The 144,179-nt window shown below is 39.2% G+C and overlaps 3 protein-coding genes across 6 annotated transcripts; 2 read left to right on the plus strand and 1 right to left on the minus strand.

The window, feature by feature from the left end:
* The first annotated feature begins 9,137 nt into the window (after positions 1-9,137).
* Positions 9,138-18,477, plus strand: TMEM33 (transmembrane protein 33). 2 transcript variants are annotated; one of them, XM_030947844.1, is made up of 8 exons: positions 9,138-9,234; positions 9,326-9,390; positions 10,683-10,777; positions 11,225-11,412; positions 12,374-12,441; positions 13,142-13,275; positions 15,224-15,307; positions 16,655-18,477. In XM_030947844.1, exons 2-8 carry the CDS (start codon positions 9,334-9,336, stop codon positions 16,782-16,784), a joined length of 756 nt encoding a protein of 251 aa, XP_030803704.1. In that variant the 5' UTR covers positions 9,138-9,234; positions 9,326-9,333; the 3' UTR covers positions 16,785-18,477. The 2 variants fall into 2 exon arrangements, with proteins under 2 accessions (XP_030803704.1, XP_030803705.1); XM_030947845.1 differs by having other exon boundaries at positions 9,203-9,220.
* Positions 18,478-27,677: 9,200 nt separating this feature from the next.
* SLC30A9 (solute carrier family 30 member 9) lies at positions 27,678-63,390 on the plus strand. Of its 3 annotated transcripts, none has more exons than XM_030947179.1 (18): positions 27,678-27,818; positions 29,593-29,769; positions 32,109-32,171; positions 34,985-35,084; positions 35,876-35,968; positions 36,192-36,274; positions 37,310-37,368; positions 38,068-38,135; positions 39,420-39,522; positions 40,945-41,000; positions 42,304-42,439; positions 42,862-42,901; positions 43,338-43,409; positions 43,866-43,973; positions 44,893-45,058; positions 50,409-50,538; positions 53,286-53,399; positions 54,882-63,390. In XM_030947179.1, the coding sequence occupies exons 1-18, from the start codon at positions 27,722-27,724 to the stop codon at positions 54,924-54,926; spliced, it is 1,710 nt and encodes a 569-aa protein (XP_030803039.1). In that variant the 5' UTR covers positions 27,678-27,721; the 3' UTR covers positions 54,927-63,390. The 3 variants fall into 3 exon arrangements, with proteins under 3 accessions (XP_030803039.1, XP_030803041.1, XP_030803042.1); XM_030947182.1 differs by lacking the exon at positions 27,678-27,818 and adding an exon at positions 28,865-28,883; XM_030947181.1 differs by lacking the exon at positions 32,109-32,171.
* Positions 63,391-66,356: 2,966 nt separating this feature from the next.
* BEND4 (BEN domain containing 4) lies at positions 66,357-98,149 on the minus strand. The gene is given in 6 exon segments (XM_030948261.1): positions 66,357-70,260; positions 73,481-73,721; positions 77,036-77,127; positions 88,475-89,041; positions 97,718-97,802; positions 97,804-98,149. Coding segments are annotated over 6 exon segments (1,482 nt in total). The 5' UTR covers positions 98,083-98,149; the 3' UTR covers positions 66,357-70,042.
* Between the last annotated feature and the right edge of the window lie 46,030 nt (positions 98,150-144,179).

Raw genomic sequence — 144,179 nt, forward strand, 5'->3', positions numbered from 1 at the left:
TCTGAGTCATGAGCAGCTCCACCATGTTAATTGAATGAATGTTTGGTGTCCTCACCAAAAGTGTCTCATCTTTGTTGTGAATTTCAAGAGGACAAGCTCTGTGACTGCTCTCTGTCCATATTTCAGGCTGCCAGCTCATCAGTGCCTCAGGTCCAAAGCATCCACGTGCTACTGAGGAGAAGCTGATCTGGGGATTATAGCTGATGAATGAGGTGCTGACTTTCTTGGTGCCCAAAAGAGATCCAAAAGGAAGCCAGTGACTAGAAACTCAGTGAAGTTTGAGAGACTGCTGTTTGGAAATTCAGACAAAAGTCAAGATTTTACCTTGTGCTTGGAGACAGCATTGACAGACTGTTCTCATGCCTTGTGACTTGTTTTTTAGACACTTCTAAGAGGATTCTGTCCCCAGCTTGAAAGCAGGGGGCAAATTTTTAGGTACATTTTAATTCTTTGACTATGGAATCCACTATGCCATCTCATTTTAGTCACAGAACCTGAGAGATGCCTTTTTACAGACATCTTACAAAATTGTTTTCTCTCAGAAATTGGAGAATTGCAACATTTCTAAGATTACTAAAAGAAAATCACAAAAGAATAAATATGCCTGATAGAGAAACACTTTTGCTATGAAAAATTAATAATTATTTAGAGTTTTAATGTGGCAGCACTAGCAGCAGCAGTTCTCAAATGATGCACTAACCACTGAAATCCTCTTCATTTTGTGGGTTTGTTCATAGTGTCCTTTAAAACAAAATAGTAAAAAGAATCATGTCTGATGCTGTTTCAAGCCTCCCAATGAGTGGGTAAAATTAATTCAAACCCTCTATGGATGATTCAGAGACTTTCTTCTGAGCATCCCAGAAGAAATCATTTGGGTTTTCAAGCTGTATAAACTTACTAAACTGCATTTTAAGAGTATTTAGGTGTTTCAATTCCACTGTTTTCACTGTAAGGATCTTACAGATTCTTCTTGTTTCTACTCTAAATACATAATTAGCAATTTATACTCCTTTATTTTTATATCAACTTCAACCTAACTAATTGCATGCCTGTCCTGCTGTTACCTAATACAGAGCAATTCTCTTCTACTGTCCTCTCATAAAAGCTGCTATGCCTCTGAAGAATACAAATCTTTATAATCTGTTTCAGTTCCCTATTTTTTAATGTATGTCACCAGCCTACACTCCCTAATACTGAGATTTGTTTTTCCCTCCTGGCCATTTTAAGAGACTGGGGAAGGGATTACAGACATTCTGCTGCAGCACATATAATTTTTTCTTTTCTTATTTTACTTTTAATTGAATTTCTCTGAATGGATGACATCACTGCCAATTAACTAAATTTATTGACGGATATTCTTGTAAAATATAAAAAGCTTAGAGAAATATCTTTTGTTTATTCAATTTATTTTGGACCATGTCAACTTGAAATTGTTTAGTCCAGTGTTATTTTCAACAAATAGTTATAATAGAACATTTTTTATTTCCAAACCCAAGATTGGTGCAGCAGCTCAGCTTTTTGATGCAGTATTGATGAGGAAGTTTGTGAGCTGTAGCATTTCAGAATAGCTGTACTGTATGAATACAAATAACTGCATTCTTGTGCCTGTATCTTAGAAATCAACACTTCTCATAATGATGGAATTCATTAAAACATTTATTCTGTTATTAACCATCACTGTTACTCATCACTTCAATTCCTATGAATCTTTAAAACTCCTTATCCTTCAGTACCTCTTAACGATGTCTGCTACTCCATGAGGTATTTGCTATCCAGACAATGGTGGGTGTCACACCCATCACTAGCTGTTCCAGTTTCTTCATTTCTGCTGCTTAAGATTCTCACTTTGCACAAAACCAAATATTGATTGGAAGGGATCCCAGGGACTAGATGGTCCCACTCACCCCTTGAAGTAGGACTATAGCTGAATCTTGAACATCTTCAAGGATACAGATTCATATCCTGCTGCATATAAATTATTCTCTCATTTCTTATTGTTCATCTCTCATTTGTCAAGCACGTTCCTGTCACTAAGCCTGCTACAGCTTTCTTCTTACAACTCAACATTCTCTAGACTGATATTTCTTTAGATATTTTAATAGCTCTATTTCTCTGGTTTTGGGGGATTTTTAAAAAATTGTGTTAAAATTAGGATACAAATGAAACTTTTCCCTTTTCGTCTTTTTCTCCTATCTTTTTTTCCTCCACATTGTCGATCTTAATCCTAGAATGCTGCCCAAAATCCTTATAATGAATAACTCCTAGTGGCCAAACATCTTCCCCTGTTTCCTACCTCCCTCATCATGAATTTATCAGCTGAGGATATTTTCTCATAGCTTCTGTCTCCTCAATGGGCTGACAGAGAATTATACTGAGAACTGTCTGGGTTTCTTTTCCTTTAAGCATCTTTCCTGGGATATTATCCATGCAGTCATTGAATTTTGTCCCATCAGGTGAACTTCCAGAACTTCTTTTCCATTTTCTGCCGGAATTATTTTAAATGTTACATCTGCACATTGTTTCTCGCCACAGATAAAAGACTCTGAAGGAATCATGTGATGAGCTTGCCAGAGTTTTAAATATTTCAAGGTTTTTAATAAAGATCCTCTTCCTAATGTCATCCATGAAGATTAAAACAAAGGTGCCACGTGAGAACTATTTGTAGTGGTCTTGTACCAACTGTAATGTAAAGAAAACTTAAAGAATATTTTTTAAAAATCTCTGTTCTATCTTTCAATTAAGAGAATTTGATTACTTTTCAGAACTGTGCATCAGATTGAAATTCCTATCAGGAAGAATAAATAGCTCACGAAAAGTCCCATAAAGCTTCAGTGAAGAAGCTGAGAATGATTGTACTCAGTTTGCTATAGCCATAGCCTGAGTTCCTTGTGTTTCTCTTCCCAAGTCACTGACTGATAATATGTTAACTATTCAATTTCAGAAGCTGTCATACATGTCAATAATCTTGCTCTGTTTTTAACTCTTCCTTTTACCTGTGACCCTCTCCAGATTGCTTACAATTTTCCTCGTGTAAACGCCAAATATCTCCCTTGAACACGAACCTCCCCGTATTTTATCTTCCCAATGAAGTAATTACTACTGGCTCTATATAAACAAACAAGGATTGCTAAAGAAGTGTTAGACAGGACATTTCTGCAAAAGTCACAGCATGGAATTCAATAAAAAGTTATGAGCCTCAAAGAATATCCTTCCATTACCAGTCACTCTGTCAATACATGAATCAGAAGCTTTGTGACTGAGCAAGAAACTTATCCTTGACTTATCAAGTACACTATCTGACTAACTGGTATCCTTGAGGATTTTTATATCTCAGTAAGAACATTTTCTGGGCTATGGACAGCTTGATTTCATTCAATTTCATGCCGCTTCAGCACATTATTAAATCAGATTTAAATGGATGGATTTTACCTATGAGTGTTTGGAAGGACAAATTGAATTAAGCTGATTGTCTTTCCATGTATTCTTTATCTTTTCTAGGTTTTAAGCTGTTACTGATTATCAGTGGCTACAAAAACCAGTAGGATAAAATATGCATATACCTTTTTTTTGGCAATGATAATAAACTTAAATTAATCTAACTAAATTATATAGAATAAAACTAAAAATACAGAGAATAATTTTATAAACTGGAACACTTGCCTGCTATGTCTGGAATTGGATATGCTGTGAATGAATAAACACCAATGAATAAAAATATCCCCACCTCCAAAATAAGCAATAAAATATCTGTGGAACATGTCAGTGGACATGTCAGTTGACAGTGCTTTAAATTTAATATCCAATATCAATTGTTAAAAATACTTCTACATATTCCTATAATGTAATCACCCATCCAGTTTTCTGTGTCTGAATTTCTGAATGGGATATCATGAAGAATGCAGAAAGTTACTGATTTCTGAGTTTATCTGTATTGCAAAGTGCCTTTGAAAATTATGCACTTGGAGTATGTATTAAAAGATCAAGAACAATTTATGCAATATAATAAATGAGATCACTCAAACTTACACTGGTTATTAAAACATACCAGATTGTGCAAAAAGCTGTCCAAAATCTAACGTTTTTCTCTGAAGCCTCCTCTAATTTTAATAAGGTCTTCTACATATACCTGTATACCTTTACTGCCTAGGACATTTATAATGATGGTAAGAGTACAGATGATGCAGATGGACATGATCAAAGGTTTAAAGATGCTTGTAAATTAAGCCAGAGGAAGTTTTGTGGGTGCGAAGAACAAAAAAGTGCAGCTCATTTGTTGCAGCTGTGTGAGAAAACTTTTGTATGTGAATGGGATGGGATTCCCGACGTACTGGCTAGTTCACTTTTGTCAAAAGAAGTCTTTAGGTTTGTCACCTTCAGATAAAAGCAAAAATATTTTTCAGTGGTTCATTTTTATTCGGTTTATACAGCTTGCAACCCTAATCATTTATCTGCAAACTTCTGCTTGCACTGAATGAGTGGCAGAATATAATAATAATATCTCTGCTGAGGAAAACAGGACCACAGATTACAGTGTTATTAGTTTTTAGTTATTAGTGCAGAAACACATTGTGTTGCATCAATCTTGATGGGGTTTTGCTCAGATCATGTAACAGACAGTATTTTAAAAAGAGAATTACTTCATTTCACATTTCTCTGCATAGATAGAGTTAACATTCTCTGCATTGTAACAGAACTTCTTCGTGGGAAAGCTCACACGTTTGGGATTTTGTCCTTTATCCTCTTTTGATTCCCTCATTGTAGCTTGTGATCAGTATGAGATAAGGAAGTAATTTACCAGCAACCCACTACTGAGTTCAGCATTGATCAATACACTTTCAGATACTCCTCTGAGCCTGCAAGATGATGCTTATCAATCTCTCCTGCTGTGGTATTTATAATCAAAAACTACAGGTAGTCAAAAGTTTACATCTATAATTCACTATGTTCCTCCATTTGTTGAGATGTCTCTTGCTGCAGATTTCTAAAATCTTCCTAATCTACCTTTAATTAATTTTTAAAAGAACACTTGCCCATCTTTCTTTCCATTCTAAAATTTTCCATATTTTTCATGTCCTTAATGGGTAGGACATTGCAAATAAAATACACTGGCAAGGCTGCTCTCTGATTCAATCACATGACAATCCTTGTGCCATGCCTTGAATCCTATAAAACACATATATAAAGTTATCATATTTCTTTATGTACTGTCTTAAGCTTACACTTGAAGCTTCTGTGTCATTTATTTTAATAACATAGGGATATACCAAAATGCTGAGAGTTATGAAAATGCTGACACAGAAAGCAACTGTAAGGAATTTTGCACATCTATTTCACACATCTTCAAAAACTGTGGTTTCTCTCTTTCACTGTTTTGGCACACACTCAGTAATCAAAAGGGTAATGCTTCCAGGAAGGGTGAGTAAATGGAAACTCCAGCTGCAAAGGAAAAGAAAAAAGAACATATTTGATATTGCTACAGACCATCCAGCAAAAATCACAATGCAATCTGGTAGAGACAGAAGACTTCTGTTTCTTTTTCTGAAAACTGTAACAGGCATGTACCCAATGTCCTTTATTGTTTCTTGAGATTTGGATAGCCAGCTTGAGATAACCTCAAACAAGAACCAAATTGTTCATTAGAACTTTGCATAAAAACTTATTTTATCTTTGCATTATACACTACTGATACAAATAATGGAGCTAGTTTGGCTACAAGGAACTGTAATCCTATCAATCTTGGAGGAATGTTCTCTCTTTTATTTGAAATAAATGAAAACTGCATACAGATGTTAGCAACAGTACCTTCTTTCAAACCAAGGACAAAAGAGATAAATCATTATTTGAACCTCAAGTGCCCCTTGCTGCAAGGTGATGAACATCACCTAAACAATTTTATGCCATCATCTGTTAAAATGACTGAGAACTGATACCACTGGAGATTGCATGCTTGTGATGGTGATGCTATTAAAAAGACAATAAAAAATTCAAATTTCATACAACATTTAATGCAAAATACCAGTTCTATAAAGCATTTATTTTGGCTTTCAAAATGCATTGACAAAGAATTATTGTTTATAAAGTATTTCCATAGTGTCTGTAATGAGGTTCTCAAGAATTAATTTGAACACCATCAGAGCCTTCTTTGGATATTCAAACTGGCTTCAAATTGCCTATGGAGTTTTGCATATGATTTCATCTGAAAACACATAGTGACTAAGAAAACTGGCAATGCTGGCTCTGGAGTTATGTATTCCATTTCTACCCATATGCTACTGCTTGTGTGCCTACAAGTAAATTACTAACCTTTTTGACCTAAGTCTTCATTGAACTTCATCTAATTAATGGTGATGTGAGCATTAGAAAACTTGCACTGCCTCTGGAGAGTCTCAGCCTTACTAAACAAATGTAAAGCACTGCATTCATATTTTCTTCCATATAATTCTAAAATGTGTGACTTATTTTGCAGACATACTAAGGTGCTTATTTTTTTTCCCAGGAGATATCAAATGCATTAGTGGAAGTAGGTGTATTCATCTGGGCAAAAAAGGTCAAAATATACCCCTTTGCATCCATAACTGCTTAAATTAAGAGCAAGCTGATCCCAGGTATCATTACTGTCAGTAATTCTCTGATAGATGTATAAATTTTGGGGGGGAACACATGGAAGCACTAGTTACAATTTCAGCTGTGTCTGTGCTGATTGTGTTGGACTGCCATAGCGGAGAAATGGGACTGTACTGCTTATGAGATAGAAAGTCCTCAGTAATTACAATGATACTCTTCTAAATATCTGAACTATCAATTACCAATGAAAGCAAATGGGTGCCTTGATGGTATGGAAGAATCCTTTTATAAGTGTTGGAAACAAAATCATTCATAACTCACAGATCAATTTCTGCTTCTCCTCTTGGCTCAATCAGTAATGTCACAGCAGAGGAGAACTGGGAAAAGGAGGAGCCAAGAGCTGACACTTGATTTCTAAAAATATAATTTAATGTCTTCTTGCAAGTTAAACTAAACAGTACCATGGTCTGAAGTTCTCAACAGAAGAGAAGAACAAGAAGCAACAAGAGGTGCAGAACAAAAGGGGAAAGTCAGAAGAACAAGGATTGGTATGAAGGAAAAGGGGACTAGTTGCAAAGGGCAAAGAGGGATGTTTCATATTAAGTCTTCCAAAGTATGACATTTTTTTAATCCATGAACTTTTGGAAATTAATAATGGGTCATTCTATTTAAATGAAATTAAGGCAAAATTATGAAAGACAACTTTTGCTGTTACGATCAAGAGACCAAACCAGAGTCTAAAAATAAATTCTTTGCATAAAAGTGCATTGAGCACTTCCTAAATTACAAGTGCTAGAAATGAAAAAGCACTCTTGCTAAAGACATGCAATTGTCATCCTAGGTTCATTTAAGAAATACAAGTAATCTTGAACACTGGCCAGGTATTTTTCCCCTCGTGACATTTCAGTTAAACATTCAGTGGTTTTCAAGTTTCAATTGTATCTAAACAAATCTCCTGCATATATCAGTATTTAATGTTGAAATATAGTAATCTGGTTCAACTTGAATTTACTGGGCTATATTTGTAGTCTTAATTTTGGTTTAGCATAAATGTTTGTCAGTCTTTTTATTACACACCTGAGAATGCCCAGCAGACACACTGAGAGTCCTATTCCTCTACTGCTGTTTAGTAGAGTCTCCTCCACCTGACGAAAAATCATTTCAAAGTAGGAGGTAGTTCTTGTGTCTACTTCTCAGTCACCTAAATGAGAGATGAATGGCTGGGAGAAAAGTGGGAAATCAGGTTCTGCATCTTCAATTTAAAAGTGTTAACTAGCCTAAGACTGCATAGATTATTTGTGATTGTTACGGTATTAGAATCCCTATCAACTGACTCTTTTGCTACTTTCTTGTCAACCTACTTCATTACACATTTTTCCAGAGCGTCTTCCAATCAATCTTCAGGTTTAATTACCGTAAGTCAGAAATAAGGCTGATTGCAGATGTTGATTCCCAGCATCCTTGGTGACAGGAACATGTCTTTCTTGCTGTTAAAGAGTAATTGAATTGAAAGCCTCTGGGAATGATTAGAACCTGGCGCAGACGCCTGCTGTCCTGAAACCCGTGCTGCCAGGAGGGGGAACCTGCTGCACATCCTTGAGAGAAAGCCAGAAGCACAACTACATGGAGCCGCAGCAGCCAAAAGCCAAAGGCGTCGGTCATCAGGCCTGCATTTTGTTTTGATGCCACTTCAGACGAGTTACAGACTTCCAACTGAGAACAGAAACATGTTCACATAGCTATCCGGCACAAATAATTTTTAAAACCCATCAATATTAAAGGCAAAGGGAAGATTAATGAAGGGAGGATTAAACCTTTCCGAGACCTTGCAAATTACGTAAGCTACATGTTGGAGAGTGAACAGAAGTCTGCTTCTGCTTTGTGCCATCCTTCTGTCAGAGATGGCTGATATACCTGTACCTGAGTAAAGCTCCCTAAGTTATGATTTGATGATTATTGACCAAAGATTTCAGAAACTTGTTTCAAATATCCTGCTTTTTAATATAATACCACCGACAGTCTTCAGGCTCATGTGGCTTTGAAGAGGCACGGTTTCCCCCCCCCCGTCTTTTTACATTATAGGGAAGCAATGACACTAAAACACAGGGGCACAACCTTGCACCGTTTTTGTCCGACACCACCGGGCCACCGCAGCACCAGGAACTGCGGAGCGCCCTACATGGGTCCTGTGACGCTACAATTCCCATTTATATTGCTGGTGCTCAGCACTGAGCCTCGCCAGGCCGATGTGGAAACCCAGAGCCCTGGAAATCCAGCTGGCCCTCAGTGAGCAAACACTCCCCAAACCGGGGCCGAAGCGAGCATTAATACTGTTGCTGTTGCTGTCACCACACACAAGTGTCCCTGAACAGACCCTGCAGTCGGAGCCGAGCACTAATGTCCGGGCTGCTGTGGACAGCGGGGAAGGCACCAGCGTCCCGCCCAGTGGGCTCGCCCCGCAATCGCAGCCGCGATCCCGCCGCGGTCCCGCCGGGCCATCCCCGCACCGCCTCCCAGCGCCGGCCCGTGACGCCGCCAGGCGCCGTCAGGAGCATCCCAGACACCGCCTACATTGCCCGGCAGCCCTGCGGCCCGCGGGAAGTGGCGTCCGGCCGCATCCGGGAGTGCGGATCTGCCGGAGCGTGTTCCGTGCCCGGTGCGGCGCTTGCGGTGGGTCGCGGCCGGGCCGGGAGCGGGAGCTCGGGAGGCGGCGGCTGCGGTCGCCCGTGTCCCACAAGCTGAGGCGCTTCTCTCCCCGCAGGTGCGGCCATGGCGGACTCCACGCAGAACGGGCCCATGGCAGGCGGGGCCGGCGGCGGGGCCGTGGTAAGGAGCTGCCGGTTCTGGGGGCCCGGGCCGGCCGCGGTGCTGCTCCGGCGGCGGGCGGGGGGTCCTGCTGGGGGCATGGCAGCGGGCACCGCTCACCCGGGTGCGGGCAGGGGTGAGCAGCTTTCGCTTTCCGATCGAAAGCGTGCTGTTGGTGTGCCGCCGCTCTTGAAAATGGCTGAATTGAAAGTAATTCAGTGTGCTAGCATCTGTATTTCACTGAATCATAAAATATGTTGAGTTGAAAGGGACCCACAAGAATCACTGAGTCCAGCTCGTTGGCCCTGCACAGGACACCCCAGTAGTCACACTGTGTGCCTGAGAGCATTGTCCAAAGGCTTGTACTCTGTCAGGCTTGGTGCTGTGACCACTTCCCTGGGGAGCCAGTGCCCATACACCCTCTGGGTGAAAAACCTTTTCCTGATAATCTAACCGAGCCTTGACACAGCTTCATGCCATTTCTGTAGTTATATTGCGCATGTAAGATACGAAATCATATTATGAAGATGCTTGTAGGTTTCTGATCAATTCCATAGAGATGCACTAGAAATATAGAGGAAAAGAGGAATCTTCAAAAGCTGGTCTAAATTTGGAAAAAAATATGAACTCTATCAGAAGGAAGGAAGCTGTTGTTTAGGCTCTGATGCACATAGAGCCAAAAGCATTCTGTGTTTCATTAGTGCCTTTAAGGCCCTTTGGCTATACCAGGGCTGAGGAGGGCAGTGGTTAGGGAAGAGAGGTGCAGAATTGCTGTGAAAAGTTTTCTGCTTTTTCAGGGCCGGAATATGTAAGCCAAAACAATGCCACTTTCCTTGTAATGTGGTTATGCTAGCTTTACCTGACCCTATATTTTTTCCTCTTCAACTGGAAGAATTGTGGAGATTTAGCCTCAGATTTGTGCATTGAGTTCTAAAAGAAACCTTGAAGCAAAAGTCAGTTAGGTCTGGAGACCCTACATGATAACATTTGTGAAGCTGACTGTTTAGTGAGGCGTGTTTGGATAGAAAAACTATTTTTCTAGAATTTCTTACCACCGTATTTGATTGTAATGTACAAAGGAACCTCTTGGTTTTGAGGAAACTGAACTATTTTTGATCTGGCTAGTAACATTATATGAGCCAAGTATTACAGAACAAAAAAAAAGCTTTCTGCTTCAAGCTATAATTTGCTTATATTTGAGGTTGGAGAAAGATTTGAAATTTAATAGAGTTGGGAAGAATGTTCATTGTATGCAAGTATTAAAATACCACCTTCTGGTGGGGCTGGTCTTTTTTTTTCCTTTTCCAATGTAGCAATTTCTGATGGCTAACAAGTTGGATACAGCAATGTGGATTTCCCGCTTGTTCACAGTTTACTGCTCAGCTTTATTTGTCCTGCCTCTTCTAGGGTATGTCCTGTAATATAAATATAAATATTATATACTGAAATATAAATTTAAATATTTACAAACAGCTAGATTCTCTTTGCACAGAATTGTTTTTCATGTAAGGTAAATTGCTGTTATTTGGGTTACTTAAATGCTTTTTGTCAGAATAGTTTACAGATTTTAGATTGGTTTAAAACACTTGCAGATGTGTTTGCAAAATGTATTGAAAAAATGTAAAGTCGTGGTAAATACATATTTTGGGTGTAAATGGAGTATTATATTGAGTTGTCTTAGGCACCTGCAGTAAAGTCAGTGTTAAACAGCTTCTGAGTTATTTTCTGGGAGTAGTGCTAATGTACAATAATATAAATAAATACTTCAGGCATTGTTCAGTTGTGATGCAATTCTCGAAGGTAGAAGACTTCTGAGCTTGGTTCACATGGTAACATCTCCTCTGATGATTTGCAGGTTGCACGAAGCAGCAAGCTTTTACCAGCGTGCCTTGCTGGCAAACGCTCTTACCAGTGCCCTCCGACTACACCAAAGGCTACCGCACTTCCAGCTGAGCAGGGCTTTTCTGGCTCAGGCTTTGCTGGAGGACAGCTGCCATTACCTGTTGTACTCCCTTATCTTTGTGAATTCCTACCCTGTTACGAGTATCCTTTTCTTGTGTCATCCTGCTAATGTTTTTAAATATGTTAAAAACATGATTCTTTTCATCACTTTTGCCATGATTTGAAAAGCTAGTTGAACTAGTTTGATATGTTTGCTATTTATAGAACATACTCTGTGTAAAATATGAGAGGCTTATGTTGATTGATCCATATTCAGTTTAATCAGCTCTATAGTTAGAGCACTGCATTCTCTGTCTACTTAGATTTTCATTTTTTGAGGCTAAATTTAGTGGATTTTATGACCAGCCTCCAGTGATATTTGAAGAAGATGGTATTTCATTTATTGCCAGTGCAGGGTTTATACATGTCTTCTCACTGTCGTAGACATTCATCATGTAGAGGGATAATTATTCAGTAGTAACTTTCTCAGATAAGTTACTAAACTGATAAAGTCTGCAAAATTTGCTCCTGTGGATTGTCAAAGGTGACATGTCAGAGCTGACATTTCTTAATGCCGCATGATATATGCTTAATGTCCTACTCTTAAAGTCCTTCTGGCAGAGAAATGTCTATGTTCTTGCTCTGTAAAATCAGAATGGCTGGCAACTGCATGTTCTTTGGTAAAGAAATTGATTTAGTGGCATCTTTTAACCAAAAATATGACTACACATATTTCAGAGGTTTTGAGTAGTAAGCTCAGGTGTGCCTTCTGTGCAGAGAGAATGCATTTCAGTAGCAGTGCACTGCTGTCTAATGGTGTGTGTTATACTTTTGCATACTTGCAGACACTCATATTTTGAAGATAATAAAAGTGCATAGCAAAGAGGTGTAAGAAGCAGAAAGAAGAGCTATAAATATAGGTCATAGACTTAGGCATATCTTCATCCAATATAGATCATTCCAGCCAAACTTTTGCAAAGATCCATCCAGCTGTCACTGGTATAACATCATGGAGAAATGAAGCACTTGCACAGCCTATAGTTTTCCTTATGGCTTGCTTCAGTGAGTATTTTTCCAGTTCTGCTGTTCTCTTTGCTTCATGCTGCCACATACACAAAGAAGGTTCTTGATGTAAGTATGATATGTATATGTTATGATGAATACAGTTAGTATTCTTGGGGTTTATAAACAGGTTTGAGTTGCGGCTCTGGTTTGGATTTCTTTGGTTGCATTAGAGGAATTAGAGTGAAACTGTAATATAGAATCTCAGTTAATTATTTTTCTCACTAATTATTTTTCTTCAAATGCATTTCTTTGAAGGAAACAAAATCTGTGGAACAATTAAGTTGAAACTTAAGACATGTCTCTTTCACGCTAAACCATAGCCTCTGAATTTTATAGTTCTATTTCAGTAATAAAGTAACAAGCTACAGGGTGAGACTAGCAAGGAAAATACTTGCCAGTTGGACTTGCTGCTCAATATACTGCCTTGTGCATCTTAACATAACTCCAGGCTTTGGTGTTCCTTAACTGGGCTGTCTTGCTACCATGGGCAGTTCCTCCTAGTGGACTGAGCAGCTCTTGGCTGTCTCTGTGCAGCTGAACCTAAAATTGGTGGGTGAGGGAATTGCAACATCTGATGCTTTCAATTGAACTCTGTAAATTATGGAGTTCCAAACTTGCAGTAGTTTTCCTTAGGATATTAATCTCAAAACTGATGAAGTCTTAAAATGCGTGGTAAATAGCAATTGTTTGCATGTTGTTTTCTCTGTGCTAATGGAGATAGATGTGACTTTTATGTTTTCTTTAAATAATTTTTTCTTCTTTAAAGGCACGAAGTTCAAATAGTTTGCCCTTTTTGAGAAATCTCTTAGAGAAACTGAGTGCTAATCAACAGAATATTCTAAAATTCATTGCTTGCAATGAAATTTTCCTGATGCCAGCTACAGTTTTTATGCTCTTCAGGTAAGAATAATGATAAATATTTAAATAATTAGAAACTTGTTACACAAGACTGCTTTTTGCAAATGAGTTCTCTGTGGCTCATAGTACTCCATTTGTATGGTTCTGGCTGACAGAGGCTTGAACCTCAAATAAAATTTAAGTGATTTTAGCCTTCTTAAGTTGGTGCATCCTGACATCAAAAGGCATTCACTATGATGTAACTGAGCACCAAAAAACCTTCCCTTTCATAGTGTGGGTGATGAGTCACGTGGGAGCTTTTCAGGCTTGATACTTGACTTCGCCTACATTCCTATCAGCACATTATTCAGTAAGTTTAATTTTGGTTCATTTAGTAGAATATTAAGGTCTTCAGGTTCACTGAAAGTGAATTCTTATTTTTGACAATTAGATTCCTGAAATTTAAATGGCAAATTTTCATTATGCAAAAAGTGTGCAAGCAGCAGTAGGTTGCTTTCTCTCCTATGCTGCTTCTGAGCAGTGACCCTTCTGGGTTTTTTATTCCATTTGATTTTGCTTGTTGCGTTGCCTGTTGAAGTCATTTTAGGGACCTTAAACACGTTGGAATCCTACTGAAGTTGTACAGACATAATGACCTGCCAGTCACAGAAGTTTGGGTCATTGCCTTTTAATATTTAGAGGGGGAATGCAGCCTTTGTTCTATACAAGTTATAGCATAGTGAGAACATCTGTCTTGAGTGGTCTCATAAGCAGTAGAAGGGAGGCTTTACCTTCCTGCATAGGATGCATAATTTGTCTTTATCTTTTGATACATCAGCTGAATATTTCAATGCTTCAGCCCTCAAGGATTGCATTCCATCTGAGACCACTTACCAGCTGACAGATAAACTCTATCCAGTATCTGAAACTTTCAAGTGCTTTGAACTTAGTACAGCTTTTTTTTTTTCCTTTTTCCTCTCTGTGGAGAATGTAGTATGTGATACATTGCTGCTTGATATGTCATCTGTAGCTTCATACTGAAGCTTGTAAAAGGTTATATGCCAAACTTTAAGATAATTGAATTGCTAAATGCAGCTATTGTGAGATTTTGTTCTTTAAATTTTGTAGCATATTAAATTGTTTGTCAGTACTGTACAGGTTTCAAGATTTCCTCTTTCTTCCCTTCTGTAGCTCACTTTCACTTTATATTTTTCTTTTTGCTAAAGATGCTGCTAATACTTGAAGGAGTTCTACTTACTGGAACTTACTTATCATCATGCTTAAATTCAAACAGAATTTTTCAATAATGTGTTATTTAAAGTGGCTTCAGTCACTAAAACTTAAGGCATTTCTGTGTTTCACTGTGTATGGTTTATGTGCTATGTTTCCATTATTTCACAGTGCAGCCATGTCAAACAGCAGTTTTGTGAAATACCAAAGCCTAATTTCACTGTAACTGAAATAACTGGATATTAGCTTGGCATGATAGTCTCATTATGCATCTGTAATTGTCTGCAGTGTGTTCTGAGAAGTTTTGCAAAAGATGCTAGAAATATGCCAGATGCCAGATATTCAAAGTGCTGCAATTAGATTGAACAGGATCACTGTAACTGGACTGCTTATGTCAGCCAGTTTCTGGGCTTACCAACAAGTGTTTTCTTGCTATGGAACACATGTCCACCATCATTGCTGTAATTCTTTGCACACCACCAGAAATGAGGCATACAAAAATGCTTCATAAATATAAAATCAATACAAGAGCAGCACTTTTTTAACTGCTTCATTGAGCAGTTTTATTCTATGTTTCTGCATTTGTAAGTGTATAGTTACGTACTTTTGCTAGTCAGATCTAGATTTTCTGATCCAATGTGACCCAAATCTTAGCTTGTTTTTGAGCCCATGTAGTTTACTTGCTTTCCTTAATTTTTTTTTTTTTAAATTCCTGGCTTTGGTGTTCTGTTTTGGTTTTTTGTTTGTCACTAGTAAGCTCTACTGAACGATTCTCTTTCAGTGGACAAGGGAGTCTGCTTCAGCCATTCATATACTATCGGTTCCTTACATTACGCTACTCCTCTCGGCGAAATCCGTACTGTCGGTAAGTGCGAAATTGATTTTGGAAGTTCGTGTTTAACTGCAGGGTGCTTAGGCATTCAGAAAGTTCTCATTCTAAAATGAATGCAGAACTCATAATACTCCGTCTACAAAGGGCAGTTGTAGAATGTGAAATACACCTGGATGCTAAATAAAACACTGGTTGGTTAAAGGTTAGATTTATTTCATGTAAGTGATCAGAAAAGTAGCACCATTCTTGAGTGGGAGCTTTCAGAATATGCGTGTGAAATTAAAACTACACTTTGGGAATAGAAGTCTTTCTTATCAGAGAGATATCCTTATTTTTAGATTCTAGGTAGCACTTAAAATCTTGTGTAATAATGAGAGAAAAAAGTTTCTGTGGATGATCTTAAACATGTTCATTACCTTCTTTAGTTAAATTCATAAATAAATATGAAAAATAGAACCTTACTGATTTTGAAAGTTGGTCAAGCCAGTATTATTGCTTTAGACTTTGAAATCATAAATATTCCTATAAGTCTTTTCTCAGGTGAGTGCTTTTTAGAAATTTTCTTATGAGCATTGCATAGCATAAGATTTTGTGAACAGACTTTCCAGTCTACTTGATCAGAAAATGGCTTGCTAGAGTGCCAAGAAAGTGGCTTTGGCTGCCACGATATGCAAAGCCAAGTGTGAGAATCATAAGCTCAATTGTCTTCTATTCCCTATTTTTGTAAGAAATTAATTGTTCCATCTTACTACATATATTTATTTTTAACAACACCAACAACATGTATGAAGTTGCTTTACTACTTTGGTATTGAAAAATAATTTAAGCTGTACAATACTAAAATTGACATTCAGTAGAACTAGTTTATCCAAAATGTTCTGCTGACATTTTTGTAGTTTTAAGGGAAATCGATGACGAGAGTTTTATTTCTCATGTCTGTCTTCTAATAGTTGCTTCTGCAGTGCAGGGTTCTTGCATATTGCCAAGAAGTAGCACAAACACAATAGCCTCCCAGCTCCTTACACTATTTGTGATAAAGCATTATTCCTTTTTCTCTTTTTTACAGTGCTTGTGTAGCCTTTATAATCTTTCTTTTTTTTTTCTTTTGTTTTTTTGCTTGAAGCTGGAATTTTTCTGCTGTCTTTAGCTCAGTAACTTCCAGCTGAGGATAGAGTTAGTTAAAATGTTAATATTTAAAAGTCAAGAATTCTGAAGGTCTTGGAAGCAGTACTGAGTTGGTCTAAAGAATTTAACTTAAAATGTGTATGTGAATGTGATATTGAGAAAATAAGTTAATGAAAAAGATGTCTGTGGATAACACTTCTGATAAATGCTGTAGGATTTTAAAACTGATTTTTATCTTTAAATCTGATTTTTCAGGACTCTCTTCACCGAGCTCAGGATTGTTGTTGAACACTTAATAACGAAGCCCTCGTGCCCTGTTTTTGTAAGAAGACTATGCCTCAGTGGCATTTCCTTTATAAGCAGATTGGCACCAACTGTTGCATAGCCAAATTCAGGCACTCGTGTTTTGTGAACATTATGAGCAGCTGGCACTTCTGCTGATGATTGGAAATTCCTGGTTTTACACTGATTTCACTCCAGGCTGTATAAAAATTCATAAATGCTTTTCTTGGAGATAATATGAAATTTAGCATATCAAAAACAAATAATAGAAACTTAAATTAACCGTGCTGTATTGTTAATTGATGAAAAGAAGTAGCTGCATCCTACCTAAAGCTGCCCTATCATACAAGTTTGTTGTTTTGTTTTGTTTTTTTAAATCAAGGATTGTTTGAGATTGATTGAAAATTATTACAAGAGATCTGTGCTCTCTAGGTTTATGTTAGTTGGAACTATAGCTACTTTAGGATGTCTCCAGTGGATAGCAGTTGATACATGTACCTATGCAGTACACTTTGGACAGTATTCTTCTGCTTACTAAATGTATCTGTAGAACTATTTTGTCCAGTTTGCTATACTCAGTGTGGAAATATGGCTCACTTTGAAGTTAACACGAGGGACTAAAATCTATCAAGCTGACAGAGATAACACTCCTTTCTGAAGGAGAGGCTATTTTTATTAATAATACTTTAAAAGAACTCTCCCATGTTTCTACCTTGTGACATAATCTTACGTTACGCTGTTGGAAGAAATACCAAGACTGATCACAGAAAACTGTGCAGTTTTCTTGCCATAACAAGTTGTTTTACCAAGCCAAACTGCTGACCTGTAGGATTTTAAGACTAAGATGCAATGCTTTAAACTTTTAACCATGTCTCAAATGAACTAATCAATGTTAATGAAGTAACATTTGCAGAGTCATTGCAGATTTGATCTCGTGTCCACACAAATGTAAGACTGCAGTAATTCAAGCATGTTAGCTTTTTAGAAAAGTAATCTGTAGGTAGCTCTGTATAAATTATTATTCCAGTTTCTGAGACCCTCATTGTGATGAGAAATTTGCATAAGGAATTGCACCTGTTTAGGCAGCTTCTGAAACAAATGGGTGTAGGATTTCTTGGCATAAATCCATCTGATGACTGATCTGAAGCCAGTGTCATGACTACAGAAGTGAATATTAAATTAAGTGCATAAATTAATTACACTGGTTATGCATTCACCCAGCAGCTGAAGGGTAGGTCATGGAAAAATAATACTGTGTGAACACAACTTCTTTCCAGAAATTTGCCGAATTTTCTGTAGTTAGTGTTAGTATTCTAATTGCATAAAGTTAAAGAGCTTTCATTGGCCTTTTGTAAAATTCTGTAGCTCAATTCTCAAATATTCTTCCATGGTCAGAGAAACCTTATGAGAAAACAGTTTCAAAAACAGTCTTGAAGCAAAGTATTTTCCTGTAACTATTGAGTTTGTGATATGGATATCATTCTGACTTTCCAGTTGTATTAGTTTTTAGATCAGAGCTGTGTATTTATAAACTTACTTATTTTTTTTTTGCTCAACCTCTTGGTACTGATGAACCAGTTGGTAATTGAATATGATATTCTTTGACTACTTGTCTTGCTCTCTGAACATGATTAGCTATTTATAGAATACTCGCACACTGCAGAAGCAACTGCATGCAGTTAATACTCTACAGCTGCTAAAGACTTGCAATGAGATTGATTATGTGTATATCCTGTAATTTGAGGATTTGATAAAAACTAAAATTTCTACTGCAATAAAAGGAGTGTTAAATGTAACTTGCTAGGCTCTTCAGGCTCATTTTCTCTCTTTAACACAACTTACTGATGCTTGAACCTGGAAGTTGAGCAGAATGCTGTCCTGTGTGTATGTGTGCATGTTCTTATATTCCACTGCTGCTTCTGAATTGGGATATAATGTCTTATGCATTTCTAAATTATTTTATAGGGAATTTTTGCCTTCTAAAGTGCGAAAATTTATGACTTTTCCTTCAAAATCTAACCCAAGAATAAGCACTGCAACAATGGTATCTAATCAGAGAAAAATCCAGACCTATTTATTACTGTTTCATCTTCTCAGCACAATTCTAGACTCTGTCATGTTGCATGATGTGTTTTTCGAATGGTGACATCAGATTCTCTTCAGCTGTTGGCACCACTGCAATGTAAAAATGAATTTGGTCATCTAAGTTGATCCCCCATTCTGGGAGTGGAAGGCAAATAAATCTGTAATTACAGTAAGCAAAATAACATGTTACTTCTGAGCAAATTTTTGTGGTCTGACTGCTGTTATGGGTGCATTCTACTGTTCCCTAATTGTATGGTGGTACTAAATTAGACAGGAGTCTAAACTTGATCCAGTATAATGCAGCTGTAACTGAAGGATGCTAAATAGAGATCCAACTCAATGAATGCAGGAGAAGGATTAAAAGGAGTAAGTGAATGACAGTGCTGTGAGTAAAGAGTTGGAAGACAGTGCTGTGAAGTAGAACTTAGATGTGAATACTGAATTTATCTCTTTCTGTTAAGTCTTGAAAATGGACCAAGAGGAGGAAATTCCATAAAAGGGATTTGATTTGGTTTTGCTAGTAGCATATTCTTAGCTTTGCTTAACAAATGAGCAGCTTGTGGCCTGGTAAAACTTACTTCTCTGATGTGCCGAGAAAACATGGAACAATGTTGTAAGAATAATGTTTAAGCCAAATAAATAGGGCAACTGACCTGTGCTCTGCATCAACTTAGATTTTTACTGTAGCCTTTCCGCTGCCTAAGTGATGACATCGAATTTCCTCAATGCTGGCGAAAACATTCTATTCTTGAGCCTGCTTCCTCACCACAGTTTGTGACTGTTTCTATTCTAATGATTAAATTAAATGTAAAATGCTGGTAGTATCCTGATAGCTTGAAGAGGTTTTTTTGGTGAAGAAAGCTGTATGTTCATGCTGCTATGCTATGAGCAGCTAGCTGTGATGCAGAGGCTGTGACAGAAGTCTGTGATTGTAGAGAAATTTTGCAACTGACCATGAAGTGCCTGCCAATCCCAAAATGAAGCAGAAGAGTTTTTGTATTACTGAAGGGTTTCCTACCTAATGTGATAACTGTTTCCACTGGCATAAATCATACTGCTCATTGCTTTTTGTCATCTTAGCTTTCATGTGTTAAGTGCATTGCACAGATTCTGTGGGTAGACCAACCCCTTGCTCTGTACAAGCTTTCTGTAGAAGTGATGCTCCAGCTTAACACTTGTCTGTTTTCATCTGTAGATAAAGTATCAGGAGCCTTTGGGTCTGTTGGAGCAGCTAATGCCAGTTAGGAATTCTTACACACCAAGTAACTCACCAATACATCCATCCTCTCCTTTATTGCCTTTCATTTGATTTTATACATATATTGTCATTTCTGTGCTGTCAGTTTTATGTTTTGCTCCTTTTTTGATGGGTGTTTAAGTGGAGCAATATCTGTGAATGTTGTAAGGATTTAAATAAAAATTATTATAATTATGGGCCACTATTTCTTCCAACAGTTTTGGAGCTGATAACTGTGTATGTGATTGTACAGTCCAAACAAGTAACATAGCAAATTATTTTGTACAGTCTGTGTTAGACCCTTTTACCATTAGGCACCTGTATTGCAACATTTGCTGTACAGATGCCGTGTTTGTTAAGGAAGTTCTTACCCATTTTAAAGACAGGAATGGAGACATGGAAGGAAAGAGCACTTGCCTGATGTGAGAGTTCTGGCAGAGCAGGAAATAGAAATGAGTTGGACAAGTGCCCAGATGAAACTGATTTGTTTCTGCTCTACATATAACTTGTTAGTCCTGCTCCTAAAATTATTGTAACTGTGGTCTTAAATACTTTAAAAAGTACTGTACCTTACCTTGCTCAGATAAAAAGTGCTGTACTTTACAGTGCTCAGATTAAGGGGAAAGAAGATAGTGTGCTAGAACAACACGTTCTTTTAAAGTCAAAATTGATTTTAACGTGCAGTGCTAGGTGTGGTCCTTGTATCATCATCTCTGACAAAAAATTAGCATTAGCAGCAGAGTAAGATCCTGAACCTCTAATATACTAGATGGTAGTAGGGTATGCTAATCTGTTTTAATTGTCTATAATTTTTAATTGCTGTCATACACCTATTTGTGATTAAACTATATATACACTGAAATTGGCTAGTGTATCTTTGTATTGTAACTTCTGTAGTGCTATAATTTTCTTAAAGTCACAGGAACAGTCAGGCCTTGCTGTTTTAAATCACCTTTTAAGGACAGAACCTTAAGCAATTCTTTATTCCAAAAATGGAAAGATATCAGTATGGATAGTGTAATAGAATTTAATCTTGAATGTGGATTCAAAAATCTTTTTCATAAAATCTCAGCATTACTTTTTAACTTCTCTGCAGAAGCTAGCTCTGTGATAATGGCAGATGTTGTGCAGGTAAGGGAGTTTCATTGCTTAGTTCTGTGCCATCCAGATGGTATAAACTTTTAAAATTAATTGAAAAATTCATCTTTTACTTGTATTCAAGGACTGAGGCACAAAATGCTAATGTAAGGGCTCAGAGGGGAAATATAGTTCTCCTGCATATTTGAGAAAATGTGAAGCCCTTTCAAGAAAATCTAATAAACATAATAATCGCAGGCTGCTGACACTAAGGAAAAAGCACCTCATTCGCTCTTTCTTTTATGCAGCGATTTACTGGTCCCTACTGATTTTCAAATTGGATCACTGCAGTAAATTATCCATACCAGTACCTGTGAAAGAAAGCACTGGGATCCATATTTGTTCAGTGCTGTGCTTAAATCAGCAAGAATGCTAAATTTGATGGTATGAAATTGGAAATACCAAGGGCTTCTCTCAGTGAATGAGCAAGTAGTTCCATTTGTAATTTATTGTGACCCTTTTTCACTGTATGTGCTTTGTATGTCAAATATTTATTTTGAAACAAATTAAATAGTTTTCTGTATTGATACCTATTGTTTTGTTGATGTTCTTGAAATCGAACTGTGTATTGCTTCTGGATTTTAAATATTACCAGTGTGTGTTGCAAAACAGCACTTATTTAAGTTCAAATCTCTGAGTGAGTTTGAGTTACTGACCAACAGCTTTGTGTTAAGTGTTCCAGGTGCATCTTGGGTGGGTTTTTTTTGTGTATGTGTTTAGAATAGTGCAGAATGCAGTGAGCTACTGCAGCACCTTGTTTACTTTTTCTAGAGAAACAGGAAGATTAAGGTGTATATAAAAAAAAAAAAAAAAAAGAGCTGATCCCTGCCTTTAATTCTTGGAAATATTCTGCTTTATATCTGGCATAGATAATATCAGGTCCTGTGGAAAAAAATCTACCTATGTGCCCAGTCCACTGCTATATTTTCAGTGCAGGTGTTAGCAGAGAAAGTTGTATACCTGTGTTTTGGCATGAGGAAACTGCTTTACCTGGAACAAGTGCAGATCATGATATTTTCATTTGCTATGTGTGTCCCTATAAATATTCACTCATGTTACTTTGCCAGTGTTAACAGTATGTTAGATGAAGATGATGCATCAGTTGAGACATTTCACAGGAAAATGAAGCTGAAAATCAGAAATTGTAAAAGATGCAGGACTAGATTATCTGTAGGATTTAAAGAAGTATCAACTATAGTTTTCATGAAGGTAGAAATGCAATAGAAAAAGAAGGTAGAAGAATGGGGAGAAAAATAATGAGAACACAGAAAATCACAGAATCATAGAATATACTGAATTGGAAGGGACCAATCAGCAAGTCCAGCTCCTGGCCCTATGCAGGACACCAAGAATCACACCAATTCTCTGATATAAAGATGTCTGGAAATCCTGCTGGATGCTCTGTTGCTTTCACAAACCCCATTTCACCATTCATGGTTTCATGCCATCAGTACCTTCTGGATAGTACTTAAGTTTTCAAGTAAATGATGTGTAATTTATTCTCCATTAAAATACTGTTGAAATAGCCACACTGTACAGGAGCGGACAGTCTAATCTTGATTTACTTAAAATGGAAAACAGCTGCAGTGGAATTATGTGTTCTTCTCTTATTATGTTTGAAAGTTCTGCAGTGAAAAAGTAAAGGAAGAAATAATCTGGGCTTCCTGGCCCTTTTTTTTTGGCTGTTCTCTTTCCATGTTGCTTTGCTGTATTTTTCTTGGCAATCTGGGGGAGACCTTGAATGTGCAACTCATGAGGTTTTGTCCTGATGTATGTTTGCATAGAACATGATATAACTTAGTATTAAGTTATAACATGATGTAACTTAGTATTTTAATATTTTGGGATTTATTTTGTTTTAATCTAGAAAATCTGACCAAATGGATGTCTCCATACTATGATCCCTTTCAACATACTTTCTGCTGTAACAACTTCAGTTATGTTCTGACTAAAGCACAGCAAAAATAATTGTGAATCCTTTCAGTGATAAAGTTTAAATCAAAGCCATGGATGAAAAGTTTTTTGTAATGGGAGATGGAAATCTGAAGTTGACTTTCTGAATTTTCATATGTCTAGTGGCATTTTCAGTTGTGTAACTGTATAATACAGAGAAACATTGAAGGCTTAGAAAACTACAGGTACAGCAACAAGCATCAAGTTCAGCATGCATTTGAGCATCCAATGGCTCTATTCACATTTCTAATTATGTCAAATTTTTTAACATCACTCTGGGGCAGAAGTAAGATGTCCAGTTGCATTAATATGTACTGTGAATGGATGATGTGTATATATACTTACATCAGTAGATAAATAACTAAATAAAATGTAGTACTTTGGGTTTTTTCCCTTTTTGGAAATGGTGAAACACTTTGCACTTCATGATGAAACAGCCTCTTCCTGTTCTCTGGCATCCTTCTCTCTTTGCAGAGTGTTACACATTTGTAAGGGAATTAGTTGTTAAAGAAGATTGTTGCACTGTACAGGTGTATCTAATATACTGCCTTTATGCACTTCAAAACTACTAATTGAGGTTATTTCACATTCTTGTAATTCTTTTTTTTTTCTTACAAGCAAAAGAAGCTGCTTTTAAGCTGGTCCTTGGTTGGTTCATGCAAGAAATTATAGGACAAGGAGCAAGAGACGAGCTGATTAAAGAAGCTTCCTCCAGTCCTGTGTTCTTATGCATGTCTGTATATTACTGTAGAGAATGAGTAGGTGTTTCAGTATTTTATGTATTACGTACCTAGTATTGTTTTTAAGAATTTTAAGCTAGCTTTCTTGCTTTTGGATGAAGGTAAGTGCTGCTAACCTTAAGAGTTCTTTTTCCTTACTGAGAGGATGGAAAATTTATTTGATTGTATGATTTGTCTGTTTGAAATAAAATTGAATTCTTCCTCCATGTGCTAATTTTATTCCAAATCACTGACCTCTAGTGGCTGGTTTGCAACTATGAAGCTAAAAATTTTAGTAATGTAATGTGCTCCTCCTGAGTCTATTGGCTACAGGAAAGTAATTTTCAGTTTAAATTTCTCAGGAGAATGATGCCTCTTCACGATTTACTGTCCTTTGGCAGTTACTAGCTGCTGCTGGGGTTGAGCTGTCTTGTTGAGGACTCCTGCCCCCAGAATGAACTGCATGTGAATAACTGGAAACACTTATCCATGTGCTGGAAATGAAAATATTTACTTTTGGTTTATGTAGATCTTTGACCTAATGACCATGAAATAGCTTTACAGAGCTGCATGACCCAGAGTGGTGTTATGCAAGCTTCTGAAGATGCACCATTCCCTGCTTCAGAAGAGTCATTCCACTTGTGAACCCGCCTGTCACAAAATATTGTCTCATTTTCTGTGAATTTAAATGGTTTCCCTGAAAAACATAAAGGCTGTTTGGGATCACTGGACATTATGTAATTATGTATTCACTCTTTTTTTCTACTATTGGTATGTATCTGCTTTGTGTTAATTGTATAAGTGTAGGATCATAAAAGGTACAAAAATCAAAAGCCTTTCCCTTTTCCTTTTTTCTCCTTGCTATGCTATATGAGAGACCCACAAGGCAGGATATGATGGAAGTCCTGAAGAGTAATTTAAACTATATTAAGTCAATATCATCAGCTCTTCCAGTGGATCTGGGGACATTGCAAATCTCTCTCCACTGTATGAACTTGAAATTGTTAATGAATTTCAGATTAAAAAATATTCAAATTTGCTTTATATTACTTCATTTTTCATACAACACTAAAAATCCTTCATTTCTTATTAGGCTTTACATATCACGTATTTCTTGCTAGATAGTAATACTGGAGAACCATGATGGATTGTTGTAGCTAGAGTAGTACAGTCAGTTACTGAGTTATTTTAAATAACAGGGATGAGGAAAAAAGTTTTCAAAGACCTATATTTCAATCCAGTCACCTGTCTTTCCTGGTCTGCAACCAGTTCTATGTAAACTTTTCAAGTGTCTCCATAAAACAGGTTCTAAATCTTAAAAGGTTGTAACCATAGTCCCTGTTCTTCCTGAAGACCTGGTAAGGCAACTTAACCCTATAATTTTTTGTAGGTAAGGAATATGCTGTATAAAAAAGGGTTCTAGAGTTTTTGCAAAAGGAGGCTTGAGGAAATGACTGATATGGTAGCAAGTCTCCACCCTCTTATGAGCAACATACCAAGATCTTCACACAACTGTCCCCTAGACAAGGTTCAGGTGGCACAAAAGCCCATGTACAAGCATGGTATATAGAAATAATATTTTTTTATCACTTTAGCATTTAGCAACTTGAATGTAAATGAGACTGGTATTTTTTTACTAACATGATTTTATGAAATACAGGCTTAAAGCAGCCAGTTTGGATGTCCTGAAATACCATGCAATTTATGATGCTTTTCTGTTCATTGCTAGTGATTGATAACTAATGGTTGGGATGCTCATAAATAAGGTTGATATTTTTTTCTTAGGATGCTGCAGCTTCATGCCAGGAGTCTTGGTACTTCATCAGCAATTGCTTTATGTACTTGGCTGTCCCATATGCAGAGTAGGTTGTTATCAATGCTCTTTTATTTGCTGTTTGTCTCCATTAGTTTTCAGTGTTTGCCAATATAAAGGGTCATGCACAGCAGCTGATTGTGTAAATCCTGGTTGACTGCCGCACCTAGTATCTATTAATCTGTCTATGATATTCCAGTTTTATTCTTTTCCTTCCTGTTTCATACTTATAGTGCCAAAACCAGACACAAATTCAGTTATTCAGATGGATAAAAGAATATGAAATAGTTAGTGGTTCCATTTGGTTTTAGAGAGGAAACAATAAACCTAAACTAAGCATCTCTTCTGGAGTATAGCAGTGACTCTTCAGGTACAAATGTTTCAAGAATTTCTCTATGTTTTCAAACATCTTTATATAGGGGAAAAAATAGGGACTCTTAACCTCCTTTTTCTTTTTTAACTGTTAGGCCCTTGCCAAAATAACAAGCAGCCAGCAAATATATCAGCTGCATGTTAGACTCCAACATTGACCTCACCTGTGCTACTTTACAACTTGCCATCAATTTAGTATTTAACTCCAGTGCTGTACATCTGGTATTTAATGACACAGCATCTGTTGCAATGCTTCTGATTCATTTGGTATGGCTGCATTTGTACTTCTGGGAAGATGAGTGTTAATTATTCTGTGGAAGTATTCTGCCTCAATCTACCTCCCCTGGGCTTCTAGGAAAACTTGTTTTGGCAATCCTGCTCGCTAGGCAGCCAGTAAAGATGTGCCAACAAACTTTGTTTTAAAATTTGATTGTGTATGTTAAAGACAGGCACCATAATAGCTCTCCTCAGTGATCAATTGCTTTGTGGATTATCAGGTACATTAATTATCCAAATTCCCTGTCAACCTAACTTCTGCTGAAGTCCCATGTTCCTCCCAGTGTGCAAATGAAGACAAGGAAGCCTGAGACATTTTCTCAGTCATGTAAACCAATATCAAAGCTATACTGGAAAAAACCCTTTTATAAATAAAGAGTGTAATACAGTGCCAGTGGGGCTGATTACAGGCATGGTCCTGAGCCAGGCTGTAGGTCAGCAGGGCAGGAGGTGTCACAGCTGGGCACAGCAGCCCTTACAACCCTGGAGTACAGGATCAGCCACATGGCGCTCTCCCTGGAGGAAGACATAATTTTAAATCTCATTTTATCAGCACTGATCTGGAATGTGCATTTTAGGGGATGGCTTAGGCTAGGGGACCACATTTTCATCTAGAAATCATGCAAACAGATTTCATGTACATGCTTTAATGTTGTCTATGTCCAGGGAAAGGCAATGGCGAATGGTCTGGACCACAAGTCTTGTGGGGAGTTTTTGAGGGAGCTGGAGGTATTTATGCTGGAGAAAAGGAAGCTCAGGGGAAACTTTACCATTTTCTACAACTGTCTGAAAGGAGGTTGTAGCCAGGTAGGAGTCAGGCTCTTTTCTCAGATAGCAAGTGACAGGACGAGAAGACAGTCTGAAGCTGTGCCAGGGGAAACTTAGATTGGACATCAGGAAGAATTTCTTCAAAAAAGGGTCATTAGACATTGGAATGGGCTGTCCAGGGAGGCGGTGCAGCCACCATCCCTGGAGGTGTTCGAGAAAAGACTGGCCGTGACATGGTCTAGTTGACAAGGTGGTGTTCAGTCATAGATTGAACTCGATGATCTCGGAGGTCCTTTCTGTGACCCTACTAAAAAATTCTCTAATGTGTGTTTCACCCGTGCTAAGCAATTCAACGCCCGTACGTTTGTTACACGTAGCCGTATGCATTACCCTCCACCAGGCACGGTAACAGACCAGGGGCCGCTCCCGAGCCCCTTCCCGGGGCCGGCCCGGGAGACGCGGCCTCGCTCCCCGGGCCAGGCGCAGGCGCGGCGGGCGGGGCGGGTGAGTCAGCGGCGGCTCCGCGGTGCCCCCGCACATCCGGGTGCCGCGGCACCGCCCACCGCCGGCCTCCGGCCACCGCCGCCGCCCGGGGCCAGCGGGGCTCCGCCGCAGCCGCGCCGGCCTCCGCCGATGCGAATCGCCGCCCGCCTGCCGGCCGCTGCCGAGCGGCCGCCGCCATGATGCCGGCCCTGGCCGCCCAGCGGCGGGGCTGCCGCGGCCTCTACCGCCTGTACCTGCGGTGCCAGGCGGCGCCGCGGCCCCGCGCCTGCCACGGTGAGTGCTGCGGGGCCCGGGCCGCTGCGCCGCGCCGGCCGGGGCTTGTCGGGAGCTGTGACGGAGCTCCGCCTTCGCCTGGGGCGCAGCGAGTGCCGGCGCTCGCAGGCGGTGGTGGCAGCCGGGGTCCCTCCCGAGGCGGTAGCACCGCTCTCGGCCGCGGGCACCCGCGGTCCGGGGAGCGCCGGCTGCTTCCTGAGGGTCGGCTGTAAAACGAAGGAAAACGTGCGGGCGTTTTGCCAGCGCGGTGCGGGGCCGGGCTGTCCTCGGCCGGGCTGTGCCAGCCCCGTCTGACGCACAGCGGGCGCGTCATGCCCGTGCCGGGCCCAAGCTTGCGGGAATTACATAAAATATAGCACGGGCTTGCGGGGCTTGTGTTGGTCCGAAGAGGCCACACATCTCATGGAATTTTAATTCCGAGCATTTTCCCCCTTTTTTGTGTAATCACAGTTAAATTGCAGCAAATGCTCTTTTTCTTTAGCTGTTTCTTGTGTGTGCATGAATTAGGAAAAATGCCCTCTAAATGTGCTGATTAGGGTTCCCTTTTTTAACTGCTCCAGCATTACCAAAGCTTAGGAAACAACAATGCTCATCTTGTGCCACGTATTTATTGTAGGGTTTTATAAGTTCGTAGTCAGTAAGTTCAGTGAACTGCGTTGAGTTCAGTACTAAGGGCTTTTGTCACATTGTGACAACTGTCAGTACGAGCTGTCCTTTTTTTTTGGAAATTTTTCCTTCAGTAAGGTTCAGGTCGGTGCATGTAGACATGCAGGTGTGCAGAAGACTAAAACAAAAAAGGAAAGCTGTTGAGACTTTTACAGAATGGACAGTTCTGTAAAATATTATATTTTTTTTGTGAGAGAGCTGTGTTATTCATGGTTAAGTGGTCATGCTTTGTATGACTTTATTTACTGGCATCTCTTAATTATTTTTAAAAATGTATTTATTTTTTAGTGAGTGCTTTCCAAAGCAGACAATTTCCCTGCTGCATTTCTGGTTGGAGGTGTTATTTACCCTCTCTACAGAAGTATTGTGCTCCCTAAAAGAAACTGATTACTAATACAGGTTGGTCTGTACTGCAACTCTGCTTTTGGCTAATCTTTTGAGATGGAAGATTGCCTACCCAGGGTGGTTTCTCAATGGACTTTTTACATATTCATATTGTAATTTGTCTCTTGTGAATGCTGCAAAATTTAAGACACTTCCCTGTAAAATGTTTTGTACAATGTTTGTTTTTCTATGTGATTTCTGTAGCAACTGTGTAATTTGCACGCAGTTCAGTTTCTCTTCATCAGTAAGCCGTGATTTGTACAGAGTGTGCACAGAGTGAAATGAAATGGCAACCATGGCTAATGATTTTGTAGTCATCTGTATTTGTTCTTTTATCAATAAATGGTTTTTAAAGACTTTGAGGCAGTATGACTAGAATGAGACAATGTATCACAAAGCCGATCTTGTCAAATAGCTTTGGTTTTGTTTTTTTTTTTAACCCTTAAGATCATCCAGAAGTCTCTGGGAAAATGCATACTGGAGTGTGGGAAAAACTTTCTAGTGTTAAAATGAAATTTAAAAGTGGATGTTTGAAGGGAGGTAGTGCAAGCATGCTATGTACTCTCATTTTGTAATTTTACCCATAAACATGGGTAAAATGAGCACGAGTCAGTACTTAAAAGCTCACTTTCCATAACTTTTGCTGCCAGAGCAGGACTGCTTTTCCTTCTTTTTTCTTCCAAAATGGCTGCCTGAAACAGCTTTTTTTTCTTCCCTTTGTTAGGATGGAAAGTTTCAATGAAAAGTGGGAGCCTGTCTTATATTCTGCCATGTAATCGCCTGCCTGTGCAGTTGATGAGTCAAGTGAGAGTTTATACCTCCAATGGTCAGAAGAAAGATCTTGGATCACAAGATACAAATGGATCAGCCCGTGGAGAAACCCTGCATAAAGTTGAAACAGGTAATACTAAGCTACAATAAAGAGTATTTATAAAAATGTAAAAGCTTAACATATTTACTGATAACAGTGTTTTTTTTTAATTGTATGATATTGCAATTGCAGAATTCTTATTATTTTGGGTTGTGGGCATCTCTATATGAAATTCAAGTTCATAAGCAGGGAGGAATGCTGAAATTTATTTCTTTGTCATTCTGATATTTTAAGGGTTTAAGTTTAGAGTAATCAAATTTAAAGTGGTGGTGGAAAAAATGTGGATGTTGAAAGGGCGTCAGTAATTTAAGGGATATGAAATGGGATGTATTACTCATCTTTCAAAACTTTGCTTGTTTATTTGATTTTTTTTTTGTAGTATTTCTGGTGTGTTGTGTCAAAGGAATTAATGCTAAAGATTGAATGAGTGCCACTGTTGAGCATTGTGGCATCTCAAGGCCAGGCTATAAATGACTGGTAAAGAGGGTTGAGCTGTTTCATCTGCTGTAGCTTTCTAATCTGACAGTTAGAACTGCAGCATTCACATTAAACATTTGATACAGTGTGCATAACCTGACCCTCCCTGCTGTTTGATTGTCATCTGGTGCTTGTTAGGTGCTTGTGAAATTCAGAACTGTCTTGTCCTTGCTTCATTGTAACATCCTCTATTTTTGATGCTTGTTAACTGTGGGACTGCGCAGATACAGGCTCGGAAGGCTGTGCTTAGGAGATAACAGATGCTTTTCAAAATGAAAGCTCTCTTTCTTTGTGCTTTTGTCCACAATGGAGTGGTCTTCTAAAGAAAATTTCCTTTTCCTTGTCAGGATAGCAGATATTTGTTCCTTCTTTAGTAACTTGTAAATTCATGGGGCTTGCAACAGTCTTTAAAAGCTAGTAACTGTAGCCAGCCAAGAGGATTACATTCTGATTTTTGGAAGTACAAAAGTGACTCTTAAATATTGTTCAGTCTTGAAAGTTCTACTATGTCAACCTCTACTTGTCTGAAAAACTGATTGTGAACAGAAGTATTCTGTATCCTTTTTCCTCAGTGATGCACTGTGATTTTGTTCTGCCAATGTAGTGAACTTTGAAAGGGTACTTGATGTACATAGATCTCTGTGCATGGATATAGTCTTAGTATCTTTGTGCCTTCCCAGGTAAGGAAAAAAAGGAACAACAAAGGGATTTTCTTTCTTTTGTTTTCAAGTGAAAGGGATGACTGTTTAAGGAATGCTAGTTATGGTGCAACCTTATTTGCTATGTAGTAAGATCAACTTCATAAATTAGTAAGTCTTATTTTTCCAAAAAAAGTATCCTTGAATTGTTATTAGCTGTAGTTCTCAGTTGCTTTTAGGGCATTAACTAATCGCCTTATTGAAACATAGTTATATAGTCCAAGCTTTGAGAGAATCTGATCTTGAAATAATTTAAGTACCATGTTCGGCTAGGAGTACCTCATTACTCAACACTAACATGCTAAAAAAAAATCTTCATTTTAAAAAAGTATATCACTTTGAATAAGGTAATTTTTAATTTTGTGAATGATTATGAATGTGTAGCAAACCTCCAATGTTATAGAGTGGTAGGGCACAAATGAGTGGGTATGTTGGTTTGACATAGAACCATAACGTTTTTGTTCTGAAAGCTATGTTGAGGTGTATGGGACAAGAATGCAATATTTGTTTGAATTTTCAAGTAGTACTTCTGGTTTCTAACTAGAAATCTCACTAAAATTACAGGAATGTATAGTTTTCCAACTATTAAGATTCGTTTCACTATTATAAATTATATTTTGTTGGGTTTTTTTAACAGAATCATATTCTCAAGTTTCAAAACCAGCTAAAAGTCTTTGGTTTTATTCCAGCTGCAGCTTGTTACATATGAGTTGTGGATTTTAGTTTAAATATTCTGTGTTTTAAAGAGCTAACTTTTTGTAAAGGAAGAAGCTTCCATCCCTTAAAATTGAATCCCAGCTTGGAAGCTCTGAAACACTCTGATACATAGCAGCCATAAGCCATACAGAATTAATTGTGTTTACTAACCTAAAGTTTTGCTTAAAACTTGTCCCAAACCACTAGTACACTGTTAAAATATATTTTTTTAAGTTTGGGTGAACTATGTTACAAATTGATGTTCTTCTGCAAGCTGCTGGAAGTTTATTGATCAATGCTACATTAAATATTTACTTTTGTTATTTTTTTTGTTTCTGTCTTTTGAGAGTTTTAAGTGTTGGAAATCTGGCAAATATATTTTCTAATTGTCAGGATGCAGTGCAATATTGAGATATAGTCTAATGCTAGTCAAACTCTTAACTAAAAGGAAAAGTAGGTACTTCCATTTTTACAGTGAGCTTTAATTTTATTGTACAGGACAAGATACAACCAATGCAGGCCAAAAGCAGTCTTCCCCTAAACAGCCAATCCAAGTAAAAGGTAAAGAAATACTTAGTGTATTGGAATTTTACTGCTGTTTGCTAGTAGTTAAAAAAGGAAAAAAAAGGAAACTGTGGCTCCTTTTCAATTGTGTAAGCAAGTTATGTGAATAGCATTTTAAAACACTTGTTTTAAACACTTGTGTGCCAGCTTTGTTTGGTACAGTTTGTTTGAAAATGACTCATAAAAAACCAAGCATAGCAGTGTTCCTTCTAATTAGTCAGTCTTCTGTGTTTGTTTGTAATTTTCATTTAAGCTTCCGAGTTCATCAGGAGAAGACTGATTTGTTTTTTCATGTGTTGTTGCAGTCTGTCCTCCTTGAATGTTTTCAGTCGTGTCCATTCTCCCTCTCAGACTTAATGGGGCTAAGCTGAGTACTTGATCTTCCCCATTCCTTGTTCTAAGTCTTCCTCTGTTCTTTCTTATTACTGAGTTAATCTAATCAGTGTTGCTTCTAAATATATTTTGACCACATGAACTGCCTAATCTGAGTTCTGTACAATTCCCATTTGTGTGCAGTAATGTGGTGGGCTTGGCACTGGCTGGACACCAGGTGCCCACCCACACTGGTCTATCACTCCCCTCCTTAGCTGGATAGGGTAGAGAAAATGTAATGAAAGGCTTATGAGTTGAGATAAGGACAGGGAGAGATCACTCACCAATTACTGTCATAGGCAAAACAGATTGGACTTGGGCAAAATCAGTTATTTTATTGCCAGTCAAATCAGACTACAGTACTGAGAAATAAAAACTAAATCTTAAAATACCTTCCTCTAACCCTTCACTTCTTCCCAGGCTTAATCTTTTCTTGCTTCCTCTACCTTCTCAACCCCAGTGGTGCAGGAGGATGTCAGTTTCTCTAGATTTATTGTCTCTTAGTGTATGCATGCAGGAAAAAATGCAAGGTAGATAGGAGAAATTTCTGTGAAATAATTGTGAAAATAGATATATGTTTCAGTAAGAGTTTCCCCTCTCTTAATTAAAGATGTGCTAGGAGAAATGTTTATGTCAAGGATTTTGCTAGTGTCTAGAAAGTAGAATTCTAGTCTTAAAATGCTGCTCTGGCTTAGAAACTTACCATTCCAAGTATAACTAAGGATTAGAAAGACAGTAACATTTTTAAATGCTCACTAATCTTAAATGTGGTTTTTAAAGTGTTTTATTTACGTCATCTTTTGTTGAGCTTGTCTTTCTTTTGGAAACACCAAATAGGGTTTTTTTCCCTCCACGTTTACTACAGTTTTATGCAGTTATTTGAACTAGGAGTAGGATTGTTGCTATGCTGTGCAGTATACAATTACAGTACAATATATACAATGTACAAGATAGGATTTATTTTAGTGAAATTTACCTGTATTTCTGAAAGGTGAGTTAGTAAGTTTTTGATAAATCCATAAGTTGGTTTTTAGTGAGGTTAATATGATTTGGGCATATATTTGTTTTAAATAAAAGATGGGAAGTGTTCTTTATTAAGAATGATCAGTCTGTTCTAACCTTAGTAAATTGTGTACTGTTTTTAGGAAATACCTAAAGTTTTTTTCAGCACCTTCACTCAGGAGCTTTGTGGGATGAATGTGATTATTCAGGGATTTAAAAAATTCTTCAAGTTCAAAGTGGATGAGAGAAATCAGATTATTATGATAAATATTAATACCTGTGCTGTTAGTGTGTCATGGAGAGTCAGGCAATATATTTTGCTGTTAAGCATCAAAACACAGAAATAAGGCAATGTAGAACTCTGGGAAAAATTTTCTCAAAGTCTTTAAAAACATTATCTTTCTGTAAGTATCCTGTGACTTAAGGCGTAGTTCTGGACCAGCTATAGAAATCATATCAGTCCTGTCATTTGCAAGAAGTTCATGTGTTCCCTAAAGTCTTCTCACCAGTAGAATCTGAGCTTTTTGTTTTAAGTTGTATTCTGTAATGTTAGTTACATTACAGTGTTAGTTAGTTGTGTTATATTCTTCTGAATGTAACTAGTCTTCCAATAAATTTGTTTTTAATGCATGTTAGTGTACAGTGACTTACATTTGAGAACAAGATGAAGTTATGTACATACAGACAAGTAGAAAATAATAGCATAAATTTAAAATTCCATTTATAATTTTTCTGAATGTGTGGTATTCTTTTCCTTGTGCATGAAAATCTGATGTGATAAGAGCGCATCTTCCAGACATAAAAAGCGTTATAAATAAATCATGTATGTTTTTAATTGTTATAAATGCCCAATGTTCAGAGTACTAAATTTGAACATAATAGTTGAGAAAAATTACGTATACAGTCTGCATGCTCTGCAAAGGTGAAAAGTCTTAACAGCAGAAAGTGGACTTGATTATTGGAAAAAATAGAAATGGAGCAGTCTGTTGCCATTTCAGTTGTTAGACCAAGGGTTTCCAAATGGCAATATTTGAATGAAACAGCTTTTTTTCAAAGGGTTTCCAAATGGCAATATTTGAATGAAACAGCTCTTTTTCAATGGGTTTCCAAATGGCCATATTTGAATGCTATTTATGTAGCCAAGCACCATCTCTGACATCAAAGTTGGAGAAGTAGCTGACTGTAGCAGTTAGGTTTGAGGACCTTGAACTGCAGCGTAGAAAGTAGCAGTTTTGGAGGAAAATTATTCTACCTTACTCGTTTCCACAATGGGGAAGATACCTTTCTCTTCACTGGCAATTTTCTGTATCACTGACACTGTTTTTTCAGATTTCCACTAAGAGATATCACAGCATGACACTAGATTGAATGAATTAATTTTTGAAGTTTCTGCTGTAGTTTCTATGAGTGACTTGTGTCTCTCTTTTTTTTTCAAGTAAAACCAGTCCTTAAAAAAAGAGAGTATGGACCAAAATACACACAGAATAACTTCATCACTGGAGTCAGAGCTATAAATGAGTTTTGTCTTAAATCCAGGTATGATGGGTTTGAGTTGAGATTTAAATTCTGAATATTTGTTCATATGTGCATGAGAAGTAATTGTGATTGTAGAGTGATTTTGCACAAATTTTTCTAAATGTTTTTGTGTTGCACATAATTGTAAGTGGCTGAAGCTAGTTCTTGCTTAGTTTTACAGTGGACTAGGAGCTTGCACTTAATATTCATGTTTCAGTACTTGCTTCTTAAAGTAGTTGATTTGTACTTATGAGACCATAAATCTGCTTGGAGGGAGACACCTCTGTTCCTCCTGTTTTACATAATGGTGTAGATGCCCTAATGTGTAGCTCAGCACAGGAAATTTTATGTGTTCCCCCAAGTAGCTTTGTTATCTTCAGCCTTTTGCAGCTTATGCTGGGAGTGTAAATTTTAGGATTAAATTTTCTTGTCACATGACTGCTGATTTCCATTTAGGGAGGCTAATTCATAGAGCCTCTTGTTTATCATATGTGCACATTATCAGTTACATACAGATCATTCAGTGAATGTTTTATTATTTAGTGTTTTAATTCTTTGTCTTCAGTCTGTAGTATTTCATAGTATGAAGACATGATTTGGACTTCTGGGTATGAAAAACAGTAGTTTTCAATGGCCTGCTAGAAATCACTTGCTTCATGTTGTCTGTCTGTTCTGTTTGAGTTAGAGAGCTTCACTTTTTTTGTACAACAAATTAGTAATATCAAAATGGTGGATCATCACCCAGACATAAAAGTCAAATTGGAACAATATGGTCCTTTTCTTACACTAAACTCTTTGTCCACTTTCCTTAGTGATTTAGACCAGCTAAGAAAAATTAAACGACGAAGTCCCCATGATGACACTGAGACTTTCACGGTGTACCTGAGATCGGACGTAGAGGCAAAGTAAGAACTTTTGAAAAGGATGATATGAGAGAGAGAAAAGAGTTTTAAAAGTCAGGTTTGCAATGTGAAAGGGCAGTAAGGTTTTCCATTTTCTATCTGAACATATATTATATCGTGATTATTATAATTACATTGTGTATAAAAAACTCTACAGTATGGTTTTATGCTTGAAAAAAAAGTTGTGTGAATAGAAACAATTTTAAGATACTTTTACTTCATGCAGGTCTCTTGAAGTTTGGGGCAGTCCAGAGGCTCTTGCCAGAGAAAGAAAGCGACGTAAAGAGGCAGAGATCAAGTACAGAGAAAGTGAGTATCTAGTGTTCAAATACCTTCAAATGTCAGAAGAAGTGTGATAGGAATCTACAAGATAGCGTTACTTTATTGAAAGCATGTAAATTTGTAACTTGCAATTGCTGACTAGGTTTTGTGGCATAATCTTAGAGTAAAATGTTACTATCTATGCAGATACAGTCTGTTACTATCTTGCAATTTATCACCTTTGTGATACAGGAAGAATATGCATTTGGTGTTCTGTAGACATACTCTTGAGGAGGGGGCTTTCAGTTTTTAGATGATAATTTACATTTTCAATGCTTTTGCATTTTATCTAATTGAGAATTTTGAAAAGAGTTAAAACTGATCCAAATCTTTACACCATGCCCCTGTTCATTAATTTTTTTCCTCTGAGAAGAATTCAGCTTGCCTTTGTGTTTCAGAAGGGGAGAAGTACCCCCAAATCATTTTTTTTTGTGTAATATTATTTTTGTTATCCTTGCTGGCATTATCAACACCATGTACAGCCAGATCAGTAGTTTGTGACGTATTTGGATCTGTCTAGTCAGTTAAAATCACACAAGAGGCAATACTGCTTCAAGATACTTAGTCTAGTTGTGTACCTTAAAATAAGAGGTCAATTTTTTTTGGAACATTGTGCCACTAGAACACCTTTCTGTCAAAAAAGGCTAGAACTGCAGACACCTGTTGAGGTATCTGTAAGTGTACTGAAAGTGTAGTGAGGAGTCAAAATTTTTATTGACCTGAAGAATAATTTTTGGATATAAATAAAATGAATTTGCAGAAGTATGTTTTGAGTTTTTTCTCTGTGCATTATCATTTGTTGGAAGAAATGGTAACAATGTATAGGTTCATAACAGATTGTATTTGGCATTTTGCATGAGTGTATAACAACATGTGTTTCTGATTAACAACATCAAGGGAAGAATTCTTTCATAGATCATCTAGCTCTTATTAGAAGTTGGCTGCTGCATAAAAAAAGTAGACTTCAATTCCTGAAGCTACTGGTTGCTAATACATATTCACAATGCAAATTTTGTACTGCAGATCTGTTTAGAAACCAAAGGCTGTTGTGGGAATACAAGGAGTTCTTTGGAAATACTAAGGTAAGGTAATTTTCAAGTGTTTGGCTAGAAAAGTGTAGTGAAATGTGTTATGACGCCTTTTGAAGGAAAATTTGTGTAACTGAATATTACTGGAAGATTTTTTTTGGACTGTAATATACCAGATCTATATCTGATTGTTATACAGTAGTAAACGTTGTGATGACAGCTGGAACGGGTTCCTACTGTGACAATGTAATCCACCAGTAAGAGAGTTTTCTTTCAGTTGCCTTCTTGTCAAAATTGCAGCTGTACTCATGATTTCAAGTATAACTTATTACCATGTGTAGTGAATATATTGTTAATTTAAAAAACCTAAGTAAGTTTCTTTAAGAAAAAAGAGCCTAGAAGAATGATTGCTTTTGTCTATGCACTGCTGGCCCTTCCTTTTTGCTTAAGTAGACAACACACCCTAGATCCAGATGGTTTGGTGTACAGAATGATTCCTTAGTGGGCTCTGGGCCTTGTGGCTGCAGTGGCCTCTGCTGGAGACTTCATTGGAGTTTATCTCTTTAATGGCCAACCATTTGTAGAAATACGTAAGACTCAACTGCTGTTTGGCTGAACATTTAGTAGTAAATTAGTTGCCTTTCAGAACTTTTGCAATACAGGGCAGTGCAAAGTTTTTTATTTAATTTGTATAGTAGGTGTCTAATGACATCAAGATTTAATTATTAAATAATCTGTTATTTCTTTATGTAGCCACGCTCCAGTACAGCAGCTATGTTTTTCAAGGGACCAGGGAAGGTAGTAATGGTAGCTATTTGCATGTAAGTAAAAAAAAAAAAGTTTTGTTTATGCAATAAAAAGTAATTTATTTATATTATCCTGGAAATAGTAACAGTGTGTGTATTTAAGATAAAGATGCCTGTGTCTGTAACTAAAGTTAATAGATTTATTTGTTTATTGTTGATAGCAGAGAGTTTATGTGAATACATTGATCAGTACATAGAGGTCAGGTATTGAATACAGCTCTGATGAGAGAAGAGTGATTTTTTTCTGAGTGTATCACCCTATATAGTTTCTTAAAGAAAAACCAAAATTTTGAAGGATCTGAAGCAGCAGGTATTTAAAGTTGTCAATTTTTCTTGCTCCTTCTTGAGAGGAAGCTTTTCATACATTTTAAAGAATCTTCCATATGACCAACAGAAAAGAATTCACTTTTCTCTGTAAACTGTTATTTCTTTTCTAATTGAAAGCTGCATTCTCAGAAGCTGCTGGGTTTGTTTCTTCTAACTTGAATGTAATTTCTGGCACATGTTAAAATATGCCACTAGAAGACGTTGTTAATAGTTTCTTACAACACTTAATTTATTTAGGTACTTTAAAAATTGGCAATAAATGAAACTTATGTTAAAAATATAGAGGAGTATATTGTAATTCTCTAGTCTGATTTTCTGTGCAATAGGTTTGTAGCAATTAACCTACTGATTCTGATTATGTTTGAAAGTGAGAATGTAGACTTGGACTTTGGTATTAATAGTTTCCTCTGTGCAACATAAGACAATGTTTACTCCAGTAAACCTGTAGCTGTAAAAATGTCTTTACAATTCGCACTGAACTCTTAATGGAGAAGTTCCATAGATAATTTTTACAATATAATCTAGTGACAGCCTTGTCTTCCTGTCTGTAGGGAGGAAGTAGGGAACCTTGCACTACAGTATTGGTGGAGGGTGTGTAGGAGGCAAAGCATTGAAACAATAGAAAAGGAAGTTGTAAAGACTTGTATTCTCCCACTGGTAGAAAATTAGTTGTTCTGAGTAGTGAGTGTGATGGTAGTTTTCAGGAAGTGTAACTTATTTCGAACTGCTTAGAAGTTAATGATTTCTGAAAAATAAACTGTGTATCTTTATCAAGTTTAGCTGAAAGGACTTTTTTCACAGTAACCATGCAGAAAATCTCTATCAATTATCTGTTTGCACAGCTCTCTAATTATTAAACTGATATTTGTGTTGACCCCTTTCTGGCAGATAACACATGATTGTACGGCACTTCTGGCTTTGCTGAAAATATTAAACATCAAATATTCTGTTATTTCTTCTCTTTGTTTTCAGAAATGGGTTGAATTTTTTCTTTAAGCTGCTTGCTTGGGTTTACACGGGTTCTGCAAGTATGTTTTCAGAAGCCATACATTCTTTAGCAGACACATGTAACCAGGTAAGTATTTTTTTCCATTCTGCTCAAGTTAGTACTTGTAATAAAACTGGGAATAAAGACAGATACTTACAGTAGTTGTAATGCACTTGAATAAAAAAAATAGGATGCTTCTAAATTTGTATTAGTTTAAAAAGGAGAAGTCAGAATGTAGATTTTGATGATTTTTAGAAATAAGTTGAAAGAATGGGGTTGCAGTAAGAACTGTACTCATCTACTTCATGGATCATGAGTGGTACTTGAAACTAAAGTTATTTTGGTTAGTGTTTTGGTTAAATGTTAACTAGAAATGCTTTTCCTGTCAGTTACTATAATACAATGACAGACTTTGTTACTTATTCATCTCTAGGTAGAATAATGATGAAATTTTGAGCATCTTGTTTTCTTTTTCTATTTCTTGATTACCTATCAGCCTGTCACAGCACAAGTAGCCACATATGTGGCATGTTTACTTTGAGAAGTGGAGTGGCAGGCTCAGAATTGGTCGTGTAATATTAATGTGCAGGGATAAAATTAATGTTGTTTTCTCCAGTGTTTTCTAATTCAACTGATAAGGCTGGCCTCCCCATAAATTTAAGTGTTAAAGTGTACATTTTTTCACTTGGCCAAGTGTGTCAATGTACAGGAGAACCAAGTTTGATAGTGGTATTATATATATTGAAGAGCTATTCTGTTTTTTAAACATCAAAGTTGAAAGTTCCACTGAGATGGGGAGGGTTTGTTTTGTTTTTCCAAATAATTGAGTGAGTGGTTTTGGGTAAAATGCAGGAGGAACCTTGCTTCCTCAAAGCAACTTGTTGCTGCTAAGACTAATTGTTACTATGTTTCATTATCCATAGTCTTAAACAAAACACATGCTTTGCAAAATTCAGGTCTAGATTTGTGACTTCCTGCATCAACTACTTAATACATGCCTAATTAAATATATCCCAGGTAGGCAATTTAGATAGCAAGAGGTTATTTCTTCCTTCAAAATATGCTGACAAGTTGCAATGTAAAGTTACTGCTTTAAATGTTGTCTTCACCCTACTACACCTCAGTCTCAAGTGTAGTTTCTCTTCAAGAGGGATTTATTTAAATAGCATTGTTCCCTGAGCATCTTCATTCCTTCATACTGAAGCACAGCAATAACACTTGTGATTGCATGTAATGTTCATTTTCAGCTGTGATTCTAAAATTATAATTAACAGTAATTATATATACACACACCATATAATTGCATATATATTATGTATGTAGGTGTAACTAACAATTTTTTGGGAGTGGTAAATTTAGATGACAAATTTTGAGGATTATGTTCCAGCTCTAATAAGATATCAGTAGCAAAGCATATATGCAGTTCAACAAATTACATCTGCCTTTATCTTTCACATTCAGTTGATACAGAAAGTTTCTAAATTTTTTTTAACCTCTTGTCTTAAATAGGCATTACTAGCTTTGGGCATCAGTCAGTCTGCGAGGACACCTGACCCTAGTCATCCGTAAGCTTTTTGAGTAAATAAAGATTTTGCTAACTATATATAGCAGTAAGATCAGTTCTTGTTTGTGCATCACCTTGTTCTTTTTAATTTGCTGTTTTCTGTCATTTCTGAAACATATTATTTCTGATTTTACAACAGATAAAATAAGAAAAGGGTTTTCTTTCAAGCTCCGGGAGTTGGAGCTTCAATGGCTTGGTGCATGTGTTGGTTTTTTTTTGTGGTACACTTTTGCTATGTTTTATTTTAATTGTCATTATTTCTCTAAGTTGTTCTGGGCTCTTCTGCCTCTTCCAAACTAATAGATCTACTTTTTAAACACTGTTCATATGAATCATGGGATTTTATAAAAAATAAAAATTACTGTCCTCTTCCTTTTTTCAACAAAGTGCTTTTGTTCAAGCTAGTTACTTGTACCATAAGGAGATGTGTTTGACATAAACTACTCTTTGTAACTAGTAATAGGAGTATTACTTGATAAGTTCTTACAAGTTCATGAAAGTTGTAAGCTGTACTCTCCATGCTATTTTCTTGGTGTTGAGCTGTTTTACTCCTCATATATTTAGAGAAGTCATTCCTTCTTTAAGAACTACTTCAAAAATATGTCTAATTTATGGGATTAGTTGTGCTTTTTTTATTAACATCATCATTAAAATTTGAAAAATTTAAATCTTAAATTTGTGCAAATAATTATCATATCTCGTTTTTCCTTCTCACTCCTTTCCCTTTTCTTCAATATAGACAAAAGAAGTGCATTGTTTGTAGATGGAGTTAAAACCAAAAAAAGGAATAAACACAAACTTTTAATATTGCTTTAATTCCTCCACTGCACTTAAAAACTGCAAGTGTTGGATGTCTGTAGTTAGCTGAACTACTGAGAGATGTGTAAATTTTATTCCCATTAAATTAGCTTTATGAATTATGTAGACTGGCTGCTCACAAAACTAGAGGTTTTTTCGCATTTAGAAGTAGCATTTCACTAAAATCTTAAAGTGGTACAAATGTAGTTATTTTGGGTTTTTTTCAGCTGTAAAATAAAATCCTCAGTCATGGCACAAGAGCTAATACAGCTGTTTAAAAATAAGTTAGAAAAACATTTATGCTTGATGTCCTTACATGTATTAGATATCCTTTTTCAAGTAGGTTTTTTTTCCTCCCTTGGATTAGATTGGATTTAGCAGCTTTGTTTTAAATAGATGTCAAGTCATATGATGATAATTTAAGACATGTAAAAATTAATATGAGGCATGTTTGTGGAGATGTAGACTCTTATATTCCTAAAATAATTTTCTTTTCTTTCTTCTAGGTATGGTTTCACAAATATGCGCTATATTGCCTCCCTGATTAGTGGAGTAGGCATTTTCATGATGGGTGCAGGACTTTCTTGGTATCATGGGATCATAGGTTTACTCCACCCTCATCCTGTAGAATCTCTTCTCTGGGTAAGCTAATCTTGTTTGGTATTGTATTTAACACCAGTGACTTAATAAAAAATAGTGGCATAGTTTGAAACTCACTTCCTGAGTTGGTTTGAATCCCAGCACCATTAACTCAAACCATTCTTAATGAAAATGTGTTTTAAGAAAAAAAAATCTTTAAACTGTAGTTAATCCTGCAGCAAAATTAGCTGTTCTCTAAACCTTGCATCTTCCTTTCATATCCCCCCCTCCAAGAAGTCCTGCTTTCCTGTTTTGGAATATATTGCATGATCTAATTATTATTGGTTTCCTTCTGTTTATGGACAATTACATGACACTGTGGGAAATGTGGTTCTGGAATGCTGCATTTGGATAGACTGTGGCAAAGAGATCTGTAGAAATATGCATATAATATAATATCTGATTCTTGTTTTTTTTCCATACAGGCATACTGCATTTTAGCAGGATCATTGGTATCAGAAGGAGGTATGCAGTTTCAAGTTTTTATTTAAGTATTTGTGATCTCTTAAGATAATAACATTTTACAAATGTCAGCAATTGGTCTTTGCTTACACAGTGAAATTTTGAGCTCTGTTGCAAATACTTGTAAACAAATGAAAAGAAACGTGAAAACTTTTCTCTTTTATATATGTCTGTATAGTAAGAAGTTGAAGAACACAAAATTTGGAAAGTAGACATGGATTGCCTTTTTGGTATTAAACTATCAATGAATATAACTGTTCTGATTTGTGTGGGAGACACACTTGTGGAAAAAAACTAACTATACTTTATTCAACATACCAACAGTCAGAGCTTTCTTGATGATCGGTTGCTTGATATTATAACAAAAAGCTCCTCTTTTCAAAATGGAAACAAGTCCCTCTGCCTCTAGCAATTTTCAGCAACAACTTTGTTGTTTCAGCCACCCTGCTTGTTGCTATAAATGAAATTCGGAGGAGTGCTCGAGCCAAGGGTCTTTCATTTTATCAATATGGTAAGTGTCATTATAGCAGTAAGGTTTTGATGCTATTTAAAACACAATCTGTTCACTAGTATTTCCATAATGATAGAAACAATTTTCTGTTTTCCTTTTTACTTTTCCCTTTATTGATCTGTTTTCTATTCTACTAACAAATAACATTTTACAAATTAGGTGAGAACTGTTGATTTAAGAATGCTGTTAAACACTTGGCTAAGTGCATGTATTTTATATGACAAATGCCCCTTTTAATTTTTCTAACATTTTTGAGAAGCTGCCATAATTGGGCTTGTTCTGTGTATGTATAAATGCTTTTGGAAGTCTGAGCACATGCAAAAATTCAGTTTACACCTATATAATTGCATAAATTGTTCTTTTAAATTGCTGTTGTTAGTATAGCTTAAGTACTATGCATAACATACTAAAGCTAAATTTTCAGAGCATTGTAACTTTTTTGTGTTGTGTGTACAGTTGTGCAGAGTCGTGATCCTAGTACCAATGTGGTGTTACTGGAGGATGCTGCAGCCGTCCTGAGCGTGGCTGTAGCTGCTACCTGTATGGGACTGACTTCTTTAACAGGTAAAATTCTGCACAGAGGCAGGCAGAATGTGGATTTTTTCCCCTGTATGGATATGGACACAGCATTTAGTTTATATTGGTTCATTTAAATATGTCTCTGCTCTTGATTTCTGATACTTGTACTCTGTAAGCAGATTTTTGAGCTGTTTTGTCGTACAAACTAAGTTATTTTTTACAAAAGGTAAGATGATATGTATGCCAAGTGGTTCAAAGTGCATCTTTGCTGCATAGTTAAATTTTCTAAAGAGGGATGATTACTTATTCATCTTTTTTTAAGTATTGATTTTTTTAAAGCGAATAAACATTGGAATTTTGTTTCTTGTGGCTTCCATTGACTTAATTGCAAGTTTCACTTTTTATATAGAAGGAATTTTAAAATTTAATTTCTAGTTTCCTTCATCAACTTAAAAACGCAGTACTATTTCTATAGGTCTGAGCATGAATAAGTGTTTGAAACTTAAGTACTATATTCCAGAAATAGTTAATACTTGCAAATTTTTGAGTTACTGATAAAAAACCACTGGATTTTGTGCTGCTACATATGTTTCAGTGTATATAACTTTGTCTATAAATTTATATTTACTAATACAGAAACACATACAGACAAGAGTTTATTCATTTATTAGTCCTGCAGGAGACAGGAGTGGTCAAGGGACAGGAGGAACTTATGGCTTTATGATAAATTATTTGGTTCCAGCTTCATCATGTTTCTCAGTAGGAAAAAATTCCACTGAATTAAGAAAAGAAAAAAGTAAAATAAATGACTGACTAAAAAAACCAACACCAACCAAAAAAACATCACTAAAAAGCAAAATCCAGAAAACCCCTCAAAATTATGAACTCTTTTCAGTGTGAAATTAGAATTCTCTGCTATGTTTTAGAAACACTCTGTGAAACTAATTTGCTATATCTCATTTAGGAAACCCCTATTATGACAGTGTGGGGTCTCTGGGTGTTGGAACTTTGTTAGGAACTGTGTCAGCATTTCTAATCTACACTAACACTGAAGCCCTGCTGGGACGATCCATCGAGCCTGAGCAGCTGCAGAGGCTCACCGAGTTCCTGGAGAGTGATCCTGTAGTAAGGTAAGAACCTCTACAGCTTAGTCTCTACTATCAACAACAACAAACAAGAAAACAGCATTTAATGAGAGAAATCTGGTAAGATTGCTTTTAGTGTGGAATCTTCTGTATTGGGATTCTAGAATCTTTATTATTGCTAACTTCTATTTCTGTGCTAAAACTTTTAGTAAAAGAATACTTGTACCTCTTGGGTGTTCAACAGCTAAAATAGCATTGCAGATATGTTCCAACGGTCACATACATTATAGGAATTGGCAATGACCTAATGAGAAAGCCATCACAAACTTAAAACTATGTTCAAATTAATGAAATGCAAGTGCTTAAATGATACTATTATGTTGCTTGAATAGTTTATTAGTACCTAAATATTTAAATTCTGTTACTGTTAATATTCAGTGTGTGGAATTGGCAGGACATGCTGCAGTAGTGTATGATGCAATGGATTCTTCATGTTACATGCTTATAAATTAACTCATTGCTAGTTTCTCCTTCTTAGCAATTCTGCAATTTGTAGTAATCTGATAGCTCATTGTAATTCTAAATCTTGCTTAAATGCTTTTCAATGAACTGTTTTAACTTTACCCCATTAACCTTGATTTAGAAGCAAACTTTTTTTTGTTTTCTTTTAGATCTTTAATTAGGAATATATTTCTGTGTAAATCAGCTGAAATATTGTAGTGCTTTTTTAATTTGTAGTAATTTTTGAGCTGTGGAGGGAAAATCTCAAAGCCCATTAGTTAATAATACCAGAGTACTTGAAAGAAACCAAGTGCTGGCACCATCAGTGTTCCAAGCAAGAAGTCTGGATGACATGTCCTTCATTCCAGGAACTTAACAAGAATCTTATTTGGAATAGAATTCTGTTAGAATTTTCACATGTCAGTAAATTAAGTATTTGTGGTGGTCCTGGATTAGTCTGAGTGATGAAGGATGTGTCAACAGTGCTGTGTTAGAGTAAGTGAGTTCACATGTACATGACTTCTGTAGTTCTTTTTTCCAAAGTGCACAGGTGGCTTTTGCTTGTCTCAGGCTGAAATAATAAAATTTTTCCTAGGCCAAGTACCATTTTATAATGTATTCCATTTTGTAGGTGGCTTCCCTACAGAGCAGACTTAGTTCATGTTCTTCTTGCTGTAAACATTTTTTTTAAAACAAGAAGTACCTTAATTAAAAAAGCATAAATAATAAAAGAAATAAAAACTTGTGAGAAACTGTATATTTTGATTCTTTTGGGGTTAGAAGCTGAAACATGTTTAGGTGCTTATCATACTCTCTGTATTCACTTTGTCTTCAGTTATCTCTTTCTTAGATCCATGATGTTACCAGCTTTGATTCCTTTCAGTGCCCAGTTTGTCTTTGACTGAGTTCTTACAACAAGCCTGCTATCTCTAGCTTAGCATCTTCTAAGATGACAACTGGTATTAATCTCAGTTCTCTGCAATGTAAACTTATATTACCCTTGCTTGTTACTAGGTGTGGGTAGATATGATTTGGAGAAAAGGCTGAAAAAAACAAACCTAAGGTTGAAATAAGGAAAAAAAAATCATAGCAGATGAAATGAGGAAGAGGAAGCCTTTTAATATTAAGTATTTCTTCAAAGGGCTCCCTATATATTTTCCTCAACATAAGCTTTGGACTTCTAGGAGTGTCAGCATTTTCTTGAACATTCAAACTCACATTTTCTTAAATGGAGATGTGTAGTAGTGTGTTGTACTCTTACATATCCTTCTGAAACCAAATGTAAAAGAAAAAGCTCCTGATTACTGGCCTGCTTCTAATAGTGACTAATATTTGCTTTTTTATTTCAACCTTTCAGGGCTTTCAATTCTCAATGCAGTGTTTTTTGCAGTTGCTGCTCCCAGAATATTCCTCCCTTATTCTTTCAGGCATGGTTTGCAATGTTTACTTTCAGATGTCTTTTGCCAAATCAGAAGGAGATCTTTTAGGGAATCATTCAGTATTCATCAGAAAGTATTTTAGATCCAAATTGACAAAAGGATCCAGGTGCTCTGAGATCTACTCCCTTAGCCCCAGTTAGCACCACACTTAAGTTGATGTTCCAGCAGTAGCTTGCCAGAACATTGTGACCCACTGCTAATTATAAAGTATTTGATTATCAGGCAATACTAACTGCTGTCCTACTAAAATAAATCTCTCTGGTGGTAATATTTTTTCAACTAAATATTTGATTGATTCTTTAATTTTTTTTTAATAACAAGATTGTTTGACAAGATCGACGTTCCCTAAAATCTTAATGACTGGAATTAGTGTTCTTAATATAGAATTCTTCTCTCCACCTTTCTAACTATTTTCCTTCAGTTGTCAGGTGAAACTGTCCTCACTTAAATAGCTGGACTTATTTACTCTTCTTAAATTTTGGCACAGTGTTGTTAATCTGGTTTTTGTTTTAATTCTCATCAGCATTGCTAGATGAAAAATTAATTTGCCTCCACAGTTATTCTTAGTTCTTTTAACTCTTGAATATAAGTTGTGGAACCTGTTGGATTAGAAGCATTTTTTTTCATTTAAATGTCCAGTATGCTTCTCTGCTCTAAGTAGGGAAATGCTTTGTTGTACTAATATAATCTTGCTTTTTTAGATTAAGAAGACAATTACTGCATGATTTTTCCTGTTCTGCTTCATCAGTAACAATTTTCCATTTCTGTCTAGTAGCAGACTTGTTTCCATGTTATCCTTTGTTTTGATATACTTAAAAAAAGTTGGTTTGTATCATGCTCTGTGACTTTTTCTTCTGCTTCTCCTTTCAGCTTGTTGGACTTTGATTTCTCCTTCCTCTTCATTTTTCTTAGTAATTTCTAGTTGTGTCCCATATTTAACTCATGATCCTGAATAGGCTTTCAGAGTTGTTCTCAGCTGGAAAATTATTTGATTTTATTTTTGCTATACAAACATTCAATTCTTAACTCTCATTGACACCTTTAGTGCATAAATCATTCTTGTGTTCAGCTTAACTGAACTGTGGGAGATTAGTCCTTCATAACTGTGAAATAAAATATGTGATGTGGTACAGACTCTGTCCTGATTCTGTTCTTATGGAATTTAATCACAGATTCCTAGACATAAGCTATTTTTAGTGACAGTTTCATCTTTAATTTTACTCGATTGTAACAGCTGTTGTGTAGTTGTGCTTCTGTTGTGCTGGAAAATCTGTCATTCTGGTTTGAACGAAAACCAAAAATATCACAACCAATTGCTCAAACCCAGTAACTTGATGTTCTCTGACAAATTTTTCATTAATTTGAAACTTGCTCTTTTCCCTAGTTAGAATTTATGGTTTATTCTAACCATCCAGAAGCTTCCATAAGCAACCTTTGTAGCTTAAGATTTACCATACACATCTGTATTTTTGAATGATTAGTGATTTTTTTTTCCTTCTGACTCACTGTCTTATCTTTCCTGGGCAGATTATGTGCACTAAGGTAGACTGTTTTCCTTCATATTTATAGAATATGCTTAATTTCACTGAATTTCATCAGGCTACTGCTTAATGAGAATCTCAAATACCACTTGTTATCTTCTTACTTAGTTCTGATAGGCACTTGATATGTCTTCGACATTTTTGAATCACGTGGCTCCAAATTCTCTTTATTAACCCCATCTGTTATCTTAAATACCCTCTTTGGGATAAGGTAGTTTGATGCCATGTAGTTTGCTCCAATTAATGCTGTTTTGATTTGATAACTTCCCACAGAATAGTTGTGTGAATTTGAATGGAGCTGGAAAGCCTTTATTGGTACCAATAAGCTGATAGTTCTTTTCATCTGCTTAAATATTTACTAAGATGTATTTTTGGTGTCTCTCTATTTAGTTCATGTTCTGTTTCTTTTTTAATATGCTTACCTCTCCTCCACCCTGAGTATTACAAGAAGTATTCTGTAAAAATTTCCTGTGTTTATTTATCTTAAAGTTTATGTCTCCTGTTCTATTTTGGCTGTTCATTCTAACAGGCTCCTTCCAACATACATGCCTTCTGCTTTCTTCCTGCACTGCCTGTGAATTTATTTCTGATTTATAAACATTCAGATGCAAAGAAGCATTTTTACTTGGGAAGAATAAATTTGCTTAAGACAAAGGGCATGCTAAATTTACAGATTCTGTGACATTCCACAATTTAGTAAAGTTTGGTGTTTTCCATCAAGTGAGCTGCATTGCTGCATCTAAATCTTGTGTTAGAATTTACCAAATAGTCAAGAATGCATTTTTCTGTTAATAAAATTAAAAGTCTTTGAAATCTTTTATACTTGTTTTACTTTGAAAATGTTAGAAGCAAGATTTTAAAAAATGTGAACTTGTTGTGATTTGTGTTCTGTGTTTTAGTGTCCACTTATTTTTTCTGACTTTGAAGGGAAAATATGGAAACTTGCTCTGCAGTGGCAATTTAAAATTTTCTTGGCATTGAAGATAAACTGAGTTTTTGTTAATATAACAAGGAAAAAATCAAGTATTTTATTTTGTGTGTATTTCACTCTTGAAATTTATCACAGTATGTCTTGGTCCTGAGTTTGCTTCTTATCCTAAAAAAATTAAGATCTTGTTTACTACCTATATGCACATATTAGAATTTGTCCAACAAGCTGGAATGAAACTCTGCTACAGAAACCCAGAATTTTTCAAGGGACCAAAATATAAACATTAGAGCTTTCATGTTCTAGTATTTATTAGGAGCCTTTAAATAAAGAGAGATTTTCAGCATTTACAAACAGGTGTATCTTGATAAGCTGTGATTAATAGGTCTGAAGGATCAAAAATGAGTTCCAAACACAATATTCGTAACTTTTTCTTAAATGTATTTTTGAAAACTCTCCAAAAGATCATGCGTTTACCAACTTTAGGAAAGGACACTTCTATAATTGCAATGTGTCCTTTCAATAATTCTCAACAAGTTATTGTTCCTTTCCTCAGAATTGAGGGTACTTAAAAGCTGTTAAATAGTGTCATGTATATGCACAAGAAATTCTCTGCAGTGGAAAATAAGTTGGGCTTAAACTTTTAACACAGAATGGGGAAATTGTCACATTTTTAATTGTGGAATTTTTTTAATATACTGTTAGTCTAGTTCTGAATCTGTGATGCTTCTGGTTGTCTGTCTTCTATTGCAGTGATTTACAGATATGTTGGTGTTGCAGAAATCTGTGGTAGTGATATAACCAGGTAAACATAAATAAGTATTTAATGGAAGTGTGGGTGAGCAAAATGAGGTTGTTTTGTCGAAGACTGACCTTTTAAAATTACAGGATCATTTTATGGTGACAGTATTGTTAACATGAGAAAAACTAGCTAGTGGTTTGTTCTATGTTGTTTTACATTGTCTTTAAAAATGTATGTGTTTCAGAGCAATTCATGATGTTAAAGCCACAGACATGGGAATGAGCAAAGTGAGATTCAAGGCAGAAGTAGACTTTGATGGACGTGTTGTTACTCGGTCTTACCTGGAAAAACAAGATATAGAACAGCTGCTACAAGTATGTAGAAAAAATTGCTTTTGTAACCCCCAATATTTGATACTTACTTTCCAATTTCAAGTACCTCTAAACCCAAGACTTGAAAGTAGATGAGATACATTTCACTTCTTCTTTTGAAGGCTTGCAGATGTTCTTGCTTTATGTTAGTGTTTTAAATGTACTTAGAGAGATCTGTATTATGTGCTGCTGAAGAAGACCTACTTTTGGCCTGAGAAGGAGGAAGGCAGATATTTTTTAACTCATTACCCTTGAGATTGGTTCATGTGATCAAAGCCAGGTGCTAATAATGCCAAGGTTGTGCATTTGCTCCCTGCACTGGCCATTCATATGAGTGTTGGACTCAATAACCCTTGTGTGTCACTTCCACTCTCAATATTCTATGATTCTGTGATTGTTTTGTTAGAAAATACAGATCTGTAAAAAAAATATTGATGAGAACATAATTATTCCAATAATTTTTTGAATTACAAGATCTGCAGTTAAAACTAGAAGCTTGTCACCTGCAAATAGGCATCTGTTTTGACACAGCCATTTGCCCTGGGTGTTGGTGGTGCTGTGCTGGGGTTTACAGGTCCAGCTGTTCAGACTTGGTGTGAATATGGATTGCCTGCATTATAATTTAGCATTTTGATGATGTTTAAGAATTAACCATCTTTAGTAAGTGTCAGTCTCTGATTTCAGTATAGTTCAGAGTAGATTTTCTTAAGCTGTCTTTTCAAGACAGAACTAATTCTCTGCTGTATTCTATATGGCAAAATTATGAAATATGAAGAAATAATTATTTATATCTAAATTAAAAGGAGAGTTTTAAGTGAGCAAAATGTTTTGACAAGACAATGTTTTTGTTTTCACTGGTAACTTTCTTATGTACATTTGTTTACAAAATTTCTTTTCTACCCTTTCAAAATGAAATACAGGTATCTGTATTTTGTCTGTCCATTAAGCATGCCTTAGAAGTTATGTTTACTTTTAAATTTTACATTATAATTTTTAAAATCATTAAGTCACTATCCCAGTTTTAAAATCCTGTTAATGTCAAAATAAGAATTAGGTGTGTGTAAGTATAGTGCAATATCTGACCTATTCATCTACAGGACTTCAATTTAATACATTTTTGAGAGGAAGAGTGCTATCAGCTTTGTACCACTGAGACACTGCAAGTTTGCCTGGTTTTATGTTGCTGGTTGCTTTGCTGTTGCAGTTTTTAGTACACTAGTCTTCTTTTCATGGCTTTGTTAGCTTTTATTATTTACCTGCTACTCCCTTTGGCAATCGCATACAACCTCCACTGGTTCTTACAATACCTCGAGTATTGCTGGGAAAGATCTTCCTGATTGATTCTAGGTTGGCAACTGCTTCTTTCACAGGTCATTGTTGTTACGTGTGGTAACCTCATGTCAGCTATAAAAATGTCATTGAAGGATAGCTCCTTTCAGAAGGCTTCAGCCATCTGAAGTCAAAGGCAGACAGTGTGCTTGCCTTTTGACCTATACTTTTTCAAATAAGCAGCTCATTCAACTAGCACTGCTGTCAACGTTATTCTTTCTACAGTTGTGAAGTATTTGTTGAAATGCTGTCATTTAGATTACCTTGGTGTTTTTCTTGTTAGACTTGCTGTGATTGTAGCCATGGGTCATTGTGGTTGAGGTATGTTTTAAGCTTCTCAATTCAGTATTCTTCTTCAGTATTGGAGTAGTGAGAAAGGAAGAGAAGTTGCTGTCATGCACTTGTATACACAAGATGAATAAGTTGTTTCATAGTTTGTCTTTTTGCAATAAGCTATTTATCCTAAACATACTTCAACTGAGATAAACTACAGGACAAATGGCTTCCAGACAGGTTGGTGTGACACCTCTAAGGAAAGCTCATGGCTTTAAACTGAAAGGTGATAGACATAAAGTAGATACAAGAAAAAACTCTTTACTGAGGCGGCCAGGGTGCTGAGACAGTGGAACAGGTTGCCTAGAGAAGTTGTGGATGCCCCATCCCTGGAGTTGTTTAGAGCTGGGTTGGATAGGGCCCTGAGTAACCTGGTGTAGCAGAAAGTGTCCCTGCCCATGGCAGTGGGGGAACAACCTTTCTGATCCAAACCATTGTGTCCATCTATGGCAATACTGTAGTAGCTGCTTTGGTGCTGCTGATGTCTGTAGTTTTTTGGAGAGTGGAGTTTAAAATCCTGTCTTCCTTAATCTCATTCCTTCCATTTTTATGCTGTTGGTCTCTTAGTCTGACTTCCCATCAACTGTCTTCAAGTTTCTGATATTATGGAGGAGTCATATTTACAGCGGTATTTGTCATAATCCTTGTGGACTTTCAGATGTGTTGGTAATGTAATGCCCAGAGAAGACAGTGTAATGGAATAGCAAGAATGTAGAAAATGGAGAAAGAATACACAGGGGTACCCTGCTCTGCCTTGCTGTGAGGAATACCTCAGAAACTTCTAGAAAATGAATGAAATTCTCTAAACTTATTTGGAAACTTAAGGTGGAAATTAGTTGAAGATAGAAGAAGGTTTTGTATTAAATGCAGGTGTAATGACAGAGCCAGCTGTTTTCATCAACTAGATGCTACTCTTCTGGGTCTTTGAGACACAAGCACAGATGATGTTTTGAGAGTAAATGGCAAAAGCTGAAGTGTTTTGTTTAGGTTTTTTTTCCTCCCTCTTGAAATATGTCAAGACCCTCTGGAGTGTTATTCCTTTATTTTCTTTTCCTCATCTCAATCTCTTAAATTTAATTTCTTCCTAGGAAATTCAGCAAGTGAAAACCCTTGAAGAATTAGAAGCCTTTATGCTTAAGCATGGTGAGAATATTGTTGACACGCTGGGAGCTGAAGTAGACAGACTTGAGAAGGACCTGAAGGTAAATTTTACTGCTTATTAGTGAGTGCTTATTCTGTGATTTATTTTAAACAAAATCTCTGCATCTACTTTCTGTGATTTAATTTGTAAATATGAGAGAGGGAAGGAAGTTGATATTACAAATGCAGATTTTCTTGCTGTAGTATTATTATCTAAGTTCTGGCCACCAGAAAATCCTTACTTTGCCATTTATTAAATGTTTTGTTCCATTTTATACCAACATAGAAAAAATTTTCATTCAATAGACCTGAATGTGTCTTTTTTACTGTATTCTCAGAATGCTAGGCTATTTATAGGCTGTTGAAGTCTGTTTTGGCTGGCTATAAAAAAGAATTTTTTTTAACTGGTGCTTAGAATTGTATCAAATACTTCTGTGTGATGGGACTGCTACTCAACATCTTTGAGTCTTGTTGAGCTGTACAATGTTTATTTTACTTTACAAAAGCCTCTCAGCTGTCTTATGGTTTTTTTTCACTATGCAATTTAAATGTCCTCTGGCTGATGCAAGAAAGGGTTGTTCCCATTTTTGATTTTGTAAGTGTATTGGGGCTGTCAGTCTTACCTTCTTGGTATGAATTCAGAGCTACAAGTGTACTGACCCCCAGATAAATGCAGTCCTGCCATGACTGTTCCTTCTGGCCATGAGACACTACTCAAGAGCATGTCTGTCCTTGCTTGTTATATTTCATGAATATTCTAGTTTAAGTTTCTATCCCTACAGTTTAAGAATCAAAATATTATTTTTTATTTTAATTGCATCATCTGAATCAGTTCTTCATGCATGGTTTTTGAGGAGCAGGATCATGCCTCAATTTTTTATAAACATGGATACTGCTTTTTGGTATGAGCGTGTATATATATAGATATATATATATATGTATAGTGATTGTGTTGTTATTGAATATGCTTTACTAAATATACTAGTCAGGTTCACATGCTGGATGTCTTTGAAGTCATGACTTTCTCATGGATTGTACAATTCATATAATGGTGATAACATATTTCTATAATATCAGAAAATGCATATTTCTTAATAGAAACAGTGTTTTGAATCTTTATAAATAGCTTCAGTGGCAGAGAACAAATTATTTCAGCAATCTTACCCATTGTTCAGGAAAGTATCTGTTAAAACTTTAAGAAAGTGAGATATTTATATACATGTGTATCTGAACAGTTTATATAAAACTCTACTGCCTTGTTAAAATTGAGAGCACCTCCATACTTTATAAAGCATAAGAACTAATTTATCTATGATGTTGAAAAGTATTTTTCAAATAAAAAGATGACGTAGCCTTCCAAAAATGCCTTATAATATGGACAATGTTTATTGAAACTCTTCCTCGTTTTAAAATAGTCCCTATGTTACCCAAAAAGGAAATTTGTTATCCAGTTGACAACATCATACCAGAAACACATTACTTGTAACCATGTGCAAAAATGCATTTGAAAATTTTCAATTCATTGTTTTTAAACTTTATTTCAGCAACGAAATCCTGATGTTCGTCATGTGGATTTGGAGATACTGTAGACTTGAACAGGAGAAGTCTCCAGGTTGCTGCCCTTGTGGGAAGAAGTGGCATAAAGGGCTGCAAAGCTTCTGGGATTGCAGAACCTCAGCACCATACCTCGCTTCCTTTGCCCTCAGCTTCCTGGACTCTTAGCACTGCTTCTGTTTCTGGAAGAGCTCTAGACTTGCAGACAAAAATTTCCATGGAAAAATCAGTTTCAAAAAGCTACTTGAGTTAAATTTCACAGGAGAGTCTATCCAAGAATATTTACTGTGATTCAGAACTTACAACCTAACAACCAGGTTTAGTTAGGCAAATACAGCTGCCTGAAACTATACAACACATGTAGTTTTTCCATTTGTGTCCCTTTGCAGTCTGTTTGCACTTCTTTAGTTTCTTTCAAGATATCATTAAAGGTTCTTGGGAGATATTAAGTTTAGATAGGAAGAGTTTGTTCCAGTGGAACCTGCCAACCTTAAATTGTAATATTTCAACTGTGTGATTGTTTCACAGTTTTTCTTTTCTATGAGATAAATTGTTTCATATGGGCGCTGGCCTTATCTCAATGACCATGACCTGGAAACTTGTTTTTTGCCACCATTATTACTGCACTTGAGGAAAATGAGGCTTTTCACCTGAGAGGAGCCAGCTGGATGGTTTAGCCAGAGTACATTGAGTTACTGTGAAAAATTACTGCGTACAAATTTTGGTGCATTTCCTCTCTTTAAATTTTGGTTTTTTTCACCTACTTTAACATTTGTTTTCTTATTTGTAAGTATCTTCAGATGTGATCTGGGAGATATCTATGGTAGTGCTTATTAAAAGTTACCTGGCATTTTTGTCTCTTTATATTTTAATAGACTCTATTGCCAGATATGGGCTTTGCTAGAAGATATGAGAGATGCAGCTGGAATATATAATAGTAAAAAATGATCTATTTATAATTAAACAAATGAATACATTGTATTTTTAATTTATTTGCCTTTAGATATTACCTGAATTCAGAACCACTTCCTCTGAATTTTTGTATAACTTGACCTTGCTTGTTTGGGAAAGTAGAGTAATTCTATCAGTGGTGCTTAACAATCCAGAGATAAGTGATTAGTTTATAACTTGGAAATGTGAAATTCTAGAGCTGTGTACAGTTGTCTCAAGGCTTTCTGCAGTAGGTACTCAAGTTGTACCAGATTCTTTGAGACCCAGTCTTTATTAATAAGGCCATGAGTACTGAACATGCAAGTTGAAAGATAAGTGAAATAACCTTATTTAAGTAGCACTGAGGAAATGTCTTTATGCACTTTAATGTAAAATAAGATTTGCTCGTGGGTGACAGGTGGCAATAAGACCATCCTAGTAACTCAGTTGCTGAGTAATGGCTGAATTGCTGAAAGAAGAAATGTTGATATGAAACAAAAGTCTTCAAAAATCAATTTAAGATTATATTATAAGCATTGCAGCAAATAATTGTGGAGACCAATATGTACAGATTTGACTAAAAGCATTTTAGAATTTTTTTTCATACTAGATGTCACTTTACCAGTGAACAATGAGAGTTTAAAATAACATGCCTTTTTGACAACTGCAAAGCACTTTGCATGCTGGTCATTTTAACATTCCAGAGTTAAGTTACAGATGGGGCTTCAGATGCAGTAATTGTGGGTGAAAGGATCTTCTTGGTACCTTTTTCCATAATTCCTATTCACTGGTGGCTTCTTTATAGCATATTACCTTATGATGGCTAATTCAAAAGAAGGCTTACTTTATCTGGTTTTCTTCTATTGCAAAACTAGTTAGTATATTTAAGCCTGATGATTTAAAATGCAGTTTAAAGGTAATTTGGAAGTCTCCCATATCAAATAAATAAGGCATATTTTTAGCACATTATAAATAATTTACCTTTCTCCTCACCCTTCTATGTAAAATTCATCTCATCTCAGTGTGCACTCTCCTGGTATTAGTCTTATTCATGAAGAGCACTGGAATCTGGTAATGCATAACCTGTTTTCTTCTCCCTGGAATATTTATGTCCATTTTGAATTTGAATAAACACATTAATAAACCAGATATTTCAGAAATCAAAAACCTGAAGAGAAGTAAAACCGGGAAAATGTTCTTCCTGCAGAGATTAGTGAAGACAGCCAATGTGATCCAAGTGGTTTGCATGCTGGAGTTACTGATGAATGAGTAGTGTCAGTGTGCAATTTGTGGGGCAGAACTTTCCCTGCAAGGTTAGTAAATGTTATCTCATCAGCAAAATGTTTGTGTATCATTTTCAAGAAGAGATATGAGCTTACATTCTTACAAGACATCTGCTCCAAAAGCCTATTAAAATGGTTTTTTTTATTCATTGGAGATATAATTCATCTGAATTTTGATATTAGTTTCCTTATTTGAGTCAGAAGAATACCCATTCACACCTTTTGTTTAGATTCAAGAGAGAATTGAGTTCATTGTATCCTAGTCTGCTGATTATAGCATTACAATGTGTTAAATTCAAGATGCCAGGACTTGAGTGTTTCTGGGTACATTACTGTTGACCAGTCTGAGGACCCAGTTCTTAAAGTGACCTGGATGGTGATGTACTACAAAAAGGCAGGCAGACTGGTTTTGGCAGTACCTTGGAAGTTTACATGTCATGCAGTTGGATGGAAGTACTGATTCATTGAGCCTCCCAGGTTCGAAAAGAATAGTAATTCCAAGCTGTTACATTTTATTTTATATGTTAAAATTCACAAATTGTTTTTAACAGATATGACATTTTTACTGCTTTTTTTCTTTAACTGCCTTTCTAGTCAAAACTTTGAGGTAATGTGGGTCCACTACTTAGTTTACTTTTATTTTAATGTTTTTGAGGAAAATAATTAGCTAATAAATTTACATTTACGTTATTGAGGCCTCAGATTAAAGAACTGTACATGTGTGGAGGAGTGAATTTTTCTTTATCACAAATGCAATTACAAAATGGGTTTTTTAACAGATTTTAAGGAAAATAAGTGAGGATTTACCTAACAATAAAGTTATATCCTAGGATTTTTTCAATTAAGGTGTGGTGTTTTAAAATAATTTATTTCTGTAGAATGGCCTTGCAGGTTCTATTTTTTCAAATTTTGTTCAAAGTATGGCTGCCCACCCTCTCTGCTTTGTGGAAGATTTCTTTCATGCTGTGCAGTGACTGATAATTCTGTAAAACTTGCAATGTTTTAAAAACTTGTCTTAGTGTTCCAATATACTGAATGATCTGAATGTATTTGAAGTCCAAGTTGGCTGGATACTAATAATGCATTTTTCTGTAGAATTTTTTTTTTTCTGTAAAGGATGAAATTTTGAAGTGATTGTCTTTCCCCCAGCAATGAACATCAAGTCTAAATTGTCTCCATTATATGCTGGAATTCAGCATTTGATGTGGTGTCCCTTTCCCCCTCCCCTTTTAAAGCATTTATGAAGGATACAGTGCTAGTAGTGAACACCCCAGTGGATTACTGTATTGCAGGGACTGTCTGGTGTTTTGTGTTCTGGTCCAGAAGTAGTGGGGGGAACACATTTTTTTAAGGACAAGTTTAAATCCTTTTATTCCCTGTGACTTATCCTTGAACTGAAGGCTTTTTAGACTCTATTTTTTTCCTTCCTTGAATTCCCACACAGATTTTATTGTTTTTTTAAAGTGACTCTTAGTTTTGAGGAAGAAGCTGTTATGAACGTCTTATGTTTTTAAAATCAGGGCTGACTTCTACTCTTGGTCTGTGAATTTTGTACTGTACTTCATGTTCATTAATGGTTAAGAATAGTGATTACTGCTTTGAAAGCTACAAACCATGTTAGCCAAAACCAAGTTTTCTGATCCTGTCAGATTCTTTTTTCATCAGTGTCTGGAGACTCCTTTTTTGAGAGATTTCTACTGCCCCCTCTTTGATAAAAGGAGAGTACAGGAATATTTTTAGGTATGTTTTGTCTATTATACATTGATTGCAGTCCTGTGTCCCCTTTATTTGTAATATTTTTAGCTCTTTTTTCTTTTTTCTGTAACAAAGAAAAAAATATGCATTATAGAAGTATCTCTAATAGTGATGAGTACATCAAATACAGTTTTCATGCAAAGAGTTTTCATGCCCTTGTCTATTCAAAGTGTGGCAATTTTTGAAAATTATCAATGAAGTAATCCTTTTTCTAAACTTACTTAGATGTTTTCCTTAGAGAGGAAACCAGAGCACCATATTGTTTAAGATTTGAAAAAAAAGTGTTTCCTTTTATGGTCATATGTTCTTGAGGCATTTTGGCATGGTAGAACAATTGATGAATATTGACTCTTTTACAAAACCTGCCCTTCTGTGCATACCTAAAGGCTTACAGAAGTGAGTATGAAATGACAGTGTGCTTTTTTTCCCCTTCTAGCTTAAGTACTGTGCTGCTTCTATTCTTATTGTTGTCTTTGAATAGAGAGTACCACTAACATCTCTCTTGCAGTTTACCTGCATAATGTGAATGAGAAGTTGAGATGTACCAAAAAGACTTGTTTTTAATAGAGGGTTTGCATAGCTTAAGTAATTTTTCCTTTCCTGTTAGTGAGACACAAATCATTAAGATCAAAAGTAGGCTGTCTTACATAAAAAAAGAAATAGGAATCCAGACTCTAAAGTGCAGTAGTTCAGTTTTTGAAATGTATGTCCTTTGAGGAAAATAAAACAAGCTTTAAGTGGATGTATGGTCTATAGAAGCTGCAGTCAGTCAGGCTTTGCTGAAGCAGAAGAAATTAAACTAAAAGTATATGATTAAAAGAAAAGAATCCAAGGAAGGGAAAGACCCAAGACATTGAGCACCTGGAAATAAGAAAGGTTGAAAATCATCTAAAAAACTTATCCAGAAATAAGAAGTAATGATTGGAGAAGACCAGAACAGTAAGAAATGATATTTTATTAGAATGTGTAAAACTAGGTAGGATGATGTTTTCTTTCTTTTACCAATAGTCTGATAGTTGAGTAATTCCCCCAGCAAAACCTCTTTTTCCATATACTGAAAATCAGAGCCTCTAACTATGTCCTGATATGGTGTTCAGCCTTGCAGGTACAAACCTATTTGTCCACTGAAAGCTGTTGAGGGTGATGTTGTAATCTCAGTTTTTGTTGGTGAGGTATGTGTTTGGTAAGTGGAGGGTGAGTAATGTTATTTGTGGAAGTGGGAGCTGGAGTGAATTAAAGAGAAAATTAATTGAATATTTTAGCCAGAAGATGACTGAAGCACCATACTGAGTGTGCTGTGGGAAAGGAAGTGCTCTGTTCTAAGGTCTGCAGAATCCTTGCAGTGGACTGTAGTCATTAATGAATACATTAGTCTTTATTTTTCAATGTGTTGAGATGTCTGTGGATAATTAAATCACGTTCTGAAGAGGAGATAAAACATTCAAAATGTAATGTGAAAAGGATGTATGTTTTTTAAATACCACAGACACTATAGTACATTATAATAGATAGGCAGAAAATATTCTGTATTACATAGGGTGCTTGTGGACATTTTTTTCCTGTGTAAATCAAAGCCACCAATTAAAATGAAAGGTGGTGGTTACTTTTTAGAAGTGTTACACTAACAGCAAGCGCAGTCAAATTTTTGTATAGCCAGCATTCAAAGTTCTGTTCTGGGGAAGAGGTGCCTGTTAAGATAGTGGAATACAGGTCCATAATCTAGCATAAATTTGGTTTTTGTAATCTAAATTTGGACTGTTAAAAACTTTTGAGATTGTGATCAGCTGCTTCAAATCTGAAGTCAGAAGGAAAAAAAAAGCAGTGATGTGTAAATGATGTAATATAAAAGGGATTTTGTAAGTTTCTCTTCAAATCAAATTTGCTGAAGGACTGTGTGAAAAGTGTTCGAAAAATGCCTAAACTGTTTGGAAAGCATTTTGGCTATTGCCAAGATGGTATTAAATTTGAAAGTCAACAGTGAGGATTTTTCACTTGTGGTAGAAGTTTCAAAGGACAATGTCAAAGTCAAAATCCATTTTTCCATTTTGCAGTCTTTTAATCAGATTCACCAGCCCCCTCCCCACCCCATACCTTGCATTTTGTGTATTGGCTTTTTCATTCTGTGTCTTGGTTACTCCATATTAGGATGGGGAAGTCATTTGGATGTGTGAGGTGTAGACATTGGAATACTTACCTGCATATGTTCTTTGTTTTGTAATTATACTTGAATTCAGTACATTCTGTATCGCGGCTGGAAGTTGTAATTACTCAGTAAAACGTTACATAGCCAGTAAGGGTTGTGTTCTGTTAATTTAAGCAATTTTATGTGTATTGGAAAAGTAAGCAATAACACTGGCTTTAGGCAGCTGATGGTTTGCTGTGTTTCTGAATTCCAATTGCGTATAACTATTTTATGGATGTGAAACAAAACAAAGGTTCTGTCCATCTATGTGTGCTAGTTATTGACTCTGCCTTCACAATGCTGGCACACACTGTTCAAGAGCATGTGCCCAGTGAGGGAGCAACATGCCCAGGCTGGCCAAGCTCTGTGTTTGTTCTCTGAACCTCACTGGCAGCTCTGCCTTTCATCCTATTCACTCCCTGCCCTCAAAGAGGATGATTCCTTCCCCAGTGCTGGGAAAGCTCTTTCTGCCTGGCTCAGAGGCCCCAGTGGCACTGGCTCCGGTTTGGACTGCCTGTCCTGATCCAGGTGTGAGGATGACATGAAGAAAGGTGGTACTACAGATGGGTTGCATGTCTGTGTATAGCCAAGGGTGTGAAGAATTCCTTGAAGAGGTTGGATTTATGTGTTAGGCTTGCATAGTAACCATTGTTTCACAATCCCAGCAAAGCTGTCCAACCCTCTTAAGAAAAAGCTTGAAATTGGTCAGCTTAGAAAGGATTTAATGTACTGTCTGGTACACTTAAGTGCCACTTTTTATCACTAATACCAATAAAACTGCTTATTTATCCAGTTATGGGAAGAACTGCTTCTAATTGGGCTAAAAAAATTTATGTGGTTGGAAAGAAGACTCAAAAATGTCAGAAATCTGGCTGATGAAGTGGAGAAACTTGAAAAATTGGATTTGTCTGTATGGTATCAGATCTCAGAAATAAAGTGGTCAAGCAACACATTGCAGGAAGGATTTTGGCTATGCACTATATGTCCCTATTGCTAAAGATGTTTCATTTGGTAGTTTAGAGACACCCTTTCGCAAGGGAAGTTTATTGGTTTCCTATGGTTTTGTTGTGCTTGCTTTTTTCCTCTAATGAATCAAATGGCACAAGATCCACCTGAGCAGAGAAGTGACAGACTTGAGGGCCTCATCTCTTGTCTATTTGAGGTCAAGATCAAATACTGGGCTGTCTTTGGGCTGTAGGAATAACCAAGCAAGCGGTCTCAGCCACTTTGAAAGAGGGAGAGAGAGAGGTCTGTCATTTCATGTAATGTAACCTGGAATCTTAAAAATCCTTTCTTTATTTGCTGTTTGTGGCATTCATTGAAAGGCCATTCCAAAATAATTGTGTTAAATTGGGGGTAATGGGTTGAAGTGGGACCTTGCAATCAGATGGTTGAAGGTGATCCTAAAAGTCCTGTTCAAGAATGAGTTTTGTCTGTCTTTGCAAATATTTTATGAGGGACTTATTGAAAGATCATGAAAAGTAAACCTTTCTTTAGTGTTTGAATGAAACTTTTTTTGAAAACCCTAGGAAAAGGGACATAATTTCTGCTTTCACAGAAGTTGTGCCAGCTCAGCTCCCAGTAAATTACGTGTATTGATTTACCCAAGCTCTTTGTGATTTTAGTATTTTTTTTTAATTTAGACTTCAGTTCTGATGCTGAATTGAGGCTTAGTAAGATCTTTTCTAGGTTCTCTTTCTGACACCTGAGGTGACTGAAGTGTTATTTACTGCTCTAGTATAAAGTGATGTTCAATGTTTTAGAGAAGTATTTTTTTTACCCCAAATACTGATTCAACAGCAGTTTACCATTAAATCTGGCTACTCTGGAGACACAAAGCATTAAGTTTAAGGGTTTAAATGTGGGGGTTTTATTTTTCTTCAAGGCAGTCATAAAGCAAATACATCTTGCATTTGATGCACATAAAAATGCATTCATATATGAACCTCTGTCTCTGCATGTTGTCACTGTACATAGATATCTTTGGCTGCAGATTTTTTCTCACTGATGTTTCTCACGAAAGACAACTTTCTCAGCATCTCAGCAAAAATAAAAATTAAATACTGTGAAAGAAGAAGCTAATGAATTTGGACAACTTGGAAACCTTGAGGCAAGAAAGACTTTCCAGTAAGGCTGTGGCTTGAACCCATTCTGCTCCTTTCCCTTTATGCTGTGCACTGATTTCATTGGTTTTGACCTTTACTGTAGAATCTCAGTTTCCAGGTGGTTCAAAACAAGGGTTTTAGGTGTAGAAAACTAATTCCAAAATCTGTGTTCTGGGTGCTCCATCTGGTGAGTAGGTAATTGGACACTTCTGGATCATTGAGAGAGATGTGCAGTGGTACTCTGGCTAGCAATTGGTGGGTTTACAGATGTGCCAAGCTCAACTTTTTAATGGAAATGTCTCAGCCTGGAACAATCTTCCTGATACTGTAGGTGGGAAAGATACCCCAGGTGTTTCCTTGACATTCTGTTTGTCAAGAGACTCTGTTGGAACTTGCTGCTCTGCTTCTTTGGATTATCCTTTAGCAAATAACAATTCCCTCTTTCCATCAATAAGTAGTTCAGGTTTTGGCTCTTTGAGGTTCTCACATAATTTTGGAAGAAGAATTGCAGCTTTTCAATCACATTGCTACCAAGCATTTTTGAAAGGTTTAATTAGACTTTTTTTGCTCTACTATTGACCCTGTTCCTAAATGGGAACTAAATTTAATATTAACTTTTCTAATGGGAAACTACTTTGAGTCATTAGCAAAGCTGTTTCTTTCAATTTTCCTACAAAGACAACCTAGGTTGAAGCAATTACATCTGTCAGATGAGTGAGAAAGTTTAAAGCATTTTTAAGGACAAAAGGGTTTTTTAGCTTTTCCCCAACATTGTTGTATAAGTTCATGTCAGATTTTTTTTCTCTCAACTTAGCTAATTAATCTGCTGGTGTGATACATTTGGTAGTATCACATGGTGTGATTTTCCTTAGTGTGATACATTTGCAGTAGAAGCTGCTTTTATGCTTCAGATGTTGAAGGGTCTGTGGAGGAGGGTGTTTGCATTCGTGGGGCAAGGTCATATACTGAGATCTGCCAAGTATTGCAAGGGGCTCCCTGGTGCAGCAGGGAAGGTTTATCTCTGGAGAGCTGCTTATGTATGAACTCGCTAGGAAATAACCAAGACAGAGCCTCTGATTTAAACAGGCCTTAAGGAGTGGTCAGGGCACATCAGTGGTGTTGGCTTGCTCTGTCAATAACTAAGATGTATGTGATGATTTCCTGGAGCTGTATTCACACTCACCTTGTGCTGAAGCCCTGGGGTACTGTTTGTAGTTACTGATGAGCATGAGTAAGTCAGGTAGGGAAAGATGAGTTCTTTTTGAGATATGGTGTTCTTTTGGGGATTATGTGCATGTTTCCAGACAGAAAAACACTTTGCAAGTCATTATTGTATTGTTGTCCATGCTGCCTGAGCTAGTGGCAGTTCACTGGCTTCAGTCAGTGCCTCAGCAGAGGGAAGGAGGCAGAGCAAACCCTGCCTAGTTGAACTCGAGGACAAGATTTTGCAATGTGAGTAATCTTATTAAAGTAACATTACAAACACTTTAATAATATGAACTTGCATGTGTGTCACAGACATTTATTTCATGAAAAATCCTCTCAAGATTTTTCCTGCTGAAGCTGAGAAGTTCAGCAACAAGACATAAACAATAAGTTATCTGCTGCTGTAGAATGCAACAGGTCTGTCTAGATTAGCCCAGCTTAGATGTTTATGGTTGATAGCCAATCCGGGGAGGGAACTCTCTCAGACAGAGTCGGAGAGAGTTGCCTTGTTATCATCATTCTTTACTTTTCTATTCTTAGGTTAAGTAGCAGGTTCTAGAAACTCTCCCTTTCTTTTTCTTTTTAGTATAGTTATAATAGATGTATATATCTTAAAATAATAAATCAAGCCTTCTGATCATGGAGTCAACCATCTTGTCTCTTCCTTCACCCAAGAACCCTTGTGACCACCATCACACATGTGAGCTTGTTCAAAGCAAGAGGTAAAAACTAAATACCTTCATATGCATGAGGTTCAATGTTTGACTTGGACCTTAAAGTTCTCTTCAGGGACATCTCGTGCCTTGGGAGAGACAGAACTGCCAGCATGGGCATGCTTCTGAGGGCACCAGCATTGCTGCACAGCAGGAGCACAGTTTAGCCATTGCCTTACCAGTATGTTTAACAGCTATTTAGTGGAAGAGTGATAAAATGCAACATTATTGAATTACACTCCCCATCTGTGCTGCTTGTTCCACTGCAGTTACTTCCCAGGCCTGCTTCTTTCCCATCCCAGGTACCTCTTCTGTACCCTTTCTCTCTGCCTGCCCAGCCCCAGGCACTGCCTCTCATGCTTATCCCCTTCCATCCACCCTGCTGTTAAACCTAATCTCTCTTTTCAAGCTTCATAAACCCAATTGCTGCCTTTGGTCCCCTACTTAGGTGCTCTTCTTCCCTGCCAGCTTTCCCTGCTGGGTTCCTGCCTGTACTGCTCCTTTACCCTGCTTGGTTTGTACATAGCCCACCCCTGTTCCCTCCTGCCTCCAGATCTACCCTTGGACATTTCCAGCCATTGCCAAAAAGTCTGGGAAGTCAAAGTTTTTCAGAGGGAAGCTAATTATAATTGTTTGCAGATGGATTAATACACGTTTTCTACCTCCACTTCTCAGAGTTACCTGAAATTATTTTGTTGGGGGGATTAGTAAATGGTTCTCACTAATTGTGACCGTCACAAAAAAAAAAGCAGTAGGCTGAAGCCCCTGACCTAGAAAATACTTGCCCAGCCCCAGTTAATTTTGCAGCCTTACAGGCACCCAAAAGCACTGTGTTTATAATGGTACTGTTTGTTACCATTATAAAATGTGTACCATTTATCCACATGGTATATATGTGTATATACCATACACATATACCATGGTATATACGTGTATATACCATATATATCCATGTGAATGGAAATAACCATTTCAGGTGGCTGCCACCAGCCTGTGGGCTGGCCCTGGCTTCACAGCCCAGCAGCAGTGGTTTGCCATGGTGAATGTTTGTCACTGTAATTCCTCTACAAATTATCTGGAGCTAGGATTTTCTAAAGCATTTAAGAGAACAGGATACATTCAGCCACCACTGGATTCTGAATTAAAATGGGATTTAAACGTCACTGCTTGAAAATCCAGGTTTTAAGATTGCAGATGGGTACTTCCCTTTAATAGTCTTTCTATTTAACCAGCACATAAATCTATGTGGCTGTACATTGAGGTGAAAATGATTTATATTATACTCATACTTGAATTCTTCAAATTCTTTTCCTGTGCTTTCTGGTGCTTCATACCAAACAAGCATTTAATGCAAAAGAAAATGCTCTAGCCCTTTATATAAATCTAGAACTTTTATATATATTTATAGTGAGACCCAGGTATCATGGCTGTCACAGTGACACAAGATTGCCTCTAGAGAAAGGAAGAGACAGATTAACCAGAGACTAACTTTTATTGTGCATTTTTTATGCAACAGAACAAATGGAACTGGAGGTATGTATTAATAAAACCAATATTCAAATTAGAATTAACACCTGAAATAGTAAACTGTAGGTAACAAATGTCTTTATAATTAAAAATATTGACTGTTTAAAAAATTCTCTAAGATTTATATTCTTTAAAAGAAATGTGTGTTGCCACATAGAAAACAATTCACACATCCTATAGAAATTGTCACAAAAACCTTACTAGTCTATATTACACTATGCACTTTTCTTTTGTACAATATCTGATAAAGGTCTATCCCTAACCTGTACTTACTCTACACAGTACAATCATCATAAGAAAGTATTCATAGAATTAACTACACCATAACAATAAAAATATCAGGATTAATGTTTTTTTTAATCACAGTTTCTCCACAAATATTTGTCATAGAAAATATAGCGAAGGCATGTTGGCACAGATGGGCGTGCGGTGCTGCTACACAAAGTTTGAGAGAAGGCAGATACATAAATGACAGTAAGATTAAAGCCTATGGAAGGATAAGACAAGAATCTCTGTCCTCCTGGGACTTCCTGGAGTGACATGATAGATAGCAGTTTCCTTCTGTTGCTGGGAAGGGATGTGCTGGCTTATAAAGCGCACTGCCTAAATAAGGATATCTCCCTCTGCAAGGGCTTATGTGCTATCTATTATTTCAGGTCCCATATCTAACATATTGCAGATATTTAGATGCTTCAATGTGTACGAATTTTTAACACCTAATGAACAAATTAACTGGAATAAGTTGTGCAAGGTTTGGGATTTTAAAAATGAAATGTGTGGGTCAAGTGGCCATGATGGCAATTAAAAACTTTTGTCAGTTGTCTCTTTTCATACTGTGTTATTTAAAACAAAACATGAACAAAAGTATGAGCTGGTATCTGTTAATGCCTATTTGTGACCATGATTCATGTCACTGGCCAGTGCACATAAGCAGTTGAGGACAAAATTTTGTTCATAAAGAAAGGTCTAAACCTGCAAAGCCACTTCGACTGCCAAAGTGGCTTTCAGGATGAAATTATACTTTTGGTTATTTTGCACAATGAGAGTAGAGGATTGTGAGTGGCTCCAGGATGCTGGCTATGCTTTTTACACTAAAAATAAAGCTAGACTTACTAGTTATTTCAGTAAATCTTTCAGTTATTAAGTGAGAGGTTTGTCCAGTTCAGTAATTCTGTTCTGTGACTGTTAAAAAGTGTTTATATCTTAAACATCATACAATTAAGCATCTGAAAGGAAACCATCACAATGTTTACAAAAATACAGCATGATACATATCGCTGTGGACAAATTTACAGTATAATGTTGACACACACGTTCTGACATGTTTTACCAAATAGTTCTGGCATGTGTCACCACATTAAACATAGACCAGCAAGACTTACACCATCTGAGCAATGTAACATCTTCTATTATAGTTCTTTTTAAAAAAGTGTAAGTTCAACACCAAAAAGCTACAATAGGATATCTGTACTGTGACATTTCTATACACTGAATTTCTCCTCCAGAGGCCACCATGTGGTGTGACCACTCCAAGAAAGTCACCTCCTGCCTGTAATGAAGGAATGCTGTACTAAACCCCTTGGCCTAGTGAGTGACTAAACTTCTAGTTGACTTTAAGAAAATAAATTAATTATATTGGGGCCAGTGAGTACCTTTCAACCCCCTTTCAAAAAAATCACCAAAATTAAAGTGAACCGAGAGGTATTGGAGATTTGAGGGCCTAAAGCACACAGGGACTGAGCACGGTCCTCTATGGCAGTGCATGGTGAGCCCATGTCCCAAGATGCCCCATGGGCCAGAAGAGACCTGTCACAACCACAGGCAGAGGTGGCAGGGGGCAGGAAGGGGCTCCTGTGTGGGGGAGCTGAACTTGGAGAGACTGCCCCAGCCCTGCAGCCAGGCTGGGTCTCCAGGAGCACTGCATCCCCGAGAGCCCTTCCTGGTCTCTGAGGAAGGGACCGGTGCCTCCTGCCTTGCCGGGTGCAGGGGGAGAAGGTGGGGAAGGGGAGGAGAGGCAAAGGGAGCCATGAGTAGCTACGCTCGTGGCTTGCACAAGGCGGTGGGGAAAGCTGGGGGTGTATGAGAGACGCGTTCAGGAGAGCCAACGCTGATGAGGTAGCACTAAGGATGGCCAAAAGTGAAGTGAGCTTTCTTCCCAAAAAACAGCTCCCTCTACCTGCTAGTGGGGAAATGTTGCCTCAGGAAGTGCTGGTTCAGGCTGTGGAGGATGCCAACACTGGCCTGAGTGAGCACACAAAGGTAAGGAGATGGAAACACCCTGATGTGGAAAGGAAAGGGCATCGTTTCTTTGGCATTGCATGTTTCTGGCGTGGATCAATTTAAAGGACAATGGACTCCTAAACATTTAAAATTAAACTTTTTTGTGGATCAGCTTTTGTTTTTAAAGCTAGTATCTGCTTCCAATGTTGTGCACCATTACAAATTCTGCTCCAACAGCTCTTTTCTTACAGCTCTCAGTCTGGATCTCATGTCTACCTACTACAGAACACTAAACCAGATTCTTCTAGCCCAACCCCTCCCTGAATGCAACATTGAGCAAAACCAGCACATTGCCTCATCTCTTTCAAGGAACGGATATAAAGCACAAATTAAAGTGAAAACAAGAAAAGGCAATTTAAAGCCTCTAAAGCTACATAATATGGCTGCAGAATAGGAACAGACAAAGGAAAATCTGTCTTCTGAAATGGCAATTTGTTTTTGGCAATCTTCTTTTAATGAAAACTGTCATGATCAACTCTAATCCTCTAGAAATCTAGATAAATATACTGTCTATCTCATATACAATGCAATTTTTATCTGTTAGAAATGCCTGTTATTGTTCTGGGTCTTTGAAGGATTCTGCTGTTGATGAGTGCTGCTGTTTTACTCGGGAAGCTTAATTTCCTGACAGAGTTGGCTAAGAAAGTCCCTGGATTTTCTGTTTTGTGTGGTACTTTAAGGTAGCATTCATAGTTATGTTCTTTTCTGTTAGCAAATGGGAAACCACTCCTTTTATTTTTTTGTTTTAAGTGTGCAGACTTGTAGAAATCTTCTAGTCAGGGAAAGCAAATAGCACCCAGCTGTTCCGAGTCTGGGCCTGGGATTGTTATCAACTGGCTGAAGAGATAGTAGCTGCTGTTTCTTTAGACACTTCTATAGTTTTTAAATGACCTTTCCTCTACAACTGGATGAAATGGACTGCACATTCCCTTTGAGTGTTCTATGAAGGGTTTGGAAATAATAGGCACTGAGAAGTCCCGTAAAGCAGGTTTTGAAATGGATTTCTTTCTGTTAACTGGGATATGGTAGGATGGAGAAGCTGAAATGTATGCAGTATGTGTTCAAACATGCTTTGGACTCCTAAATGACAGCAGGGTTAAGTACATTTAACAAACAGTCTCTCCTAAATTAAGTGGTTGCTACTGCAGTATGATGTGGTTCTCAGTGCCATCAATCTCCCGATCCATCCTGCATACCTCTGTTGAAGACTTCGTCCTGTGAGCCTGGGTGCTCAGTCCCCTCATAGTAGGAGGTGCCGTTGTGCAGGAAGGTGCCCACGGCGCGGCCCTGGCGCGCGTGCCCCACGGCGTCGCTGAACACCTTGTTGATCTGCTCCTCAGAGGGCATCCACCAGTCCGGGTTGGAGGTGCAGTGCATCCTAATGAACTCTGCAGGAAAACAGGCAAGCATTAAAAGCAACTTGTCTTTGCAGCATCTGGTATTGCCCAGGCGTTAAAAGCTCATGGGAAATAAGAAAGGAGGTATTGCTGCTCTGCTTAAGCAGAAGTAAAGCCTTATGGGGGATGCCATGATAATGCCACTTGGACCTATTTTGTTCCTGCATAAGTGTGCTTCTCCACATGCAGTGTATGTTGTTACACCTGAGCTACCTAGGTGACTCATCCTGGGACCGGGATATAAAGTCCTTTCTTGTGGAAATACAAAGAACTAATTCGAAGTGAAGGCTGTGATTCAGCATGTGCAGTAAGTGTAAAAGCTAACATGAGCCAGGACACATTTCATTAGAAACCTGCTGGTATCTATACCTCAAGGTGATTGCTGTTGGATCTTTCTGACCTCCCTCTGCTGGCTTCTTCAGCACCTGCAACCTGCAGGAGCCCCCAGCCTGCTGGAAAATGTCACTGCCATTATTTCAGTTTGGTGCTCCTGTCTGTTTGGGAGATCTTTCTTTTAAGTTCCACTATTTTCATCTCCTGTATTTTACACCTATTTTTTCAGAGACTGATTTGGCCTTAGAAATAGCTAAATGAGATCGGAGAGCTGATTTGGGGAGTCTTGCAATAGTTTTCAATGCAGGAGAAAATGAATTGTACTGCATGCATTTTAGCTATTTAAATAGCTGCTGCTGCCACATACAGCTATTTGTATGTGATGATTACATTTTTTATAATTTATTTTTCACATTCTTTGACGTGCTATATGCTAGACTTGCAGAAGGTGCCCTGCCAAGTCTGGAGTTGAAACTGCTAGACATAGCTCAAATGGGTGTATTTGGACTTTGAAACATCCAAATATGATTTTAAATGTGAGGGCATCTTATTAGAGATACTGGATACAGTGTAGCTCATACAGAAACGGAGCTGCTTATTTATTCTGTAACATTAGTTATTCCCTCATGCAGCATTGTGTGTCCCAGGATATTTTTAAATTCTATTTTCTACTGTTGACAAGCCAACAGCACAATAAGTGGTGTAAGGTAACTTCATTACTGTCACCACATCTCCAGCCAGGGAATGCTGTGCTTTTACATGAGTTCCCGTGCCTGCAAGGTATCTCATCTGTTGGACAATTAGGATGTGATTTTTGCATACCTCCTCCAGCAGTGTGTCTGCAAAAGTGATAGCAATCTCTGTTTTAAATTCATTTTCCTGGAAATCCACACAGGCAACAGTAATTCCTATCTAGTTATGTTCACATGTGCCCCCACACTCATCTTTTTCTCAGAGAAATGGTTACCATGTAAAGAAGTAATGCCATAATTTAAGCATGCCAGGATGTTTTAAAACTGGTTCCAGACACCAGTCAGTTGTAGGAGTATATTAAAAATGTTTATATATATTTAAACTCTGAGTGCAGACAGAGAACCAATTTGCACTCTCTGCTATGGTGGAAAGGCATAATTAGCTGGGTTGAGAATTAGCCAGACACTTGTTACCTTGGCTTGTAAATGAGTGGGAGCTAGTGGCCAACTCTCAGCACTGGAGGAAGTTGTCATGTTCCCACCTACACACAAAGGCCCAAGGGGAGAGCTGTCTACCCTGCTTTCTTAGCTGGTCATTACATACTGCACATTTTGGCTTCCTCTTCAAGCTTCTTATAATTAAAGAAATTACCCTTTCTCTTTCTCCCCACGAGCGCTCCCCATGTTCTGTGTGTCCAGGACCTCAAAAAGAGAGTGGCCACAAGCAAAATTCCATGTACACGTGCATTTACTATTAGTCTTGGGAGGCAGGTGAGAGAAAGGGGAAGAAAAGGGTATCAACACTGTGCTTGTGCATAAATTATTAGGTGATACTTAAACTTAGTAAATGCTAAAGTGCTTATTTCCAGCCTTCATTTTCCAGAAGAACTTCTGGGCCCCTGCTCTGTCTGGACCTCTGCAGCACAGTGTATGATGGATTTGCCCTCCAATTTAGCTCTGATAGAGTTCTGGTAGAGTCTCATACAGCAGCTTAAAAGATTATTTTGTAGTACAAAAAGTGCTTGTTTGCCTAATTTGTCTGTATGTTAAATCTGAGTTCATTACCTGGTTACATCAATGTTGTACTCTAACCTCAAGCCTTATCTACTTAGCTTGTTGGATTCTTCTACCCTAAATGGGAAGAGGCTCATATATCTGATGTGTATAATCACTTTGGACTCCAGTTGGATGAGTGAAAATATTTTTATCACTGACTGACCACAATATAGCTTTTTACATTGCATTGATTAGTAAAACATTCTTGAGGTTAGTTCAACCAAAATTTCATGTATATGCTCAAAAAATACTATAAAGCTAACTATGAGCTAATTAAAGAAATAATAAGCATATGCATTTGTACAATGCAGATGTCAAAACTAAAAACATATTTTTACTTTGGCTTTAAGAATCCTGTTTTGTATGTTTTATTATAAAGCTCGTTACCAGCCTTTTCAAACAATTTTAAGAAACCAAAGTACACAACATTCTTTCCAATCTGTACCCTTTCTGTGCAATATCCTGACTCTCTAACACTGTGAAATGCTTGCAAAACTCCCCTTCCTTTTCAGGCCAAACATGGGGGAAAGTTGTTCTCTCACATTTTCAGGCAATGTTTCATCAGTATGCCAAAAAATAAGTGGAATTCTGGACAACACACTTATGTATACTTTGTAATTAACCTGAAGATATTCTTGACCCTAGAAGATGTTTTCAAACCTACTCTGAAACTCAGCTTCTAACTCCAATGATGCACTGTGTTCTTGTGCATCAAGTTAATATACTTGTCTAATAAGGATTAGACATTAGACTGTAACTATTCATTTGATTAATTTTGCTGTGTATTGCTGTTAACAAATTACCTGAGCTTATTATAAAATAGTGTAATCAGGAACGTCTGGTTTTGCTTCACTGCTTTTTAAAGTGTATTAGTGTCATGTGCCCTTGCATTTGGGTCCTCTCTTAAATAAGAGGCCTTGTTTTTTCCCATCAAAAACACCCCAAACACATATATTATACATACATACACACTTGTATGTATGTATGAAAAGAAAGTGGAGGGTTTCTGGGTGCTTGTCACCTGCCTGCGAAACCCCTTCTAGTTCAGCCAAAAATGCTTCTACTGAGGCAGAGCCAATGTGGTGAAATGAGATCACATGTGGTGGACACTGAGCGAAAAGATGCAGTACCTCTGAGACATGTTACTTTAACTGGATCCAGAGGACGTCTTTCAGGACCTGTCTCTCCTGACTGCACTGACCTTTTCCTTTTCCCAAGGCCGCATGAGTACTTAAGCTCATCGGTTGTGAAAACAAATCTGATGAGATAGCGGAGGAGCCGTCGTCCGTCTTTCTTGGAAGAATTTACAGCCTCATCCCACTGTTTACTAGTGATGTAGACAGGGTAGTTGTTCAGCAACTGCTTACTCCCCTGAAAAAGTGAAATATTTCTGTTGCTTATTTTACAAGGCAAATAAGTGAAGATGTCAGTTGCAATAAAAGATACGTTTTTAACTATCCACCATACTGACAGTGAAACACAACCCAAAGTGAACACTTAGTTATCCTTACAGAGAATGAGTACTTCTAAAATTACATTTCCATTTTCTAGAACTCAGATTGGGTAAGGTACGATGAATACATTTTGAGAGGTGTAGCTATTGAAAATTTCCACTTTCACAAGCAGGTTAAAAAGAGTTAAGAATCAGCAGCTGGGCATACTATTTAAGTGTAATGTTTCTTCTTAAAATGGTAAAATGCATAAAAAGGGTCTTTGAAGAGCCTGATCAAATGGATCACTTCATCACAGCTGATAGTTTCCTTCAGAGGCGACTCTTTTGGTCTATTTTTATAATAAATTTATTACTTCTGTAGAACACACCTGAAACTTGACAGCAATTATGTTACTGTGAAAAATGTAAAGAAAATAAGTAAAGCAACTATGAAAACTAAAAGCTTCATTATTATTAATGAATGCTATATTAACCCAAATTATAGCTTTAAAGAAATGCCACTGTGTCAGCTGGAAAGAAATTTTGCTTTTAATCTTCATAATTTGTGTGCTTCAATATTCCAACATTAAATGAATAGTGTAGGACTAATTATGGGGATTCCTGTAATCCACACACATTTATAAGCCCTGTTAAGTCATTTGTACCTCAATTGTATTTAATTCTTGTTGCCCATAAAACGCCATAGTTCAGGATTACCCAATTAATGTAAGATGGTACTGTTAATATACTTGAAATAATTGAAGTACAAAATAAAAACCCAAACCACACCCTCCTAGAGACTCATTCACTTTTACAGTGCACTTCTTTATCAAAACACATAAATCTGATAGCCCAATTAGTGAACTCTTTGTGTAGCCCTGAGGTTTGACAGGAGCCTGCAGTGAGCTAGAGAAACCCAGGTCTGATGCTCAGGGAGGTGCTCAGCCACATGCCACACTTGTGGGCAAGTGCTGCAAAGTTCTCACTTCCAGGCCTTTGATATCTGAAAACTATTTTAAGGACTACCCTTGCCTTCTTTCACATATTTATTATAGCATCCTGGGAGACAGCTTGAGAGCATCTTTGAAGTTTTCCTCAGGTATTTGTTTTTAATTTTTTTGTGAGTTTGATAAAATATGGAAGATTGAATTTAGTGAAGACTGTGCTGAGATTATCATTAGATAATCTGTATGATCTAGAGTCACACCACCTCCCAGTGGGGTTAGCATCACTGGGGGCTCAGCCTGTGTGACTGTCTCTACTTGTTTGCCTTGCTGTAAGCTGCTGGCAAAGACAGCTGTGGACAAACCCAAAATGCTGCAAAGAGCCAAAATGTAAGGGAAGAGATGGGCTTTGTCTGTCTGAAGAGCCACTCCTTCCCCAGACACCTCAACACTTCACTCCCCTGTAGCTGTAAATTCAAGCTCTCACCCCTAAGAGAAAAACCCTTCACCTGTAGTCTAGCCCTGTTAAATTTGGGGCTTTCTCTTTGCACTTTGTTTTCTTCTCCTCACATCACCGCAAACAGGTCAGGGTCAATTCCTGCCCCTCCATTCATGACACAGGCAGCTGCTTCAGTTTTTGCCCATACATGATCCCCTGGGAAGTCAGTAATATGTCTGAAGAACTCTGCCATGGAAGAACATTACAATCCATCCAGTCCAGCTCCTTGTCCCTTCCAACACTGTGAAGGAGCTGGGGAAGGAAGAAGAGCAGAGGGGCAGCATGGAAAGCTCTTTGGAGGTAATATATTCTTATGCTGAAGTAATTGTGACCACTCTGTCCCAGGGGAGCTGGCAGGAGTACTCCCTTGGCTTGTTCCACTGCATCAGTAAATAGGACCATGTGATCCTCATGCTGGTACTTAATTTTTTTTCAGCAGCTAGTTCACATCCCTTTTATATAAAGAAAGTTATTTTCCTACCTTTAATTTCTGAAGCCTATTTTTTTCCTATTAAAAAACCCTTTAGTGAAGCAATGACCATTCTTACTGATCCCACTGCAAAGTACAAGCTGCAGGTGACTGTAGGTGCTGCCTTGCTTTTAAGCCCTGCCAGGCCTGGCTTATGCAATGCAAGCCCATAATGGCACAGGGTTAGGCTCCAGGCTTGCTCACATGCATTACGGACAGATGCTCATGGGTGGCTTTGCTAAGCAGCAAGCTATCCTAGAAGCTATTCTGTGTTTATATAGATAGCATTGATGAAAATAGGGTGCAGCAAGGCCCAACATCTAGATTTCATGAGAGCTCACGTTGCTATTAACTGAGGAGAGGGCAATAAATTTTGCGTAACTCCTCAGCCTCAGTTTTATAACACTTCTCTCTTGTTCCCCCTGAAATGCTGGATATTTTTCCTCATTCTTCTCCAAGGCACGATATAGTGTTATGCTACTCTGTTAAACAATTACTGGATTCCTGCTACACATACACTTTCATTGCTTCCTCAGAGAGTAAAGCACTTCTGGGCAAAACATTCTCACTAAATATATGATGTGGTTTGGTGTGTCCAGCAGTCATTAAACTAAAACAAACATAAAACCTCCCAGAAATGAAAAAAAGCAGACTCTGAAGGAAGAACCAAAAATACAAACACATCTCTGCTTGTATTTGTACATGATGAAATTTATGAATAAAAGATTAATATCAGTGTGTTTAATTGAATAAAAAATTCTGTCACACTGTGACAAGCTATTCCTTGTGAGACATTACAAAACAGCCTCAGTTTTTACAGTACTTGAAAATTTTAGTTAAGCAAAAGAGCATTAAAAAATGGAAAATGAATTCTTGGAATATACTTGAATGATAACAGCTAGTGATAAATATAAATATGTATTTATCAATTTGCACAGGATAAAACTGAATGAAGGAGCAAAGTGATACACACCCTGAACTGCAGCATGCCATGTGCAGCCACTCTCAGTCACGTAGCTACAGCTGTCACCAGGTAGGCCTAGCCCAAAGTCTACCCACAAATATGGTGTTTCTGAAGAAAGAGGAGAGAAAAACTACCCAAAGCAAGGCAAGCACACCTGGTGCTGATGGAGGGAGTTAGGTGCTGCTCAGTAAAGTAATTCTAGATGATACTAATGATGTGTTTCCTCCATTTAGGGTACTACTGTACTTAAGAATGTCTTTTTACTGTACTTTTAACCTGTCTTTGTTACTAAATGCCTACTGATTTATTTGCCTGCATGTTTGTAATGAATAATCCAGCATAAAGAGATGCAGCTTAGCGTTTTCACTGTACACTACCTCGGTTGGGTGGTCTGTTGGCTGGGGTACCATGAGCTGGTTGTGATGCTGAAGTACAGTCTTCAAATAATCTAAAACCGTCTGGCAGGGCACTGCATGAAACAAATTGCAATTACTGTACATTAGCTATAAAGCACAAAATAGAACAACAACATTAAATCAAGCAGTGTTCCTTAGTATCTCTATGTCTGTGAGATTTATTTCAAATAGGAAATACTTCTCATTTTGATTTGTGAAGATATTTCATTTAATAACTGTACAAGTATTGTATTGCCTATACTGAGATCTCTGAAATTACTTTTATTTTTCTGCCCACTAGTTTTCAAAAGGTTTTTTCCCAAGTTTGAAATTATAATTACTCCAAGTACAAATTAGGTCAGCAGTAATGATAGTAAGAAAAAAAAATCTGTAAATACTCTAAAAATTCCAAACCATACAAAGGAGGAAACATTTATTGGACCTAAATAATGCATTGATTAACATGTAAATATGCAAAAATGTTTTTGAAACTACAGTCTGATTAAATATACTAAGGAGATTCAATGACTCGTATACTCCAATTTCTACTCCCTCCCTCCTCCCAAATTTATTACAAAACTAGGTGTTAGGCAAATTGCTTTATTTCTCTTTGCCCTCATCCTCCTCCCTTTCCATTCCCATCACTCTTATCCATTTCAGTAGTGCTACCAACATCCTATTCCCTTCTGTTGAGGTGATAGGTTAATTAGGGATGATTCAATTATGGGTCTCTCTTAAGCAGATGCTGCCACATCCCTGATTAACTCTGGAGTATTTTTGAAATACAGCTCTTTTCTCCTGAGCCTGAAACACCATAGGAGAATTAAACAGATATTAATCCAACATTACAACTGACTTGTGCAAGACTAAATAAGCATAGTTTTTAAGGTACTTTATGACTTTCACATTTTGAATGGGTTGTTTTTGTATTCAGATTTAATCATAGCTTCAGCTCAAAACCCAGAAGAAATATTTACATTCCTTTTTTTTAAAATTAATTACTATTTCTTGGCATTTTATCATTTCTTTTCTGAAAAAAATGTGGTGTTTTGGGCTTTATCTTAAGCTGGCAGTCTGGAAGCAAGCACTGAAATATCTGAGAATGTCTGAAGGTGGGATTTATGGGTATTTTGCCCTCTTTCCTTGGCATTCACACCACACAGCTTACTATGCCCCTGTCTAGGCAGACAGGGTGCAGAACAAAATTACTCTGTGCAAAACAGACCCTTTACTGTGGGATAAGAGGAGTTACATCCAGCAGTCTGCACACAGAGGTCATGCAAAGTGCCTGATATGATGAATAAATTTCTATGTTATTGCACCCCACGTCGACTTCTCTGTAAAGACAACCCATCAGTGTATTTACTCCTGCTTCTGTTTTTGCACACAGTAAGTAATCTCACTGCAGGCTATCCAAGGATGTGTTTACCTATGTTCTTCCAAGGGGATGGGGCTCAATCGAGGAGACAACAGGAAATTACTTAACCTGTTGTGTCCCCAGCAGATGAAGTGCAGCTCTACTTGAGCTCTGTGCTGCTGATAAAATGCCATCTCATTACCACTGCGAAACATGGAAGTACTAAAAGCTGGCCAAAGCTCATAAAAATTTCTATCCTCATAAAAGCAGCAATGTTTTGAGCACAACATTGTTTTTTTAATCATTGTGGTGACTGGAGGATGCTGATCACTTCTGACTTTAAAGCCATGACACAGCACAGCTTGCTGTTGGTACAAATAACCTCAACCTTTCAAACACCAGGTGCTACTTGCAAATCCAGACTTCTTGGGCTGCAATATTAACTGAAGCCTAGGAGAAACCACAAAGAGGACAGCATGAGGTGGAGAGTCAAAGCTTTGGTTTTGCTGCTGTGTCCCTCTTATGGCTCTGCAGATGTTCTCTTTGCTGAGAACTGTTTCCTCCAAACCCTTCAGGAAATTTAACTTTATAAGAGCCTGGGGGTCCCAGCTGGGAAGATGACTAATCATTTAAGTCTATTAGTTTATTTGTTCTGTTTATCTTTGATGGGGTCTCTATAGGGTTAACAAGCATAGCCCCATGGGCTGACACTCTGCATGCTTATGCAGGTATCCACTATCAGGACATCACCAACAGGGATTTGTTCTTACTCTAAGTAGTGGGAGAGATACCAACATTGAGATAACACTTATTATGATTTAGTAGAAAGCCTGTGGGGAGGCAGTAATTTTCCTGCCCATTGAGGAAGAAGTTTCCACAGCCTTTACTTTCTGAAAGTGCCAGTCTCAGAATGGACACTGGAGATGGCAAAGTAGCCTGGCCTGCAGAGAATGAAAGGGTAAGGTGTTTGCAGGAGCTAAAGGGCAAGGAGGAGGAGGGCCCACAGGGAACCTGGTGTGCCAGGGAAGATTGGTCTGGCTAAGATGTTAACCAGGACACATGCAGGAGTTGGCAGGTGTTTGCTGTCATTGATCCAAGTTTAAGACATTGTTGTTATGCTGGAGATCTGTATGTTGTAACAAGTGCTTATTCAGCACAGCTTGTCACAGCTTTCTCTGCAGAGAATCCTAATTTCTAATGAACAGTTGAACAGTGACTGTTGTGGTCACACCCTGTGCCAATGACAAAATCCAGGCTATGATCTCTCAGCCCGAGCTGCCACACAGCACAGCGACTCCCTGGACTAAATCCTCCTTGCAACAGACAGCATCAGTGGGTAAAACACCACAGAACTCAAGTGGTCATCTCCCAGTGATGCAGTTTCTACCCACAGGAACATAAACCTTATTTCAAGCCTGCATTTTGTTTTCCTTCAAACTGGGGTTTACAGAATTTTTTGGAAAAGAAATGGAAAATGCCTGTTACTTGTTACATACTTAATGGAGGTAATTTCTCCATTTTTTCTTTGCTAAGCCCAGCACTGACCTTCCAGGGGTGCTGGGCTCCTACTAAAAGCAGAGTCCCTACACCTCCTTACCTGTGTGTACAGCTGATGGCCGTGGGTGTTTTGGCCAAGCTCTGCATCAATACCCAGGCAGAAAGTCACTGCGACTTCCCAAAGCCTTTCTCAGTGCACTGAAGGCACTCAGTGCCTTTCTCAGTGCATTTCCCAGGGGCTGAAACCAAGCAGAGCCGTGTTCTCTGTGCCCCAGTACACAGAGATCAGCCAGGTCTGTCACCTCACACCTTCCTCTCTCACAGCTACCTCTGCACCTCTTGCAAGCTGTAAGCAATGACTGTGCGCTCATGGATTAAAGTATTAAAAACATGGGCTGTGAACAGTTTCACAAAAAACATCCCTCCAGAAATTCAACTGCATCATGGCAGTTTTCCCAAATTTCCCGAATACAAATATATTTGTATTTTTAAATCATGTTTTGTAATTTGATGTTATGTAACACCCTGAATATCTGCAATACTCATCAACCAAACTTTTCATCTCATCAAAACCATAATTTGGCAAGATGTAGCCTGGCACTAATGCCATTATTCTGGTTTAGCACTCTATTAATTGAAGCTGGCATCAGCTGTACAATTAGTTTGTCTGGCTCAATATCAGGCCAACAAAATCACCATCATCCAGGACATCTCATATCCTTTTAAAAAAAAATCAGATACTATTTCCATCTTTCAGTCTTCTGAAGCACCCAAAATATTACAAAGCATAAAGGAAAATGATGGTCAGAATTGTAATTTTCATGTTGGGGTTAGCTCCTGAAGTGAGTTGTCCAAACCTCCAGGTTTTGAAAACATCATGCTTTGGTAGCAGCTGCCTTGTGCCTTTGGTAATAAGTTGATGTGCACTTAAAAGCTGTGGTGTGCAAGCAGCTACTGCTCTCCAGTGTCCCAGCACTGGGAGGGAGCTGGGACAGGCACTGAGGCTGCAGTCCCACATGAAGCTGCTGATGAATGTATGGCAACACCCAGAGTTACAGTGGAAAGGGAAAATATTACTGCCTGCTTACCATCACCATTATATTGGTGTGACTGCATCATGCTACCCTTCACAAGTACCAAAACAGAAATATTCAATGAACAGTTCCATATTATTGATAAAATCTATTTCTGTCTGATAATGGTCCAACACTGTTGTTAGGATGTCATATTTTTCCTCTATTTTGCCAGGGAAAAGAAGCCTTCTCTAGACAATGCTCCATATTTAATGTTAATCTGACCCAGCTGCTTTTTACACACCACCATTAACTTCCCCTTGAATCTATTTGTTATGTTTCTAACCCTTCCTTTACTTTCCCTCTAAACTGGTTGGTTTTGTAAGCAACATTATACTTTTCCTCCTAGATAGTCTTTTGGGGCCTTCAGTGACAGGTTTTTAATGTTTCCCAATTATCATTCACTCTATTTTTTTTCTTTTTAAACCTTTGCCTCTAATAATTGTTTCCAAATTTTTATGAAGAGCCAAGAACATCCCTATTATTGGTTAGAGCTGGGTTTTTGCTCATTATAAAGGTTACTGGGACACAATCACTTACATCACTTACACTGATATCTGTCACAATGAGAACTCTCATTTATCCACCCAAAAATCCACTGCAGCCTCCAGTGTAAAACATTCCAGGGCTGTTTACATTGCCAAAGCACAGCACTGTGAAGAGATGCTTGGGCTTGCTGTAAATACAGCACATCTCCAAGTAAATAAAGTGTCTCTCCAACCTCTCCTGCAGCATCAGATAGTCCCAGTGAGATGGGATGGCTCACCCCAGTTTGGCTGTGTATGTCTCTGCAGTGGCCTCAGCCCCATAAACAGACAGTAAGAAATCTGGTTATTCTGTAATCAATAAGATATTGTGCTCTGTAGCTGACACTGGCTAGTATTCCTCTTGGTGCTCTGCAGAAGATGAATCCCTTAGCACTCGAGACCATTTACCTCTGCCTCACCAGAGGGGAGGAATATTGGGAAGAGTGTACATCTACTCCACCCTGCTCAGGCCAGCAGCTGTTAGCTCAGCCTGGCTCAGCACTGCACTGTGTCCTCCTTCACTTGACCTTGAGCGAGGCTTCTCTCCGGGTTCATTGCAGGGCATTTCTAAATTGATGCTCGACTGTCAAAAAGATGTAACAAATGATAGGGAACGTGCTGACGAACCACAGGGCTGTGTGAATTTCTTATAGCATTAATGGAGATGCCTTTGCTGCCTGAGATTTGGACAAGTGTGCATGGCTTGGATTATTTTAGCTCATACGGTCATTTATTTCAATAGTCAGCTGAAAGCCAGCAAAAGCTGCATGGATGGTCCAAGAAGACGAGTTTGTTTGGGAGTGTGATGGGCTGGAAAAACAGCAAGGGGCAAGAAGAGACAGGGGAGGAACTCAAGAGCCTGCAAATTTGGATATTTGTGACTGGATGGTAAAATAAAACCAGCACTCATTTGTAGCAAAAGCATAAAGCAGAAATCAAAAGAATTGACACAATGTGTAGGAGGGTGTTAAAGATTTCCTAAACTGACCTACATGCCAGCTGAAAACAGGGAAGGGAGAAAAATTCAAGCAAATATCCCATTACTTTAAAAATCCCTCTCAGCTGTGTTTTCCAGGCAAATAATTTAATTTCTATAAATCTGCATCTGAAAAGCCATTGTACTTTTAATTTTCTTTTGCAATAGATTTCTTCCAGAAAAAAGAATGTTCCCCTCCCATATGCCCTTGGGATATACACCTCTGCATAAACAACAGATTAAAAGAGATAAAACAAGGCAGCTGTGCATCTCATTTAAGTGATGCTGCCACATGCTCCTGTGGCTTTTATTTTTGTCTGTGCTCTCTCACTTTCCATCTACTCATTAGAAGGAGCCTCCTCTTGTGATCCCATTCAGCAGTGAAGTCTTCCCTTTGGAAGGCACATCCTCTGCAAACCCCTCTAGTACACTTTTCCTCCGCTGGTAACTAACAGGGAAACCAGGAAGTCCCCTGTGAGAAGGGACAGCAGTTTGTGTCACTAAAAACCAAATGTTTACTTGGCAAAGGCCAAACCAAAGCTGAGACCTGGGAGTTCATCCTTGACAGGCTGAACTGCAGCTCCCTACAAAACTCTAACCAGCTCTGGTTTCCCAAGCTGGCTGAGAAACCTGATCTCCCAAATTCTTGTGGGTTTGTATCCAGAAACACAGAGAAAACAGATAAAGCAAGCCCTGGTCTGCTGCAATTACATGTTTCAGTAAGTTTTTGTACTCAGGTTGCTTTTGCAAAGTAAGCTGTCACCCCCAGCAGCAAGCAAAGCTGTGCTACAAATTCAAAGGGGTTCTTGTGCCAAACACTGGGTGACCGTGCTCGAGGCTCTCTCTTCTCACTGTAACTTCACACTTTGAAGCTGAAGAGCAGAACGAGGCCACAGATCAGACCAAAACATCCAGAACATCAAGGGAAACCAAAGAAGTGGTTAAATGTGAACATCAAGAAAAAGGACAAAAAAAGGACATGAAAAATTGTTCATCATAACCCTTGATGGCTGCTTTATCTATACTGTGGCTGGGGTAGGCTCTTTGGAAACATGAGGCTCTGAAAGTATAAAGGAGACAGGATTTGTAGGGAAAAGTAATATCTTTTATTATATCATCCAATAGCCAGGAAGAGGAGTCAAGCCTTGGGCATACAAAACCTCCTGGAAAACTTGTCTGACTTTTCAATTACATTGATATTAACTCTACCTGCAAATCCCACTTTGCTTTCGCTACTTCCAGACACCATAAATGCAGCCTCTACAGGTGACCAGGACTCAACAATTGAGGGGGCTTTCCTTCCCCATCCCTCTGCTATTTGCTGGAGTATTTTTTGCTGCTGGGCTAACAAAGTAAGAATAATCATTGTATTTGTCACACACTGCTTCCTATACTTACTAAATCATACCTTTTCACTACTTTCAGGCTGGTTTATCCAAAACCATGCTGCAAAGCTGGGAGCACCAGGGGACAAACCCTAACTCAGGATTACAGACCTTTGCTTTCATAACCTGGAAATATTTTCCCCCTTTCAGATAAAAAAAGTGTGAGAAAAATCATGCTGATAATAATGAAGAACTATTTAATATCCTCATGGTCAAAATCCATGTCTTATATGCAGCTCCACAAATGTGTCTTTAGATTCACTACTGGGAATGTATCCCAGCCACAGTAATTTCTATATAGAGGAAAGAAACTAGGAGACACTTTTCTTCTCATGTGGATGGATTACTTTGTTTTGCTCTTAATCATCTCAAAACCTTAAAGAATCAATGATGAGTTTGCCAAACTCCTTCCAGGAATTACCTAAACTTCAATTATTTTCCAGAAGAAGACATGATAACACACCAAATGAAAATGCTTCTCTTCTGTTCAGTTGAACTGAAAACTGAAAATGCTTGGTTAATATTTTGTCCTAAAAAAAAAATGTTCTGAAAACTGGACAAGTTGAAAGAAGTTGCACTGCTTTAAACCCCAAGCACTGAAATACAAATTTTTCTTCATTTATTCTACTGCTGGAACAATTAAGTTTTCACACAAATTTAAGTATTGTTTCAGTCAAATCAAATGGGGTTTTTTTGAGAAAAAAAATCTACCCATCCAGCAACCAAAATATATGGGATATTTTATCCATGTAATCGTTTCTCTCCAGTGGTGATCTGCCAAAGAGTGATGCTAGGCTACAGGCAAAAAGATCCTACAGAACTCAAGGGCTCTACAGCAACAGGGCAGAGTCCTGAAAACTGAAAAATCTTATTTTCTGTGTCCAAAAGCTACAGGAGGATATGTCTTCTGTAATACTTGTTAAAAAAAGAAAAAAGTGTCATTGCCTTTACATCTGCAGAGAAAACATTCTTTTTTGTGGTAGCCTCTTTGTGAGCCTTGCTTTGCAAAGCTTGAGGCAGAGATGTATAGCGGCAACTATTTTTAGATCGCAAACTCTCATGGATTTTAAAAGGGCTTTTGCATATGGAAAGTAAAAAAAAGAAATGCAAAGTATTTCAGGAGAAGGATAAAATGATTCATATTATACAGCAGAAGGGAGGGGTTGGTGCTTTTCTATTCGGCTGGCAGAGTTGCTAGCGGGAGCCTCAGTGACGGTGGGGAGGGCAGGGTGCACACTGCCATCGCCCCACAGGGTCCCCTGCCAGCCTCAGCCAGCAGCTCTGCACTCGCTCCCCAAGGATGGGAAGAGAAACCACCACGTAAAAAAAGTCCTGCCCTTTCAGTGGCTCGATGGAGACCGTATGGCCACCTCCACACTCACCTAGCTGCCCCCTTGGCTGCCTCTCCACCATGCTCAGTGCCCTCCCTGGCCCAGCGGACGGCCTGCGCGAGGTGGATGAACATGCCGGGAAGAAAGTTTGTGCTCTGAGATTGCTTTGATGTGATAGATAGTGGCAGACAACCCTGACACTCTGCAGAGGGCTTTCTGTCTCCACCCTGAGGCATGCAACATCTTGATGGGCCAAAAAAAAAAAAAAGTACAGAGAGAAAGCTCCTGTTTACGTACAGAGCTGGGCATCACAGAAAAATTTCTGCCAGCTTTTTTGGTAATAGAAGCTCACAAGAGCAAAAGGAACACTAGAGACGAAAATAATTAAACATTGCCTTTAGCTGATTTTTGATTAACTTTGCTCAGTGGTGGCTGTGTGACTTCCCGAGGATTTCTGTTCTACCATGTAGCAAAATCTGAGGGACTTCTGTGGCTCTTAACACTTCTGCAAACACATGGGTCACTTCAGATCTATTTGGATATGTCACCAGAAAGCAGCAGATGTATCTGATGATGATTTTATGCTGGCAGATGAAGTCCTAGCTCCTTGCACATCTTTTATGTTTATCTGCTTCCTTTGATACACTGCAAACAAGGAGTTTCATGACTCCTGGGGGGTGTAAAATGACTATTATTATGCATGTTTATCACTTTTAAAGGGAGATGAAGGGTAAGTGTGATGACCCAGGTAAATACTTGCTGTTTAACCCAGCATTAATCCTAGCAAAATACAGGCAATCACAACGGGATTCAAATGACAAAGAACTAAAGAATATAAATATAATTAATTCCAGTCAAAATGATCTTATGGAAAGTAGATCTCGCCAGAACTAACCTGATTGTCATTCTTTGATAAGTGTATAGATTTGCCTGAAAAAGCTGGGCTGAACAAGATACCCAGACTCCTGATGGGCATGTCACTTCCTACCATGAGTTAGTCGATTGCAAAAGTAGCAACACAACACCAGCAGACCAAACCAAATATATATTAGGAACCTGCTGTAGACATCTCAAATATTTGTCATTGCAGGAATCATCACTAATAGGCATGTTTCTAGAAAGGCCCAACAAGGACTAACAACACCTTCAAAACTATTCAACATTCCTAACCAGTATCACAAAGTCAATTTAAAAACAATTTGAAAACTTCTGGATGATACAGAAACTGACAAATCAGCAAACAGTGGGCAAGTGGGACAGTCAGAGCAATCTGGAACACTTAGTACATGAACACAGACAAATACAAAGTGTGTACTTTTAGGAAGAAATGTGCACAGAATGAGAAGCTCGGCTGCACAACCCACCAGGGAAACCATGGGTACAAGTGAAGAGTCTATTCACCTTTGATCAGGCTCATAGGAACATATTGCATGCATTTCCAGTGCCCAGATTTTAAAGAAATTAGCAGAAGGGGAGAAAAAAAATTGCAAAGAAGGATTCAAGTAATTTGAGGAGTTTCAAACAGTACTGCTTGCTTTGTTTATTTAAAATGGAAATTAAGTCAGCTTTCAGTCTGTAAGTACCTTCAATCAGAAGAAGTACCAAGACCTATAGAGCACTTCATTTAGTGGAGCAAAGCATAAAAGTCAATGGCTAAAAGCTGATTTCAGGTAGTCTGGCAGGGAACAAGGCACATATTTTCACCAGTCTAATTAAGCACTGAAACCAAATGTCAGGTAAGAGATACAGCCACTGCTCACCAGAAACTGGAGGCTGTATGAGATACTACTTGAGTCCAATGCAAGTTATGCATTAGTGAAAGTCAAAAAAAATTACTGTGTTCAGTACAGGTGACTGAATGAAAGCTGTCAGTCAGGTTACAGACCCTACAGGATCACTTCTGGTCTTACACCTGAAGGTAGGACTCCCCAGGAGGTGAAGTCCACACAATTCCCTTTGTCAGGCAGTACCAGATGATGAAGTAACCCCTGCTGAAACCAGTGAGAGTGCATGAGGTATGGTAACTCTATGTTTTTGGGAGAGGTGAGGGAGTGACTCTAAATTTTGGGTTTTCTTTCACTGAACAATGCTGCTTATGGGATTTGCCAGTATCCCTATGGAGCAATGCACAAAAGGAAAACATGATGTGATATAAATAATGCATAGTACATCACTGATAGCTGGGGAGAAGAATGATGAAGACTACTGCTTGCATTTTGCTCTGATTTTGCAACAGCCTCTACATGTTGGGGCAGCAGTTGGTTACTGCCTTCTTCCTTTCTGCATAGTTGGCATCTTTGAAGTACTTTCTCTCTTGCAGCTCATGCTGTACTAGACATGCTTTTCTGCCATTCAGAGATCAGTTCAAGATTGACTTTTTAGGGATCTACCCTAAGCACCTCAAATTCAGGTAAAAAAAGGTGAAGTTCCCTAGTGTTTATATGCGTTAAAAGCATGTTGTATGCTTCTTTCTTTGCTACATTCCAATTTGCTTTTAGTATTACTATTTGAGGTGTATTTTTGTCTGTGCTGAAAGTTTAGAAAATACAGGTCCAAGAAACTTTGCTCTTATCCCATACCACTCCTCAAGTATCTTGGCTCACCTGAACAGTGGGAGGTCCTAGGTTTAAAGAACAAGAGAAGCTTTTCACAGAAGGGGTTTCTATTTGATTTCTTTCTCTCTCCCAGTGGCTTCTAGGTATTGCTAAACTGGAAAAGTTGATGTTAGGTTTCTGTTGTTTTTTTTTTTTTTTTGTTTTTTCTCAGATTTAACTGAAGATGAATGGGAGAAGATGTAGCAATGCTTCTCACTAAGCTAGCAGCAATTTAAGAGAAACTGTTCAAAGTAAAAGCCAAAATTATTTCAGGTAAAACTATGGATGTAACTTTGAATAGTTTCCTTAAGTAACCAAAAAAAGTAGCCCCAAAAGGGAATTAGGTTTTTAAGCTGCAATGTCAATTAAAGAACAAGACAGATAAAGAGTTATGAAGGCATATGTTTGAAATTACTATGACAAACCACCTGATATTTGGAATTTGGGATTACAAGTACATCCCGCCTGAACACACCTTACTAGTGTAGGACTCAATATTCATAGAGATGAGTATCAGCAGGTAATTTTCCACTGGGCACAACTATAGGAATTTTGGCAGGAGACAAATTCCAGTGTTTGATTATTACTGCAACCTTTAAAAAATACTAGAACTTGCAATAAACCATCACCCACATTATTTTTATCACTCAATGACAACATTTCATGGCAGAGATTATTTACCTGGAATGCTCTCCAACTTTCTACGAAGCTCTTCATTTTCTTGTTGCAATGAAATTACCTCCTGCTCTAGCTCTTGACACCGAGGGCAGTAACCTTCTTCCTCTTCCTCCTCTTCCTCCTCTGGAAGTGTAGAAGATGATGGATGACCATGAGATTCCGATGTTGCTGGTGATGTCCATCCACCTAAAGTGTGTACTGGAGAGGCTGAAAGTGGATCCACATCTGCCAAATGGCTAAAATCATTTATTGATGAGGTGTTCTGAGAAGGGAAGCTCCCAGAAAGCAAATAGTTCTGAAGGGAATCAGTAAAAACTCTCAGAAAGGCTGAGGTTTGTTGTTTCTTTTGCATATACTGCATCTCTATGTCTAAAATGTCTGACGTCTGACTATGGACCATTTTCCCAAGCTGACATTGCTCTTGTCTTTCACTATAATTTGGGTTTTCCTGCTTTATACAAGAAATCATGGACTGAGAGTGATTGTTGTCCAGTAGTTTTCCACCACAATTTAAGAGACTTAGAACCCGGCTGCATTGTTGAGCAAAGGCATCCAGAATCATTCGACTCTCTGCAACAAAAGAAAAGATGAATCACAGAAACCTAATGCAAGAGGTTATGCCAGGCAGTAGCAGCTAGATGAATGTACACAACTGTTTACAGTAGCATGCATTTTATTTCTGAACATATTAAAATTATGGCTTCTGCTTTAATACTTCTGCAACACTGTGATGTAAAACAATCCTGACTCTGTTTCTATTTTGAGAGTGCCCTTGTGACCTTGCTGTTAATCAGAAATGCATTGTGATGATAGACACTGCTTACTGACATCTTCTTTCAGAGGGATTAAGTCAGGAAAATGGGGAAGAAAATACAAATTACATCCAATTTGCTACAAGTTCAAGTAAGTACTGCCCTGAAAGCCTATTTCAAGCTGTTGGAAGGCATTAACTGTACATATTTGTAGGATTTTGCACCATACCTTTGTCCTATGCCCAGTTCCTCTCCAACAATGCTTCCAAGCTTTGTTTTTTCTCATTTTTGTCTTTGATGCACTTTTTTGACATTGGGCACAGGACACTCCACACAACTGACCCTAAATTCAATGGACTTTGCTTCTGTTCCTTTTGCTCTAGGTTCCAGACATGTCCAGGAACCACTCAGAGCAATAAGCACAAACCCCTCTTCTTCAATCAAGCAAAGGCATCCTGCAAGTTTGCAGGCAGGCCAGTATGGCACAGTGGAGAGCGGAGTTCTTCAAGATGCTCAGCATACAATCAGGAAACTCTGCATAGGATTGTGCAGCAGTTTCTGGAGACAGCAGCTCAGCTCTGGAATTAGGATAGGGATGCCGTGCTGCACCTAGTCAGCTTTCCTCTCATGACAGGAGGTGTCATGTCTCAGGGAGCAATAGCAGCTATAAGCTAAACCTACAGAGTAGGATGGCTCAGTTCTGCAATGTCTACATGTATAGCTCAAGCTGCTATAATACTTCCTGGGCCCAGACAGAAAATGACCAGGATATTTATGATTCGACCTGTTAGGCTTCCCAGTAAAAACAGTGCCTTTCAAATTTTTTTTACCTTATTCAAAGCTAAGTTCCTCTAGGTATCTAAACAGATGTAACTAACATTTTGCAAAAGAAAAAAGAGACTGGTAGGTTAAAGCACTGCCAATTTTGGAGAGCACTTCTCAGGCAGGCTTGACTTTTAGAAAGTGACAAATGCATTTACTTTTGAAAAGGCAATCTGCTACAGATACATGAGACTAAGCACCCCAGACCCTCATTTACCATAACTTCATCAGTAGCCTCATCACACTCATAACACATAAAGAACAGAAATGTTCAGAATTCAGGCCTTTAAGAGGTGGCACTTTGTCACTGTCATATTTTCTGAAAAATCCCTTCACCAGGATTTCTTCTCCTGGGAAGCTGAGAAGCCTCAGAGAAAAATTAAAACAATAATTATTCTATTTGCTTCTCCTGTGTTTTGCTGCTTTGGAATGTGGTTTGGACATTGTATTGTTTACCAACTGGTCATTGTTTCACTGGTTTCATGTGAATTGTTTTAACTTAATGACCAATCACTGTCAAGCTGTGTCAGACTCTGAGGAGAGAGTCACGAGTTTTTCATAATTCTTCTTTTAGCCTTCTGTCTGTATCCTTTCTCTATTATCTAGTATAGTTTTAGTATAGTATTCTTTAATATAATATAAGATCATAAAATAATAAATTAGCCTCCTAAGAACATGGAGTCAGATTCATCATTTCCTCCCTACGACGGGGGACCCTGAAAATACCACAGCACTTTTCACAGCACTTCTTCAAGATCTACACTGTCTGGTGTAAAATCTAGTTTGCACTTAAGTCGCTACAGCTGACCTGAAGAATACTTGAAACAACACTAATTTGCATTTGTACCATGCTCCAGATCTCTGAAAGAGGGCAGGGCTGAAGCAGCATACAAATACTTTCAGTCTCAAATGCAGCCAGAGGAGACCTCCCCGGCACAAAACCCGAGGATGTGATCTCCTGAGGACTGAAAAAACAGAAACCTGAGGTGGGCAGAGCAAGCCCAAGGCCAGTGCTGGGGCATGAGGCTGCCGGGGGCCATGCAGGGATTGCCCAGGGGCTCCATGGGAAGGACTGGAGTGGCCCTAAGACCACTGCAAGCATCCTCAGCATCAGCCTCCTGTGTTTATGAGCCATATCACACTCCCGGAGACAGGTTCGGACTAATGAGGGCAGATTTCTACAACACCTGTTTGATCCAGAGCTTTATGCAATACCCTCTGTCCATACTACAACTGCAAAGGGCAGAAATGCACAGGCGCTGCTGCCCCCTTGGCAAGCGGGTGCCAATGAGGTGCCAGGTCCATCACCCATGGCCTCTCCTTCTCCTTTCCTACACTAACCTAAGGCCAGCTGTCTTTAACCCTTACAATCAATGCAACTGCAAAACAACACAGGAGGTGTAACATGAATTAAAAGAACAGAATCCTGGTGACATGGCAGTTTTTCAGCTGAGACCTGATAAACCAAAAGGAAATCAGGAAATTCAAGCATCATTAACAACCCCAAGATGTGCTTTCTTTGTTTTACTTCTTTCCACATTTCCCCTTTAAAATTATTACAGGATGATATTGACTGTAACTTTGCAATCCTACTGCAGAATGTTTTTTTCATTCATTTTAATCCTACAATCTGATTCCAGACCTGAATTCATCTATACTGTTTGTATTTTAATCATTATTGTCTCTGTTCACAAAACAGTTACGTATTCCTTGCATATCCTTGTTGCATGGGGACAAGATATGAATGAAACAATTGAAAAGGGATTAGACTCTTATAAGAGATGTTACTCCAATATTATGGTTTATTCTAAAACCAGCAAAAAGTAACCTGACATTCAAATTACTAGTATTGAAGAATACCAAAATACACATTAACATCAGTAAAGATTAAATTAATTATTAGTTTTGTTTTAAAATTTAATGCATTAGGCATATTCACTGTGATAACGGTTTAAAATGTAACTGAAATTTTATACAGAAATGACATTATTGATTTAATCTTCAGTATCAGATCTATTACAAAGACACAATAACAGCAATTACTGTTTTTTTCTTAACTTCAACCCATACTCAAAGACATAAAAATGAGCCATGACAAAGCAGGGCTCATTTGAGAGGCTAACCCAGAGATGCACAAATGCTTTTTTTCTGGGTACTGCTGGACAGCAATAGTGAGGGATGCCCTCAGCACATATTCTGGAAATCTCTGTCTCTGTGCTGAAGTAGGTTCTAATTTGAAGGGACTTCTACACCAGTAATGGTGCACACACCCACAGTCCGAACAACCCTAAATGAGAATGACAACTGCAGTTATTTCTTATGATGGAGAAAAAAAAAAGTTGCCCATTTAGCATATATTGTAGAAATTGGGATTTCAGCTTTTACAGACTGTCTATAATTAGAAATGCATGCACTGTGCAATGTCTAATCACTTAAGAAATGACAAAAAGTTGTTTTTATGTGATTACTACTGAATAAACACCAATCTATGATTCTTAATTGATTTAACATAATGTATGTATTTTCTATGAAAGTAGGATTCCAGTGATTTCACTGCACTGGACTAAAACAGTGTAAGCAGTTTATTAAAGTCTTATTGTGATATTCCTTTTCCTTATTACCTTGCTCACCAACCATGTAATTCTAATGTCTCAGACCCCAGAGTCTTTAGTCTTACAGAACTTCTATTGACTTTAACTAGACATTTGCCTGGAGGTGGACTTGCTGCCTAAGACCCATGAAGTGCTAAGAGAACAGGATTAAACTGCTGAAAGCATAAGTATTCCTAACTAGATTGTTTGGGACTGCAAGCAACCAGAAGATACTATCACATGGCAAATCAGGTACCAACTCCAGACACAGCATTCATCTTTACACCATTTTCTCACTGACTCTGGGACTAGGGGAGGTTCTCAGCTATTCAACTGCCAGACTGAACACAGGGTTTAGTAAGAGGGAATGTCTAAAACTCACTCTGATTACTTACACTAACTAATGCATCAGAAAAGATGTCTGTAAAATTTGGCAGGTATAACTTCAGCTTTTCCCACACCTAAGGATCTTTTCAATACTTAGATCAGACAGCTTTATTAATAAGCATTGTGTTGGGTCTCAGTGGCTCTGGATTCAGGTTGTGGCTTTTCCAAAGTTTCCTTTGTATTCTTGGGCAGCTGGTTTAAAAAGTCATCTTCATAAGTATTGAGTGGGTCTGAATACCATTCATTCTCCCCTGCAGTGAATGTATTCATTGGTATTTAATTTCCAGCAAGATTGTGACGTTCAGGCTCCTTAGCAAATCCAACAGTTTCACTCTTCGCCTTGCAGTGACTCAGCCCTCTCACCTGATTATTTGTATTTCTTGATTTGTTTATTACAATAGTTTTATTAATTGAGATCCTGGGGCAGCAGCCTTGTATCCCTCAAACTGGCCTTTGTCCAAGCATAGAGACTTGGTCATTATATTTTTAGATATGACTACTGCTGTAAATATTGTGCTTAGGTCACAAAATTGAGACCATGTGACACCTCCTATGACTACACAATGTTTTCTTGGGCATTTTGCATACAGATTATCAAGACAGTCCAGTGGATTAAGACTACAAGTGTCTGGCCATTTCAGTACTTATCTGAGAAATCTGCTTCCAGATGAAGGCTCACCATTTCTAAGGTAAGGTCAAACCACTGATCTTCATCTTAGCTGTTCATGGAACAAACTGTTTTTCTGTCTGGGCATAATAGAGCTTTATTAACTGGTCATTTTAAATATGCCATGTTTTGGCACTGCTAACAGATGTTACCAGCTCTGCTCTTCTTCCTCTGCTTTCCATGAAAGCCCACCCTAAATTTCAAGCAGCACTGTAAGGTCTATACCATGCTTTCCTAAGGAAAAGGAGTTTCTTTGGTGGATTATGGGACTGTTCAATGCACATACTACCAAAGACAGATAGTTTTCATGCCAGGAAAATAATCTGGATAGATTAATAAAGAATTGGCATTTTACAGAAGAAAGTGGGTATCTGCTGGTGCTTTGAATGAATCCATCCGTGTGGCTCACAGCAGCAACAGCAGTCAGAGTAACCTCTAGAGGAGAGAGAAGGACTGTGTTGCAGTGCAGCTTCATATTTCTCATTTAAGATGACATTTCTCATGCAGGATCTTTCCCTGCATGATGGGATCTCAAACTAAATTTCTCTTCCCCATGGCACGGGGTGGAGAATTCCTGTTTTTCTTCCTTTCCCTAGCCCCTCTTCCTGCAATTCTGCTGGAGTCTGGAGGTGAGAGTGGTCTCTTAGAGAGCAACTGAGGGAAAATCTGGTTACCCTTGGGAAGAGTTCTAACCATTAGAAAAAGCTGCAAAAATATGGAAGCATCTTTAGTCATGACTGTGTTTGAGGTGACCACTTTCAAAAGCCAGCTTGGAGCAGTGAATCCCAAGGGGCCAGAAATGTCATGCCTGAAGTTTAAGAATCAACTGCAGTAAGTGTTTAAGTTGCTGGCACAGAGTTAGACATCCCAGAAGGGGTGTTTTACTAGCTATTTGCTCACTGTTGCCTGCACAAGTGAAAAGGTAGCAGCAAAAAGAGGGGTACCTCTGAAACTGAACTTAGGAAGTTGGTATGTCTACAAAACTGCCCTATAGCACTCCACCCCTTTACTCAAGTAAGCACCTGCCAAGTGCTGAGGATAAACTAAGTGGGCAAACTGTACACATCATGGATGGTGACTACCTTGTGGAGAATGCACGTGCAGCTGGACACCTTCTAAGGGGATGATCTGTCCCTCCCTACAACACCCACCACTTGAGATGAACCTCTGGCTGAGACGTGCTCTGGGCCTGTTCCCCTTGTTGCTGTGAGGAACCCAGAGACCTCACAGGTGCTGGCCAAAGTACAGGGCAACTACGCAAGGAGAACATGTAAATGCTCTCACTTTCCAGGGGCAAAACCACAACTCTGCTTCCCCAGAGGTGGCCTGTGCTGTTAAATTGGCTCACACATTAGTTAAGAGGATTTCAAGCTTCTGGACAATGGGATTTCTTCACATACCTACAGCACTGGGATCCTGACTAGCTTCCTGCTCATCTTAGTGGTGCTACAGCTCCCAGGAACAAACTGCATGGTGTTACTCCATCACCAAGCAGGAAGGATGAGCACACAGCTCAGTAAAGCATCCCTACCTATGGGATTAAAATACCCAGGAGATCTAAGCCTTGCCTATTGCTTTATAGAATCACAGAACGTTCTGGCTTGGAAGGGACCTTAAAGTTCATCTAGTTCCACACCCCTTGCTGTGGGCAGAGATCCCTTCCACTAGACCAGGTTACTCAAAGACCCATCCCACCTGGCCTTAAGCACTGCCAGGGATGGAGCATCCACAGCTTCTCTGGGCAACCTGTTCCAGTGCCTCATCAGCCTCACAGTAAATTTTTTTTCCACATATCTAACCTGAATTTCCCATCTTTCAATTTGAACCCATTACTCCTTGTCCTGCTTCAGTTCTTCTTCAACAGTTCCTCCACAGCTTCCTTGTGGATCATCCTAAGATACTGGAAGGTTGCTATGAGGTCTCCAAGCAGCCTTCTCTAATGAACAGCCCCCACTTTCTCAGCCTCTCTTCATAGGCACCTGCTCCAGTCCCCTTTCCAACTTCGTGGGCCACCTCTGGTAACAACTTGTGCAAAATACTACTTGTACACACTGTAGCAAGTTTCTGGTTTGTTTTCTCCTGTCCTGTTTCTCTTGGCACTTACCTGAGCAAAGGGTGAGTTGGGACCCATATAGGAACCTAAAGTAAAGCCTGAATGTGCAGTTGAAGGGACAGGGACTTCAAAGAACTTTGGTGCATGAATGGCAGTTCCTTCACTCTCTAGCATAGAACTAAATCAAAGACAAGCTCTGAAGCCTGCTCTAGTGCCTGGTTAGCACAATGTACTCAGGAAAAGAAAGTCCAAACTTCTGCTCATCGAAGCCCAGAGGGCTTTGCTGTGAATATGATCTCATATATCATCTACCAGACAACTGGATGTTTTCCATGGCGTAATCTGCTTCTGTAAAGAAATGTAGGCGTCACATTTATCATCAGTGTTTTGATTGTGGGCCACAAAGAATACTTAAATACCTCCATTTGGGCATTTCATATAAGAAGCAATTTCATGAAGAAAGATGACCTTCTGCCATGGATCATAGAACTATGCCCCAGAGATGTGAATTCTCTGGCTAATCTATTCAAGTGTTAAACTTTTTTGGTAAAGTACTTGAATTATTTGTAACAAGACATGCTAAATTCACCCACTACAAGGCTACTTCTAAGCATAAACAGGCATTAGAACATAGTCATATATCCTATTAACTAGAGTATCTCCCTGTTTAGTAAGGAAATGTCATCACATTTGTTACAAAGGCAAACAGCAACATACCAAAACAGGATCCAATTTTTCTAAATAAATAAATCAATGATGTGTCAAAAATTAACAGATGAGTTAATATACCCGATGATATCAAAACCAGATGGTGCTTCATAATATTCATCCTGTTCAGTCAAACCCTGAATATATTCTGGACCATCAGTATATAAAATAGGATGCTGCTATTTGTGATGGCAAACAAAAGCAATCATGCCTGCCAAGCACATACTATAACAGGCAGCATTTCAGCTCTGCTAGACAGAAAGTAATTAGAATGCTTTTAATGTCCAAAAGAATGATGCTGATAGGCTGCCACAGATGTGTAGATTTATGAATATTTATATGGTGGTTTATAGCTGACACTTTTATCAGTTGAAGAAGATAAAATATCTGCCTGACTCAAAAGCTTGACAGTCAGGTTAATAAAATCTCATTAAAGAGAATGACCTATGCAATTATATAGGATTTATTGTAATTCATTTTTGATTGTACTCTGCTTAAAGATGCAATTTCCCATTTCCTGATGCCAAATTTAGGTTGCATATCAAGATCTACGTGGTTTTTTAACTCCAAGCCATCACTAGAGGAAAGATATGCGTTCAGCATCTCTGTATCTTACACCTTTAAAGAAAAAAAAAAAATAATTTGATCTCCTGTTTGTCACTGCATCTCATGAAAACGGTGCAGGCAAGCAGCCGATCTATTTTCTTTCTGTTAAAATCACCACCGCTCTGTCAGCAGCCTCTCCATTACCAGCAGCTCCTCCGGTAGCCGGCCCCAGCCTGCCGCCCTCCCCGGCGGAGCGGAGCGGGGCTGAGCGGAGCGGAGCGGCCGGCCCGGGGCTCCCCCCGTCCTCCCCCGACGCCGGCAGCAGCAGCAGGAGCAGGAGCAGCAGCTCTCTCTCTCCCTCTCCCTCCCTCCCGCAGGTGCGCACCGGCCGGCGGCGCCTGCCCCGCCAAGTCCTGCGCGGCTGCCGGCACAGCCCCCGCCGCCTCCCTGCCCACCGCCCCGGGGCGCCGCCGGCCGGGCAGCGGCCCCGCCCGCCGCGGGAACTTCGGCGGTGCCCGAGCACCGGACAGAGCCCTCCGCCCGCCCCGTCCCCGCCCGCCGCCAGCCCCGAGCAGGGGCACCCGCGGGCGTCGCGCCCTTCGCCAGCCGCCCGGGAGAAGGTGCGCGCCTCGGCGGCGGAGCCCGCAGCCCCATCCCGCTGCCGCCTGCCGCAAAGTGCCCCGCGAAGTTGCGCGGAGGAGAAAGAGGAGTTGCGGGTACCTGCGCTCAGCTCCGCGCCGCCGCCCCCCGCCACCGGCGGGCAGGGGCCGTAGCGGCCCGAGGAGCTCGGGGCCGGCGGCGGCGGGGCGGGGGTGGCCCTGGGCAGCGCCGGGGGCAGCGCCGGGGCGGGCGGGCCCGTTGGGGAAGGCGCCGTGCGGCGCGTAGGGCAGCGGCTCGGCGGCGTGCGGAAAGGGCTGCCCCGCTCCGCGCCCGCGGGGCACCTCCACCATGGTGGGTCTCTCGTAGCGCTTGGCCAGCGCCGCCCGCTTCCCGGGAAAGGTCTTCAGGACGCTGTAGGGACCCCGCTGCTTGTAGATTTTGGGGGTGCTGGGCCCCTCCTCCGCCGGCTGCATCTCCTCCTCCATCCTCCGCCGCCTCCCCCGGCGCGGCGCGGCCCCGCTCCGGGGCTGTGTCTGCCGCCGCCGCGGCTCGTCTCTGTGGCACGGCGGAGCCCCGGCGCGGCGGGGCGCCGGCCTGATTGACAGGCGGCCGCGCCAATGCCTGGAGGGAGACGGGCGGCGACCGGCAAGTGTTTAGGGTAATCTCTGCTAATGGCAGCGGGGCGGGGAGGCGGGCGCTGGCGGGGCCGCCGTCGCCCCCGGCACCCCCCGCGGGGCAGGTGAGCTGCGGCGGGGGGCGAGCGGCTCCGGGCCCCCCGCCTCGCCCGGCCCGGCCCGGCCCGGCCCGAGGGGGCCGCGCGCTGCCGGACCGGCCCGCCCCGCCCAGCGACGGCCGCCGCGAAAACTTTGTGTCCCCTCGGCCGGGCGCGGAGCCCCGCCGCCCGCCGGGCATCCCTCCGTGCCGCTCTCCCTCCCCTCCTGTCCCCGCACAGAGCGAGCCGCGGGCCCGCCTCCCCGGTTATTAGGGGTGAAATAAATAATGCCATAAATAAAAGTATTTGGGAGTCCAGGACCTGTCAGAGTTGATTAGGGCACAGAGGACATTTTCTTTCTCATTATGAAAAAGCATTTCATGGCGAAATAAAAGAGGTTTCGCTGTAACTCATGCATGTCAGATTTCCAGGAATCCGGGAGATTAATCACATTTAACATTATTTGCAACGCCCCCCGCCCGCTTTTTGCAAACTGCTTAAATGCGACAGACGCGTGGGGCGCAGGCTGGCCCCGCGTCCCCTGCTCACTTTCCCCTGTCGCCTTCCCGGGCCCTTTCAGGGACAGTTAAGAAATAATGAGGCGATGGTGAAAGACAGGAGGAGAATGAGATGCCATCGAAAGACATTTCTGAGAAATGGTGGAGATCTGGGTGAGATGGGAGACAGCTGAAGCCAAATGATATGTTGAAGAAAAATAAATGATAACAAACTGCTCACTTGCTCTCTCCATTCTTTTCTGCATTACCATTATATTTTGCATTACCATTTCCCTTCTTCTGTCCCACTTCTCGCCTGCTTCTGTTACTATAATTTATCAGGATTACAATAAACCCTCTGGCTTGTGGAAGTAAAATTGCAGAACACCTTAGCTATATTTGTGTTGGCAGTGGGAAATCATTCCTCTCATCACTTGGAATTTTGGCCACTTATTGTGGTCATCGCTCTCCCATTTCAGCTTTTTTTATTTAGTCAGAGTCGGGCTCACTGGTAATGAAATGCAACCTTTTGCTGATGGTAATGAACTCCTGCCCATCTACTGCAGAAAAGTGGAGTTTAGTTCTGCAAGTCAGGCGTTCTTTTCATGCAGGGTGTACCAGGAGCTGGGCTGGTTTTGGTTTTGATTTTTATGACAAGTAGAGTAAATCGATTCCTTGTAGCAGCCAAAAACATCAAGTAAAGGCTAGTGTGATAGAAATCGCTGTTTTACCTAAGCAAAATCAATCATAAGTCTCTTTGTTTCCTGCCTGAGTCAGATCACTTGTACTTTAAAAAAAAAGAAAAGAAAATTGTACTGTAATGCAAAATAAAGACTGGAAATATGTGTGAGAGAAACTGTTCCCACTCAGAAATTAAATATGTCCTCTACCTTGTCTCATCTGACTGGCCTCTGCCACAGCAGCTATTGGAGGTCAGTACTAAAATTGTATAAGGTTAGTATTAGGCTCCTAAAAGTTAGATTCAAATAAACAGCCCAAAATTACTTTCTCAGGTGTCAACTACATTCATAGAGTTCACTATTCTTTGGTGTAGATGCCTATGCCTGAGCTCCTCGTGGAAGAAACAATCCTTGCCTAACAGGAACCTCATGCAGACAGAGAAAAGCAGGGCTGACAGGTCATGTCCTCCAAGCTGCCCTCTCTGCCAGGGTCCAGGCAGATCACTGGGCAGATGCTGGCTCTCCATGGACAGGGAGAGAGAAGCAGGTTTGGCGTTAATGGGGCTCAAAGCCACTGAAGTGATGTAGGGACCTCACCTGTGAGGAAAATGGAATATTCACTGAATTTCTTTCAGCTGAGGTTTTTGACAGTGCCCATCACTGCCAAAATATCACTTCAGTTGCTTTTAGGAAAGCTTGGCTTTTCCCCTAGTTTGCTCTCAGTGATTCTTTTGGGTACATATACCTAAAACATCTGTGGATATCTCCCCACCTTTCCTTTTATGTTTTCCCCTGAGTTTTAGATGCGGGACTCTGGTGTTGTGGCCAAAAGACTGTGTTTTGTGCCTAACTGATGGGTTCCTGCAGGTCAGTCCTGTGATATAAAAGTGTTTAACCTTGGTGGTCCCACCTTTTCCCTTGTGGAATATATATAATTATATATATATAATATATATATATATTATATATATATATATATATATATATAATATAACGCCCTTTTATAAGGAAACCCCATTTTGCTCCTGAGCTCTGTGCAGGTGTGCAGCCACTCTTGCAGGAGGACTATGTGCCTTTGGAGGGGAGGAGCATGGCCCTAGAGTGGCAAAGAGGCAGGCTGGGTGAAGTGATGGTCTCCAAGTATGGGAAGATGCTGCTGTATCTGCTGTGAGCAGTTTTGGGCTGCCCTTTTCCATGGCTGCTCCCTGTGGCACAGCCTACTGCTCCCCTGTGGTCTCAGCATGAAGTCATGAAATTATTATTAACCAAACATTTAACTCTGAATTACAGGCAGAGATTGGTTGCACACTGGATGAAAACAGTTAACACATAGCTTTTACCTTGATAAACTAAAAAAAAAAAACCAACAACCCTTAGCTGATACCAGCAGCTCATTTTCAGAAAGCCAAACACCTTCATTTTGCTTAAACTGTGCCATGACTTGGGAGTTGACCCTGAAGAGAAGGTTGTGTCTTTCCCTACCTGTTTACTGATTCAAGTTTTCACTGTTTCACTGACACTAAGGGCTGGAGATCTGTAACAGGATTACTGCAGAGCACTTGAAGTGGAAAAATGATGGGGAGTAACTGACCCTCGGTAAAAAACCTAATCAAAACAAAGACAACGGGCACAATGAAAAATAAGAAACCCAACCTTACTGCAGTATACACTCCTCTGCTCCTAGAAATCATGGCAAAGAGAATATTTGTCAGTATATAGAAAAATACCCAATCTAGACACAGGCCATCAATCACTGAACATGCCTGTGTTGAAGGTACTGTGAGAAGGTACTCAAAGAATAAAAGTGTGATTCATCCCTATCTTCCGAGCAGGGGCTAAATCTTGCTCCACTTATTCATGGGAGCAGTGCTCCTGCGATAGCTAAAGCATGCAGGATTTGGCCATGAACTGCCAATATTGCTCTGCACATTTGGAGTGTATGATGAGAGCTGAGATTGGCAACTCTCCTCTGTAATCTAAACCACTCTGCAGGCAGGCTAGCCATAATTTGCTGCCCTAAACATTTAACCCCGGCTAGTTAATTTAAGCTTAGCTCAGTTGCTCATGTTTATGGATAAAGAAACAAAAGGGAAAACATCAAAAGGAAAAGATGACTGTGGAATTCAATATTTCGGCAGCTGTTGATAGGTAAATCTTATTGAAGTGTAGCATTCAAAACCAAAGGCCCGCATTTATGATAATGAGCCTAACAAGGAAATGAGATTGACACAGCAATTCTCTGTTTTTGTTGTCCCCTGAGGTTAGAGATTATGCAGTGCACGGTGCTGTTTTTAGCCTCTTTGGTGATTCCAACTGTGAGAGACAACGCTGTGCATATTTGTCAAGGTTGCACTTTAATCAGGTGACTCAGGGGCTTTTTGAGGGAGAATGTGAACTGCTGGTCTCACTTAAACCTTAATCCACATCCTATGTCAGAGATTCATCAGCCAAGCAGTGCAGCTTTCAGCCCCTTCTTTTCCCTTATGCTTACTCAGTGCTCTGTGAACATGCTTTGAAATAATTGAAATGTATCTATCATGGTTACATTGTATTTTGAGAATTACTGGAATGTTTCTCAGTGACATTAATTGGTTTTAAAATATTTTTGTCTTTCTAATTAGTAAAAGATTGATGAGCAGTGGAAAGGGCATTTATACACAGGCAGACACATATTTCCATGCTACATTTGTGTCTTAATAAAATGGTTGCTAACTGGTTTCTTATGCCTAGTAAACACTGGAAAGATAGAAAAGATCCTATAACTTTAGGAAAAGGAAATAACCTCTGTTTGAAATGGGATCACATGGTGTAAAAGAAACCCCAAGTCTCCCTGAGGGCTGGAAAATGGATAAATGAATTATTTAAATATAGTTAAAGGATACACAGGGAAAAGTAATGGCTCTGATACCCAGTGTAGGGAAAAATATTAATATTTTAGGGAATCAATTGTGGACACATGAAAAAGCTTGTTTTAATTAAAGATAGCTTACATAAAGCAGTTTCAAGCAGGGAGAAACAGTATAGGACACTTGTTGCAGAGCATTTTTTAGAAATACATCATGAATAAAATGAATGACATAACACAGTCTAAACTTCCATCTGCCCTAAAAAATCTTCACTGTCTGTGTTGGAGCATTTTAGAATAGCTTTACCTCTCTGGAGCATTAGCTTTTTCCCCAGCCCTTGCCCAAGCTTGCTGGTGCTTTCTCTTGGTCTTGGCCATCACCGTGTAATGTCGAGTTGCTCTATATTGCATAGCTGCTCTTGGCAATGCTTAGTCCTCATTTTGCACACTTGGCATTTTGAGACCAGCATTTTGAGAGGGCTGCTGGCTGTGCAGATCAAGGCAGAGCTTCCTTGACCAAAATTCAGGCTGGCACCCAGCTTCTTGACTAAACCTGAGCCACTCTCACTGGTCCTGCTGGTCCCTGCCCTTCATGTACTTTCCAATCTCTGTTGTCCAGGCTTGCAAAAAGGTGGTCCTTGCAGGCCAGAAGTCACACTGAGCTAGAACTCAATTAGTGTAGAAAATGCTGATTTTCCCAAGCAGAGACTTCACTGATATTTTGCACTGAAATGTTACACTTGGGCTCAGGACTCACACAGCTTGGTGGCTGTTCAAAAATATGGTCAAACTTTGTCAAGCAAGCTGTGCACATCAGTTACAATGAAATCACAGATGGGATGGACAGAGGAAAACAGCTGGAAGCAGAATCTTCCTTAAACTGATCAAGATGGGGAGCCTGACTGTGGTTTAAGCACAACAGGATACACATGATCAGCCTCGTGGTGTCTACTGAGCAGAGAGTCAACTCCGCTTAATCTGACAAAAAACTTGGGCCTGAAGATACCAACAGTGATGGAGGCATGGGAATGGCACATGATTCTTTGCTGAAATAAGGCTTCAGCCCATATTAGACGTCTTTTCCAGCTTTAAAGAGAGCCTAGGAACAGAAGGGTGCAAATTCTTCCCTGCATTTCCCTTCATCACTATCCCATTCTCAGGCAGCCCCTAAAACTTACATGAAATAAAGACAACAACTTCTCTGCATCTTAAATGCAGAGTTCAACCACTTCATGGGACTGAAATGAAAGACTTCCTCTACATTAGTAATCATGTAGAAGCAGCACCAGTAATCCTGTGGGGGGTCCTAAAAGGCTGGGGGCAAAATAATTTCTTAGAAGTCCAGAAAAGAAGAAAGTGGTGGGGAAAACTTGCAATTTCCTGTCAATTGCACACTGACTGGTGTACCATAAAATGGCTCAGCTGTGAGAGGTTTCAAAAACTTTGAAACATAAACTGAATTGAATTCCACATTAATAAAAATGGGGGAAAGAAAAGGCAACAACACATACAGGCAAAATTTTCTGGAAGTAGAGCCAGGGGACTGCTGCAGTTTCATGTGAGCAGGAGTTCTATCACTGTGCAAGCCTTTATGCCTGGGAACGTGTCCACAACAATCTACATTTTCTTAGAAAAAAATATAGGTGAAACCACGTTTGCTGAAGGGTAAATGCGCAGATACTGTATTTGCAGAGGCTGGAGTTCTTCCGATGCATCACCCACCTCTAGCTCTCCAGACCAGATCAGTTGCTACCAAAAGTCATCCAGAGGTGGTCTCAGAACAGCACTTCAAGTAAGTAATGTTCTATGAAAGTGCATGCTTTTACTTGTTTTAAAGTAAAGGATCTGGGGAAAAAAAAAGATGAGATGTGTGAGGTTGTCTCAGAAAATAATATGAGACTACTCTGAGCGTCCATCAACTTTACTTTTGTGATTACTCTGCTGTGAGAATCTCTTTATATCCTGAGCATCCTCATTATTATATTCTTGTTTCTTTGCTATGTGGCAGTGAGTTTGTGGCCTACAACAGAGGAACTTGCCCATTGATACCAACAGAGAGGTGAGAGTTAACTTTAGCTAATGCTCTTTGTCCGAATCCTAATTTAAAATTGATGAAGCCTTCTATTGGCCTCTCTCCTTGAACGTATCTACTGGGTTTGATGCTGGTTCTGCCATCCTTAGGTAGACTAGATGAAATCAGAATTTAGATAATTTACATTATTTTGGTTTGGAATAATGTTTAAAAATTTATTAAAATCTTCCAAGCTGGTAGAAGAGTGTCTCTTCAAGGAAGCATTTCTTGTTGTCCCTCTACAAACAACCATTTCACTTATTTAGTGAACAATTTAGCTTGTTAAGAAAAAAAAAGCTGGTGGGTTTTTTTTTTTTTTGGTCTCTGTTCTTCTTCAACCACTTTTATTTTTTAATACTATGGTTACTACAGTTCGGTGGGGAAAAGCCTCTCTGTTCAGCCTATTAATGATGGAGTAGACCATGATTTCCAAAGAAATTGTTGTTTTCTAGCCATATATATGTATGGAAGCAAGATACTTTGGTTCCTGGAAAACCCAAGTATCAAAAAAGGCAGCTGTATTGCCCCAGTACATCTAACCACAGCATGAGCACAGACATAGCCTTTCTTTCTTTACAATTGCAGACTTGCAGACATAGACACTTGCCTCCGGAAAACTGGAAAGCTAAAAATTAAAACCTGACACACATTTAAGATTTCACATGTTCACTTACATAGATTAAAAATGCAAATGAAGCTGGCTTCAATGAGATGCTGACCTGAGATCAAGCTTGCTGAAGACAGGCTCTTTCCACTTCAGAAGAAAGAAAAAAAGAGCTGAGAGTTTTTATTCACCTGGATGAAACAACAAAAAAAAAGTGCAAGAACTATTTATAAATATGTATGAATAAATATTTAATTATATATGTGCTGAATGGTTTAGCTGTTGTTCAGCAAATACATAATTTGTTAATTTTGCCTTCTTCCACTGAATAATTTATTCATCAGATCAGCTCTTTTAATATTCACTAGATGATCGGCTGATCAAATCCTGTTAGCTGAATATGTTATTTGATTTTTTTTTGCCCTTTTCAAAAATCACTTAGTCTACTGGAAGAACATTGCTGTGATTTATTAGCGGTATATTCCATCCAGTCCATGGTGACATTCTTCAAGAGTAACCTCCAAAGACAGTAGATATCTTGCTCTTGTCATATGATATTAAACTTTTGTAATCCTGACATGTATTAGGTGTCTTTGACCAGGGAAATACAACCCTATTTTCAATGGTACACTTTCATGTCACAAATTCATGACAATACATATATGGTATGTCTTATTTTTTATTTGATGATTGAATATTGAATTATTTAGATGAGCTACATCAATCATTCCTATATTCTGGTTTATCCAAGTGTCTGCCCTGCAGTTTTTTCAGTACTCTGTCTTTGCAAAGGATTTCTTCTAACCTCTAAAATTGCCATATAGCTTCAGAGATACCCTGACATTACAGTGTGGAACAAGATGGAGAAAGGACAGTGTCTAATCCTTTACAAGTCAGCCTTGAAGTCAGTCATCTTATAGCCCTTTGTAGCTAGAAAAGGACTTCTTACACTTACCACTTGAAAGGGGAAATTCTTAGCTTTCGATTGTACTGTCTTCATACCCAGGAAGGTCTGCAGAGATCAGGAAGTAAAGCCATGGTGTCATTCTGTCTGGAAAATTATTTTATGTGTTTATAGTATTCTCTGATATTTTCATAATTATTAAAGCTTCTGAGGACATACTTTTTCTCTTAAGCTGCTGAAGCCCAAATATTCAAATAAGGCTAGCTTTGTAAAAAGGAGGTTGGTTGTGAAAATTATCATCAATCCATTAAAAAAAATACTTTTCAAGCTAATTCTCTGTAACACTCCTGTGTAAGGCTTACAGAAGTACCAAATAAACAACACGGCAGTGACACTCAAAACCATTGAGACCAGCACTCTGAAATGACCTGTGTAATTTTGAGCTGGTGCCAGTCAAGACTAGTGCTGACATCTAGTACACAGATGTGTGTGCCACAGTCTGTGTGCTACAGCCTAATGTATTCCAGATTTCAAGATGCATGCATATGTAATAGCCTATATAATATTCCATACAAAAATTGCATTAAGAAAATGTTAAAGTTGCCTAGTTCGGCATTTAAAAGTCAGGAAATAAAATTAAGGTTGTACATGCAACATTAACTCTGTTCCCTAGAGCATTTGCCTATGATACAGTCTAATTACATGATCAAATATTATTTCTCAGATTATACAGTATAATATCTACATTTTTTTCATTTTTCAAAGTGTGAGGTGCATTAGGGAGGCTTCAGCTTCACCTTCATACAAAAAGGCTTCAAATAAACACGGACTTGTCAGTCTGGAGAAGGGATACCTGGAAAGAGTTATAACAAGGGGTTATAAAAGAGTGAGTGGTGTAGGAAAGGTGAGTGAAGAATGATGATTCAGTACTCCTTCAACTGTAGAAGCTGGGGAACATTTATTCAACTAGCAAGTTTAAAACATATTTATTTTACACACCATACACATGGACTCAGCACCAGAGACTCTGAGAAGATCCAAACTACAATCTATCCAAAAGAGAAATGTATAGACCACAGGGCTGTTGCTGACATGAGAGGTAGAGGTACACTGCCCATGCCAAGAAGTCATTAATTGTTGGTGAGCAGGGTCTGGGAGGATCTACCTGTGAAGGGCTCATTTAATTTTTCTTCTGTTCTTTCTCCAAACAGCCACTGCTATCCACTCTTTCAAAGCACTGCAGTTCCCAGTGTTTGCACACAAACTAACGAGGAAGATGATGACAGTAATACCCGACATCTGGGATCCCTGCCACAAGGAAAGGAGGGGTGAGTGTGACTCCTTGGTCTGTTTACCAGCTGCAAACCCCATCGTCAGAACTGCTCTTTTCTGGAGATGCTTCTGTGCACACGAATAACCCAGCCTAAAATCTTTACAGGACTGTCCCTGTAAGACTCCATTCCTGTTCACTGCTCCACACTCAAGCAGGATCTTACCTTAGAACTGTAGAACTGGGTGTTTTAAGCACTGAGCAGAGGACAGCTGAATCCTCCATGATGTTTCTCAGCTGTTTGAAGCATATATATCTGCACCTCAGAGTCTTCTCTCCCTGGCTCTAGTGACAGGGACTGATTGTGAGATTGTAACAGTCCACTGCTGGCCGCCCTTGGGCCAGCCAGTGATAGTGAGCAGCCCTGGGAGCTCTGGAGCAGAGATGCCCAAAGGGACACAGGAGCTGACACACTCTCCAGGTACAGGCTGTGTTCCCACATGAAGCACAGAAGTGAAATGGGGCTGTTTTCCTATGACATGGAAGTGAATGTCAGAAATCAGGTGGAGATGACAGCCATGTGATCGACCATATTCACAATCTATTCCATTTACCTTGCATACATTATCTGCCTCCTTCAACTGCACTGTGACTGCTAATTCATTTTTACCAAGAGCTTTTTTCTTATGCTAATGGGATTCTTTAAACAATTGTTGCTAAAAACTCACTGCAAAAGAAATGGTCCTTTCTTTTCCCAAAGTGCAGTCCTTCCTTTACTCCCTGACAGGCCTGAAATGAGAGTGTTGCTCCACTGAAGATTTAAGGTCTGTTATTTCACTCTTCGTTGGGTCTAGAAGTCGGTATTTTACATAATTGAAGATCATGAAATATTAGTTCTGGGAATTAGATTTTGATGAAATCTTGACAGATAGCAAGGTATTATGTATAATTAACACCAAACAATCTACAATTAGAAGATTTAGCATATACAAATGTTATTTTTAGGAAACTAATGATACTTTACCAACCATGTGGGTGATGATATTTACACCCTCTAAAGTCTAAGTCTCTCCATGCCTTTGCAGATAAAATGACATAAAAACAGTGCCAGTTTTCACTTTGAAAGACTTGAATTTTTCATTTTGTATTTTGTAAAATGTCTGCTTCTTTCTGTAATGCAGATCTATATATAACACCTCAAGATTATGTCTGGGTGAGGCAAATTAAAAAAATCTGTTCAGTTTTTATTGAGGGAGGAGCTTTCTGTATGTGGGGAAAACCAAGCTTGATGTTTACATCTGCCATGCGACACTGACTCATACAACAGGATTTTCAAGCAGAGAGGGGAAAAGCAAGTGTGAGAGGAATTACAATCCCATTATAAGGACCTAAACTAAAGTTCTGACCATATACAGCTGTCCCCTTACTTACCTTATTCTGAAAAAAGGTCATTACTTATTTGGGGAGGGGGTTGTTTTGCCATTTATGTGTGGGGGTATAAAATACAAGCATTGTATAAACACTCTGCACTGCAACAAATGGCTGCACAACGACCCTCAGCACTGGGGAAGGTATCTCTTCATCCCATTTCACATCTTTAATGCAGAGATTGTAAACAACCCTTGTCTCTGTGTTTAATTTTCTACAATATTGCTCTTTTTTTCTTCCAAACTGGGGACTGACCATTCCACTAGTGGATAGAGAAAAAGCCATCAATCTTTTTATCTCTGTGAGAGAGACCCAGCTACCAGCAGCTGCTGTCTCTGGAGAGTGTGGCAGCCTTGCTCTGCTCACAGTCCATCCATGGGGACCTGTATGAGTTCTCTGTGGACTCTTCCCATCTTGTAAAGAGAATTTCTTTCCAAAATAATCCTGGAGGTATTAAAAACGCATCTCTGCTGGCTGATATTCCATCCAGGGCCAGGTTTGTGGAGGACAGCTGTCCTGAAGGGCTGACATGGTTGCAAGCAGCTCTGTTTTCCAAGGTACGTCTCCAGTGCCTGTCCCCATTGCACTTGTGCCTTGCCACGAGCAGGATTGTGCTCCTGCCTTGCAGATGACAAAATCACAGGAATACAGCACAAGGACATTTGGGCTAGAAGAATTGCTGTGATGGCAAATCCATGGGTGGAGCGAGCTTAAAGGCATCTGCAGAGGGACTCTTTCACAGCTGTGTGACTTCCCAGCACTCTGAAAAGTCTACACACACCTGAGCCGCAGTCTGATGGGGTAAGGCAGGTTCTTTTCAGAGCTGCTGGTGAAAGATGGGGTACAGGCAATATGATGAAACCTTGGGCATGCTTGGGCACAGACAGAAGAGCATTGGAGGTGTGTTTTGAACCTTCTTATTGAAGTGTCAGGGTTTTATTGGATGGTAAATCCACTTTTAGATCAGCAAGTCTGCAAAAAACTTGTCCAAAAAAACCCCTGATAAAGAAGACGTTCAAATGCCTGAGACCTCACAATCTCCCAACTGCAGGAAAAAGCAACCAGACACTGCTTCTTTTGAATATCTGGGGGAAAAAATAAGATATTTAAAGATGCACAAGCTTATGGATTAACTTTTTCAGATTCATAGAAGCCATTAAACATTTGCAAAGCAGTTTTTTCTGTAACATTAGATTTAATGGGAATAAATCAGTTGAAAGACATGATTGCAAGAATGGTAACAGCAGGATTCTGTATGAACTTTGAGTTTAGGGAGTGTTTTTTCTACTCTTCCATAAAGGAAAAAGCTCTTAATATGTAACTTCTGAGGCATTGTAAGCAAATAAAAGGTGACATAATTCTTTGCCATTAAAACTGACATAAGTTAGATGATGCACAGATACACATGAGATAACTCTGAACTATGACATTCTTCAGGGCTGACAAAATTCTTGTAAACTAAGACTTTTTAAATCAACAGAATGAACCTGGTTATAACAAGTTAGCAGAGGTTACATGACATGAATTCTGATTTCAATTGGTCAAATGTTGGTAACGGGTAAGAGAATATAAAAATATGCTATGGAGAGAATATTAATGACATTCACAGGAAGAACCAGGTGAAACTGAATCCAAACTTTAAAGGGAACATTAGGGTTGTGGGATAGTTGTCAAGACTGATACTCAGTAAGGCATTGTGACTTCATGTGAGAAGACAAACATCTCAGATCTAAGTGCTAAAGATCCCCATCAGAACATACACTGACATGCAGCTCCATGCTGTAATGCAAATGGAATTGCTCTGATGCTTAGTCCTTCAATGTTGCATTTCTAAATTTGTTGTGTTAAATAGACTCCTGCTATTCCTACCAACAGCCCTCAATCCTATTACAGCAAAGAAACAGCAGAAGATACATGATTTCAAAACCACTGTCTGATCTTGTGTAGTCAATAAATGTTGTGGGCTCAAATGGTGCTCAGCTCTTCCAAAAAGTAAGGCTTAGAGGTTTGCCCCAGACCACATAATAAAGCTGGCAGAGCAGAATATGATTTAGGATCAAGCACCTGCCATATGGCACTTACTTCTCCATCCTATGCTGCTTCTTGATCATGCTAAGTTAGTCACAGCTCCAGCAGCAGAAATAGGAGGAGTTGTTTATTATCCTCAGCACAGTAATGATACCTCAGGCCACAGTGGTAAGTAATTGAAACAACAGGGGTCTTACAGAGACTTAAAAACAGAGATCTTAAAATACACAGAAACTAGTGTATTAAATGGAACGTGTAACTAATAAATTGCCAGCTATTTGCAGTATAATACAGCATCCCAAATTCAGGCATTCTGGAGACTTCGACTTCCACAGTGCCACTTGATACTCTTCAGAATGTAAAACCCCATCAAGATGAGGCTAAAATAATAGCAATAATAATAATCATAGTAACAACAAAACCAACAATGACAATATTATTCACACTTACTTTTCTTCAAAGGGATTTCCACTTGAAAATGCAGGTAAATAATAAGTAATTTTAACAACAAGGTGTGACAACAATCACGTGCAATTAAGGACTCAGTGTTTTGCAGTACTGAATATCTATGATCTAAAGATGATAAGGATTTAATTGAGTAAATAAGTATATTTATAAATATTGTTGGCTTATTCTATCATGTTCTTCTGGCCTGAAAATATGTTATGTCATATTGACTGCAGATTTAGGTATCAAAACCAAAACAAAGTAATTTCTCTTCAATTGTACTTGCCCTAAACAGATGTCATGGAGCCCTCCTCTGAGGATGGAAGGATACAACCTTCAAAGCAAGTCTTATGCCATCAGACCTACAGATATGTATTTCTCTGTGTTCTTTATTAAATGAAATTGCATTTGATATTTTTCATTTGTCTTTATGATCTATTAACAATGCTTTACCTACCCATCACTCTGTATTTTCTGCTTCATTTTATCAAGTTCTTCTGCTTTTAAGATGGTCCTAGAATTTTTAGTGCTATTCCATGTACTGTATGAATTTTGAGCATATACTTTATGCAGCTGAGATATATCATACTTAACAGAAAGTTTTCCAAAACCATTGTCTCACATTATAATGAGATACAGAGAGATTAAGGATATTTTAGTACTTTGGCTACTGGATGGCACATGAAGGGCAATATGATTAAATGCAAGATAAACTGTGAGCTGAGTGATAAAACCAGACAAGTACATGAAAGACTTTTCTGTCAGAGGTTTTTCTTATTTGTCACATAAATATTGCCTGAATGTACTATTACTGAATCTAAAGTTTGTAATTTTGCAGCTAGTAATTTTCCATTAGGGGTACTGTTTCATTTATCACTGCTGGGTTGTCTTTGGAAGACTAGGAAATAAGACAGTTATGCAACAGTAATCTCCCTTAACCTGTGCTAACCTGGCTGTACTGTTTATCTCTAGCAGAGTGCACCATTTGCCAGGGGCGGCATCCTCCAAGGTACTGCAAGTGTGGCTTTGCAATGCATAAAATCAGCAGCTGGCTCCTACAAAATGCTCCGAAGAAAAGAAATAAAATCATACTACCAGGATCTCTAGATCTTCAGGGCAGAGATATGTACCTGTGCTGTGGGGTTAATGTGCAGAGCAGGCAAGCACCAAGGCTCAGGATATGCTGGGCAGCAGGAAGTGCTCAGGCATTGTTGGGAGTGGTTTCTGCCATTGAAGTAGGGACAAGTGGAGGAGAAATGAGTGTGACACCCCAGCAATCTCAGCCGGCCTCTCTCAGGAACCAAGGGGGTATCTGCTTTGGAAAGGTGCCCCCTGGCTCAACCCAGCTTTGGGGGTCCTGGTGCTGCACTGGGGAATGCAGCGGCTCGGGTTCCACCAGCTTCAGCCCACTGCCTCACAGCTGCTGGGGAAATGACCCTGATTTGGGGGTGTCAGTGTGTAAAGAATGGGGGTGTTAAGAGTTCGAGTTGTCTCTCAGTAACAGCATTCACACCAGGAAACACAGGAGAACACTTGCCCAGCAATAATCCTGTTCCATTTTTATATCATAATGGAGAAGTTCAGTCTGATCCAGGCTTTTGGGATGTGGCTGGAGCACCTAAGCATCACACCCCCAGTGCACTCTGGTTCTAGCAAGGGCCAAGTTGTGCAGAGGTTTGGAGAGGCTGCTGGTGCCTGTCACTGAAGCTTGTGGAGGCTGCCTGCCTGCTGATGCAGCTTTGAAGGAAGACAGGGCTCACCATAAACTACTTGAGAAAATCGTAGGCTCTGTGTAAGTTGCACAAATTACTGGCCAAAGATTTCAAACAATGAACACATTTGTTCTCAAACTATTTATGAACAGGAAGAAAACAAACCTCACAGTAAGACAGTGATGTGTTGAATATGCTTTGTTTCCCTGGAATTAATGGATATCTGAAGGAGCTGGGTTGTATGACTCATTCAATCAAACTATAGAGATAATCAAAGGGGTGAGAAATGCTTCCAAAGGATCCCCTTTTGCATTCTTCAAACATTCTCTCAAACTCCCAGTGAATTCAGTACAGAAAAATTAAGATGAGGCTTACATCCTTGCAGGTCTCCTGTCACTCTGTGCAGCTGAACTGAGACCAAACTATCTCCCAGAGCTCATATGGGAGTGGCACAATTGTCCCTTTCTGTATGCCATTAGTCACATGTATTTTCAGTCCCTGGGGTGGATCTCTGCAGGCTGCATGTGACCTGCTGCTGTCCCCTGCCACACTCTTTCCACAAGGCCCTCCCTGTCACTGTCACCTGGGGATGGAGATGTGCTGTGCAGTCCCGAGTGCCTTGGTAACAAGATATCTGGCTGCTCTTGGTGGAGTTCTGGGGTCCCTCATGGATATGTGACACCCAGGAGTAAAAGAGAATTATCACTATAAAAAAAATCTCATCTTTTCATGTCTATAATTTGTTCCTGTGTTTGTGTCTTACTGCATTGCATTAAGCTCTCTCTAAAAACAAAAAACTGCAATTCATAACCAGAGAGGGGGGAGAGACAGAGAGAAAGAGGGAGAGAGACAGAGAGAAAGACTAATGCTGGGAATCCCAGATTGCTGAAAAGGAGAGGAAAAAACCAACACAAAATTGCTGCCTGAGATGATTAAAGACACTTCAACATTTTATAGGGAACAGCCTGCAAAACTGCTACAGAAAATGGTGGGAGATAAGGCAGCAAAGGAGATCGTTATCAGAGCAAGAAGTTGGTGATCTTTTTTGAAAAATAGTCACTACATGAAAAAATGCTCTCTTGTCTAAAAAAAAAAAAAAGCCAAGAGCAGATATAACCAAGGAACATATAGATGATCAGTGTCCCATGCTTCATTCAATCAGGCAATCAAGATAATTAGAAAGTATGGGGAAGATTGATTAATGGCCAAGACAGACATTGAGTTGACCTTTTCTTTATTACTACAGCACTACATTTAAATAGTCTCCACTTAGTAGGGTTTAAAATGGAAAAGTGAGCTGTTACAGGTATAGTAAATGTGTAACTAAGAATGCAAGATCTAATACCCCTATTCTGTAGCTTGCTTTCCATCTTCAGTCTCCACACTAAACTCATCTGAACATGAATTAGTTTAATTTCTTGAATCCATGCTCTAGCAGTTACACTAGTTAGTATCTTAAGAGAAACCAATGTATTCAATGGTAGTAAAATAGATACAGTTTAAAATGTTTTAAAATTGAAATATGAAAATATAGGGGTCAGTGCTACTTTGTGAATTAGCATTAATTTTGTTATGCACAGGAGCAGAACAAGGGAAGCTGAACCAGACTCCTCATGCTGCGATCCGCAGATTCAGTGCTAAGTGAGGGAACGTATCCAGGACTTCTTCTCATGGGACTTTTTCCAGTGAGGGAACATTTCCAGGACTTCTTTGTGGTACCTTCTGCTTAGGAGAGCCTGGCATGTCCACAGCAGGGTAGCCTGGGCCTCTCCCTCATTATGTCAGAGATTTTGGCTCAGTGACCCAAGCTGGGGCCAGTGGAGCTGCCACAGCACCAGGGCCAGCAGCAAGTGTCAGAGCCCAGAGAGCAGACAGGAACCTCAGAGGGAAAGGAACTTTGTGAAGCATCTCTACAGCAATTAGCCAGGCTCCTTGATGTGAGGGGAGGGCTACCAAGCAGGCTACAAGGCAGGCACAGCACAAAGAGCACATCATGCAGGAGAGGCTTGCAAGGATTTCTGGTACCCATCAAAAGGGATTCTGTGCCAAAATGTGCAGCTTGCAATGCTCACCTGAGAGGGGTTGAAAACATAACACAGATCACAAGTTTCAGGAGCTGGCTGAGTTGTGCCTCTGGGCTAATGGTGTGGAGCAGACTTCAGGGCACAGGAGTGCTGCTGGGTCATGTAGGAAAGCTGGGTGTGTCCAGGGAATATCCCTTTTAGGAGAAGGGTTTATTTTCCCTTTTTATATAAAATATTCTTCTCTCTGGTGAGAAATACAACGAGCTGTGCTCTGTAAGGTGACCCTAATAGCAAATGTAAATGAGAAGCAGAGGTAGGTACAGACACTTCCCAGCAGCAGCGTGGGAGCGAATGATGCAGGATTTGCCTGGAGGCAACTCAGGGCAGAAGCATTGTCAGATCTCGAACAAAGACAATGCACTGTGTATCCTGCCATCAACAAGGGCTGGACCACAAGCAATGGGGCCTGAGCACAGCTGAGCCTGCTGTGGAGGGCCCAGTTTCCCAGCGAGGCTCAGTGATAGCTGCTAAAGAGTCACAGCATTTCTCAGCTGCTGAGATGAAGAGTGGCGTGTACTGCTCAAGGCTGTTTGCTGAACAGTGCTTTCCTCACAGGCAAATCTGCAGGGGAAAGAGAGAGAAGTTAATTAGTAAAACTGGAAGGCATTTAGGAAAATAAGAATGTATTTGGAAGAAAATTCGCACCAACCTATTTGGTATAATGCAGGTGAAATCAATGGATTTCTACAAAGAGTGGCTTTGCAGAAGTTTACAAAAGAGGGAAATTATGACATTAAGCAATGTTTACAACTACAGAGTAGTGTTTCAGGCAAAAAATGTTATATGTTGTTCATTTGCAGTAGTCAACCCCCCTCCAACTACAGAGTTAGCCTTTTAATTTTGTAGAGTTGAAAACAATTGACATATTGCATGAAAAGTTTTCTTCTGTGACTTATCTACAAATAATCTTGATTGCCAGCACTGGGTCAGGCATTCAGCTCATGTAACCCAGCAGAACTCCTCTGGTGTCGATAAAACCACCTTGATTTACAGTAGCAGAAGATCTGAGCAGTGTGTAGCTTTGAAAAATTGAGGTGTAGGTTTATTCATTATTTCAAAGGTAGAGGCTTGATCTGCTCTGCTGAGACATAACCTTGCTGTGCCAGACAGCTATGCTGAGGTCTCCACAGGCTCAGGAGGACCAGGGGTTGCTCCCAGACTGTGCTCTGCAGGAGCAGCTCCTCGTTGAGTAGGAGCAAGTCCAGCGCTCCCTGAGGAATTCCTCTTTACCCTAGCTCATCAAAAACACACTTGCAATGGCAATTAATTGGTTCTGGGATACCCTCCAATGCAAATGGCCACATCCAAAGCCCTCTATTTTGCTGCCTTCAAAGGGCACCAGCTGAGTCTCAAGGGTGTCAGTTTTGAGACTGGTACTTTATATGCATCTAGGTCAGGTTTCATCTGTGACCAAACCTGTGAACAGTGGTCCTGTGCTGATCCTGAAATGGCTCTAGGGCTATGTGGGGCTTTTGTAAGGCCACTGCTCCCCTTGCTGCAGGGTGGGTGTGAGAGTGGTGAGGGTCTCTGTGAGCACATGGAGGTGCTGGTGCCCGCCTGCTCTTGCTGGGCTGGGCCGAGACTTCATAGTTCTGCTCCCAGAGCACTCACAGGGAGGTGAGGCTCCAGAGCTGGTCTCACTGACAGTGTTGCTCCAATTTAAATAAAAATATATTAAAAAAGACTAATAAGGAAACCTCAAAATATTAAAATGTAGCTGCCTTTGAAACAAGAGGGCAACACGCAACTGCTGTGAAAACTGCAGAAGGTGCCAATGGGTTAGAGGCAGGTCTGGTTTAGTGTTTATACTGCATGAAATGCCACAGAGCTGGGAATTCAGTGTAGTGAGATGCAGAATGCTTCTATCTAGTGCTGAGCATTTCCCACTCTCATTTGACTTCACTGGAGGAAACTCAGGGAGCTCCATACCTCAGAAGGTGACTGCAAGCTCTGACATTTGAATCACACTAATAAAGTAGTTTCCCTTGGTGGGATGTGCATGCCCCCTCCCAGTAAGTTTCAAATAATACTACTCCTTAAAGTAGGAACAAACATTTTACTTATGGCTAGAATGCATTTATTGGTAATTTTCACATAAATCAACTTATATGAAAATGTATTCATAATCCAAGCCTTCTCTATAGTGATAAAATGTTTCTGCTTCTGTAGTAGAAAATAGCTTATTATGCAAACAGCATTGCTAGTGTTACATTATGCATGGGAGTCACCTGGAGAACATCACAAAAGCTTCAACCAAAAGGAAAAAAAAGAGGGGAGAAAATCGGGTGTTCCATTTACTGCACCACTTGCCTATTATAATTAGCTGTAAATGAGCTGATATCTGAACTTTGAAATGTATTTCATATATGCCTTGGTAACATTATACGAATAAGAAAAGCTGAAGAGAACGAAAGGATATGAAACTCACCCAGAAATGGCCTTGCAAAATGTCACCCCAATTAAAAAAGCAAAAGCCAGTTGCCATTTTTAAACTGGTTAGTTGTATTTACTTTGAGAATACCTTGGTTATATTTATATTCTACTTGATTTAATTCAGGATGCTGCAAGTTCCCACTGGACTGTCATCATTATGAATGACATTGTTGAGAATTCTGATTAAATAAGATCTGCTCAGGCTAAAACCCATATTACCTCAGATATATTTAAAATAATCATGGGGGGAAAAAAAACTTAGTCCCAGCACAATCATTCAAGGCCTATTTTCTCATGTGGCCTTTCTTATTGAGGGATAAAGTAATGGTTTTAAAATACAGTGGAAGAATGAGAGCAGCCCTGTGGGGAAGGGTTTGGGGGTGATGGTTGATGAAAAACTCAACGTGAGCAGGCAGTGTCAGAAAGCCTATGGATCCTGGGCTGCGCCAAAAGCAGCGGGGCCAGCAGGTTAAAGGAGGGGATTCTACCCCTCTGCTCTGCTCTGTGAGACCCCACCTGGAGTACTGGGTACAGTTCTGGTGTCCCCAACATAAGAAGGACGTGGAATAGTTGGAGCAAGTCCAGAGGAGACCCCAAAGATGGTAAGAAGTTTGGAGACATGACTGGGAAGAGATGAAAAGTACCACAGAAGAAAAATTTGTTGCTAACATTGGATGATATATTACACATGAACATATATGTGGTATATGTATGTTCATACATGTATATAAAGGCAAGCATATGTGTATGTATACCTATCTATATCTATATCTAGAAATCCAAGACTCAAAAGAGGAACATAGTCTGTGACTCATTTAAGGCCAACAGTCCTGAGGTCCAAAGTCTTCAATAAGGGACAAGACCATGACAAGAATCTGGAGCAAAATACTCACAGGAGTGTTTGAGAAGTTAGAATTAATCTGTGACAAAAAATAATATTTCTGGAAGTGGCAAATGAATGTGGATTTTTTTTCTCATGGAGGCTACATGAGGCGACACTATGACACTACCATGGCTGCTAAGGGAAGTACAGAATGTTAGAGGAGAGGAGAGTGGCAGAAAGTCCTGGTCAACAAAAATAATGTACAGATATGCAGTGAAAACCAATGTAAGCAATAATAATACCTGATATTTGGGAAGAAATGCAAAGTTGAAATGGATTATGTTACTTTGCAAGAGTGCATATGCCAGCAGAGTGTGCAGAGACAAAGCAGGGACAAAGGAGATAACAACATCAGCAGCTCAGAAGAATTCCCTCTGAACAATGGACACTGCTGCAGAAGATGAATGGAATATTAGATTGAAATCAAATGGAACTTCTATGAATTTTAAGTTGGACACAGGTAGACAAGCTGGTGTGAAGCCAGAAACACAGATATTCTCATGGACATAACAGCTGCAGACAGTGGGGAACTGGAAATGTTGGGGCTTACAGTGGGAAATGTATTTCTACCAAGAGAGTGTGTGAACTAAATGTATAATAAATGCTAAATTAATAAAAAAGGACCCGCAGATGTGCCAAAGATGAGGGGATCTATTTTTGACTTTAAACTCCAATGTAATAAAGAAACTATGGTTATTACAATGAAAAAAAATACTAAATATATTTGATAAGAACTTGAGAGAATCTTTCAGAGGACGGGCAAGGAGGAAAAAACCTCCAGACTAAATCTGAATAAACCCTTTATTCTACATCTAACGATTCCAAATCAGGCTTTTCTCTCATCCTAGACCAGAAGGCAAAAGCTCAACTAGTGAAGTTGTTGCTACTGAATCAATGGGTAAATGAAGTGTCCCTCTAGAGTGAGTGCAATTTCTGGTGATTGCAGGGGAAAAGAGAACTTGTGGTTGTTTATTGGTGTATTAAATAAGGATGTGGGAGCTGAAGTCTGCTACTCAGAGAGAGAGCTCTGGAAACATGGACCTTGCCCAAGATACTGTGATGTGCCAGGGCTGTCCAGCCTTTGTGAAAAAGTGTTTGCCCTCCCCACATTGTGCCTTCCTAAGGAGCTGCTGGCTGTACTAGATCATTACAAGTGACCACAGGTTCAAGTTATGTTCCTGGGGTGAGTTCAGCAAAACCTTCGCCATCCTACATCCAGGTTTTCCCTTGTCTTGGTTGAGGAATCTGTCTCCATTTTCTCAAGCATTTCATCCTAGCTCTACCTTGTTTATGATACTACCTCTCCTACAGTACTTATGAGCTGATTTTTTCTCTCTCTGTACACTACTCACTAAGTTACCTAATGAAAAGGTAATTAATGTAAGAATACTTTGAGGCTGTGCTACTCTTCAAGCTTTGGGAGGCTGTGAGTGCTCCTGGTTCATGCTGCAGTCTGGGTTGCAGACCTCTCCCAACTCCATGGTGCCCTTTGCTTGTCTCAGGACAGAGGTCTCTGTGGTTCTCCAAAGATTATAGAGAAGTCTCATCTCAGCAGGAATTAGTTTTTCCATCCATGTGTTCACCCCTTCAGGATTGGTGATGGGCTGCACTAGCTCTTAGTGACAAATCTGCAAAAATGATTGAGTAACATTAACTGAAAATTCACCCTGGCCCTCAATCAGCATCACAAGGGCCCTGGCTGGCTTTATGAATGAAATGACAGACTGGTGTGAAAAACAGCAGCAAGTACCAAGCAGTATGCAGATGGCAGTAACAAACACTCAGTTACAGGATGCTGAAGATCCTGCTGCTTTCTGAATCCAGCATAAGGAAGATGATCTTTTCCTGAAACACAAATGGTGATGAGCATCCATTGGAGATGACCTTTAAATGTTCTTTCCAACCCAAGCTTTTCTATGATTCTATGATCCCACCTGTGTGATGCCCAGCTGACTTTGCTTTGGCATGAAAACTTGTCATGTGTTCATATTCCATCAGTCTCACAAATGTTGTCTTGAGTTTCTCAGAAGTTTTTATCTCATAACCTATAAGAGTGAAAAGTCCTTTAACATTCAATATATTCAGCTTAGTTTAATTAGAAATCAGAAAAAAATGGGTTTGAGGCAAACTAGAGAGGCAGAGACATTTCAGTGGAATGACCCTAAAGTTGTGACATCTTTGGTAATTGATTACTTCTGGAGAGAGGGAGTAGCTGAACTGGAAAAGGTAGAGTCACTGAATCCCTGCTCCACCCTTCAGAGAGATGCTACAGTGTAAGCCCTGCTGCAGGCCAAACATGGAGGCCAGAGGGATCACAGTTTTTATGATACAAGCTCATTTTCCTGCTTTTTGTTAGCATTCAACTGCCAAGCGCTAATGTGCTCAAAAATTCACAATATTTTCCTGTTTTTCTAAGGAAAAGAATGGGTGTGAAAAGAAATGGTCTGGTACTGACATGAGTTATGGTGAGGTAAAAGACAGCAAGACAGCAAGAAGTGGCTTCAGGGACTGGAGACTTCCTATGAGAGCCTCCCAGGGAGCTAACTGAGATTTTATGATGCTGGCTGAGAGTCAGAGACAAGCAGGAGTTACTGTGCAGGGATGGAGGAAGGTGGAAAGAAGCCTCTGGAACCATGATATATGGTGTCCTTTCAAGCTGTTAGATGAGAGAGAACAGGGCTGTTTCACACACAAGGCTGGACTCATAGGGTAATAGCTTGCTATAGTCAGACTGCAGCACAGGATTATTATGGCTTTGGAAAAGAGCTATTAACTATTGTTAAGGTGATTGATCACTTTTATCATTTAGGTTATGGAAGGAGTTTCACAATCAGAGCTAATCATGGGGCATTGCAGTGCCCCTGTCTGCCTAAATGCTGAAATCCTGAGATAGATGGTGAGATGATTACAGAAATTGCAAGACTGACATTTCCATATTGAACATGGACTGGGCAAAAATCATAACATGTGTATTGCTGAGACACCACACATAGGGGAAAACACTTAGGAAGCTTGCTTGCAGCTGCCTCCAGAGAGGGAAACAAACAAGCCTGCTCACTGCTCTGTTTAACTTCAACACACAGTTTCTACATTTTAAGGTTGTGCTGCTATGCAACTCCCATGGTGTCTGGATGTTTGGGTTCTTTGGCCCAGACTTCTGCTATTGCCTGTAAGATTCACTGAGGTTTGATCAGGGAAAGCTCAGAGAAAGGTTTCCCTGTACCTGTGTTTGAAGTAAGGGGTAATTAAAACCCACCTCACATGCAGAGGAATGGAATCATGTTAAGTGTTGCATGGGCAAAGAGATGCTTTCAGTTGTCTCCAGAGCAGCAAGACACTTTCCAAAAACACAGACTTTGATCTTACTTTCTCACATGGTGTTGTTATGGCCTTTTAAGAAGGTTTCATCTGACTATCTGATGCAAAAAGAAAAATCCATGTTAGTTAAAAATCGAACAAGTATTCAGAAAACTAGTTGGATCAGACATTTAAGTTCTAGGCATGGAAATCTGGTCAGAAACAAAAGAACTAATCCATGATACACTCTTCAGAAACACATGGCTGATCCTACACTAAGATTCGAGATGCCCAGAACATATCAAATTAATTCACATCTACACCTTCTCACTAGTGGTGGATAAGAGTAAAAAGTGTAACTGTTGCTCATACACTCAGCATCAGGAAGGTGGCATAAAGGAAGCAGCTCTTTCTGTTCTTTTTCAAGGCTCACTTTCTCTTCTTGGGAACACCATGAAGATCTGCCTACAAAAATAATGGCTCTCCTCCATAAGCAATGTAATGGTCAGTTCCCAGTAGGAAGTGCATGTTCAGCTTAACCTTGCAGAATTTTTGTTTTGAATAGTAAACACAATAGAAATAAGAGGCAAGAGACTGCATCAGAGCTGGATAGAATGGGAAAATACCAATGACACAGGCATGGCAAATCAGGCTTTGATTGATTAGTACAAATAATAAATGGTGCAATTAGAATTCTGCAACTAAGCAATGTATTATGGTGTGCAATATTAATAACATGCCAAAATAGCAGTGCATGTATTCACCAGGGTGGTCTCCTGAAATGCTGTTCTCTACAATGACTGACTGCCACAGGAAGAAAGACATCTCCCAGTGCAGCTAGTCTGCATCACAGACCTCATGCAAAGAAACCTTTACCTGTCACTGCTGTGCTTGTTTAGGCTCTATTAAATAGAGACCTCTGACAGATCCTACCTCACATCTTTCCTAGTGTTTTTCCATTTTCTTGCTAGGAACACAGCCTGTTCTGTCCCTAAACTCCAATATTTGCAGGATGTGTTTTTCTGCATAACAGATCTAGTTCTGCCTTGAAAATGCCACCATCATAATGCATAGATGGGAATGTGAGTAAAAATGTGAGCATTGTGTGGTCTTCCTGGAGCGGTGGGCTCCACCTTAAGTCCATGTACATGAAGTGTCCCAAAGACATTTATGTGGGTTCTCTTTGTGCTCCTTTGACATGGATGACCACCAAACAGAATTTGACCCATCAATTCATTGGTCATAACACATTCATTTTTCACTGATGCAAAAAAAGTCCTGTTCATAAATGTTATACCAGTGGATACAGTGATATGTACATAAGAAGAATTTGGGGTTATTTTCTACGACTAAACATATCTGCCTTGGGAGAAGATAATTTTACAGGGAATGGAGAGTCAGTGTCAGCTGGTGTGCCCAGATTACAGACTGCTTCCTGAACAGAGAGGAAAGCCAACTCTTAAGTCTGTGAATGTGCATGCTAGCTAGATTAGATTTGTACTGATAGCTTTTGTTTCCGTTCCCTTCTCTCTTGCCTGGTTTAATATGCAAGGCTATATATGGAGAAAATGTGTCTCTGTGCTGGCATAGCAAAGATAACCTTGAAGAGTATAAATGAATGTACGTATTGATGGAGCAATTTGTGTTTTTATTGATTTCTTGCTGTGTCTCGCTGAATTTCTAGTATGTAGCATAGGCTGTAAGTATTTTGTTATGAAGAATTTTACAGAATGTATTTTCCCACACCAATTCTTAAGGGATATGGGCAATTTATACATGAAAATATGAAAGAAAGCATACAGTATATATTGATTACTATTATTCATTACTATAAGTAGGGTTTAGGGCTGCAGCTAGAGATACTTGAGATCAAAATAGGGTGACATACTTTCTGTATAGGAAGGCTGAGCTTATAACATACCAAGATTTTAAACCTAAAATACATAGCTTTTGCCAATGTAGAAAATGTTGAAAGTGAAATGGTCACACAGTGACATATTCCTGAGAAGATAGGATATTTTTGTACATTGATGATGTCACGATGATTAAAGATGTCAAAATGCAAATAGATGGCTGTTAAAAAAAACCTGGGCTGGCTCACTGTGCTGGGAACTGGGTTGTACTGTAGGACTTTTTCCAAGGAAGTGAAGTGGGGCAAGGTGCCACCAAAATGAGGACCTTGCTCGTGAGGCGGGAACCCCTCTAGGCCCTGGATCCTGCATGTTTCTGGATCTGTGTTCCTTTCTTGAAACCAGTTATCTTCAGTTATCTGCACAGGAGTCTGTAAATTAGGGGGGATCTAGTCTGCATTGGTCATACAGTGATTAGCAGCTGAAGACTGCAGATGTCTATAAGTGTATCTTGGTTGGGTTTTCTTCCACTGATCTGTGTTTTGCAATTCCTGCTCCTGCCACACACTCTTCCTCCCCTGAGTAGAGAAGCAAAGCAGACAAATGTGTTGAGTACTAGCTCTGTGCAGCCTTGTGGGCTTTGAGAGTGGGGACTGCTAAGGCAACTCAATTCCAAATTTGAACCATCTCACTTCAGCTCAAGGAGTAGGAACCCTTCTTCCCTGGTGGCTCATGAACAAGTGTGTCCATCCTGCTCTGGAAGTGAATGATAACAGAGACACCAGGCTGGGAAGAGAGCACCTGCATTTGGTCCACTATTTGCTCTCTGAAAGTACCAGAAGTGGAAGCCCAGGGAACACAAATAACATTGCACATGTAGCACGAGTCTTCCTCTTAGATCCTGAAGGACTTTCTAAGCCAGAGGTTGCCTCTGAACCCATGTATAGTAGGCAGCAGTAGCACCACTCTCCATGAATGTATCTGATCTCTTCTGAGCTCATTTTTACTTGGCCTTTGTAACATCCTCTGGCATTAAATAGGACAATTTAATTAGACTTTCTTTTGTAGATCTGGGCCTCTTGGTTGTAAATGAGCTTAGATGGCAATTAAGAAGGCTTTTAACATGGAGAAGGGAAGTCATGAAGCTGTTCAGACAGATTGGATGTGTGAGGGTGAGCACTGAAATGTTCAATGCCAAAGGCCTGAGCAACCGAAGGTTATGACTGCCAAAATGGAATAGCAGTAATTTCCCAGTTCTTTCAGGATTTGCACTTACAAGAAATAGAGAGATTAATTATGTGACAATATGAGAATGTCAGAACAATGATTTATTGCATGATGTACATTATCAATGAAGTTTTGGGTCATCATGCAGGTAACTGTTATGATGATTGCCTGTAAATGAAGATGGTTTTACCATATTACCTTTCCATTCATCTCCTTCCTAAGGCTTGAACTGAATAGCCTTCCAAATTTGTGTATATCGTTTGTACCAGGGTTTGTACCGCTGTACTGTGGTAGAATATGTTTCTGTTGATTCTCAGACCTTTGTTTCTTTCTATATACTACATTCCTAAGGCAACTACAGAGCCTTATTTTTCAAGAGTGACAATGCAAACCAAGGGCAGCTTTTAATTAATGTATTAATAGAGAAATACACAGATTTAACCACAATGACTTAGAGTGGTTTTTAGGCATAGGTGAGTTGTGGAGCTGTAGGTACACCAAGACAGCTCATCAAGGGGATCACAGTGGACAGAACTGGTGATCCTTATTGTAATCTGGTGAGCAAAACATGCTGGTACATCCTTGCAGGAGGGCAGCAATGCTGCTAACCTCCCCTGAGCAAGAGCCAAGGGGAGTCCTGCTTAGGTCTGTCACTTCTCTTGTCAGCTTACTTGATTCTTAACATTGTTTTGTTAAAGCAACCTGTTAGGGTCTAAAAACTGCTTATTTCCTTGACTCCCTTTCTCCTGGCTTAGTGTCTTGCAGGGGTGACATCAGGGTCTCCGCTTGGTGACAGAGGCTGGGGAGACCCAGGAGCTGGGATCCCTTGCTCTGCCTCTGGCTGTACCACGGATCCCAGCTCTCTGAGCACTTGGAGCACTTTAGAAAGGCAGATTCCACTTCCCAGCACTCATGTGGAGAGAAACTGGAGAGAGGTGAATGGGCCCACAGCAAATTCGATTATGTGGAAAAGCCTTATTTTTAGTGCTCTGTTTTGGGAATGAGTGCAGGGGGATACAATATAAGTAAATAAAGGTAGTATAGAAAGTGATCTTACCCCTAAGGAGTTGCAGCTGGGCCAATTATTAAAAACTAGGAGCAGGCCTGACTTTAACAGGCCACACCTGTAGCCAACAAGAAGAGTGTTATAAAAGAGCGGATTGGTTGGTTGAGGGGATCTGGAGTCAGTTGGCTGCTGTGAGGATGAGGAAGAGTCAGTACCTAGAGGAGTTGCCTACAAGAAACATCAAGGAGGTATGAAACTCTTGCACTAAGGGGACAGCAGTATGAAACCTTTGCAATATAATGACAACAAAAGAGCTCATGGATCTCCATCCAAAGGAGAGGCAGGCCACCTTTCTGACAGGCCCTCCTGAGGGATGGTCTAAATGCTTCCTCCTCTCTATCCTTGCTGACTCAGCTGGAATGGACTCCAGAGCCCTCCTCCATTTGCTTAGGGGTTCTGCCTGGCTGAGCTGATGAGCTCAGTTGAGCTAGCATCCAAAGATATCTTCTTTCAGGTGCCTCTGTATGGAGGGCTGGAGCCAGCCCTGTCCTGAAGCTCTGAAACCTGGGAACTTTATGATAAACTGCTGCCCTAAATTCAAATCCATCTTGGAGACATCACATCTTCATTAATACTGCTACTGAAGGGAGCAGAGAGGTGATGCTAAGGAGCTTGGGACAGCAAATTCCCACAGAGTTGACAGTAGGACTGCTGTTTTAATGAGAGCTGTGCACAGAGTCCTCTTTCTGTGGGAAATTCTAGAGGCAGTTCTGTTCTGTGGAAGACACAGAAAAAAAATCCCATGGAGAAAAATGGCTGAATATTCTGCTTGGCAAGAATTACATTTATAATTTTATTTTTGATTTAAAATTTCTGAACTAAATAACTTGAGGATGAAATCAAGTTAATCTAGATCTAATGTGTGGGAACAGATGTTATAATTTTTGAAAATGTTTTTCTGACTGAAGCAAAATGTTATAGAAAATCTTCCTGCAAGACATTTCAGTATTGAGTTGGGGAATTTTTCTAGTTGAAACATATTCTGACAGAATGCTTTAAGCACACTCTGTATTTGTTTTGAATGCTCTCTTTAAGGGGTTTTAATGCACTTTTATAATTTCAAAGAAAATGAAAAAAGAATAATAAAGGTAAAGCAAACTCTTTCTGGGATTGGGACTGTTTAGCAATAATGGGCAACACAAACTCAGAAAGCATTTTTAAAATGGCCTGTACGCTCTTACTCTTTCACTCTGAAAAGTAATTGCTTCTGGAAACTACCACCCTCCTTTTATATAATGCTCAGATGTTACAGTGCTTTCATTAATTCATGCTGGCAACATTGTAAGGCACCCCTCCAGAAGTACATAGGAGGGGGAAATTTCCTGGGAATGTTTCACATCTCATGGACCACTGGTACCATTTGCTTGCAGCTATAGAAGAGTTTCCTGTTTTCATATGTATCTCTTTAGGAGTAGAGTGGGTTGGTGACAAAAAGGCTCTCAAAATACATCAGTGTTGCCAAGGCAGAAATATAAAGCAGCAATTTGAGGATCTTGAGGGCACTATGCAGACTGTTAAACTAATGGAACAGCTGTTGCTGACAGAGGGACAAGGTTTTCAGGGCTTTGGGAAACTCTTGTTAGGCTTGGTAGATTTGTTGCAGATGTTAGAAATTCAGACACTAACTATTCAGCAACTAAAGTAAATATCTTTTTTTAAAAAACCCTGAATATTCGGGGGATGTATTGACCAACAGGATGATTCCAAATGCTGTTTAATGGTCACTCAAAAAGTGATGCTCCCTCCTGCCAGATCACCAGCTCATCCACTCAGGGCTGTTGGTTACTACTTCTATATCAGAGTCTTTCCTTCTGCTAGGAATTTGCAGCAGTTCCTTGAAAAGGTAGAGCAGAGCCCATTGTTTCTCATTGTGAGTTTCATGTCCCCCAGAGCATGAAATGCTGCTGTGTTTGTAGGGAATGCCCCAACAAAGGCAGGAATGATGCATCTGACTCCGTGTTCTCAGAAGGCTAATTTATTGCTTTATGATACTATATTGTGTTAAAGAATACTATACTATACTAAAGAATACAGAAAAGATACTTACTGAATGCTAAAAGGATAATAATAAAAACTCTTGACTCTTTCCAGAGTCCCGACACAGCTTGGCCCCAGTTGGGCCAATGGGTTAAAGCAACTCACACCAGAGTCCAATCAGGCAAACACCTTTGGGTAAACAATCTCCAAGCACATTCTACGCATAAGCACAACACAGGAGAAGCAAATGAGATAAGAATTGTTTTCCTTTTTCTCTGAGGCCTGTCAGCTTCCCAGCAAAAAAATCCTGGGCAAAGGAATTTTTTCAGGGAATGTGAATGCCACAAAATGTAGTCAGAGGGCTTGCTATTGAGCAATCCTCTGTGGCTGGGGAGGGCAACATGAGAGGTGGGAGGTCTGGGCCAAGAGCCCCATTCAGCTTAAACCAGCGCAGCACGAATGAAGCCACTGGGTGTGAGCTGCTCTGCCTCTGACCATGGTACAGAGCAGCCACCATTGGCCAAACTGAGCTGCTGCTTCTCGTGGTGTGGTTTAGGCAGGCTCAGAGACTAGTGGGCGGGAGATCTTTGGGTTTTAGGGAGAAGAGAGACAGTTTTTGGTGGTTCATTGTTCTTGCAGAGAGGGCCAACGTGTGCCAAGCTGAAGGCTCGTCAGGGCTCCCCCAAGGACTATATTGCACCAGGCTAGCTGGATACTGGGTGGTGTCTTTGGATTTTAGGAGACTCATGGTATTTAAGAACATATATTGTAAAAATGATAGATTTGGATCAGTTTGGGAAAACAAAGATCTCAAAGCTTCTTTTTGATGATCAGTGTTCCAAGGCAAGTGCAAAATTGAATAAAGTAATGTGAAGAAGTTTGTGACTTGAGTTCATAGTATCTTCCATAATCTCCCTCTGAGAGTGGTCTGTCTTTTCTTGTCCTGAGGACTTTTCTGTGCTTCTACCTGACAGTGGTAACACAGTACCTGGTGCTGGGACTTATTTAAAAGTTCTGTGATTTGGAGAGAGACAACCATGACAACAGAACCCACATAAAATTTTCACTTATTTCTACATAGGTTTCTAACAAAAGATCATTCTGCTGTGAGATAATTGTTTTTTAAGTACCTCCTGGATGCCTGCTGGGTTAGAATCCCATCAGTTTGGATCCATCTTGCACAAATCCATAGAATAAGCAGCAGTCTGTTATTTGCAGACTGGGAAGAAAGCGTCTGAAACGCAAGTCTGATTTTTGCTGTAAATGCTTAGTACCCCCCCTACTGAACTTAAAAGAAATTTCTGGAATCATAGGATTGGGCTTTTTTTTTCCTTTTTTAAATGGTAATAGAGCATTTTTTAAAAATTGCATCCAAATCCAAGTGAAAATGAGTGGAGATAACTCAGAAAATTAAGAACTGAAAGGCTGTATTTATATTGATTCTGTTTTTTTTTTCTAATAATTATATGGTAACAAAATGCTAAACTAATGGTACCAAATACAAAAGAAAGAGGAAAAAAATCAATACTTATTATATTCAGACTCAGAATGGTCAAACAGCTATGACCACTTTTTGACACATTTGCCAATATTTCCTTCTGGTTTCCTGTTAGCAGCTGTCTGGTGAAACCTGATGAAAAGACACAAAGGGATAAATCCATCCAGGGTATAACTTGAGAGGAATGACTCTGGGGACAGGTTCAGTCCATTATGGAGTAGGGAATGCCAGCTGATTGGCGTGACTCCAACAATAAAATATTGTATCCAAAGATGGAGAACATACATTTAGCACATATTGTTTTTCCCCAAAAATATATGCAGAGTAATGCATATTGTGTTTTCAAGAATATGATTATGTTCAAAAGATCATTTTCTTGGATATGTTTTTTTATTCTTCTTGCTTTTGGATTTGTAAGTTGAGGGAGACTCCCCTCGGTGGAGGAATTTTTATTTTGTTTGTCTGTTCTGGGAAACCTTTCTTGTTTATGATGAGAAGGATGGATTCTTTAGGTGTTCAGTTAGCATAAAGTAAAATGTAAAATCTGGCCACCAGAAAGAATCAAGACAATTCCCTCAGGCTTCACCTTGCCTAGAGAAACAATTTAGAAATTCCAGTAGAAATGTTTGTGACATAGCTAAGATCAAACCTGGAAGACATCCTCTTACTCAAATAGAATCAATTACACTTGCTTACAAGTGAACCTCCCAAGTTTTCTGAACTTTAATTATTTTAAAATTGTCTCTCTGGAAGGTCAATGAGCCAGAGTAGGAGCCACTCTATTGCTCTTTTCTTGCTCTGTGGCTTGTTCAGAGGGGTCCAGGTTATGAGCAAGCCACTGAGAGCACTGAAGTGCTAAAGAGATGAAAAGAAATGCCATGTTCCTTGCTCAAGCTTGTGCTTTGTTCTAAAAAAAAAAAAAATTAGTCCTTCTAAATTACAGCTATGGGTTTAGAGGGACTGACATACTGAAGCTTGCCAGAACTGAGATGGAATTGCCAAGAAGGGAAAGTTTGCTATATGTGGGATGATATGACTTCACACGTTTGCAAGAAACTCTGAGGAATATGAAGTCAGGATGTGTAGACAGACAGTTGTTTTGATTTTTGGGCATGTTTTAAGGCCCTGCTTTACACAAAACGATGTCCTGTATCCTATACTTCAGAGTGACAGAGAAATAGGAATGTTACAATGGCCACAATGCCACCACCTTCCTTTTACACAGTTGGTACATCGTGTTACTGATAATGTAGCCAGCTGTCCAAGATTCATTTGTACCAAGGTACTATGTTGTTTCATGTCTCTGAGAACTGGGAATGTCACAGAAAAATGTCTTTGGCAAGCAGAATCCAGGTTTATTTTAAATCCTACTTCTATAACTTCTGTAACCATTAGCCTTGTCCTATTCCAACAGACCCCGCTGAAAAGTTTGTCCCCATCTTTCTTGTAAGTCCCCTGAAAGGTTGAGATGAAGTCTCCCTGAAGCCTTCTTTTCTCCATGCTTAACAGCACATTGCCAGGTCAGTCCAGCCTCTCATTCACTGGCATTCCCAGGTCGTTCTCACAGGGCTCCATCCATCCATCCATCCCCCAGACTGTGGCCGTACTGGAGGGTGTCCCGACCCAGGCCAGGGGCCTTGCATTTGGCTTTGTTGAACCTCCTGAGGTTCCCATATGCCCCTTGTTGAGCTTGTCCAGGTCCCTCTGGATGGCATCCCGTGTCTCAGGTGTAACCTGTGAATTGCTGGGGGTGCCCTGACACAGCGCACCCGACTGCCCAGGCAGCGAGCGAACGGGTGAGCATCTGCCAGGGCATGCTGACCCGGGGGACACGCTGGGACAAACCGGAGTGTGCCGACGAGCAGGGTTAGCTTTAGGACGAGCGGGGTCAGGTGCAGGAGGCGACGCTGGGCGCGGTGTCGCCGGGCTGGGCCGCCCGGGGCGCGGGCTCCGGCGGCGCCTGCAGAGGGCGCCCCCGGCCCCCTTTTGGAGCCGCTCCCGCCCCGCGCCGGCCGCGACCCGCGGGGCCCGTGAAAGACATTAACATAGGCAACAGGCCTTCCAGGGAAAAGCAGCCGCGTGTGTAGAAAAGGGGGTTTGCTTTTTTCTTTTTTTTTCTTTTTATTTTTCTTTTTCTTTTGTTTTTTCCTTTTTTTTTCTTCCTTTTTTTTCCCCCTTCATTGCATTCCATTGTTTTGATAAATTGTGCTGGTTTTGTTTGGCTGGGGTAGAGTGAATTTTCTTCATAGAGGTTCGCGTGGGGATTTTACCCTCCCGATTTCCCTTATCCCACCAAAGAGAGTGAATGAGTGAGAGGCTGCATGGGATTGAGCTGCCGGTCGGGGTTAAACCACGATGTGAACACACAAAGCGTTTGAAATAGTGGCAGGGTCACTACAGCAAATACAGTGCCCAGGGAAAAGAGGCTCATGCCTTTTGCCATAAGCTCTTCATTTTAAGTAACTAGCAATAAAGGAAGAAGAGGTGGTCTGAGTCTCTTGTGGGATGCCTGTGGGTGGGAATCAGGATGGATTTCCTCCTGTTCTCCTCTCTCCCCATGTGCTTTAACTAATTGAAAGGAATTTCCTATACTTGGAATAGTTTTTATGGTGGCTGAAAATGCAGATGCTGAGTGTGCTCACCTTTACTCCAAATAAAAGCAACTCTGGGTGAAATAAACCTCAAAGAAAATTCAGCACTTCATGAAATCTTGTGAAAACTACAATGTTTTGAATTCATACATTGAATAAGAACATAGACTTCAGATAGGATTTTTATTTCATGATTCTCTATGCCAGATAATTTGGGGTCTTGGATATATAGGTAGGGTATGCTGTACTTTCCAATTCCAATACTTTTTAATTGCATCAATACCTTTGGATTGGTCTTACTGAAAAGTTGCCTGTCTTTAGCAGGCAGAATATAAAGTTTGTTTCAAATAAATATGGATGCTCCTGTCCTGATGGTGAAGTCAAACCTGCCAAAGTACTAATCTGGCTGTCTGAAAAGAAAATTATATCAAGAAAAACTCAATGGTTTTAATTTTTTCAGACTACAAACAGTGTGATAAATTCCTGTAAAATCCTGTTTGGGGTGCATTAATGTTTCCCTGATTCTTCTAGTTACGGTTCTTCAGGGCACAATTCATATTTGTTTGCAGACACTGGCAGGGCGGACGGTGTGCTCTGACAAGCTGCAGGCACACGCTGCTTCAGCAGATTCCAGGGATTTGTTCTCACTGTTTATTCCAAAAATAAGAACATCTCCTCCTAATAAATGTTGTATGCAAATGTGGTTCAGTCATTTCTACATGAGATTCTAATTCATTCATTTAGAGATGTTCATTTTGTAGTGTATGCAAATTTGCATATGTAATTCAGCAAAGGCAGAAGCAATCTTTTATTCTTATCACTTCTGACATTTTAATCAATGATTTATGTCTTATTCTTACATTTTTTAGCCCTCCCTCGGAATGCTAAGGCAGATTATTATGCATTGATATTTCTATACATATATAAAGCTTATTAAGGCTCTTTGACAGAAAAATGGACAAAGTGCAGGAACAGGGGGAAGGCATTTGGGGGCTTATGCTTTACCTTCTCTGCGGGCTGGTTTGGTTCATTTGACAAACAGCTTCCCCGTGTTAATGTTGCTCCATCTGTGCAATAGAGATAGCACTGCCCAAACTCAGAGGTGAGACTAATTGTAGTTTTTAAAGCTTCTTGAGCTCCCTGGCTGGAAACTGCTATATAAATATTCTTCTGGTCACAAAGAAAATGAATGAGGTACAGTCCTAGGTAATGGAGATATCATCCATTATTTCTAGGTTTTGTCTGTGTCAAAGGTGTCTGCAGAAATGGTAACCTCTTTTTCTAGAGACTACCTCTTGTAGGTATTCACAGTCACACACTTACTGACTTTTTGACAAAACACAGCTTTTATTGCTATTTCCTTCTTCTGACTTCATTGGCTTTCCAGATCTGAGGGACTCAAGTGAATTTTATTACCTCCTAGGCACCATCAACAGAATAATTTATCCAGTCTCAATGCCAGTCAGTCACTCCTCTGTGAATCCTTGGAGGGCAGTTGAGTTACAAAGATGATTGGGAAAGGCTGAATTGTAAGACACAGCATTACAGAGGAGTAATTTTAAAGGCCTGATTTAACCAACAGACCTTTACAGCTGGGATGAATATGTGAATAGAAAGAAATCAGCTGGGATCCCAGATTCCCTTTTGAGTCTGAACCTGGGTCTCCGTATTTAGAAGAGTGATGAAATAAAACAACAAGGAATTTTTCAAAAGTATAACATCAACTTAAAGGGTGAAAATATAGTCTGCAATTCTTTCAGAGTTAGAGCTTTGATTATGTGATTTTTAGAAATATATTTGTATTCTTATACGCAATAAAATCAGAATTGCACCCTGCAGGAATCCAGTTCCAATTTTCACAAGTGTAAATCCAACAATGGTACTTGTCAAAAGCAAAATCTCAAGCGTGTTTACACTTAGAAATGGGAACTATAAACTTATACTTTGTGCTTAGAGGTGTGAGTTTGGTAAATGCCACACCATCTTTCTGGAGAACACAGGCATATATGAAAAATCTATTCTTTATTCTGTAAGACTGCAGCAGCTGAAGTTTACAGTGTCCCTCTAAAAGGAAAATTTCTGGAGGACACCCAGAGTCACAGTCCAAACACTTTTCATCAGAGTAATTTCTGAATTACTCCTGCTGTACACTCCAGCCTGCATCCCATATTTGAGTAAATCCATGTGACTGCAGTTGCTAAATAGTTGGCCCAAAGTAAGGATGGCAGTCACAAGAGTCCCAGAGGATAAAACTGGGTATTTTCATTATAAGAAAATGCAGCCTGACATCTAATTCTACCCAGGTATTGGTAAGAGTCCTCTGAGCTACAAATATACCCAGATAATCTTGATGTCGTGCTGTCAAGCCCAGGATAATGAGAATAAACAAGATAACCAACTAGCACTATGAGTTTCTTTCTAGTAACTGTAGTAACAAAAGTAAACATTTTTGACATTTGTGTAAAGCTAAACAACCTTAAGAGAGATGAATGCACATCTTGGACATGTAGCTTAAAACAGTTCTTGTTGCTACTAGTGAAGAAAAGTATAAATTCTAGGGAGGCGCTCAGGAGCCAAAGAAAGGTGGGGAAAATAGGCACTGGAGTATCTTATCTGTGTCACCTCTTCTAAAATAATTACTCACACTGTTGTTTTTTCCCCTAAGCAAACTATTTTAAGAGTTCCCTAGTTCCACAAGGATAGGCAACTATCTTGAAAATAAAATGTTATTTTCAAAATGCTGTGATTCCAGGGGCTGGAGTACTAAAAAAAGGCATTGTCCTTGTCCTTCTCCTGACAGATGGGAAAAAAAGCTCCAGTGTTTCACACTGTCAGGAAATGTATTTTATTCTTACATTGCCTAAACTTTTCCTATGTTATACAGACATTCCAAACATTTTTATTTTATTTCTCTTTATTTTAGTCTAGTTTATATAAAATGTGAAAAATAACGACAGGGATTGATGTCCTTGTGTTTTCTGTTGTTACTGAGACCAGACCTCAGAATCACAGAGAGTTGGTAATATGGGATAAAGGAAATAAACTCAATTGTAACTGCAATGGTTTATTATTTCTTAAACTTTATCCTACAACACCCTCCATCCTTCCACTTTCTGAGAGGCAGAAAAACACCAACTCCTGTGAATGGGAAAACAGGAAAAGGAAAGAGATTTGGACTGTGTAAAGTGCAAAGTGACTTCTGCTTCTGTATCAGAGGCAAACAAAACAGACACATTTTCAGTTAGGTACACGTATTTTGTGGTTTTAATTTCAGGATATGTGGTGTCACAGGAAAGTCAGCCCAGAGCAGCATGTTCTGTGCTGCCGCTCCCTCCGCTGCTCCTATGGAGCAGAGCTGCTCAGCCAGTGTCCCAACCTCTCAAGTAATTTGAAAATTTAATAAAAAACTGCACTTCTGGAAGGTTTGATATTTTTTCCAGTATCCACACAGGCCCTAGCAATTTATTTTTTGGTAGTAAGTACCCATTAATTGAATTTCAGAGTTTTCCTGTGTGGTTTTAAAGGTAGTTTGGCCGGAGGTAAGACTACAGACCCCAAGGGCTGGAGCCAGCATTTGTTTCACATAAGTCACAGCTTGCTTTAGGTTATATTTTCTTTGGAATGGAAAGCTAATTTGTTTAGTTATGTTGGTCTGAGGGCATCAAATTGGACCATACTGTCGCTGGTAACAAAAACAAGCTCACAGACTGCTCAGGACATCAGTAAAAGTAATTGGTCAAATTACCTCAGCCAGCCATAACTCTAAAGGTAGGTGTCTGATAAGTAAGTCTTCACCTTTCAGGAGCTATCAGTCCATACATCATTCTTGACATGAAATGGGCCTCATTTCCACAGCTTTAGCACCAGAAGGAGTTTTTCTCCTTCAAAATAACAGCTGCGCACAAGATAGCGCTGAAAATTTTATACCAGTAACTATTATCTTACGGAATATCTTAAGAACATTTCTCATTGGATATTTGAGTGTATTTTGTAATTGTACTACTCATCCACTGAAGTACCACCCTTCAAACCAGACCTTAATACTAACTCCAAGCAAAAGAAGCCATCACATTCCATCTGCTAACAGTAATATGAAATAAGTTTCATTACTTAGTAAAATTGTTTGTGCACAAGTGGCTTCTCTTTCATCATTATGTCACAGACTAACAGAACAATTTTCTTAAACTAAAAGAGTATTTTTAAACTTATGAGTTATATGGCCTCTCTTCTTAAAATTTTTATGCTGCACTTCACAGCAATGTGAAATTATTGTAAGGAAAGATGGTAGACTTGTTCATGAATAACATGAGGATGTTCTCTCTGTTACTGGAGCAGGCACCACCCAAACCCCTCTGGTGAACAGTGCAGGTGGGCTCCCAGGTATGAAGTCCCTGGGACGTTCCTCCTTTGCTTTAAGATGGAAGGACCCCTGTCACAAAGGGCTAACTCTAACAGATAAAATCTGAATATAAATCCAGATACTGTGCTTCTCTTCTTATACTGACTTTGATGAAGAATTAAAATTTAGGAAGAGTAAAGACATCTCTGCCTTTGAAGTTTAGTTCTCTTCACAACTGAAAAAGTTGCACCACCATGTTACAATGCATTTACCTCTGGGTTTGGTAATTTTTTTTGCTTTTGTCAAGATCTAATAGGTCTGGCTGCATTGGTTTTGACAGAATTAATTACTCTAGAGAATCAAAGGTGTTAGTATGACCCTGGCTTTTTTACAGCATTAAAGGATAACCAATGTACAAGGTTTCAGATGCAAGAACTTCAGCCTCCTTACTCCAATGATCTTTCAGTGTTGTCAGGAAGGAAACATAATGTAAGGCATCTGAAATGCGACTCATTAAAACTTTTTGTTCTAGCACTGTTTCTTATAAATGGTTTTTACAATTGAAGAGACATAAGTAAATTCTGTTTCACATTATCTTCTCATCCCTTCTTTGATTGGAAGGAGGAGAAAAAAAGGGAGATAATCCTGGGTCATGCATACCAACTAAAATTCCTGCTTTGGCAAACTGTGTAAAGAAGCAACTGCTCATAGGCATATTACTGGTGAAACAAAGATCAGCCCAAGTTATGGGGCAGACAGAATCTGTGACCACCAAAGGCCTTCCCATGAATAAGCCTCCATGGATATGTGGAGTTTGGACTGTAAGTTAAGGCACCGCAGAGGGAACTTGAGGTAAAATAAAGGCAGCACTCTTGTCCAGGTGTTACTTCAGATTAAGGGGGAAGTAAACAAAGCTGGGGAGATGATAATGGACAAGGAAGGCCAACACAGCAACCGTGCTGAAATCAGTTCATTTTCTAGCTATTATATGCCTGCACCACATAGTTTTCAATCAAACTAATTTTGTTTGTATCACTTAGCAGAAGTTCTGCCCCCTTACACATAGTCTAGTATTCAAAGAATGATACTTCTGCAGTATCTAGTTAATACATAAATGTCCTGCTGATAACCAGAAATGGACAAACTAGCAACCGCCTCCCAAATGGATGTCAGCATGCAAGCCTTGATCATATAGAGTTTGATATATATGGGTACATGGGAAATCAGGCTGCTGCTTCTTGAAAATCTATGATGTAATGCTGAATTCCAGCCACTATGCAAGAACATGTGCAGACAGGGGACATAAGCTTTGCTACCATCTTGGTTCAAACCTGGGTACAAGCTACTGAAAAACCAAACAAAATACTATGCATTTAGCTCTTCCCATTAATGGCTTGTTTCACTTTTCTACCTGTTTTCACATTTCAGCAAGTCATTCTAAAATGTAACCAGAAAAAGAAAAGGGAGGCATTATAATACAAAAAAACAACTCATCTGAGTTTAATTTTTATTTTTATAATTATTAAAATAATTATAATTATTTTAATTTTATAATTATTGATTGAAAATTACTGTCTCTGCAAGCTGTTGAAAAATGTTTTCATGATACATTTTTCATCAAAAATGCCGATCTTCCTTCTCAATAGTTCTGCCTTTAGTTTGCCTAGTCCTTCATCTGCTAAAAGGAGTCTCCTTTGTGCGACACTCCTTCGTGCAGCACACAAACACACTTTGTTCAGCCATTGTTTGTAGTAGGACTGTTTCAGAGGGTCACTGAGATGAGGCAGATTATGAGCAACAAGTGATCCAAGGGGGTGGATGAGTACCAACCATTTGATAATCACTGCAGGATAAGTCAAGCTTGACTGCATGTCAGGGCTGTATGGTGCTGCCTGTGCCTGGTGCATCCTGAAAGGCTCCAAGAATGATCTGATGTGGAGATCTGTGGGTTGAATCAATGGATAGTTTCTCTTTTAGATTATCCAAGTACCAAATGCAACAGCAATCCTTTGCCTGAGCTTGACAGCCAGAATTGACAGCTCCTCATCTTATTCCATGTCTTGGAAGCCAAGGTTCTGCCTTGCTTTAGTGAAAGAAAGAGGGGCTAAGGGACCCTTTGCTATCCAGGGCCTTGAACTGCTCACCATTGCCTTCCTCAGTATCAGCAGCCTCCAACCTGGGGAATGGAATGATAAACACTCCAGTGAAATATTAAGTGTGAGAGCAGATCTGACAGAGACAGGCAGTGTCAGCACTGATGCAGGTGCTGGTGTGACAGCAAGAGAGCAAACGGCGGGGAATTATGAGGAAGCACCATTCCCAGGGTCACACTGCAGTCTGGCTGACAAAGAAGTGTCAGTTTCTGGCAGAGATGTGGCTTTGTGCTGCCTCCCAAGTAGGGAGCAGAGAGAGCACTACCCTCCAGCTGATAGTGGGCTAAAATTTTTCCACTGAGATGTTGCTTCCTGGGATTGCTGTTTCTTCTTTTATATTTGCAGGCATCTTTCCCATTACTATTATGTGTATCAGGTTGTCCTGAAGGCTGTCAGGGTTTCAGAGCTAAATCCATGTAGCCACAAACCCAGTGAGTCTTAAAAGGCATTTGCAGTTTATGATTGTCAGGCATTTGTAAATTGTGTGGTAACCAGGAGTTTTGGTACATAGCAGAGATCTTTTTTTGTATACAACCTGAAAAGTTTTGTTCCCAAAGGATGTTGATTAAAAATTTTAATAGGGGTTTTAACAGCCATACTACATGAAAATGCTCAGCCTTTAAGTGCTGTCCCCAGCATTAATAAAATTACTGGGAATACACTCTGCATTTGTGTTACAATTATCCCTCAGTTTCTATTTTGTTCCTCTAGATCATCTTCCTTCCTTCAAGTATCCTGTCTCCATGATTTATTGCTAGATCTGCTTTGTCACCATCTGCTCTGCTATTGCTCAAGAAAGAACAAATCCCCAGAAAATATTACTGTCCAGACTAAGCACCATATAAGCATCCTTTGCACATTCAGCCAAACATTGACTAATGGCGAACTAGACTATAATCACAAATTCCCTCCTTTCCTGTTCACTACAGTTCAAATTCATATAAAAAACTTGGTGGAATTCAGCTATCCTCCTTGGGGATATAGGTTACCATCTGTCTGGTTTCCAGTGGTACATTTAAAAAACATTTGTCCCATTTTCATAAAACATCCTGCTGTACAGCAACCATTTTAATATCTAATTACACAGCATTATGTATCACATATGTCACAACAAGTATAATTTGGCCTAAGTTTCTCTTATCTAGTTTAGTCTGTTTTCCTTTTTTAAATTAAGTTATCCAAACACCTATAAATCCAATAGCATGCCTCTAGCTAGAGTAATTAAAAAAATAAAATAAGTAAATACTGAACTGCCTGAAGAATATTTTGGATTTAATTTGGTAATTTATATAAGATATTCATTTCAAAAGGAGGCAACATTTTAAACTAAAGGTTAGTGTACTTACCATTGCATTAAAAAAAATCCAAATTAGTAAAAGCAGACAAGAGAATGGGAAAAGGTATCAGTTATTATGGTGCCCAAACTTATGCCAAAAATATAGCAAAATAAATTATTCTTTCCCATTTCTCAAATCTTTCTAGTTGTCACCAGAGGACAGTCACTGTAGTCAGTCCGGGGATGGCCTCTTCCCAAGCCACATCTGCTCTGGGTACTTCATGTGCAGCCTACTCAAGCCTGTGGGAAGCCTCACCAAGCCATGGTCCTCTCAGGGACCTTGGGAGAGGGTCTGGGAGAGGCAGCCAGGCTGGATCATAGCTGGGGTGTGGTCACACCCCTGGCCAGCCCATGTGCCATCAGTGACTGCCCCCTGAGCACCTGTACAATGCAGTTTAAAATGCTCTGGTGCAAAGATGCTCTGGGAGCATTGCGATTTCAAGTGAACATGAAACTTCTTCACACCAAAATCCCAGGAAGTGGCAGCATTCCTTGTCCTAGGCCTTGCAGCACTTTGCATGGCTGGGCTGTATTTCTGCCCTGTTCATGCAGGGATGGTGCTCCAGCAGTGGAGGCATGATGCCCAAAGCACCCTGCTTCCCCATGCCCTGGCCAGGATCTTTCTTCTTCTCCCCCAGAAATGAGGGTGCTCCTCTTGGACAGCCCCAGCCTGAGTGGGACGAGACTGTCTCAGGAGCTGGAGCTGAATGAGAAGAGAGACAAATTTAAGTAAGAAAAAAAATCTTCCCTTCTTCTACCCAGAAATTCAAGTAGATCCCTTGGCCAAAAATGATGGTATCCAGCACCAAGTTGTGTCATGATACTTTTTTGTGTTATCAGGTTCTGGAAGACTCAAATAGTATTTCCCACAGCTACCCCAAGGAGAACACTTACAGCAGACCACTCTTGAGATGAGATACAGATGATGGATAGCAGCAATTATTTTTTTGAGAACAAATTTTTTCCTGTCTGTGTCTAGTCAGAAAGCAGCTATCTTGTTCACAGCTATTTGTCTAAGAGGAGCTATAAATTTAACTAAAGTTTGCAAGGAACACGCACTCTGAAGGGTGGTGGAATACTTCCCTGTAATCACATTGGTTCTGTCACACTGAAACTGAGCCAAATTACTCAGAAGTCTCCCTCAATTTCTCTGAGTGTTCCAGATAGACATGACACAGTTGGTCCAAAGAACATTGTTAATGATAGAGCGTGTAGTATATGATATCCACCCAAAACTCAGAATCACCTCAGAAGAACATGCAGCACCAAGAAGCTCATCCCAAAAGCAGCCAATCTTGGTTAACCAGCCTGTCCCTACTGAAATGCCCTGTGCTCTTCCATGTGAGAAGGACTCTGGCTGTTTGCAAAGAAAAGGTCTGTTCTGAGGAAGTGTCTTGGTGGAGTGAAGGAGAGAGGGGTGGTTGAATACACAGATATTTTGAGAGATTTAACTCATTCCTAGAGGGTGAATGGGCTTCACCTAAGGTGTGTGACTGGGGAAAGGAGACTCACATCCCCCAGGACTGGTCATTGTTTGGTTGCACGTTAGCAAACATCAGTTGTGTGATGTCCTGAGCAGACTGTGGGTCCCCATGACACACAGGGAGAAGCAGGACTGTCAGCAGTGCAACACCAGAGGCATACATATTGTCAGAGCTACCCATCTTTTGCAAACGATGATTATTTTCATGGTGTTATTGGTGTAAATTGAATTCACGGTGGCAAATATCAGACAGAGAGTGATGTAATTTAAAAAATGGACATGGAATCCTCAGGAAGAATGGCAGAAAAGAAGGGAAAGTTTGCAAATCACAAAGATTTTAGAGAACTTGTTCTGTTCTAAAGACATCCCAGTAGGACAGAAAAAGCTCTTTGTAGGAAAAATTTCATACGCATTGGATATTTCATTATACTGCTGAGCTAGTCAATGAGATTTAGAAAGTATTCAGCTATCAATACCAAAGCATATTTGATAACTACCCCCAGTGGTATTATTATAGTCTCAGGTGCAGCTACCCAGGAGAAAAATAATCTGATAGCCATGAAAATTTATCAGCTGTTTCAGGACAGATTATCTGACCAAGAACAGTATGACTCTGAAGTTATCTCAGAGGAGACCTACAGAGTTCTATAATATTCAAACTGACGTATGAATGAGTAAAAAAGAACACAGGTAAGTATAATAACTTATATTTCATTATAAGTCTATTACTTTTGTCTCTTACCTCTTCAACTATCCAATAAAATATAAATAAATACAGAAGGAAAATGATCTCTAAATTTACCTTGCTGTAACTTTGCACTTTTTGCTGAGGGACAAAATTCTTAACTTCTTGCCCAGAGCTTCATTTACACATCTGCTCCTGAGCACGTTCACTCATACAAAAACTGTGATTGCCAGAGCAATCATGCTTACAGCCTGGGTACAAAATAATCCTCCACTTGTGACTTGCCTATGCACAGAGGTCTAAGCACTCCAATAAAGGCAGAATTTAACAGGCATCTCACTTCTCATCATGGAATTAATCAGGACAAATGATGGCAAGGCAGGCATTTAATGGGCAGATAACAGTCATTATTTTTGCACACATAAAGATGTAGTATCTGATGTCCCTGATCTGCACAGTGGGACAGAAGCCAAAGGTTTGTATAAACTGATTAGAGAAGAGAATGGAATAAAACAAATAAATGATCTGTGTGATTAAGTTGTCTAGTGGAGGAGAGTGGTCACATTGCTTTAAGGAAGTCTTGGCTCTATCACAGTAAGGGAGCTGCTACTCTGGGCACCTACATGTTTTCCATAGAGTTTCTGGTGTCACCAGTTCCCTGCTGCTCATGTGCCATTAACTCACCAGAGGGATGCACAGCTTTGATCTCATGGATGCTTCCATTTTATTTAACTCTATTAGGGTTCAAATAAGTCTCAGCATATTTACAAATCCTTTTTTGTGCCGAGTGTCCACATGGCTATGCAAGGAACTCATGTATCTAACCTCTCATCCCTAAGTGATGGGAATACTTGGCAGCAGTCTTGGCATAAATCTGAAGTATGCACTAGGACAATATGTTAATTCCATTTTATGATTGCTGGCAAATGCAAGACAGGGATACACATATATTCATACCAGAACATACATTAATAAACTTAATGAGCATTTTAAGAATCTCAAATGACTCAAAACAAAACAATATGAAGTGCTTTTTTTATGATTTTCAAGAATGATAATTGTTTTAGTGTCTCTGTCTCAGTTCAACTTCTCTAACTAAATAAAAAGCCCTAGCTAGTACAACAAACTTCTGAAAATATAAGGTGTATTCAATTTCAAACATATCTCCTGTTTATCAGAAGTTGACTTGATTATCTTTCAGGAAAAATTGATTAAATCTGTTTGGTTAGTTTATAAGAAGGTACTAAAGTAAGTCTACAAAATACAGATGCATCTTTGATTACAAAACAATATGACGACGAGTTTCATTATTATTAACAGTGAACCTGAGATTTTGTTCTTAGTGTGCTAAAGACTGTGATTTCCTGTAGTGTGATTTTAATTCCTAAGGGGTATTTGATGGAGGGTGTAGGAACAAGCCATTACAAAATCTGTGACTGGTCTAGCATCCACAGCTGAGAATGCCTGAGGACTGGGTATTCACAGCAGAAGTACCAGTGTTTCATGTGAAGACATTAATTTTTACCCTAACTATTGGTGGTAAAGATCTGCAATCTGCTAGCAGGGACTCTTGCAGAATAATTTGCTGATACTTAAGTTCAACTCTGAAGTGCTTATGTAATAGAGTGATGTTTAACCATACAGCATGTGATCTGCAGAACAAAAGTTTTGGCTAAGAAAAAGATAAATAGGTGACTGCCGAGAAGTGCAATTATTCATAATTGCAGAATTATGAAAATTTTACTAGAGAGTGCATTGGCTTCTGAACAATTAAAAAAACCTTCTCATGGAAGTGTAAGATTAGGTCTTAACTAGGTTAATCTACGTGGCATTTGTTTGTTTCACTCCTTGGTACTCTAAATCATAGGGTTTGTAACAGGTCTATTAATCAAAGTGATGGAAGAATAAAATATCCCACTTAGCCAGGAAGGCATCAAGTCAGTATCAAAATCACAACATTTTAATTTAAAGCTGTCTATCTGGACTTTGGAAATGTTTAGACTATGCAACCAAAAGTTAGAAACCAAACATTTGAACTAAGCTGATAAAAAGTGATCATTAATTGAGGCTGAAGTCAACAATCTGGCACTGAAGAAATTTCTAGGCCCCTGAGCCAAAAGTCTGAAGTAAGATAAAGTTTGTAATAATTCATCATCAATTCAGGATGAGATAAGGTCTTTGAAGGAAGCCAAACATGGGTAATACAGGGGACTACAGGCAGTCTGTACAATAAACATTAACTTTTCTTCTGAGAGGGAGGCTAATGGTTCAGCTAATTTAGAGCTGTTTTTTTAGAACAGTATTAACAGTGATTTAGGGCTGAGGCTACTGACTATTATTGTTGTCAAAGATTTATATAGACATGCCAGCTATCAAACCCAGCTGTTGGCCCAGTTGTGATAGGCAGTGTACTTGCACATATTAGTGCCAGCACTTGCTTTGCTGACCTCAGTCTAAACCCCAGTGGTTTATTACTCCAGGA

The sequence above is a fragment of the Camarhynchus parvulus genome, chromosome 4 (genome assembly GCF_901933205.1).
Source record: "Camarhynchus parvulus chromosome 4, STF_HiC, whole genome shotgun sequence".
Lineage (NCBI taxonomy): Eukaryota > Metazoa > Chordata > Aves > Passeriformes > Thraupidae > Camarhynchus > Camarhynchus parvulus.

Bases quoted from the DNA above. Each gene is read 5' to 3' on its own strand.
- TMEM33 (XM_030947844.1), top strand. From the start codon at position 9,334: ATGGCGGACTCCACGCAGAACGGGCCCATGGCAGGCGGGGCCGGCGGC. The intron at 9,391-10,682 runs GTAAGGAGCTGC...TTTCCAATGTAG, and splicing joins GGGCCGGCGGCGGGGCCGTG to CAATTTCTGATGGCTAACAA. The intron at 11,413-12,373 runs GTATCCTTTTCT...GGCTTGCTTCAG, and splicing joins GAATTCCTACCCTGTTACGA to TGAGTATTTTTCCAGTTCTG.
- SLC30A9 (XM_030947179.1), top strand. From the start codon at position 27,722: ATGATGCCGGCCCTGGCCGCCCAGCGGCGGGGCTGCCGCGGCCTCTAC. The intron at 38,136-39,419 runs GTAAGTAAAAAA...CTTTGTTTTCAG, and splicing joins GTAATGGTAGCTATTTGCAT to AAATGGGTTGAATTTTTTCT. The intron at 42,902-43,337 runs GTATGCAGTTTC...TTGTTGTTTCAG, and splicing joins ATCATTGGTATCAGAAGGAG to CCACCCTGCTTGTTGCTATA.